Source organism: Bos javanicus, chromosome 11 (assembly GCF_032452875.1).
Source record: "Bos javanicus breed banteng chromosome 11, ARS-OSU_banteng_1.0, whole genome shotgun sequence".
In the NCBI taxonomy this organism is placed as follows: domain Eukaryota; kingdom Metazoa; phylum Chordata; class Mammalia; order Artiodactyla; family Bovidae; genus Bos; species Bos javanicus.
Window position 1 is genome coordinate 102405639 of NC_083878.1, and position 112909 is coordinate 102518547.

The 112909-nt window shown below is 48.5% G+C and overlaps 3 protein-coding genes across 3 annotated transcripts; 2 read left to right on the top strand and 1 right to left on the bottom strand.

The window, feature by feature from the left end:
* The first annotated feature begins 832 nt into the window (after positions 1-832).
* On the top strand, positions 833-8216 carry BARHL1 (BarH like homeobox 1). The gene is made up of 3 exons (XM_061433968.1): positions 833-2064; positions 6043-6265; positions 7856-8216. Exons 1-3 carry the CDS (start codon positions 1599-1601, stop codon positions 8148-8150), a joined length of 984 nt encoding a protein of 327 aa, XP_061289952.1. The 5' UTR covers positions 833-1598; the 3' UTR covers positions 8151-8216.
* A 4639-nt stretch (positions 8217-12855) lies between these two features.
* On the bottom strand, positions 12856-86348 carry DDX31 (DEAD-box helicase 31). The gene is made up of 20 exons (XM_061433959.1): positions 86192-86348; positions 81375-81631; positions 81192-81267; positions 80121-80164; positions 78797-78867; positions 77824-77888; positions 71608-71652; positions 70251-70292; positions 69405-69469; positions 67759-67878; positions 67525-67631; positions 65912-66147; positions 65005-65181; positions 62354-62413; positions 51071-51121; positions 49423-49562; positions 45331-45412; positions 38684-38795; positions 32681-32849; positions 12856-13539 (listed from the first exon to the last, which is right to left on the bottom strand). Exons 1-20 carry the CDS (start codon positions 86285-86287, stop codon positions 13350-13352), a joined length of 2205 nt encoding a protein of 734 aa, XP_061289943.1. The 5' UTR covers positions 86288-86348; the 3' UTR covers positions 12856-13349.
* An 81-nt stretch (positions 86349-86429) lies between these two features.
* On the top strand, positions 86430-112047 carry GTF3C4 (general transcription factor IIIC subunit 4). The gene is made up of 5 exons (XM_061433958.1): positions 86430-87360; positions 93458-95269; positions 98248-98378; positions 103210-103298; positions 104693-112047. The coding sequence occupies exons 1-5, from the start codon at positions 87016-87018 to the stop codon at positions 104755-104757; spliced, it is 2442 nt and encodes an 813-aa protein (XP_061289942.1). The 5' UTR covers positions 86430-87015; the 3' UTR covers positions 104758-112047.
* The last annotated feature ends 862 nt before the right edge of the window (positions 112048-112909 follow it).

The following is a 112909-nucleotide window of genomic DNA, read 5'->3' on the forward strand; positions in this document are numbered from 1 at the left end:
ACGCTCCGCCGCAGGAGAGACTGTCGACTGGGTTGGGGTCCTTTGCGCGGCCCCTCTCGGGCCACACGGATTTCTCGGGGTCCCTCTAACGTCCTAGACCCGACCTGCCCAGCTTTCCAGCCTCGCCCCACAGTGAAGCCATCGTTCTGTCTCCTTCCAGGCGCAGACACCAAGCTTTCCCCACCCCTGCCAGGCCCACCAGGTCCAAAGAGATCAGAGAAGGGGGGCTACAGATTTTCCTTCACGAAAAACATGTAGACCGCAAAGGAAATACCCGAAAACGACGCAACAAATTAAAATCTCTTCTCCACACATACAATTCTTTTTCTGCTGGGTGTAGTCCCTTTTTCTTGCTAGAGGAAAGAGAAAAACAACGACAACAACAACAACGGCCGGGCAGGGAGGTAGGGAGGGGGTAGAAAAGGTATCGTTGACAGCCCGATGGAAGAATAATTTGAATAACTGTGGGAAAGTGTAGGGGAAAAACTTAAAAACCTTACGTCCTAATTCAACGGCAGCGGCAGCCGGGCTTTGGACCCCTCCCCGCCCGCCTGTACCCCCCTCGGCTAATCACCCTCATTAGGAGCCTCATCACCGGCCTAATGAAAGCAAACCGTGTGGAAATCGCCGGTAAACAGTTGGGTCTGTGCTGTAATTAATTCAGTGTCTCTTTTAATCAAACTGAAAGGAATCGGGCAGTGGCTTGCGGAGCCGTGACATCACCCCCAAAATCGGCCAGAGCCAATCAGCGTCATCACTCCGGGGACACGTGGGCGAGTCCCCTTAAAAACACACACACACACACACACACACACACAACACAACGGAAAAAAAAAAAAGAAGAAGAAACGAAAAAAAAAAAAAAACCAGCCCCAAAGTAAAAGTGACACAAGTTCATTTTTTAAAGGAAGGGGGGGAGGCGAAGGCGCGCGCGGAGGACGGGCGGAGAGCGGCAACTGCGGAGTAGGGAGGCGCTGTCCACGGTGCTGACGGGGCCCCCGGAGCGGTGGGAGCGTGGAGAGAAGACCTCCCCGGCCAGGTGGAGCGTCATGCGCCGAAGGCCGCCGCCGCCGCTATCCGCGGTGCTGACGCCGCCAGGTGCGCCCCGATCCCTCGGCTGGTAGCTCGGCTCGGGCCCGCTGCTAACCGCGGTACTGACCCCGCTGCCCTCGGCCACCACTCGCCTGGAAGAAGCGTGCAGTTTGGATTTTTTTTTTTAAAGCCCTTCTTTATTTAGATTCCAGCGTCTTCTCATCTCTTCTGTGCCAAAGGGGAACTCAGGCCGTCCGTCTCCCCCTTGGCTCTCCCCAACTTGGCGCACCCTCCCTCCCGCTTCTCCCTGACACTCCCACCACCCCCCCTCGGCTCGGCGGCTCGGCGCGATGCTGCAGAAGACGCGCTGAGCCCTTTTGGATCTAATGCGCAGAGGAGGTTGGCCCAGAGCTCCTGGGCTCCCCCAAGGCTGAACTCCATCCAAGGTGCCCGCAGGCTCCCTGCCCGCCTTCCCCATGCCAGCCCGCAGCTAGGGGCAGGGGCAGCGGCGGCTGGGGTTGGGGGTGGGTGGGGAGCTTTTGGGGAGGACAGGTCGCAGCTTGGCTATGGAAGGCTCCAATGGCTTTGGGATCGACTCCATTCTCTCCCACCGAGCGGGCAGCCCCGCCCTTCCCAAGGGGGACCCCTTGCTCGGGGACTGCCGCTCTCCCCTGGAGCTGAGTCCTCGTTCAGAGAGCAGCAGCGACTGCTCTTCACCAGCCTCGCCAGGAAGGGACTGTCTGGAGACGGGAGCCCCGCGGCCTGGCGGGGCTTCGGGACCAGGTTTGGACTCCCACCTGCAGCCTGGGCAGCTCTCGGCCCCAGCCCAGTCTCGCACCGTGACCTCCTCCTTTCTGATCAGGGACATCCTTGCCGACTGCAAACCGCTTGCGGCCTGTGCACCCTACTCTAGCAGCGGGCAGCCAGCCGCTCCTGACCCTGGGGGCCGTCTTGCGGCCAAGCCTGGGGAGGACTTTAGAGACAAGCTGGACAAAAGTGGCAGCAACGCCTCATCGGACTCTGAGTATAAAGGTAAGAAAGTGGGAGGTGAAAACCTAGGGGAGGGGGGCTCCATTTCTGAACATGGCATTAAAACTGGGGTGCACACATGCGGGGACATGAACATGCTCACCCGGAGTGCCCCCGGCCCAGGCAGAGCCGCTGGTCTCATCTGAAGCTTTCAGTCAGTTAGCCCCGTGGTTATGCTTTTGAGCAACAAAGAGTCCAGCAGAGCGAGGAGAGGAATTCTGTGTGATGACCCAGGAGAGATTCCCGAAAACACACAAAGCAAACTTTCCAAACTTCGGCTGGGACTAACCAACCCTCCAGTGGGCAGAAGCAAGTGCCTCTCAGACCAGTGGCTCTCTGGGAAAAGACCTTGCAGAAGCAACAGAAGACCCAACGGGTTCTTGCTCGAACGCTTTTTTATAAGGGGGAAAACCTAGCAGGAAATTTCGGCTGAAGCACTGAGAACAGTCAATTTTCCACCCTTTAATTTGAATATCCAGATGGGGAGGGCAATTCAGCTTTCCTTCCCGTTGGCCCCGGGTGTGATCTGGGTCCAGGGAATCATGCAAAAGAAATGCTCACTTAAAAGTAGAAACAGCAGTCAGGCAGGCGGCTGACTGGCTGGGATCGGGTTCAGCGGTCTCTGTGCTCACCCAACTGTTCTCACTGGATTTCATTTGAAGTGCACTGAGCAATCAACTTCGGGCTGTGTGTGTGGGACCCAGAGATCCCCCAGCACCCAGCCTATACTGGGGTTGAAGGACCCTTTACTTGCTTTTTCACCCCGTGAATCTTTCCACTTTCCTTTCCATCCTGTCTTAACCAGGGAGCTGAGATCAGCACTAAGAGGAAAGAGGGAAGGAGGAAGGAAAGAAGAAAGAAAGGAAGAAAGGAGAGAAAGAATTCCTTAATTTTGTTTCTCGTCCTGGCCACTGCCTTGACTTTAGGTCTTTGGTGAAGCCAGAGGCACGAAGTTCTTTCTCAGGGAGAAGTCAGGAGGCAGGAAGGGAAGGAGTTTCAGAGCCCTGTGTCCCCATCCAGTAGAAAATGAAGGGCTGGCAGGGGCTGTTTAGAGCTCTTTCAGCCTTATAATTAATTCCCAGAATGCTTTCCATGAGATAAAACTTCCCTATAAAGCCAACTTCTATATTGTCTTGGGGGCCCTACATCTCCTGACCCATATTTGCACTGCTAAGTTGATTCAGTCGTGTCCGACTCTTCGAGACCCCATGGACTGCAGCCCAACAGGCTCCTCCATCCATGGGATTTTCCAGGCAAGAGGACTGGAGTGGGCTGCCATTGCCTTCTTTGTTTGCACTAAGTTATCACAAAAATTTAGGAAGGCTCGTTTAACACTCTCTTCCCAACCAAGAATTGGTTGTGGACATGCCCTGACCTCAAACCAAAACCCATATGAGGCCCCACTCCACATCTCATTCCCTCCTCCACTGCCCCAAGCAACCAGTGGAGACTCCAAGGTCTCCCTGGGTCAGCCGTGCTAGATGGGCAGGTTGGGCTGGAGCTGGAGGAAGGGGGTCCAGACGCCTGTGGCCCAGAGAGCCCTGCTCCTCCCCCCAGGTCTGTTTAGAGAGACAAGGAAAACTTGCCTGGGAGAAAGACAGGTGTATGATGGGGAAGTGAGGGGGAGCAAGGGAGGCAAGGTAAATATATATGTGTAACAGCATATTTTATTATTTATAATTCTCAACAACACCCAGATTTATAGTTAGAATAAGTCGCAAGCCCCCCCTGCACTGCGTGGTGCTGGTGAAAGAGTGTGGCTCGTGTCTCTATATTTGTTTATTTTTTTGCCCATAGGTGGGATTTTGAGTCAAGGTTTCGGTTAAGATAATTGGAATATCAATTTTCTTCTCTTGTCCCTGATGATATCTGATCGGGGTGGTGATGACGGCCGGCTGTCCACATATCACTTAAATAGGGTTGGAGCTGAAGACAGAGGAAGGTCTCCCCCAGCCCTAGGTACCCCACCTTTGCATCAACAAAGTCCCGGGTGAAGAAGGAGAAGAAATAACCGCCTCTGGAGCATTTCTCAAAGGCGGACCGGAAGCAGGAGACCTTACCGAGAGACAGACAGACACACGGGGTTGGCAGCTAAGCGACTCCCCTATCCACCTGCCATGTGAAGAGTCCCTCCTCCAAGGAGGGCACGCAGGGAAGGTCAGTCCCATCCGAGTCGGCATCAAAGGTTCCTCAGCATAACATTTAAAGAAGCGGAACCGGGCTTTGAAGTCAGGCGTTCTGCAGCGCACGGTCTGGCTTGCAAGAGCTGATATCCATGGAGAAACGAAACGGGCACTGTGCTCCCAGCTGGCAGGGTCGGGGGGCCTGGAACTCTCAGGCGTTGAGATTGACTGAGCCTGCTTCGGAGGTTGAGGCTGGGCACCTGCAAGTGTGTATCTGAAGGCTCCAGCCTGCGCCCGGGAGAGGAATTAGAGAAAAAGCCCCAGGAGCCAACCCGTTCTTCTGGACACCCCAAACTCAACCTCCACCCCACCCCCAACCTTGGAGCTCAGTCCTGAGAAATGGGGGGGATTTACAAATAGGGCCAGATGATGAGGTCAAAAAGTAAGGTTTCCACAATATCAGGTTAGAGGTTTGGATAATCATTTCCGCAAACTTGCTCAAACTTTACCTGCCTGGCATAGACAGAAAAGATCCTCCAGCATAGACAGAAAAGATCCTCCATCCTAACAGATCCCCATCTCCTGAGGCACCCTTGCCCCAATGTGGCCCGAGTCCAGGAGGGCAGGGAGAGGCCAGCGAGCTGGTCTGGAGGAGGCGGTGGGAAGGCGTGGACCCCTGCTCACCGGCTTCTTACCGGTTTCTCACCCGCTAGCGCTCTCCCGGCTCAACCACTGGGGTGTACCTGGTGACTGGCACCCTCCCAGTCTCGAACCGCTTTCTGGTTGAAAAGTCTTGCTCCCTCGTGGCTCAATTAACCGGATTATTGTTTCCTACAGACAGAAATTAACTCCAATTCAGCTGAACCCAGTCACTGCAAACACCATGCTCAATGAAACTCAGCATAAAGGAAAAATAGAGAAAAAGAGGGAGGGAAGCCCCATGTCCATTTTGGGGAGATGGTCTCTGGTGGTATCATCACTTTAGGGGAAGAAGGAGGGAGGTCTTTGAGCTTGCTCCAGCAAGTGTGCATTTTCAGTGCAGTCAACTCCAAAGGAAAGTGCTGGGGAAAAAAGAAACCACATTATCCAGTACCATCCTTGTGACTCAGGAGCGGGGACCCTGCTGGTGTGTCTCGACCATCGGGGGAAACACAGGGCAGCCACCGTAGGCAAATGACAAGGACACACGGACCTCAGAGATGTGTGCATCTGAGGGGTAAACGAGTCACTTATTTTTCCAAACGGCTTTGTGCTCCCTGATCGGGCACCTGGCAGTTCGCATTTTGCCTGTGCGCTGTTTGTAGTTTAAGAAACAGGGGAACCATCCCTATAGATTCGTGCCCAACCAGGGGTCAGGCGAGATGTGGGTGTCCTTCAGGACCACCGTCTACTCCAGGGTGAACAGGCTTTTGTCCCTCAATGCAGGTTCTTCTCCCCAGACTCTGGCCCTCAGCTTCCTCTCTTTCTGGCCCAGATGCAGCCAGAGAATCAGGGGCACAGTCCTAAACCCCGGAGCACGCACCGGAGCAGCCCACCAGGCTGGAACTCCTGCGTCCCCTCCCCACCGCTCTCCTCCCCTGGCAGATCCACCCAGTCGGTCCACTAATCCCTCCAGGGAGCGCCCGTGCAGTGTGGGAGCTGGGTCGAGTTCTCTGTAGGCTTTGGGTTATTTCTCCTCGGAGGTGTCGCTCCTCCTCGGTCTGGGGGCTGGGAGGTCTCAGCCCTGAGCGGCTTTGCTGCGGCCCCACGGGCTCGAGTGCAGCGGGGCCACCGCCACCGGGAGCCACATTCACAAGACCGTAAGGGCGGGCGGGCGGGCGGTGAGGCTGGGCCCTGATGCGCGGCTGTGTCTCTGCAGTGAAGGAGGAGGGCGACCGGGAGATCTCCAGCTCCAGGGACAGCCCCCCGGTGCGCCTGAAAAAGCCACGCAAGGCGCGCACGGCCTTCACCGACCACCAGCTGGCACAGCTGGAGCGCAGCTTCGAGCGACAGAAGTACCTGAGCGTGCAGGACCGCATGGAGCTCGCAGCCTCACTCAACCTCACTGACACGCAGGTCAAGACCTGGTACCAGAACCGCAGGTGAGGCCCCCTCTCCTCTCCTCCCCACCCCTCCACGGACCCACCGGGACACGGGTCTGACTGAGCTTTCCCCATTCTGGGGACCTCTGAGCTTTCCCCATTCTGTGAAACTGGGAAAGTGAGGCCTCGGACGGAGAGAGAAAGCCTTGCCTGAAGCCCACAGTGAGGGATAGAGACAGGACTCGATCAGGTGGGCAGATGGACACGTGGACCATGGGAGGTCCAAGCCTGTCCACCCAGGCCACATCCTACCACCTCCCTCCAGCCCTGGGCAGCTGCTAGGGGTAGAGGGGGTGGCACTGAGCTTTCCCGGGATTCTTCAGGCCTCCCCAGTCTTTCTAGTCCCTGAGACTCAAGGAGGGAAAGGGCCCAGACTTAGCTCCTTGGGGCCTGAGGGACCGGAAAATTGATGCTGGGCACTGGCCTCGAACCTGGTGTTTCCTACTCTTCCTTCCCAAGACATTCACAGGATGAAGAGAAACACAAATGCATACAAAACACACACACAGCCACACGCTCAATCCAGTCACACACTCACGTCGACACAATTCACTAATACAAACACACCCACAGTCACCCGCATACTCTTAGCGGAGGCTGGAATGTTGCTTTCCATAAACAAGCTCAGAACACGCTGCCCCATTAATAATAAATACCGATTACTGCTTCGGGCATTAATAATTAAGGCCCGTTACAGTAATTACACAATTATGATGATGATGAATAATTCAGGCAGGAAAATGGGGGTTGGTATGGCTGAGTCCGACTCAGTGGGGCTGCCTCACCGGCCAGGTGCACCCAGGAGTCCGGCCGCAGCCCTGGCAACCAGAGTGGCCTCGCTTCCCTGCCTTCCCCAAAACCTAGCCGGCACTGGGCTGGGGCCTCCCGGCCTCGGGACCGGGCACACTGTGGGGCTGGCCCCAAGCCTCGGACCTGCGCGCGGGGTGCGGCGGAGGCGGCCGTGCGCTCTTCCTCTGCGGTTGCCGCGGTCTCTGGCCCGCGGGCTTCCGCAGAAGCGGTCAACTGTGGTCCCGCGGCGAGGCTGGTCTCCTCCGGGCCGGTGGTGCGGCTGGCAGCATCAACCGCTCCCCATTCCACCACGAGCAGACAGACCCCGGCACCCCCTGCGGCCCTCTCCAGGGTGATCTTTCGTTCCAAGGCCTCCCCCGGGGGCCGATGCACGGGGGCGCGAGGCGCAGAGCTCCGACATCCCGCTTCAAGCGCCCAGGTTGGGTGGGATGCCCTGCACGAAGTGTGGCGATCTTAGACCCCTGGCTCTGGGGATAAGACAGCCTAGCTTAGAACCCGGGGTCTCCTCTTTTTCGGCCGCCCTGAGATCTGACCCACTCCTCAGTTTTCTTATCTGTAAGCGGGGATGACAGTCATGAAAAGTTCGTGGAAGATTAATAGCATCGATGCCTTTAATGCGCGAAAACCGTGCCCGGCAACCCGTGATTTAGTGATATGAACGAACTAGTGGGCTCCCTCCTGGCCTCTCTGCAGGCGCTCCGGGGCAGGCACTCTGAGGGGCAGGGGTCTCCGAGCGCCCCAGTCCTGATCCCTGCCTTGCGCGTTTATTTCGGTCCCTAGGACTAAGTGGAAGCGACAGACGGCCGTCGGGTTGGAGCTGCTGGCCGAGGCGGGCAATTACTCGGCGCTTCAGCGGATGTTCCCGTCGCCTTATTTCTACCCGCAGAGTCTGGTTTCCAACCTGGATCCCGGCGCCGCGCTCTATCTGTACCGCGGGCCCAGCGCACCGCCGCCCGCCCTGCAGAGACCTCTGGTCCCTCGCATCCTCATCCACGGACTCCAGGGCGCCAGCGAGCCGCCGCCGCCGCTGCCACCGCTGGCCGGCGTCCTCCCGCGCGCCGCGCAGCCTCGGTGAACGCCCGCCCGCCCGCCGGCCCGCCCGCCCAGGCGCACCCGGCCCCCCGTCCCGGGGCTCCGCACCGGCCCCCCTCCGCCAGCCTCGGGGAGGGCGCGGGGTTTCACGCCTCTTCCTGGGGCGGGGGGCGGCTCCCCGACCGGCCCTCCCTGGCGTCGGGCCCAGCGTCCCCAGAAGGGCCAAATGCCAAGTCTTCTAAGGCCCGGACCCCCGGACTGAGTCCCCCTAACCCTCCCCGTCATTCTCTCTCTCGGTCACTCCATCAGGGAGCCACTTCCATCGCCGGTGTACATACGTCCCATCCCCCCCAACCCCGCCACCGGCGCGCCCCCTCGCCCCTCCCGGGAGCCGGTGGGGCGACCCCCTTGCTGCGCTCTCCCGCTTCCCGCTCCAGCTGTACACCGAGCCCTCACCCCGCAGCCCTGACACACGGAGGGGAAGGGGTGTGCGAGCCCCCGCCCCGCGCCAGGGCCGGCAGCAGAGCTGTACATACGTGTGCAAAGTGTAAAGTTATTTATTCGTGATCCATCAGCCCGTGACTGTGTCCGTGAATCAGTGAGTCTGGGGCCTGTGCCCACCCACCGCCCGCCCTCCCAGGCGGGGCAGGCCGCGGCCAGGGGACTTGCCCACCCACACCCCAACCCCCGCGTCCAGCCTCCGTCTGGGGGAAAGCCAGACCCCTCGGGTTCTCTCGTTTTTTAAATGTCGAAAATAAACTTCTTACTAATGACCAGGCGCTTGTCCGCGCGCTCCATTGGTCGGTCAGCGCTCGGCCCTTCCCCATTCCTCCGGAAGATTCCTTTTCCGCTTCTGGGACTCAGGCTCTTTTCACCCTCAGTAAGGAAGCACTGTGACTCGTCTCCCTCTCTTTCTGAGAGCTGAGGCTGGGGGCAGGCGTCCCCCTTCCGGGCCTCAGTCTTCCCATCTCTATAGTGAGGCGAGCGCGCGGCTCCCCCACCTGCTCCAGCCTCTCCATCTGGTTCCGCGCTGTTCAGCCGGTCCCGGGGGCCGGGGTGGGGTCAGCGCCCGGGCAGGCTCGGCTGCAGGCCGGGACGCGGTGCCCTGGCTGAGCCGGCTCATCTGGCCGCAACAAGGGCGCCAGCAGCTGGTGACCGGCCGGCCCGGCGCGGGGGCCGACAGATGGGTTCCGAGGCTGCTTCCCCCCGTGGGCCCCTCCGCCCTGCGCCTCGGCTGCGGGCATCAGCGGCAGGCGAGGAAGCTCCCGGCCCCTGCCCTGGGTAGGACCTGACGAGCCCTCGCTGGGGAACGCGACTCCCCCATTTTCTCACTGCCCCTTCACCCCACGACCATGTTGGGGACACCACCCAGAGGGAAGCCGAACCCCGGGAAAGTCCGCCCTGGGGCCCCAGCCTCTGACTCCAGGTCTCAGGACAGGGATTTCAGTCTCCAGCCAGACTCCAGACTTCACTTTCCCGTTCAAAGGGCCAAGGTCACCTCCTGGGGCCCCACAGCTCACAGGGGAGGTGGAATCAGGTGGTCCCTTCCCACACACCACCTGCAACTCAGACTCCCCAGGAGGCGCCTGGAGCTGGGAAGTTTGGGGGCCCGGCAAGCCCAGCCCCGCTCCGGGTTTGTGGCGGACTGTTCCAGGAAAGGACTGCCTGGTGGAGGAGGGGTGGGGTTCGGATTCCACTCTTGACTCCCCTGCGCTGGCCTCTGCTACAGTTTCCTCCCGCCTCCCCGCCAGCACCCTCTCGCCACCCCTTTTCTCTCCTAGGGTGCTGAGGGTATTATTCTAATTTTGCCAAATGCACAGCAGCTAATTAAGGAGCCCCTCGGCTTTCGAGTTCTTTTGCATGTGAATGGGGGTTGGTAAATCCTCAGCTCTGGCTGGAGGAGGGGGCGAGGGGGGGACTGTCCCCAACTCAGGGTTAATGAAGTGGGAAAGAAGTCTCTCACAGCCTCCTGCAAACAAACCCCCCCTACCCCCATGCAACACACCCTGCCCAAATCCTACATGGATTGACTTAAACCCAGGGGATAAGTGCTTTAAATTAATCTCATTGAATAAGAATGAGACCAAACAAAACTCTTTAAAATCATATTAAAAATCTATCAAAGGACAACTTGCACTGGTGTGCTTTTCATTTTGTGCAAGAGAAGGAGATAGACTGGAGCAACCACCCTTACATTTACACAGCGGCCGTGTAAACCACAGACACAGTCCCAGCTATGTAATTGTCCTTGTACCTCCGAGCTGATTTCATATCTTACACTAATGAAGAACAAGGCTCCCCGACAAGTTTATAATTACAGTATTTTAAACTGTCCTGCACTTCCCATCTGTAATAATAACTTTACAACCTCTGCAGTGAGGTGGGCTTCGGTTTTCATCCATTTAGAAGGCTAAATCGGTTTCTCTGTTCCCAACCCTGGGGGCTGGGTGAACTCGCCCTTAAGATAGAAAAAAAAAGAATGAATGTGCGAGCCCCCCCAGCAGGCAAGACAATAGGAGAGGCACTGAGAAAGCAGCGTCTCAGTGCCTCTTCTGACCCACCCCCACCCTCCCTTGGAAACCTAGACTCCAGGGGGGCAGGGGCAACAGAGTTGAAAAGAAGTTGAGATTCCCCTAGCAGTCTTGTTGCGAGGCTTCTGAGCCTGTTTGAGAAGTCCAGCTGATTTTAAGGGGTGCTCGGCCGCCTCCACGCTGAAAGGCTTTGCTCTGAACCTCTCCTCTGGTGGAGCAGATTAAGAGATAAGGCATCGTGGTCATGCAGGCAATTTAACAAGACCAGTGGAGCGCCCTTTGCAAGGAGGGCAACTTCTCCAGTGGGGGTGGGGGAGCCTTAAATTTCTGTCTCCTGGAAGCGACGGTTGGATTCTGATGGCTTCCGCTGACTTTCCACTGAAGGGCTCAAATGTTAAATGCCAAGGGTGCTAGCAGCTTGGATACGCCTGCCTTATACGCCTGCCTTAAGGGGCTCTCTGACTCCTCGGCCTTCCCTAAATCTCGCCTCCCTTCACCACAGGGGGGAGAAAAAACAATCAAAGGAATCCACCGGGCTTTGTCAGAATGTCCTTTGCTGAGAGTCAGTTGGCTCTGCTTCTCTCAAAGTGGAAAATGTCGCTTGCGTTGCATCAGCTCGGCCTTCCTTCATCACTCACCGAGGGCTCTCTGCCCTTTAGTGCATGAGAATGGGGGGCCCTGTGAAGATGCTCAGCCCATAGGGTTCCAAACATGAAGATGTCTGGGATTAAAAAAGAGCATTTTACAAGCCCATGAGGGAAAAAAGCTTTAGGCTGCAACATTCCATGAAATGTCCAGATTCTCTGACTTCTAAATATGGGGATCAGGTTTATGAGACAGAGAAAGAGGTAAGTTTGGAAAATTAGAAAAAGAAGCAAGATTAGAAATACACACAAAATTAGGATATGTACAGTGGAATTAGGCTAAAGCTTTCCCTAATTGATGCCTGAAATGTATAATCTGTCAAGAGCCATAATAAGAGAGAAAGAGATTTATTTTAAGGTTATTTAAATTTAGATAATATTAACCTTAAAGCTGCTAAATCCATGTTTCTTTATTAACTGGGGGTAATGTATTGATTCTACTTAGAAACAGGCCCAGACAGCATCCATGGCAAGAAACCTTCACTTAAGTCTCAGCACATGAAGAGGAAGTCTAGATCTCAGAATTACAGTCACTTAAATGCTTTGCAGGGTCCTGGCACTTCTGCCCGCTCCCAGGGCAGATTCCTCCTTTCACGGAAAGAGTATTTTTCGTGGGGGGAGGTAGGGAAAGCAGGGTTTCTCTTTGATCATTCCAGATCACTGGCATTAACCCTCTGACAGCTGGGTTTTGTTGACAAAGTTTGATCCCCTCTTTTCTCATCCCAATCTTGTGGACTCTCACATATGGAAACCAAAAGTAGGTGGCAGACTTACCCAGAGTCAGTATGGCGTGTGCTGCAGGTGTATTTATTATCATTGTTACAGATTTCACCAAAGATCCCTATTAATTCCGATGTGACAGCCAAGTCTCTGAGGCCACATTTTCCCTGCACTGGTGGGCCAGGGCTTATGAGACTCACCCTCACCTTCAGGACACGTCCCTTCTGGTGGGATGTCCACCCATGTTCACCTTACACCTGAAGGATGGAGGCCAGGAGGCCTCCCGGCTCCCCATGGCCCCCGCAGACCGCTTGCCTGTGTAACGCTCACCATCCTCGCCGGGCCCTTGAGCTCACTTGGCTCTGGAGGGGTTAAGGGGGCCTCCACACTCGTGCTAGTAACTTCAGAGAATGGGGGCTGAGAATAAGAGGAGAGGTGGAGAGAGCATTGCCCGAGGACAGGAGGGCCAGGAGGCTCTGCTCCCCCTCTCCTGGGCCACTGGAGTTACCCTGCCCAAATCTTACATTTATTGGGAAATCAATACGCCCCGGGGGGTTCTCCTTCAGACCTCCCAGAAAACACAACGGGGGAGGGGCAGCTGTGGCCTGGGCCGCAGTACAGACCCCGAGCCTTTCTGGAGCACAAGACGGAAGAGAACGCTCAGGCAGCGGTGCCTTTTGACTTCAAAGGCAAACTAGAAAAAGGCAACAGTAAATCAATTAGTCCTAAGAAAGTACGTTTTCCCCATGACAAGAAGGACAGAGCATCGCAGGTGAGTGTGACGTGGGCGCTCAGAGCCGCTTGCATACTCGGGAACTGAGACCCGGAGGCATTTGTGACCCACACCAAAAGCTCATTTGGTCCTTTTTAATAAAGCATTTGTATACATCAAGAAAAGGATCTGATAGTCTTTTCTCTTTACCAATTCCAGTTTTTAAAATCCTGTTTTACAAAATTCAGGCTAACATACGTGTAGAGGGCAGCTTAAAGTGAATGGTGAAACTTCTTCAGAACGGCATCACCAGGCAGGATCCCCTCCGGGTGGGTGCCGCAGGACGTCAGGATTTATATTAAGTGATTAAGTGCTCATGTGATCTACGGGCAGTGATGGAATACATCTGAGAGGGGTCTTAAACAAGGCAGGGTAATCAGGTAATCCACCCTCTGTTGACCCCTGCCCCCGCAGGGACAGGGGTCTGCAGGGGGTGGCGGTGGCACCCTCAGCTCTCACGGGGTTCCTGATGAGAACAGGACGCCCACTCCAGGGTCCACCCGGAGGCCCCGTCCTGTGCAGGCAGAGGTTAACATACTTTCCGGGAGGCCTGGGGACGGGAGGGAGGGGGGTGTTTAATCTGTTCCCTCGGCAGAGGCTGGGCCCGGGGTGCGGGCGGCGCCGCGGGGCTGGCTGGCCGGCCCCGCGCGCGTGTTCTGCTTTCTGACCTTGGTGCCGCCAGTCTCCATCCCGCTGGCATATTCGGAACGCAAGATTTCAGCCAGGCGCTGCTTACTCTGGGTCTTCTTCCTCTGAAGGTCAGGCCTGAGGAGCAGTGATAGTGGGGTCGGGGGGGGGGGGGAGAAAGGAAACTTTATTATTATTTCTTTTTTCCTTCTTCATTTGGGAAGAGGCGGATGGCAGCTGGTTCCGAGAGTGCGGAACTGACATTTTTGTATTAACAGAAGTACAATCCCTTCAATAGCGCTTGTTTTGATATTCTATGCACCGCAAGATTAGATACGCTGCTGACAGATTTTCATAACGGTGGCAAAATATCATGGCATTTTTAAAAGTGAGGCTTTGTTCTGTGTTGTTTTCACGGAAAGAAAAGAATGAAACACACTCATACTCTGATGGCAAATGAGGTGTATGATACAGCAGTTTGCCAAGGGATGGGGGGAAACCCACCCTGAAACTCACAACACTCTGCACGCCAGTGCCTGGGAACCCCCTGCCCTTGGCTGCCTCCTGGGGACCCGGCTGGGAGGCTGGTGGGGGCTGCGGTGGCTGCCACCGACACCTCTTCCCTGACTGAAGAGCCTCTAGTAATAATAAATCATTTCTGACCCTAAAAGTCCCACACCCAGGTGTGCCTGGGCAGACGGCGGCGCGGCATCTGCACCAGGGATGGACCCAACCCGCATGGAAAATGCCAAAGCCTGAAAATCAATGTCAGATGGTGAATCCTAGTAACTGGTTTCAAAAGGCAGCCGCTTCATCGTTTATTTGATCAGAAGATCAGAGGGGGAAATTTGTAGAAGTTCAATCGTACACAGAAAAAACGATTATGAAAACTGAAGAGTAAAATAATGCTTCTTAAGACAAGATTTTATCCAAAACAACAGGGTCGTCACCAGAGGATCCGTCTTGCTGTGCCCACGGTGCCTTCAACCCTGAGGTGGCACCAGCTTGGGCTCTAAAAGAAGGCAGACGCTACCCTCTGCTACCTGCATCAACAGCATTCCCTTTGCTGTAAAAATCAGAGGATACGTCAGACTGAAAATAAATACAACAGAACTCCTTCAAAGCCCAGGAATTAACTACGAGACTAATACTGTGCCAGTAAAGTGATCAGGAAGTCTGTAACTAGGTTAAAGCTACCGTCTCCCTTTACACTCACACTGCAGAGGGTGGGGTGCACGCGATGGGGGGTGGGGGGTTTCAATCCATGCCAGTCACAAACGGGGAAAAATGCAAAGCCAACCTGTGAGGGGAAGAAGACTCAAAGCCGAGGCTGGGGCTGACAGTACCCTGTGGTTAAGGGTCAGGCGTCTGCAGTAACACGTGTGTGCAGTGCAGGACAGGGCGTGGTGAGGAGGTCAGAGCTGGCGCGGGGGAGGACTGTCACTCCACGAGGCAGGCTTGGTCACCATCTCAGATTACAGATGAGGAAACTGAGGCCGGAGGAGGGGAAGTACTGCCCCAAGACCATCCACCTCCCAAGAGCGTAAGCCAGACGCAAACATGGGCCATGGACACAAGCCTGAGCTCTTCCCACCAGCCGGTCCCGGATGGAACCACCGGGCGGAACAGGAGGGCCCAGCGGGATCAAGGACGACAAACCACCGCGATTTGACATGGAGGAGGCCTTCACGACTCACAGGGATGTTTCAGTGGGGCAATGCTGGCGGAGGCTGGAGGACAGGGGGAGCTGGGAGGGGAGAGCTGCAGCGTGAAGGGGGGACCGGGCCTGGAACCCTGCTCTGTCACTCACTAGCTGAATGACGTCGACGGGGGCCTCGAGCCTCCGCATCTGAAAAATGGGGAGTATCCTTGAAATGTAGTTCACAAGCTTTGTGAAGGTGAAAGAGAATAAGACATATGGAGTGCTGGCTGGTGGCTGGCACGTGGGCTGCAGACAACCACAGTTAACCCAGGGCAGCTCAAGTCCAGAGAGGCCAAAAGACTCCGGCTAGGCCGCAGGGGAGCTGGGACCAACGCTGGGGCCTTGATGTCAGCACTGGGCTCACCCTTTCAGATGGGCAGTGGCTCTAACCCCCGGGCCCCGGTGGAGGTCCGTCCACGCTTGGGGCTCACGTGCGGGTGGCACGCAGCGGGAGATGGGCCTACAGCTGAACGCGCCCAGCGTGTTCCAAACGGAATGCTGCCAGTTCCCGGGTGTGCGGTTTATTTTTAGTCGGGTGACATGACAGACAGACTGGAAAGGTTCTGACAGGAAGGAATGCTTTTTCTCCCCTCTTGTTTGAAGCCAGGTATTCATATCGTGTATAATTTTAAATGTAACAACCCAAGTTTCAAAATATGCAAAATTTCAGTCAAAATATCCTCCCAGCAGCCTAAGCGCTACCACTCCGACGCTGGCTCCTGCCACTGTTAAGGCAACATAAATAACCAGCATCTTACTGGGGACTGATACGCTAATTGCCGGCAGTGCGGGGCACAGAGCAAGGATGCGGCCTGCTTCCAGCCCGGGTGCTCAGCAGCCACCTGCGCTCCAGCCGCTGGGCTCCAGACCTGGCATCAGAGGCCATGCCGAGGTGCGTGATGCACCAGTGCGTGCATGCACGCACACACACAGTGATTCATAGCTGTACACACACGCACGCGTGCAATGTACCAGTGTATATACACATACACACACTGATGCATGACTGTACACACACACGTGTGTGCGATGTACCAGTGTATACACGCACACACACCGTGATGCATAACTGTACACACACACCATGACACATAACTGCACACACACGCACGCGTGCGATGTACCAGTGTATACACGCACAGAGTGTGATGCATAACTGTACACACACCATGACACATAACTGCACACACACGCACGCGTGCAATGTACCAGTGTATACACGCACACAGAGTGTGATGCATAACTGCACACACACGCCGCCCCCCCGGGCCCCCCTCAGTCTGCCTCTGAGTCATGGGAGACCGGTCCTTCCGGGCTGACAAGCTCAGCCAGGCCTGGGCTGGGAAGGTGACCTCTCGGGCGTGGCTCCTGCCCTTGATCCAGGCCTGGGGCTCTGGAGGGTGACCCCTGGTGGGCAGGTGGTGCCTTGATCAGGAACATTTCTCAGGGTCTCCGAGTCTACCCTGACTGAGGCAGAAGATGCTGGCAGAAAGCCGGATGTGCTTGTCTTGAGGTTATGATCTCAACATTTCCTAGCTATTTTAGGATTCCTTATGATTTTACTTTAATCACTATTCTTCCGACTTGAGACCCAAACTCCAGCTCTTGAGTGACAGTCCAGAGAGCAAACAGGGGGTCCTGCCTTCCAGGCTCGGACCTCTTCTGCAGGAGGAAGGGCCTCGGGGTCGGCCCTGTACGGGTTCCCCCTGCTGTCAGGAGACACCCTGACAGGAGCCGCCTGCTTTTCCTTTGTTCTGGGGCCCAGCACCCGAACGGGTGAAGTACAGATGGGAAGATGAAACGACGGGTGCGTGGGGCCTCGGCTCCTTCTCCTGCCAAGCTGCAGTTCTCCCAGAAACTTGCCAACTTTCTTGCCCTCCTTGCCCTTCAAATACCCAAGCCCCTCTCAAGTGGGCGTCCTGAGCATCCACCAGAGTAATCCCGTAGTTACCAAGCAACAGATCAGTTTATCTAACCACAGGGAACTCCCTTGTAGTGAAGGCTGGATAACCCCCCCTCCGTTACTAGGCTGGATTACCCAGCAGGACAGGCAGATGCCACTTCCACTGCCAATGAGGTGAAATCCAGCCTAATTAGGAAATCAATACGCCTGCAAGGATGACCACTGAAAAGGAGAGCTCTCAGCACCTTCTCCCAACGTCACCAATAAATTCAGAGACAACCATCCTAGGTAAAAAGTCAGTCTAACACGTGGCATGCTTTTGCAGGACAGAACTGTAAATTGTATCAGAGGATAACAGATGCATTTTTATATATTGTCTAGTCTCTCAATATTTTACATTTTACAGCTTTAGGATCATGCTTAGAAAAGTCTTCCTCATTCCAGCTTTTTAAAATATTCAAGTATACTGTGTTTCTTGAAAGGAAAGCAAACTAGTCAATCCCAAAGGAAATCAACCCTGAGTATTCATTGGAAGGACTGATGCTGAAGCTTCAATACTTTGGCCACTTGATGTGAAGACCTGACTCACTCACTGGAAAAGACCCTGATGCTGGCAAAGACTGAAGGCAAAAGGAGAAGGGGTGACAGAGGATGAGATGGTGGGATGGCATCATTGACTCAATGGACATGAGTTTGAACAAACTTCAGGAGTTGGTAATAGACAGGGAAGCCTGTTGTGCTGCAGTCCATGGGGTCTTAAAGAGTCAGACACAACTTAGCAACTGAACAACAACAATTTTCTTTGAGCCTGCTACTGCTTTAATTCTATCTAGATTTTATTTTGGTTTATGGTAGGATGGGAGAAGGCAATGGCACCCCACTCCAGTACTCTTGCCTGGAAAATCCCACGGGCGGAGGAGCCTGGTAGGCTGCAGTCCATGGGGTCACTAAGAGTCGGATATGACTGCATGACTTCACTTTCACTTTCATGCATTGGAGAAGGAAATGGCAACCCATTCCAGTGTTCTTGCCTGGAGAATCCCAGGGACGGGGGAGCCTGGTAGGCTGCCGTCTATGGGGTCACACAGTCGGACACGACTGAAGCAACTTAGCAGCACCAGCAGCATGGTAGGATGTGGCAAATTCAACCTTTTCTTCCCAAGAGTTATCCAGTTACCCCAGTCACTAAACAAGAACTCTTTCCCCCATGGTCTTGAAATCTCCCTCTAGAACATTCCTTCAGACTCTCAGAACACTCTCTGCTGACCATATTTAGTGAGTATGTGATAATGGTGATGCTGATGATGCCAAACTGGCCGGGTAGTAGGTCCACCAAACATACTAACACACAAGCAAATACGAACTATGGGGGTGTTCAGCAAATTTAAATACGAAAGTAAGTCAAATCATAGCCACTGAGAAGATGGCTTGAGGCCACCTCCAGGTTTGCACCCTCCTGCCTGGCCCCAACCCTTGCAGATGAAGAAAGGCCCTGAATCTGAGGGGGTTTAGGTGGCTCTCGGGTGACAGCGAGAGTGACTGATAACTCCAGGGAGAAGGCGACAGGCAGTCCTCCATGTGCAACACAGTCGTTCAGGTACAGAACCCGCTAGTGTGGACGAGAAGGTCAGCGCACTGAAGGGACACAGGCTGTCAGACCTCTGACAGCCATGGAAGGGAAGGAAGTGCATCAGGCTCTTTAACCCCAGTTTATGTTTCGGCAGAGACAGGCACTGGTGGGCAGCCTGTCTTAAGGATGCCTTCTCTGCAGCATCTTAGGATCAAACCAACTCGAGCATCTGTAAAACTCCAGGGCCCCAGAAGACACTGCATTCCAGGTGAGCCCTGTTAGGCTGGTGCGAGCTATCCCAGCAAAGTGCCTGAATGACTCGTGGACACAGAAATGGAGGAAAAGTGGGTCTTGGCCTCACCCCTGAGCGCCAGCCCCCCGTGAGGAGCCGGGCGCGGGCGGGTGTCAGGCCGTGCAGGTCCCAGGTGATCAGTAGGGAGATGCCGGCCCGCCCTGCCGCCTGGAGAGGAGCCGTGCTGGAAAGGGGACAGAAACAATGCCGAGATGGCCGGGGTCTGAGAGCGACACCCTGAGTGAGAACCCCAGAAGTGCGTGGAGCTTCAGGGTTACCTAAGTGCCAGAAACCTTCCACGGGCCCCAACAAGATGTAAGCCGAGGACTCTGATGGTCCAGCGTGCCCTCCCCTGACGGCCCTCCAGAGTCGGCAGCTTCCTCCAAGCTGAGACTCCTTCCACGTCAGGAAAGGCCTCTACGGGGTGGGGCAGGGGTTGTGTGAAGGGAAAATGAAGAACACTTTATAAAGCCTAATTCTCTGTGAAACTGTCAAGATGGAGAAACACAGGCTGGACATGGAAACGATGAAGTTTTTGGAACTGGTGTGACTGCATCCTGTGAATACTGACTGAGACGGATGAGCTCGGGGCAGGATTCCGGCACCAGTCCCTCTGGGCCTGTCCTGCGCGACACTATTATCGGTGACTTGCATGACACTACAAGGCGTGTTTATCACACCTGCAGACCAGAAGCCAGCAGGGACAGCTAACACAACGGACGGCAGGACACCCACAACACCTCAGCAGGCCGGAAGGATGGGCTCACTGAAAGGTGACCCTGGACTGGGGCCACTGGAGGGCTTGCTGGTGGGTCAGAGAAGGCGGGTGGTCTGGATCGTCATACCTGCACACGGGCAGGGGATAGGCTGCCAGGAGTTTCCACCTGAACCGCGGGGCGGACCTGATGCCAAGGATGGGAGAAGCTACAGTGTGATGACAGGAGGCCTGGGTGTGAGTCCCTACCCTGCCCCGCACTGGGGAGGGACAGCACCTGAGGACACGGAGGACCACAGGAGCAGACCCATGGCTCTACGGGAGTCCGGCTGGGGCTGAGTGCCACGTGGGTGGCAGCCGTGACCCCTGCTGTCACCAGTGGCTGCAGTGACAGATGTGGCCGCCCTCCTCTCTGGGCCAGCCGGTCTCTACTGCATGTTTAGGCAGCTGGATGAGCCAGTTTTGAAAAGAACCTGGGTGGAGAGAAAAGCCACCCAGATGCCGGGCTGGACGTGGGGCAGCTGGAGGTGCCGGGGCAGTGTGGCTTGGGCCCGGCTGCCAGAGCAGAGCCACTTTGGGTGGGGGAGGACCCAGCGCCGCCCTGCAACGCCCGTGCAACCTGCTCTCTGAGTTTCAAGGCACCTAGTTCTCCCAGTGCCAGTCTGCTCACTCTCAAAGGATGAAACGATCCAACGAATCAAAGCGAGTATCAGAGAACCTATCGCGAAGGCACTCGGAAAGCGTTGACTATTATTATTATCAGCAGCTAGGAGACAGCAGACGAGGGGCGTCATCAGACACCTCACGTGCTGTCACGTGACCCGGGGCGGCTTTGATCAACGAGAACAACACCCTGTATTGTTCTGTTTGTAAATCACGCACATTCGGCATTTCAATCTCAGAGACTAAAGGCTAGAAGATGAAAATGGTCACTTTGGGCTTATTTCAGGAGCCCCAACTAGTGAAGAGGGTCCACCCTGGAGGCTGTGAGCACCCTACCTCCACCAGGAGCTGGAAACACAGCCTTATGGAAGACCAAGGAGCACTGTGACCAACGGCACAGGGCGCAGGCGGCAGGAGCGTTCAGGACGCATCTGTGAAGCCTGTGCTGTTTGTTCACAGACTCGGAGAGAAGAGGGCAGGGAGAAGGGAACACGTGTACTGGACAACGACTCCAAGCCCTGCTGGGTGCTGCATGTCTGTCTTCTCTCCCCACGCTTCACACGACCTGATCATCCAAGCCCAGCCCCTTTCCCCTGCACCCTCTGCCTAGACTGGGAAGGAAATGAGAGAAAAAGTCGGACCCACATCTTGCCCATAGCTGTCTCTTCTCAAAGATATGTCTCAGGAGCAGAAAGCTTCTCCAGCCCACTCCAGGAAGGTTTGCTGCTCTGCTGGCTTCAAATCAAATCCTTCCACCTAGGCACCGAAACACCTCCCGCTCTAAGTCTGCTTCTCTTGTTACACAGAGAATTATCTGTTCATGTGGAAAAAAACACCCTTCACAGAATCCATCTACCGGTTACTCAGCCCAGTACTGACTCCAGAAGCCAGAAGCATCTTGAGCGTGCACGCAAGGCAGCAAAGCAAGGTGCGCAGGCTCTGGGGTCGCCCAGACTCGGGGCCACGTGACCTCTCCAAGACCACACACACGGACTCTACACAGCCCAGGGCACACGTGTACCCTTGGGAGAGATGCTGCCGCCACCAGCAAAGAACAGAAAACCCACAGGCAAAGAGCCACACACCACACCCCGGGATGTTGGTTCTCAAACCGCGTCCCCGTCCTGGGCTGTTCAGTGGGTAAGACATCCCTCCATACTTCAGACTGCTGCCAGAACCTTAGGACCACAGTGCAGACAGATCGCCTCTGAAGAAGACCTGGAGGCATTTCGTGTGGGCCCTAACCAGATGGAAGGTTCTGGGTCATAAAAGCAGAGAGGACGTGGAGGGCTGGTGACGGGAAGGAGCCCGAGGAACGTGGGGACAGGTGAGAGGAGGGGAGTGGTCGCCTTCAGGGGAATGGAAGCTGTGTGAGCAGCACGTGGAGAACCGGGGGACCGGCGTGCTCCCTCCTGACTTCTCCGTCAGTCTTTACTAGGGGAGCCTCAAGCCAGGACAAGGCGATGGAGGGCTGTGTCTTCTGCTGCACGAGGGCTCGTCTGGCATCTGCTGATGCATGCTGGGCCGGCCACATCTCCTGATTGCTGCACCAGGAAGGCTCCAACGGTGAATGTGGCCATCCCAGCAGCCTCCTGGGAGAGGCTGTCTGGGTTCCTGCTCTGTTGTCAGTCCAGACTGCTTGCCTGAAAGTGTGCCCATGGTTCCCGCTGTCTGCAGGTGACCCAGGTGTGGAGGAAGCGCAGGGTCACCGTGAAATCCCTCTAATCGCCTCATTAGCCGGGTGGGGATGAGGGGGCGTGTGCTCCATGAGGAGGCAGAGAGCTGGTAATTGCACGGTGTCAGGTAGGAAAAAAACAGGGGTAGAAGCAATGGCCAGATGCAAAGGGGCGCACGTGCAGAGCTGTCATCATGTGGAGCTCGGTTGCGGCAGAGGGCAGGGAGCGACCGACGGCTGCAGCAGGGTGCCGAGAGCAGGAGGGCCAGCTCTCCGCAGAGCCCTGCCTGCCAGGCTCAGCCTGCCAGGGCTGCCTGTGAACATGACTGGGGACCCAATAAACACATCATCCCTGAGCAACCACGGTGTACCAGGGTTCTCCGCCTGGGTCTCATAAGAGACCCAGTCACCGACCACGGCACTGGCCCTGCCCCATGTCCCGGTCTGGACACTTCTTCTTCGTACAATTGTCCCAGAGAGACAATCCAGTGTAGGCTTCAAGGCTGCCCTTGACAGAGAAGCTGGGAGAATATACTCTTGTCTACACCCTGTGCAGCTTACCCAGGTTCTAGGTGAAAATTCTCTTTTAATCCTTGTTGTTGAGTCACTAAGTCATGCCCGACTCTGAATCCCCATGGACTGCAGCACACCAGGCTTCCCTGTCCTTTACTATCTCCCAAAGTTTGCTCAAATTCAGGTTCACTGACTTGGTGATGCTATCCAATCACATCATCCTCTGCCACCCTCTCCTTCTCCTGCCCTCAATCTTTCCCAGCATCAGGGGCTTTTCCAGTGAGTCGCGTCTTAGCATCAGGTGGCCAAAACACTAAAACTTCAGCTTCAGCACCAATCCTTCAAATGAATATTCAGGGTTGATTTCCTTTAGGATTGACTAATTTGATCTCCTTGCTATCCAAGGGACTCTCAACTCTTCTCTAGCATCACAATTTGAAAGCATCAATTCTTTGGCGCTCAGCTTTCTTTATGGTCCAACTCTCATACCCATACGTGACCACTGGATTGGAAAAATCATAGCTTTGACTGTACAAACCTTTGTCAGCAAAATAATGTCTCTACTTTTTGATACGCTTGTCTATGTTTGTGATAGCTTTCCTTCCAAGAAACAAATGTCTTTTAATTCCATGGCTGCAGTCACCGTCCACAGTGATTCTGGAGCCCAAGAAAATAAAATCTTAATCCTAATTCATCTTTAAACCACAGGTTCATGTGGCGAGCTCCTCACTGCCCTCCTGTCTTGAGGATACCCCATCACCTGTTGAGGACACACTCTTCCGGTTCCCAGGGGCTGACGTGGTCTAGATGTTCCAGGTTTGACAGTCAAGTTCAGCGCCACTTCCATCTTACTCTTCAGGATTCCACACTTCCTTCAGGCTAAGGTCCAGCGAACTGACCCTCCACAGGGCATCTGCTCTGGTCTTGTCCAGGCCGGTGGAGGCCCCCACTGCAAACCCCCTCGTCTCCACGTTCTGCAGGTCAGCCCCCATGCCTCTTACACCGCAACACCGGGCAAATAGGGCCAGAGGCGTGGTCCTCCACGGGACTGCTTCACGCTACGAGGAAAGTGACCGTGTGCTTGTTCTCAGGACGGACTAGCCGAGGAGCGGTCGGGGCTCCAAAAAGCAGGATTTGCTGTTTGCTGGGCTCATGAAACAATTAAGAGGCATCGGACTGGTTCCCATGCCACAACAATTCCTCTCTTCTCTTTCCCTTTGTCTTCCTCTCAGGATGACGGCAGGCTTTGAGGTTCCAGCCATCTATTTGAAAACACTTCCTGAGCGCCTACTATGTGCCAGGTCAGTGCTGGGGCTGCGATAAGAAAAACCAGACAGAGTTTCCACCCTGAGCTACATGGAGGCAGAGGAGGAGCAGACTGCACCCACACACGCAGACACCACAGACAGTGGAGGGCTGTGGCGATGGCAGTGTGTGTTGAGGGATGGTGAGGTGTCTGCCCAGGCAGGCCAGAGAAGGCTTCCCTGCAGGAGGGACAAGGGCCCGAAGACAAAGAGGAGAGGGGAGAGGCCCAGGCCTGCAGCACGCTGGGCAAAGGCCCAACAGGAGCATGAGGGAGCAGGGGTGTGTTCTCATCACGAGAGTAAGGAGACCTCACCGAAACACTGGAGGGAGCAAGGGCCTGATGGGTGAGGGGAGCACCAGTCAGCAGGGAGCACAGTGGCTGCAGGAGACTCAGCAGCGGACTGTTCCAGAAGTGCAGTTTTGGGGATTCATGAGGTGAGGGCTGGGGAGCTAAGGGAAGAGACGGATCATCACCAGGAGGCCAGAGGGGCCAGGAGATGGGTCGGCAGAGCACAACACTGCCCTGAGATTGGGGGCGGAGAGACACCCCATGCGTCCTTTATAAACCATTGTGGAGAATCTCTGTTACACGTAATTAATGAAGAATTTAAGGAGGATAGTATACACATCAGTGGCTAGAAGTTATTAATATCAGTGTAGAAGTTAAGCTATGGGATGTTTGTTTAAACTGTCCTCATCATTTTTAGATGGTAGTTACCCAACCCCCTTGCTTTGGGCTTCGTAATCTTGGGGACCACACAGTATTGCTGCAACCGGATTTGAAAACCTCCAGGAACTTTCCACTTCTTTCCAAATCAAGCCTGCATTCCACTGCCTGACTTTCAAGACTCTCCATAATTTGGTTTTGCTTTGGTTCACATTTTCTACTGTTTGCTGTTGTCAACTCTTAGCTCTGGTCAGTCTGTTAAATGTCTCCAAACTTACTCTGGTCATTGGTTTTTGTTTATTCATTCATTCACTCATTTTTGTTTTGGGTATGCTGAGTCTTCGCTGCTGCTGGGGCTTTCCCTTCTCTAGTTGCAGTGAGCGGGGGCCACTCTCCAGCTGCGGTGTGGTGGCCCCTCTTGGGAGCGTGCGCCCTTGGCTGTGAGGTTCAGGAGCTCTAGCGGTTGGGCTCCATGGCTGGAGGCAGCTCTGCAGGGGTGGCACGTGGGCACAGCTGCTCCTCAGTACGGCTTGGGGGATCCTCCCAGATCAAGGATCCAACCTGTGTTTCCTTTGTTGTGGATTCTCCACCACTGGGCCACCAGGGATGCCCACTTTTAATTCTCTTTGTTCCTTTGTGTCTCAGCCTTCACAAAGATGCGTGTCCATGCACATGTGCACACATGTACACACGTATGCCTGCCTAAGGAAACGTATGCACACGCACTGTACTTGGCTCTCTTTCCCTTTCCGTAGTCTCTCCACACCCTGCCTCACTTGAAGACTGAGTTTAGGTCCTTCGTGTCTAAAGTGTTTCCCTGACCTATTTGACCGTCCTTTCTTCGGAAATGCTGCAGTATTGACCAGCTTTATTGACGTTTAATTAAACACTGACTTTCAGTGTTCAGGGGCTTGCTCCAGCCTCTGCACTCATGTCTGGCCGATCTGTCTTCTGGCAGGATGACGACTGGCTCCACGAAATGGAGAGAAATCTCACGGTGGGCAAAATTCCAGGACTGCCTTCAGCTAATTAAGTGATATTAGGGAGGTTGTAAATGCCACATAAAAACTGGCAGGCAAGCTGCCCCTAACGATGAGAATATCGCTTTGCAGGGAGATGCAGCTGCAGCGTCTTCATGTTTGTCTTGGAGGCACCAGCTCGTGTGTTCAAGGTGCTTCCTGATAAGCAAAGTTCAAGGTGCTAAAAGGCTGGCAGTGAATGGCACATTCATGCTTTCTGGTCCACGGACAATTAAGTGTCAGGAAGGCCGGTGGGAAGAACCAGCACTCCTATCCCAGTCGGCATATCCACAAGTGCTCCCAAAGTCCAGTCCCAGACATGGTGTCGAGGCTTTGTACTCATCACCTGGTTGATCCCCAGAAACGGTAAGTGATCCAACCAAGATGCCCGTGTGTGCAAAACCCAGACCCTTCATCACTGCACAACACGATCAGCGTTTAACGAATGAGGGCAGGGAGATGGCTGACGGGGGCAAGGCAGAGTCTTTATCACCTGAGCCCCAAGAACTTCTCATACCAGAGTATATCCAACATGGTAACTCTTGCAGGTTATTAACAGTTATTAAACAAGTGAGAATCATAGAGAAGAACATAGCAAAGGTGAAAAACGGGAGGAAACTCTCACTCAAAAAGATGCATGGACCCTAATGTTCACAGCAGCACTAGCCATAATAGCCAAGACATGGAAGCAGCCTGAGTGTCCACTGACAGAGGAATGGATAAAGAAGACGTGGTGCATTTACAACAGAGTATTACTCAGCCATAAAAAGAATGAAATAATGTCACTTGCAGCAACAAGGATGTATCTAGAGATGATCATACTAAATGAAGTAAGTCTGACAAAGACAAAACATCATATGATGCCACTTTTATGTGGAATCTAAAGAATGATACAAATAAACTTACTTACAAAACAGAAAAAGACTCCCAGAGGTAGAAAACAAAATTACGGTTACTGAAGGAGAAAGGTAGGGGAGGGATAAATTAGGAGTTTGGGATAAACAGATAACACTACTGTATATAAAACAGATACACAAAGCAGAGGGTGGGACAAACTGAGAAAGTAGCATTGAAATTTATACATTGCCATGTATAAAACAGAGGGGAAGTTTGGCCTTGGAGTACAGAATGAAGCAGAGCAAAGGCGAACAGAGTTTTGCCCTGAGAACCCACCGGTCATAGCAAACACCCTCTTCTAACAACACAAGAGCTGACTCTACACATGGACATCACTACATGGTCAATACTAATACTGAAATCAGACTGATTATATTCTTTACAACTGAAGATGGCAAAGCTCCATACAGTCAGCAAAAACAAGACCTGCAGCTGACTGTGGCTCATATCATGAGCTCTTTATTGCAAAATTCAGGCTTAAACTGAAAAGAGTAGGGAAAATCACTAGACCATTTAGATATGACCTAAATCAAATTCCTTATGATTATACACTGAAAGTGAAAGTCGCTCAGTTGTACCCAACTCTTTGTGACCCCATGCAGTCCATGGAATTCTGCAGGCCAGAATACTGGAGTGGGTAGCCTTTCCCTTCTCCAGGGGATCTTCCCAACCCAGGAATCAAACCCAGGTTTCCCGCATTGTGGGCAAATTCTTTACCAGCTGAACCACAAGCAAAGTGTATGACTATACAATGGAGGTGATAAATAGATTCAAGGGATTAGATCTGGTAATAGAGTGCCTGAAGAATTATGGATGGTGGTTTGCAACACTGTACAGGAGGCAGTGACCAAAACCATCCCAAAGAAAAAGAAATTCAAGAAGGCAAAGTGATTGTCTGAGAAGGCCTTACAAATAGCTGAGAAAAGAAGAGAAGCAAAAGGCAAATGAGAAAGGGAAGATACCCAACTGAATGCAGAGTTTCAGAGAATAGCAAGGAGAGACAAGAAAGCCTTCTTAAGTGAACAATGCAAAGAAATAGAGGAAAACAACAGAATGGGAAAGACTGGAGATCTCTTCAAGAAAACTGGAGATACCAAAGGAACATTTCATGCAAAGAAGTGCACAATAAAGGGCAGAAATGGTATGAACCTAACAGAAGCAGGTGAGATTAAGAAGAGGTGGCAATAATACACAGAAGAACTATACAAAAAAGATCTTAATGACCCAGATAACCACAATGGTGTGAGCACTAACCTACAGCCGGACATCCTGGAGTGTGAAGTCAAACGGGCCTTAGGAAGCATTACTATGAACAAAGCTAATGGAAATGATAGAATTCCAGCTGAGCTATTTCACCTCCTAAAAGATGAGGCTGTTAAAGTGCTGCACTGAATATGCCAACAAATTTGGAAAACTCAGCAGTGGCCACAGGACTGGAAAAGGTCAGTTTTCATTCCAATTTCAAAAAAAAGGCAATGCCAAAGAATGTTCAAACTACTGTACAAATGCACTCATTTCACATGCTAGCAAGGTAATGCTCAAAATCCTTCAAGCTAGGCTTCAATAGTATGGGAACCGAGAACTTCCAGATGTACAAATTGACTTTAGAAAAGGCAGAGGAACCAGAGATCAAATTGCCAACATCCACTGAATTATAGAAAAACCAAGAGAATTCCAGAAAAACATCGACTTCTGCTTCATTGACTACATTAAAGCCTTTGTGTTGATCACAACAAACTGTAGAAAATTCTTAGAGATGGGAATACCAGACCACCTTACCTATCTCCTGAGGAGCCTGTATGGCAGTTAAGCAGCAGCAGTTAGAACTGGACATGGAACAACGGGCTGGTTCAAAACTGGGAAACGAGTATGTCAAGGCTGTACAGTGTCACCCTACTTATTTAACTTCTATGCAGAGTACATCATGCAAAATGCTAGGCTGGATGAAGCACAAGCTGGAATTAAGATTGCTGGGAGAAATATCAACAACCTCAGATATGCAGATGATACCACCCTAAAGGCCAAAGTGAAGACAAACTAAAGAGCCTCTTGAAAGAGGAGAGTGAAAAAGTTGGCTTAAAACTCAACATTCAAAAAACTAAGATCATGGTATCTGGTTCCATCACTTCTAGGCAAATAGATGGCAAAAAGTGGAAACAATGACAGATTTTATTTTCTTGGGCTCCAGAGTCACTGTGGATGGTGACTGTAGCCACAAGATTATAAGACACTGAAGGAAAGGTTTGCACAATCTCTAATTTGAATTTTAGTGATAAAGCATTTCACAGATGAGAAAAGTCTGGCAGTATGATTCCGCCCCCAAGGACGTTTCCTCATTTAGCGAGCACACTAAATGTAGAACTTTGGAAGTAACAGAGGTGAAGGACACGCTCTGTGGTGCTGGGGACGGTGACCGGGAGGTGAGGGCAGGACAAAGGGGACCACCCCACGCCCCCTTCCACTGTGGGTCCCGGCCTGCCGGGCCTTGAGAGCACACCCGGATCCAGAGAGCCGTAAGTGTAGATTGTTCACCTGCTTGATCACATCAGTACCACCAGGCAACACTCAGCTCGGCTGGTGTGAGAAAATTTATTCAAAGATGTATCTATGCATTAACAGCAACATGGGAAAGACCCAGATGGTAGAAGCCAGGGGTGGGGCCAGTCTCAGGTAGCTACAAACTAGACTGGGAAAAAGTCTTGATAAATTTACAATTATAGCATATAATCCAAATTAGACAGGGTGGTTTAAGACCAGTAGAGGTGCCCTTCCACATTGCCATTGTAACAGCAAGCCCTTCCTTGAGGCTCAGAGTTTCCACGTCCCTGAACCACTGTTCAGAGTATCAAACAGATGAGGGAACTGTCTGCTCACTGGTGCTGGATAGGTTCTACTCACACGCATGACTGCCTAGAAAGGCAGACAAACACCCTGGTGAACAACACAACTCTGCCCTCCCAGGGTGGACAGTGCTGTCTTCTGGGAAGATGGAGATTTTGGAAGGTATGTTTCCTTTCAGGAATTGCTGAATATACATGGCTTTAAAATAAGAACCATGTTTCACGAGAAGAAAACACTGCCTGTGCTGGATGTTGCTAAGGGGCCACTCAGTATTTTGCCAGCAGCACTGACCCTGCGTGCATGGTGTGCAGGTGTCTGGGGTTGGGGCTGTCTGACAGGTCTGTGTGTCGGCGTCACGAGAGTTCTGTGCGCAGGGGGAAGGCGCTTACTGTCCCCTTTCAGAATGGAGGACTGAAGGGGGAGACAGAGACACGCCTGCTGAGGAAGGTCTCATTTGGGGAAGGTAGCTCGGTCTTTCCTTTTTCTGAAATAAAGGCATGTAGAGGAGACAGAAGTCCCCTTGTCACTGCACGGAAATGCCTGGTCATCACCTCGTGTGCCCTGCCCTGGCCTCACCAGCTAACACCTGGGTGAACTCTGGGTGGGGATGGCAGGTGAGTCAGGATTATGCTTACGGTCTCATAAATTTGGTTTGCAGATTATCAGAGGTTTACGCCTGACATAATTACTCGAGGAAGTAAACACCATAAAATGGACTGCAGAACAGTTTGGATAATTCAGCACTATTATTTCATCCACCCACACAAAACCCAGGGAAGCTGTTCTCTTTCCTGACAGATGGATTTCAGAGGAGACGCCTCAGCTTGGAACGATTATTGTGGCCATGGCATAACTCTCCACACTCGTGCGGGGTTTAATGGACTTTTCTTTCCCGTCCTCAAAGAGCAGCAACTGGCACTGGCTCGAGCGCTGCCTGAGGTGTGGAGAATTTGTCAGGTCTCTCTGCCGCCTCCCTGGCCACGATGACACGGTCCATGAGCAGATTAGCTGCCCGGCCATTCTTCCTCCAGGAGCAACAAGATTCCCCCCGCCCCAATAAGAAAAAGTACCTTACTGTATCCTTGAGGGCCCGTCTGCCTTGGCGAGGCAGGGGTGGGGCGGGAGGGTGCAAGGAGTGAGGGAAGAAATGCCTTCAAAAGACGGGCATAACAACGGGCAAGTGGCTGTAACAGGGCAGCGACATGGCAGGAAGAGAGCGCGGCATTGTCCCGGGCGGAGTAATCCTGTGACACACTGCTGTCACTCAGCGCCTGGCTCCCTGCTGCGCCAGCCAGACATCAAAGGCTGCCCCATACCATCTTACATGCTCTTTATCGGCTAATCAGCCCATTCTTCCCTAAATAAAGCCCTGTTAAATCCCCTGCTCACAGGGGGACACTCGTCCTGGTGCCCATCTGCCAGCGCGGGTCAGCGGGGGCGGGAGGCAGCGGCTGGCGCGCTCCCTGGTGGCTTCGCAAGGTGAGGACAATGCCAGCGCCGAGCCCCGGCCCCCCGCCCTGTGCTCCCGGAGCGAGGTCGGCACACCCCGGCAGAGGAGGCACCTCGGCCGCAACAGTGAACTGCTGGGGTCACACTGACCTGCAGGAAGTGGGATACATGATACAAGTCTCTTACCAGTCATCACCTGGCAGCCCGATTCTTACCTCTTCAAGTGTCAGCATTTTAGAGACGGTGACACGACGGTCAGGCTTCCAGACCACTAGGCAGTCACTCCAGATCTGACTGTGAGCCTCAGGGTTTTGTCACATTCTTAAAAGTCAGTTACCACGTACAGACGTCAGCTACCCCAAACCCAAGGGCAGGAGGCTAACTCTGGTTCAAGGCACCCCAAATCTGGAAGGAGCTGGGGCACCCTTTCCCTCTGGGAGGACCCAGCTCCAGCAGAGGGGTCTCTGGCCACAGCCCCGGCCAGGACAGGCCATGTGTGGCAGCAGGCAATGCTCTGCACCTCAAAACCGCCTGGAAGAAAGCAGAGCTGGACGTGTCTCCATCTCCTCCAGGCATCAGAGAAGGGGGTGCGGAGAAACACCTGCCTTGCAGAAGTACTGGGGTGTGGTCCTATATGACAGGGGTCGGTATAAGAGAAAAGACCAAGCATCTTAAAAATTTCAAAATGGGAACTAAAATCAGGTAACCTTTTATCCACCATGAAGAGCTTCATGAGGGCCAAGCCCCTGGACAGCTCCCGCTGGGTGCTCTGAAATCCTAGCTCACCTGGCCTCCAGCTCTCTGCCCTCCAGTGTTTCATCTCGATGGCCCTTCATGCTTCAAAAGGCACAGTGACACGCGTCACAGGCCTCTGATTCTTGTGAAGTGGCTAAAAGCACAGATTTCCTCTTCCCTCTTATGGTTGAGGAAAACAAGGCTCTGAGACATTAAGCAAAGATACGGTCTGAGGCTCACAGGCTCACATCAGAACTGGAGCTGGAGCTGAAGGCCAAGTCCTGCGACTCCAAGACCAATGGCCTCCTCCTTCTGCCATTTCACAGCAGAGAATCCAGGCCCCAGTGAGGCTGGCATATGATCAGCACTTCTTGGTGAATGTGCAAGACAGACACGGTGCGGGAACAGGTGACAGTGTGGTGCTGCCCATGGGTGCTTGGCGGCAGGGCAAGGAGGTACTGGCATTTGTAACTGACGTGCAAAAAGAAGGATACACACTGGAAGATAACCATCCAGAGCACTCGTGGGTTCTCTGAGCCCTTCCCACCCACACATCACACAAGTAGTAACCACGATGCACCCAAACTCCCCGTAAAAGCAGCTCTTGGCATCTAAGATACTCTAGCTTGCACAAAGCCTGGAGCTGGTACCGAGAGAACACCTATCTCTGAGGAGAGAAAGAAGAGCTCTCACAACTGCATTTTGTTGAGGGGAATCATCTCAGGGCTTTCTGAAATTGTGAAGATGGCCTCAGAGCCCAGCGTCCAACTGCTGGGCAACCCTCCTCACATAGGCTCTCCTCTCACCAGGGCCCCTGGGCAGGTCCTAAGGTGTTTTTTGGGGGGAGGGGGTGGGAGGGGAGGAAGGAGATGACACCAGTGCAGCCTCTCCATGGGAGGTTGCATGTCAGCACCACAGAGAGCAGCATGTGGTGCTGGGGGCCCCCGGAGGCCTCAACAGAGTTTCATGGACACCCCACAGTCTTCCAGGGTGGACTGCAGCCCACAGCATGTCCGGAGCTCTGACCCTGGCAAGCCCTGAGTTACTCTACCCATGGGCAGTGAAGATGGTCCAAAGAAATTTGTCTTGTAGGTCCAATAATCCCCACCACTCAGGACCCAACAGGTGACATCACCGACTTCCTGCAGATGCCTTAAAAGCATTCAGATTAGGCGTTTTCCCGGTTGATCCAAGCACTCAGCATGGTGAGAGAATCGCAGAAACCTGAGCTGGCAGAGTCTACCCTGAGCACACAGCAGCCCACCACACACCGCTGCCCATCTAAGCAGAGCCCCCGACACCCACCTGACCCTCAGCCTCTTGTCCACCTTACCTTTTCAGGTTTGCTTTCTTCTTCTTCATGGCCGAGGCGCAAAGATTTTTAGGGGCATCTCTTAGCCCAAAGCTCTTAGCCATGTGCCCGAGGTGGAGCAGTCGGATGTGGAAGATATGCTTCAGCTCCCGGGGGTAGGTGGCGTAGGCCCGGATGAAGGACTGCAGGGCTGGAAGACAGTAGCGGGGCGGGGTGGGGGGGGGGGGGGCGGGTCAGGACAGGTCTCTGCTGCCCAGCCTAAGGCCTGTCCTGTGCAGTTCACCCTGCCAGGCAACAACGGACACACAACCAGGACGGCGTGACAGACATGAGCAACCTAAATCTACACTCACATATTTGTTTAATTCCTAAAAATAAATAAATAAGCCTACCGGCCACAGGGGAAGTCTACGGGCTTCCCCTGTAGCTCAGTCAGTAAAGAATCTGCCTACAGTGCAGGAGACCTGGGTTCGATCCCTGGGTTGGGAAGAACCTCTGGAGAAGGAAATGGCAACCTACTCCAGTATCCTTGCCTGGAAAATCTCATGGACAGAGGAGCCTGGTGGGCTGCAGTCCATGGGGTCGCAAAGAGCCAGGTATGACTGAGCGACTAACACTTACTGGACACAGTGAATAAACCCAACATAACTTCACTTTAATAAACCTGATATTATCTCAGATTTTACTGTGTAGCTTATAATGAGCCTAGAAGGCGGGACCCTGTTTTCTTCTTCATTATAGACCTGGGGCTAGCACAGTACCTGGCAGACAGCATGTTTATTTTTCGGCTGCACCACGTGACATGTGGAATCTCAGTGCCCCCACCAAGAATCAAACCCATGCCCCTTGCACTGGAAGCATGGAGTCTTAACCACTGGACTTCTGGGGAAGTCCCACAGCAGGTTTTTGTTGTGCGAGTGAATGAGCAAGAGAATGCGTGAAGAAACTAAGACAGGATCGATGCATACCATTTTCTTATGAAAAATGAAGTCATTAGATCTTTACATTGGGAACACATTTTCTATTACATTTTAGTTTTCTGAATAGTTAACACAAACATGTTATAAAATCCAAAAGGTCCATAAGGCTTTATCCTGATTGTGGGTCATGTTCATTATTCCTACACGTTATTATTATTATTATAAACCCTGCCTCCACCAGGAGCCACACCTCCAGTTCCCCAGGCACAGGAATCACTGATACCAGTTCACCGTAGACTCATGAAATTTTAAAACCAAATTCACGCAAAAGCACCCAGGATTGACCAATGCAGTGTTTCTTACCCATTCAAAGAATGTGTATAAAAGGAGATGAAAAAAGAATTTTAAAGCGGAGAAAGAAAAGGATGTAGTTTCTAAAAGAGCTCTCAAAACAGTCATCGATTGCCATGGGTTTAGAGCTGTTCACCAGACAGTCTAACCAGGAACGTCTGGGTTGTTTTAAAGTTAGAGAGAGGCCCCTGTCCTGGACCCCTCACTGGCCAGAGAGAAGCCAGGGGCGGCTCCCAGGCAGGCGGCACTCTGGATCCACCTTCACTGATGCTCCTTGGAGGAACCATTCTTCCATCCCTGGTTTCCCCGGAATGTCTCTCAACAACAGTGAGAGTCAAGTATCTTGCCCTTTTCTCACGAGCGCCCTTTCTCATCCGCCGACTGAGCGTCCCTGCCTTCCTGGCCCAGTTGTAGCCCCACCCCTCTCCACCCAGTTGCTGGAAGCAGGCACCAGTCTCCCTCACCCTCACTGTTTGAGCCACTGGACCGGCAAGTTTGCCCACAGCTTAAACGTAATATCCAGGCAGCACCTGGAGATCGGCGTTTATGAACAGTAATAAAAAGTGTCATTTTAGCAGATCAGCTCCTGGAAGGATCCTGGGAACCCATCAAAGCTCTATTTACTGAGCAAAGTGAACTCCTTTTCCCAATCGATGAGAAATAATAACCAAGGCGACTCCTCTGCACCCCTCTTGTCATCTGTGCTCACTCCCCTTTTTAATAACTGGGGACGAGGTTTTTCAAGGAAGATCTTTAATGTTTCAAATGGTCTCTGCAGTTGGGAGGGTTCTGACACAAATTCAAGTCCTCAGAGGGGAAAGTGCTACAACCACCACGACCCAGGAGACACTGCCTCTTCCCAACCCCCAACATCTACTCTAGACAGAAAGAGCAGGCTGGGACCAGGACACGCCAAAGAGTCTGCACCTTTAAAACCTCATTTACCCCAATGCTGGCCCAGGCCTCCTCATTCACACTGCCCTTGTGCTGGAGCAGATTAGAATGACTGCTCCTCTCCACACCAATCCTGAGAGCTGAGGCTGCAGAGCCTAGTCCTGGGAGATATAGGTGCTCCACTAATAGCTAATCCATCCATGTATGGATGTGAGAGTTGGACTATAAAGAAAGCTGAGCACCGAAGAACTGATGCTTCTGAACTGTGGTGTTGGAGAAGACTCTTGAGAGTCCTTAGGACTGCAAGGAGATCCAACCAGTCCATCCTTAAGCAGATCAGTCCTGGGTGTTCATTGGAAGGACTGATATTGAAGCTGAAACTCCAATACTTTGGCTACCTGATGCGAAGTACTGATTCACTGGAAAAGACCCTGATGCTGGGAAAGATTGACGGCAGGAGGAGAAGGGGACAACAGAGGATGAGATGGTTGGATGGCATCACCGACTCAATGGATATGATTCTGAGTAAACTCTGGGAGTTGGTGATGGACAGGGAGGCCTGGTGTGCTGCAGTCCATGGGGTCACAAACAGGTGGACGTGACTGAGAGACTGAACTGACTGACCAAATAGCTACGGGGAAAGGGGTCTGCCAGGAAATGGCAGAAGAGTCCTCTCCCTCGACAGGCAGGTTGTACTTCCAGGGGGCAGGAAGTGGCTCATGCTGGCAGTGGAAGGAAGTGGGGCTGTGAGGTGGAGATGGGGCGGAAGAGGAGAGGTCATGGAAGGAGACCTTTCATGAAAGGAGACTTGTGGGATGCAAGTCGGATGACGCTCCAGCCACTCAGAGCTGGTGCTCTCACTGAACCCCATTTCAGAGCCGTAAGGATGACAGGATTTAGGGAAATCTATTTCAAAATACCTTCCAAGGACATAGGACATTTTGTCCTTTTGAGCAATAAAACCAAATCTATTCTTGGACATCTGATCAGGAAGAGCAACATCTTGTGGATGATGCTTAGGGTCAAGGAGGCAGAAAGGAGCAAAACTCCAGCCTGGAAGGTGCTGCCCATCCTTGCTCCTCCCAACCCCAGTCCTGCCCCAGAGGAGCACACGTCTAGCACATTAACAGTGACAACCACCCAAAGGTAGTGGGAGAGGCGGCTTGCACCAATTCTCTTAAAGGCAAAGTGTTTGACCAAGAAGCCAGCCTCCCTCTAATCACAGGGAGGGATGATCCCTTCCGAGCCAGGCATAACCCTAACACATAACCCCTGCTCTTCGGGGAGGACCCACAAGAGGAAGTGGAAGTGGTGCCGTGCAGCTGAAGGACTCTGCTTTCTGAAATTTTTGTTCAGGAGTCTGGAGTTCAAACTTACATTACCACAATTTTTACCACTTGAAGCTCTACTCACAAGATGCAAGATGTGAGGGGGAAAAGGGCTAACTGCTTCTGGAAACTGACCATGATGAAATCCTGGATATTAGCAATAGCTTGGTCAGAAAGTACAAAAAGAAACAAATGCATACTTGGCCCAGTTTTCAGCTAGTTTTCTGGCATGAAGGCAAAACCCAGCTGCTTTTGTTAGTTATTCATGAGGTGGGTTCTGAAATGGCTAAAGGGGAGGAGAGTCAGGGGTAGAGAATTTGCATATGGAGATAAGGAAATGCAAAAGACAGAATCAGCTCCTGGGGTATGGCAATTACAGGTCTCCTCTCCTCAAACCTCCAGAATTCAATCCTAAGAGGAGAGAAGAGCAGAGAACCTAACGCCTGCTGTGGGGTGACCAAGATGTTCTACAGGCAGTTCCCTTAAAAGGTAATGTGTTTATTTCCTTCTTAGGCCGTAAACATTGGGAGTGGCCCCACTCCAACATCCTTTGAAAAGAAGACAAGTAACCCTGCCAGCCTCTTGGTGTTAGTAAGTTCAACGGTAACGATGAAGAGACAACCCAAAACCATATTCTCTAAGGACTATTTACTGTCACTTTTACCCTGATGACCCAGACACGCTGAAACAGTTGTGGGCTCACTAGGATATCCAAAGCACCTCTGACGCCAGCAATATAGTGCTGGTGTGGCTTTGCTTTCTTCCTCTTCACTCCAACTCTGGTATCAACCCTGTGGCCAACATTTGGTCAGGTATCCCACAGCAAGTTGAGTTCGTCTAACTTTCAACATGTGCCCAAACTCTCCCCGAGACATTCTGTTCTCCATGAGAGAATGTTCTAGTACTTCTCCAAAGGCAGGTTCTCAGGAAGAGCCTTAGGAGTTGCTGAATTCACTGCAGGGAGACACGTGAACATATTATTAGAAACCAGACTTAACTGGTTTTCTGATTACCATAACTGCCTGGGAGCCCGTCTCCTGACCTTCACCTTTACCCCGGTCTGTTCTCACCCAGCCGCATGTGACCTTCTCAGCCGCCAGACCACCTCCCTGCCCCAAGGCCTCCGCTGGCTCCCCTTTCGCTCGGGGTAGCTGGGTGCCCTGGACGCCTCCACGCCCTGCCTCTGCTGCCCCTCGCCTCCTTCTGGGCACACTGCACATGGCGCCTGCCTGGATGCCCTCAGTCAGAGCCCCAGGACGGCCCCTCTTCAGGGTTTCACTCGCTTGGCAACCATCCCAACATGGCTCACTCTGCCCTTAGCCCTCCATCTCCCTCATCTGCTCTGTTCCCTCTATCACTCTCATCACCTTTCACTGGACTACTGAATTAAACTAGCTAATTATCTGGCTTTGCCAAGTCTTACTTGCGGCACACGGAATCTTAAGCTGTGGCATGAGAACTCTTAGCTGCAGCACGTGGGAATTAGTTCCTGACCAGAGATGGAACCCAGGTCCCCTGCACTGGGAGCTCGGAGTCTTAGCCACTGGACCACCAGGGGAGTCCCGAGACTCTCTATCTAATGTATGTGTAATTCATTTATTATGTTTATTACTTTCACTGTCTGCTTCCCCACTAGAATGTTACAAAGGTGACAATTTTTGTTTCTTTTGATCCCTGGTGTGTCCCAAGCACCGGGAATGGTGCCCAATTCAATAAATATTAAAGGAATTTTTTAAAAAGTTTCAGTTCATAGAAAGAAGAAAACAACAGGCTGTAGTGTTTATCTCTTGGTAAGCCAGCCCGGCATTCTTCTCCAAATCATGGGTCACTGTGGATCTCCCCGTAGCGGGGGTGAGTCTCATCAGCAAACATGGGACAGTCAGTAGCCAAGACACTCACATTCCAGCATGGAAGACATGGGGCTGTTCTGAGCTCCCCTCCCCTGCGCTCTGTTCGGGCTCAGAGTGAGCTACTGAGCCCACACCTAACGCCTGGGGCTGATTCACGCTACAAAGGCTATAAATACTGAGTTAATACCTGACCCTTCCATAAACTTCCCATGAGCTGGGCTCATGGTCTGCGGCCCTTCCTCAGCACTGCTTTCTAGTTTTTCTTTGTATTTTCAAGTAGGAACTGCTTTGGTCTAACATTTCCAGACCTTGCCTTCATCTCTGATTTCCATCTCTACAACTCCTACCGACGTGCCGTATCTCGTCTATCCAGTTTTCAAAGAAAGAGGAAAATGGGTTTCGGAGACCTAAGTTGCTGGGTCACAGCTCTATAGACCTGACATAAGCCAAGATAAAGCCTCATTTGTGCAAAACGCGAGGATGGATGAAATTAACATTTAATATCACTTTAAAGCCTTCAGTGCCTGCTTCCAATCCCTGCAGAATTAGGGAGACTGAAGGCTTTTGCTGGTGAGCAGAGCTGCCTGGTTGGCCTCCCAACCTGTCAGGGGGCATGTGGGTTGAGGTGGGACAATGCCCAGTCGGGTTATCCATCTACAACCACCCAAGAAATTGACCAACCTTTCTTGGCCCCGGAGACCGTCTCCTCACTGGAGTGCACGTAATCTTCAAACAGCGTCTGCAAGACCGTGGCTCGTTCCCGGATTTCCTGGGGGCCAGCGGCGCGGGATTTCTGGGAAGGTGACGGAAGGATTAGAGGACAGACAGTCAGAGTCAGGAATAATGAAGCGGTTTATAATAGATTTAATAACAGTAAAATCACACAGTAACCACCAAGGGGCCACCAAGGGTAATCCTTTCAATATTACTAGGGAAGAAAAGGGAGTGATAAAGATGTTAAAGTCAAGCAAAGATGAGGATGGCTTTGTGAGGGAGCAGGTCGGGTCTCTTATTTATTTACTTGTTTACTTTTCTTCCTGGCCTCTTATCACGCGTGTTCAAAGTGAAAGTCTATGGGAGACACTTTGGAATTTTCGAAGTCCAATTCAGGCCTTTAAAACATGATGGGACAGAAGCGGTTTTCAGAGGAACCTTGTATGTCCCACTTAGGCTTTCAATCTGCTCCCTGCCTGGTATTCATCGGTGGAGCCCTGGACATTCCTATCCAAGAGCAACCCACAGCCACCTGCCCACAACATGGTCTGTCCCTGAATCACAGAGCACATGTCCTCACTCCTGAGAGGTCCAGACTCTCAGGGTTCCAGAAACATTCTTGCAGCCCAGAGCCCTGTGCCCAGGAACCCACGGAGGACTGGGCTGCTCCAGCCAACCATGCGAGGCCACCGCCATGGATCTCTGCAGCCAACCGTCCCTCTGTAAGAAGTCGTATTTGTATGCACAAAAGACCCTACAGGTGGAAAATGTGAATAAAACCAAAACTTCATTTCTTTTCAGCCTTTAGCAACCCCAGAGAAAAGATTTCCTTTCTTTACATCCCCCCGAAAACACGTGGCTTATGTGTCATATCTTGACACGAACGCTGTCTCCTGAATATGAAACTGAGAATCAACAGAACCCAAACTTGGCTAATCCGCCTTCCCAGAGGTGTTGATCCTTTGGATGGTGCTAATGAAGCTCCAGCCCTCCTCACCCGCCACACCCGATGTGGGTCACCAGGAGAAAACCTGCATGAGGCCCAGTTCATGTTCCTTTTAACTCCCATAGAGGACAGGGGGCGTGCTCCGGGGTCTGGTGACCGCGCCTCTCGCAGGCACCCTGGCATCTTTCACGGTTAAAGCTGCTGGAGGAAGACTAAAGGGTGGGGCGGGGGGAGAAAAAGCCTCCTTCTTGGGGGCAGAGTTTGTCTCTGTATTAATAGAGACTTAACAACCTGAAAATGTTTTTAGTTTAGTCAAATCATTCCTGCTATCTGTTTGGTTGATGACAGTCTAGCTGATTTCACGGTACATGGTCCCCCTAAGGGTTTTATCCACTCAAATGTCAAGAGAAAAGTCACTCAGGAGCTGTGTTACGAAAGTGGACATTTGCTGTTGTCATTAACAAGGATTTTTTTACCCTCTTAACTGATGTGAAATGCAAACTTCTTTCTTGCTGTCCTCCTTTCGTTAAGCCACCTCAGCAACGAGACTGTCACCTTCCTTGCGCTTTTTTTTCAATATGAATGTGAAATTAGCAAGGATGCCCTTTCCCCTGGCGGACAGAATCCTCTGTTATTAAAAAGTAAAGCACTTTAATAATGAAAACTTTTTCCTCTTTTTCCTGTGTTTTAACTGTTTAAAATTAATGAGAAGGGCAGAATGGTTGTCAAAGCGATATTGAAAGCCGGGCAGCCAGGACCGAATAAGCACAAAAATCCCTCCAGAGTGTTAAATAAACAGAGCTCCAGCCCTCTCCAATCCCTCTGTTGGTTATTGTATACATTCTGTAACAGCTCTCAGAATAGATCTGAGAGCCAGGGAGGCAGAGAGGTTTCAGAATTCCAATAAAGGCCTCAAATTAAAGACAGCCTGGTGCGAATTCCAGGAGAAAATTAAAGAGACCTCAAGCTTAAGTGACAGGTGACTTGCTTCTGTGTCACAACTGTCAGGGGATTTAGTGATAATATGGCAATATATTACAAAGGGCTTTTCTTATTCCCCCCTTTAGGTTTCAAAATGAGGCATCTTTTCTTCCCAACCAAAAAAAAAAAAAATTACATATACACATATATATAATGTGTGTATACCAGTAAAATACGTAGAAAAAAGGCAATAAAACTAGGTTCGCACATTTGAAATGATGAGGTCAGTTTTAGTAGAATATAAGAAAAAGTTAATGGCAGGAAACATCATACACTGAAGAGAAAGCAGGTCTTAGTCCCCCCCGCCCCTTGCCACTTCCAGAAATACTTTATTGTAAAATTGCCCCTCTTGAGAATGAACGAGGTATTTTTCCGTTGTCTTCTGGGGAGGACAGTCTAAATTTAAACTGAAGACAGAAGGGGCAGAGTCAGGCAGCACCGGCTCAGCCCCAGACAGGGAAGAAGCTCCCATAATGAGGGGGTGAGACCCCAGAGGGCACATCTCCGAGGACCGGCCCCCCCAACCCTCAAAGACACAGACTTAGTCCTGCTTAATGAAGCAGCTCGCAACTAGCAGACGGTGGGTGGTTTAGGAAAAAAACATTTCCAAAGGTCTAGACACACTCAGTGCTCTGTGTCTGTAGAGACTTTCTGGTCTTGGGAAGAACAGACAATCCACAAAAACTAGATGATGGCTAGTGATCTTATTTTAATCTTTCATGATGCCAAGGAGCTTTCTGTTAGGATGAGCTTATAGGTGTATCTCATTGGACAAAAAAAACTTTTAGGAAGAATATGTTTGGGTGTGTGTTTATAATGTGGAGATGGAAATTCATGCCTATCAAGAGTCAACAGATGAGTACAAGACAGCTGGGCGGGGTTATTTTTGTTGTAAAAAGTTTTAGGTGGGAGCAGCTGGGGTGGGAGACTTTTTTTTATCTGAAGCATGTGTTTTGACATTGCCAACTTCTAAGGTATTTTTAAACTAAATGGAAGGATTTTGTTTTAATCACTGTACTGCCAAGCTGAATTTTACCTCCACAGTCCCTAGAACCTTCTGAGCACTTCCCAGTCAAGTTGAAAGATCAAATTTATTCTCTTTGTAGGTGGGTGAACATTCGCACGCCCAGACGCAGCTATATATATTTTATATACCTAAATATGAAATATACATTTTACAGATGCTTCACTCGCTTGCTTTCTGTTCACGGAAGCCCTAAAATGTATGTGCCAGAGGGACATTTACAATGGCCTTCAACCAAGCTGGGTGAGGATGGGCTTCATGATGAGGCACCTGGCTCAGCATGAAGGCCCAGCCACCGCACCCACCTTTGTGTGCCAGGCACTGGCTGGTACGCCAGCAAGAACTGCCCACATCAAAGATGCCAATTAGGGCACTGCATCTTTCAGGCAAAACAGAATCAAAAGTTGTGTCCAGCATTCACTTTATTCTCTTTACCATTCATAGGATTCACGCACATAATACACTCTTGAAGGCAGTAACCTACATAATAATCAGTAATGCAGTCAACTGAGTTTTTGTTTTGCTTTGTCCTGTGAATGAAAGGTAAATTTGGGCAAACAGGTGGTGCTGATGGATGTGACATCTAGAACCTGGCATGACTAGTTGAGTTTTCTAAGTTAACCAGTTAGTTATTTTGGCGTGGTAGAAGCCTGGCCTTACTTAGCACTTTTTCTCTTTCAAAGATCACCAGACCGTAAAAATATCGAAACATCATGTCCATCAAGGCAGCAGTTCAGGGCGGAGGTGAGCTCACATGACCCACAGTGCTCCGTGTGTTGTTTTATTTAAACCTCACAGCGGCCTGACAGGACAGGTACTAGAGACGTCCTCCTTCTCCAGGGGGGAAACCCAGGCTGGGGAGGATCTGCCCCAGGTTGCAGAATGACTGACTGTGAAGCCAGGACTCGGGTCCGAGCCTGTCGGACTCTGGGCCCCGCCTCCCACCCACCATCTCAGGAGGGCTCCTCAAGCCCCAGCTAGCCTTCCAGGCTGGTCTCGAGCCACAGAAAAGGCTTAGGGAGAGGAACTAGGGCCGCCAGCCACAGGGCGGATGTTTACAGAATGGCTTGTTTCCGAGAGAGCAGAGGAAGGTTCTCTTGCTCTGGGGAAGAGTCCTACAGGAGGCGCCCTGTGCCCGTCCACAGCCTCCCCAGAGATACTCGGAGACACAGGACCATCAGCACCCGGGACAGAACTGGGTTGTGCTTAGGGGATAAATACTGAAACCAGAGCCAGTCCTGGCAACAGTGTAAGTGAAGACAAGGTTATTGAAACCTTCACTATCTCCTTCACTAATTTTGCTGCTTGCTCTTCATTCCGGAGAACGGTCAAAGTGAAAGTCGCTCAGTCATGTCTGACTCTTTATGACCCCATGGACTGTAGCCTGCCAGGTTTCTCTGTTCATGGAATTCTCCAGGTAAGAATACTGGAATGGGTAGCCATTCCCTTCTCCAGGGGGTCGTCCCCAAACAGGGACAGAACCCAGGTCTCCCACATTGCAGGCAGATTCTTTATCGTCAGAGCCACCAGGGAAGCCAAGTGCTAATTTTCCACTTAGTGTGAAACTGCAAAAAAAAGGCACTGGGCTTCGTGTCAATGAGTCTGAGCTTCAATTCCATATATGCTTGTGCTGCTAACTGATGTGATATAATAATAATAATAAATACACTTCAGTCCCTGTGTTGGAACTCTTGGGTTATTTTTCGCTCAATTCTTCACTCTCCTTCTGAGAAGAAAACTAAAATTATCTCAGTTGTACACAGGAAGAAACTGACCCTAAGGTCTAGTCCTGGCCCGAAGCCACACAGCTGGTAAGATGAGGATTCAGGCCCAAAGGCCGTGCTCCTGACCACTGGGCTATCCCATCCTCAGACAGCTCCCCGGGTGCCCCTGCTCAGCCCACAGAGCTGTCCTGGGGCTGTAATTACACAGCTGTGGAAACATCTGGAAAAACAGAAAATAAACCCTGCCCCCTAACTAGAATTTGCAGTAGTTTCTGAAGAACAGAGAAGTGTGCCAAGACCCATGAGTCTCTATAGTTTCCAGCCAGTTCCCACGACAACAGTCTATTATTATGGGATGGCCTGAAGGCCTGGGGGGGCCAGACCCTCTGCAGTGAAATATCACTTAATGTAACAGGTTGATTAACCAAGTCCTTAATAGCTTTTCTTGTTCATGGGGATTGTTGCTGTGGTACCATTTACTGCCCAAATTTCACCTCTATGAACACAGCTGCTTAGTTGCTCAGTCATGTCCAACTCTTTGTGACCCCATGGACAGTAGCCTACCAGGCTCCTCTGTCTATGGAATTCTCCAGGCAAGAATACTGGAATGGGTTGCCACTGCCTTCTCAGGGGCGCTTCCCAACCCAGGGATTGAATCTGCAGTCTCCTGCATTCGCAGGTGGATTCTTTACCCAATGAACCACCAGGGAAGCCATGAAAACAGCTAACGTTACCCAATCTAGAAAGCATTTTAGTTTCATTTACTTGCCTAATTAATACTGAATGGAGGCTTGCTGGTATCCCGTGAAGGACAGGTGGCCTGCTTTCACACCAGAAGGACCCACAATTATCAGTGCACCCTCAAGGATATTCCTTCAGCTCTCTAAGCCTCAGTTTTCTCATCTATGAAGTGGGAGAGTAACACCCGCCTTGTGGGCTGCTAAGAGGCTAAGACGGGACCAAGTGTGGGAAGAGCTCATCAGCACAGAGCCAGGCCCAGAACACACGCTGGGCAACAGACATCTGCTCCTCTCCTCTCCTTAGTGCACTTCTGCAGGTTCTCTCTGGAACAGGACAACTTAAATCGGGGTCAGGCAAACGGACTCCTTGCCTCGGAGAGAATACTGATCCAAATAAATACATGTACTAACGCACAAAAGAGACTCTTAAACTTCACCTATTTGGCTCCGATTTTCCAGTCTATCCACAGGCATCGGGGTAGAGATGCAAAAATATCCAAATATTAAAATTTCATGGACAAAATTATACAGAGCAACACTACACACACACAGATACACACACACAAGTCTAGGTGGTAGACCTAGTAACGTGGTAGAGGGGAGTGGAAGTGCTTTCGAGCAGGGGGAGGCCTCAGAAAGAAGCAGGAAAGGCTGTCCGGGGAGGCCTGTGCTGCTCAGGATCTCCATATGGAAGTGCTCAGATGATAAAAATTCTTCTTGCTAATGACCTCAACTTTACTCTTCCTCTGCGTATAGCACACGTTAGAAAATGGATGAACTAAGTGTGTCTGAAAGGAGGTTCTGAGACATTTGCTTTTCCACGCGGTCCTGGGTGGATGGGGCAGGCCAGGTGTCCGTGTGGGTAAGCTGGAGGGGGACCACCAGGGCTGAGCATGGAGCGCTGCTGCCTCCAGAACCTTTCTGGCCAGGGACGAGCCCTCCTTTTGGGGAGACTGCTGCCGTCTGGCAGACACCCAGGGCGGACGGGGGCCCATTAACTGGATGGGCCAGCAAATGCATCCAGAAGCAAAGAGAGAGAAACGCCAGCAAGATGTGGCCTCGTCTAATGTTATGGTCCCGAAAACACACACTTTACTCGCCAGTGGTAGGGAGTGCCCAGTACTCAGAGTCGCTGCCTCCCCACACCAGGAGATGAGTCACGTCTGTGAGCAGCAAGCACAGTCAACAATGAAACTCACCTGGCCTCCCCCTCGTCTCCCTTTAAAACAATCATCCTTTGTCAGAACAGACAAAATGTCTTCCATCTTCACCTCAGAAACGCTGTAAAAAGAAGGACATATAGAGGTAAGCTTTTTATTCTTCCAGAAACATTATTCTATCAACTGTGATGCATAATATTGGCCTCTCTTCTGGCTAACCAGATATAAAGGAGAAGTGACACTTGGTCACAGGAAAGGGAATGTTTTCCTAACCTTTCAGGAATTCGGAAGGAAGGGGACTCTATGACATTAGAGGGACAGAAGGGTGACATTACCACCAATTCTCATCCTCCCGGATACATGTACATAGGCTACGTTTAGAATCTCTTTTATGGGGATCACATCATTATTTCTTAATAAATCTGGAAAACTACAGAGGCCTGCTTATTGACATATTACCTGGACTTGAGCAGAAGGCAACAAGCCAAAAAAACATTTCCGACAGTCCCTTTCGATAAAGGAGGTGGCTGAAGACCCTTAGTCGGGTAAACAAACGCCTGAAAGTGAACAGGTGGCCAATGTCTCCCGCTGACAGCGCCAGAACTCTGTCCTAATCTACCCCGAGGGACCTTCCTGACTGTCATCCCTGAATTACTCAAGGGTGAGAACCAAATGACCTCTGGCAAATGTATAGAGTTATGGGCTAACAGCTGAAACCAGAACTCAGGCTTCACTGTGAATGGGAGCCACGAGGAGCCAGGATGAGATGCTGCAAGCAGCCTCTTGGGGGAGTCTGGACAGCACACTGTCCCCCTTGGCTCTGGAAGGCCCCAGCCTCTGTCCTGAAGAAGGGCACAGAGCAGAGTCCTGAGGCAGAGACAAGGAGAACAGACTTCCCAGGGAAGAAGGGAGAGGGAAGGAAGAGTTCTAGGGCAGGAAAACAGATTCTAAAAAGATAAATGACTTTCGGGGCTTCCCTGGTGGTCCAGTGGTCAAGAATCCGCCTCCCTCCGATGCAGGGGGCGTGGGTTCGATCCCTGGTCAAGGAACTAAGATCCGACATGCCACGGGGCAATTCAGCCCTGGGGCCACAACTAAAGAAGACCCTGTGAGGCGCAGAGAAAAGCCTGCGTGCCACAATGACTCAGCGCAGCCAAAAAAGGAAAAATGCTTTTCTTGTATGTTTTGTTTTTTTTTTCAAAATTTAACAGCAAATTAGAATGTGAATGGCAACCTCTTCTGAGAGAGAAGACAACCCCCACTCCCTCCAAAAGGTGACTCTGACAAAGCTATGAATGAATACGTCACGTCTCTGACAGCGATGTACCTGCGCTGTGTCACCGCTTCCCCAAAACGCCCTCAGTCCCCAGCCCGCACCACTCCTTCTCGGCTGCCAGAATCAGGAAATCTTTTCACGGCAGTTAAGACTCAACCCGAGAAGGCGAGGTACATGCAGAGAGGGTAGGAGCTGGGGAAACTGTTCATAGTTTCCTGGAAAATCTATTTTTTCACGTGGGAGAAAAATGTTATGGCTATTGAATTTGCCTCTTATTCATGCCTGGAAAGCTGGAGCAAAGTAAAAACCGGAGCCCAGTCCTGTCTTTCCCTTTGTCCAGCTGCCTTGCCTCTATTAAAAAAAAAAAAAGAAGAGGAAGAAAACAAAAGGAAAAGCAATGTAAAAACTTGGGGTCAGATCCTGAAGTGAGGAGAAAGAAGGCAGGTACAGCGTTGTTCACCACCAGGGATACAGAGAACCACAATGCCAGAGGAAGGGGCAGTTTCCTCAGGCATACGGGAGTACTGTCGTGTAGCCGGGCGCCGCTCGTGGGCTGCGGTGGAGCACTGTTTACCCGAGGTGAGCAGGAGCCCGGGCTGGCCCGGAGAGGTTCACAGTGTGAAAGAGCCTCCTCTTTGTCTAAGACACCACTACTTCTGAGGAACAGAGCAAATCGATTCTGCTTATGTATGGTTCTATCAACAGCCCTGAGTCACCCCCACCTCGCTTTGGAGAGAGAGCGCGGGATAAATTCAAGGAACTGTCTTTCTTAAGCCTGATCTAAGAGACACGCATTTCGAGGAAGCTTTCCCGTTTTAATAAACCTACGGTGACTTTCATTAGAAAAACGTTCAAAGGAGAAGTGGGGAAAAGTGAAGAAGTTGGCAAATACCAAGAAGTCACAAGGGTGCAAAGACGAACTTCTGAGTATCCACTCAGAGGCGGCATGGCCCGGGTCTCTCGCTCCCTCTGCTGAAGTATGTTGTCAGGGCCAGTTCCGTGGCGCTGGGGGCGTGGAGGTGGGTGGCAATTTGCTGTGATGGCCCTTGCTGCCACCTGCCTTCCTGAATTTTCCCTGTAATTCACCAGCCACCCCAGCATCCCACCGCCTAGCTCTCAGGTCCTCAGGCACCAAATAGGCACATACTCCTTCCTCTTCCTTTTTTTTTTGATATTTAGATGTGTACCTTTTGGATTTCAAAAATCTTCAAGTCTGCCTTTTCCCACAGCACACTTTGGAATGACTTATTAGATTTAATTTTATTGTATGAAGTCAAAGAAACAGTCTGCATACACTTCCTCCGCAGACAGCCCTGCCTTGAACAGAAACCGGCACGTGTAACAACGCTCGGCAGTACCACAGCAGCAGACCCGATCACACTCAGGGTGACGAGAGCTCACCCACAAAATAGCCAGGGGTAGCAGAAGTAGTAGTCTTTTCTCACAAGGGAAAAGACGCGTGCCTTTCTGAAATAAACAAAAACCACTCTTTGACCTGACAGTAAGAGATGAGAGAACCGAGAGGAAAGCTCAAACTTTCATTCGGACTCTCCTGACGTGACCCCCTGGACCCATCGGGGCAGGCCCCGGCCTCCCCAGTCCTGAGGCGTGGGGAGCATGTTTTCTGAGGAAGCTGCACCCCATGAACCATCACACCGGCAACCTTGACAGTGCTGAGAGTGCTGCAGTTGGCTGAGACGCGGGGCGGGGAGTGGGGTGCTCCCCGTGGGGACAGCCACGCACAGTTCTCCCGTCCAAGAGGGCGGCCAGGGCACGTCAGTGCAGATGGCGAGGTGACGGCGTTCCCAGTCCTGCACTTCAAGAGGAAAAGCCTTGCTACGTAAAACACAGGCTGGGCGAGGAAGCCACCCAGGAACACGACCCTCCAGTGAGCTACGCTGTGCACCGAATCACCGCATGACGTCACAGCGGCCGGCCACTCTCGTGCCCAGCGTGCACTGGGCTGCCAACCTGTGCTCCAAACATGCTCTTGGCATCACTGTGCTTTGAGCAGAGGAAATGCATGAACCTAAGTAGATGAGTGTGAGTTTTTCACACATGCGTTTTGAAGCCCATTTTGAGGGCCTATTACTCCAGGTGCTGGAGATTTTACAGAAAACGTGACAAAACCACCTCGTCTCTAGGGCCCAGGTCAACACTTCCTGCTTTCATCAGGATCGCCTGGCCAGCTTGAGCTGCTGCCCTCCATCTTTGTCCTTGCTCAGGAAGATCGGGGTTGGATGGAAGCCCCCGGCCCAGGTTCCAAGCTGCCGAGCCCCATGGGGTCCCCAACCCAGGCGGAGGGAGGGGGACTGGGGCTTCACGCTGGGGGATGTGAGACACTGCCATCTGACTGGGCGCCCTTGCCCCCAAATGTGGGGTGTACAATAATTCACCCGCTCGGAACGGTTTCCTCTCTTGGCACACTTTCCAGGAGGAGGGAAAGTGATGAGTCCAAAGCATCATTTTTCTCACAGATAAATCACCTCTAAAGTCCAAAACGTTAATGAACTGCAGGAGACAAAACTCAGTGACTATAAGAGACCTCGGGGAGCTGGCTGGGAGGGTGGTGCACACTCACTTCACAGCAAGAGCGATGGAGTGCAGACCTCTCCCTGAAAGAGAGACGGAGTGCAACCGCTCATTCCCTGACTCGGAGCGGCAACGCGGGGAGAGCTGTCATGTGCTGGCGGCACGAAGGGTTTTAGTCTTTGCCACTGGCTATCCTGGGACTCATTGAGGGATCACAAGGGTTAATGGCTCTTCGTCAGCTTACAAGGCCCAGCCACTGTAAGAAGCGACAGAAAGTTAATTAGGAGAGATCAGCGGAAACCCCGTTCAGGTTTCTGACTCACTTGATTTTGTGAGAAGCCAACGAGTTGACATATTCTGCCTCCGAAGGAGCCAAGACGAGCAGGCTGCTCCCATGGCAGCCAATCCGGGCCGTTCTCCCAATCCGGTGGATGTATTCGGCAGGTGAAGACGGAGCGTTGTACTAAAAGAGGGGCACGAAAATGAAGGCATTCACAGATCAAGGGATTGCCATTAATTGGAAGTGCAATACCCCTCACCTGCCTCCAGGTATCCCAAGAATTAAATCCTGGTGCTATGGTTACCCCACCACCATCACAAGGAGAAGTCACTCAACCCTGAAACTCCCGGCTTCATTGGAAATAACAAGGCTCCAACACGCCAACAGGAACAGTGGCCAAGTTTCAGATAAACGAGACATCTTCCCGTCCCAATATCTCCTTTTTAATTTCACTTCTCCACAGGTCTCCTCGCTTTCCTATTTGCATCTTTTCACGGAGGTGACTGGGCAAGGTGAGAATGCAGGCAGGATGGCCGCACGACCTTGGCCTACTTCCTCGAGAGACAGAGCAGTGGGGCTGCGGGCACAGAAGATGGCGCACACGGTATAGAGGGATCAGGTCCCAGCGCCTCGCTGCAGGCCCCCCAGTCCCCGTGAAGTGGGGCTGCAGGCGGATTCAGAGGTAGGTTCCCTTCCAAAGGGACACACTCTGCTCCTGTGGACAGCGTTCCTGGCCCGGGAGACAGGCAAATGCTCGAATTCAGCAGAACGGGCATGCTCCCTGGCAGTAACTGGTCATCATTAACGCTAACTGATCCTGCACTCATTCTGCCCTTTTGTCCTTTGCTGCTACCCGGCTCAAACACCATGGGCTGAGATGACCACGGTGGCAGGCCAGGCATATTAAACTAATCCATACCCACAATTACAGGGGGGCACTCAATGATCAATTCTATGTGGCTCGTCTCCCACACATTAAAATCATCCTTCCTATTTCACATCTGCCTTGTGGCCGGCAGGAGAGAAGACACAATGCCTCTGGTCGCAAAGTCATTGTGTGCGGTGAGCAGAGCAGATCTCTAGCCAGTGACAATCCTGCAATTCCACTAAAATGTGAATCAACTATGACTCACGTAAACAGGGCATATGCCCCCTGGCCCTCTCACAGAAGGGCTTAAAAATACCACTCTGCAGACTAATGAAAAGAAAAAACAAAACTGAAACCACCAGGCTCTAGGGCTAACGCCCGTACCCTCTGGCAAGGCGGCGAAGGCCGGAGGTTTGCGTAAGATGCTGTCAGGGCCTTAATTGCCCCCGCAGGTCAGTGTGCACCGCAGCTCTCAGGACAGCTGAGCCAACTGTCTTCCCGACACAACGAGGCCTCCCAGGGGCCCAGTGGTTTCCGTTATTTTCAGAGTGCTGAAACTTGGGGTGTGACACGCGTTTGTCTGGGGGCTGGGGAGCCCGCCCCTCCTTCCCGCAGCTGTGCAGCCTGGAGGCTGAGCTGTGGTGGTCGGGGGGCTGGGGTAAGGAGAGACAGCAGGAGAATGGTGCAGATCAGGCTGGTGGCTGCCTGGGGACCAGGCAACACCCAAGAGGATCTTAATAATTACTCTACTTAGAGCCAAAGCATCTACTCATGATCGTACATTCCGGCCTCAAGCCTGCGCGATAACAACGAGAGAGGTTACCTGGACAATCCATGTGACTTGAGGGAGATCCAAGCCCCGAGCTGCAATATCCTTCAAAACAGAAAAGAACAAAACATGGCTTAGGATGGAGTTTCTCAACCTTTTTGGGGTCCTGGGCCCATTTGATGATCCAGTGCAAACACTGAGGGCTCATCCCTGGGAATGTGCACAGGCGTGCATACAACTTCAGGAACCCACTGGTGTCCACCTGTGGGTAAAATTCTGCTTTAGGGATGAGTTCTACTGAACCTGTGGTGAGGCAGCCACAACCCACTTCACTGCAAAGTATCACCTGCACGCAGACCAGAGAACTGGAACAAGTCACGGGCTGCTGTGTCGTGTTAAGGATTCAGAGAACTGCTGGCATGTTTTACATTTTATCTGAAACACCCCTTTATGGTGAACATGGTCATGGGTTATTGCCCATGCCTGGTCTTATCAGCAATGCTGAGCGATAATGTGCTTTGAGGCAGGATTCTGGAAGGTCACCCCGAGGTACGTCCTCATGGGGGTGAGCCCCAGAGTCACTGACCGAGGACGCTGCTCATGGGCCTTGGAGAGCAGGAAGGACCAAACGATGCTCCCTCTTCTGATAGGTGGTTACAATCAGAACACCGGCCAGAGATTTAAACAGACAGACACAAAGTATAAAAGCAATGGAGACTGCTTTTTTCCTTTGAGCTGGCCACTGTCTCAAGAGCAAAGACTCCGCTCTCTGGTATGTCTGGCCACTCTGGCAGGGAGACTGGAAAATGGGAATCTTTCCATCTTTGGCAGTAAACACACAGCCAGCATCCACCTCCAAGGGCAAGCCACACCAAGAGCAGCCCCAGGCAGCAGGCTCTGAGCACTCGCCGTACATGACAACACTGTACCTGCGTCATCTAGACTCATCGTCAAAATAACGCCTCAAAACAGAGGGGAACCAAGATTCAGAGAGGTTAAGTAACTTGTCCAGGGACACAAAGCTAACAAGCAGAGGGTAGCCCGCCCACCCAAGTCTGCTCTTTTCCAAGACCAAATTACACTGCACAGTTCCGCCATCAAAGAAGATGCTGTGTCCCGTATACACGGTGGGAATGCAAAATGGCGAGGAATCTGGGGATATCCAGAAAAATTACACACGCACTTGCCCTCTGACCCAGAGCAATCTCCCCTCTAGAAATCCATCCCAAAGGTACACTGGTGAAAATGTAAATGACCGATGCACAAGGCTATTCATTTCAGCACTGCTTATGACTGCTGGTCTGGTGAGCACCCCAGTGTCCAGCAGGAGACAGGCTGAATAAAACATGGCAATAACCACCACACAGAACAGAGCTACAAAAAGATGGAGGCGCCACCACACTGATATGGAGAACATCGGGGCTACATTTTGAGTGCAAACAGTATGCTTTTGCATAAGGAGTGGAGAAAATACAAATATACTGGGCTCATATTTCAAAAGGAAATACTGGAGGGAAAAACCCCAAAGCTTATCAAAATAGTGAGCTACAGGGAAAAGAAGAGAACGGGGGGGAGGGGACCAGGATGGGTCCTGTACGCCGTTAAGGCCCTTATAATTTTAACCCTGAGACCATGTTTCAATGCAATTAAAAAGGAAGACAAGCTGCTGTCATGCAACAGGAAGGACAGAGCGTCACCCACGACATATTCTTGCCAAAACACAAACAAAATCCTAAGACTGGAATCTAAACGAATGTCCACACCTACTGCGGGGAGGGAAGAACAAGGTAAACAGCACCTTAAGGACACAACTAGGCAAATGCGGGATGCGGGGTATTTATTCTAAAGAACAACAGTCTTTCTTCAGCTAAAAAATCCAGGGAACAAAAAGGAGGGTAATAAAAATAGAAGACTTCCCTGGTGGTCTGGTGGTTAAGAATCTGCCTTACAATGCAGGGGATGCGGGTTCAATCCCTGGTCCAGGAACTAAGATCCCACATCCCATGGGGCAACTAGCCTGCAGGCCACAACTAGAGAGTCCGTGTCCTGCAAAGATTCTATGCGCTGCAACTATGAGGGGGCTGAAGCACCCAGAGAAATACATAGAAGACGTTAGGCAGATGGATAAATGGACAGACGGACAGACACTCCAAGAACACCTGGAAGGAGGTTCACCAAACTGTCAGCTGTGGTTATCCCCGGGTCCAGAGGCTTGGGGGCATTATAGGCTACCACTCCAGTATACTTGGGCTTCCCTGTGGCTCAGCTGGTAAAGAATCCACCTGCAGTGCAGAAGACCTAGGTTTGATCCCTGAGTTGAGAAGACCCCCTGGAGAAGGGAACAGCTGCCCACCCCAGTGTTCTGGCCTGGAGAGTTCCATGGGCTGCATAGTGCATGGGGCTGCCAAGAGTCGGACACGACTGAGTGGCTTTCACTCCCACTCTTTGCAGTTTCCTGTGTTGTCTGCTTCGTTTTTCTTTTGACAATGAATGTATATATTATTAACCCCATTTTTATTATAGAAAAATTTAAACCTACAAAAAACCCACAAGAATAGTACCACGAACACTTGTCAACCCTTCCCCCCGATTCACCAACTGCTAAACTGTCACATCTGTTTTTTCCTCTCTGTACAGTCACATTTTTCAGAACCCCCCGAAAGGAAGTTGCAAACATGATGACATCTCGCCCCTCAAACCTCAGCACAGATCACCTCAGTAAGAGGACATTCTCCTACCAGTCGCAACACTGTGGGCACACCCAAGAAACTTAGAATAACTTTATTTTCCAATAATCAGCCCATCTTCAAGTTTCACAATCTGTACCTAAGATGATTTTTATAATAGGTCAGTGAAAAAGTAATTGTGATTTTAAGTCATTGTAACTAGGCTCAAACACATCTTTATTAATCAAAATAGGAACCACTGAAATCAACACGTTTTTGCCAATGAGAAATAAGTTTGTTTATTCCTGTAGTGTAAAAATTTGTGCTTTGGGATTCAACAAACTCTTGGAAAGCATTCTCTGCCTTCTGTTGGTTGTGGAAGTGTTTTCCCTGCAAAAACTTGCCGAAATGCTTGAAGAAGTGGTGGTTTGTTGGCAAGAGGTCAAGTGTACATGGCGGATGAGGCAAAACTCCGTAGCCCAATCTGTTCAACTTCTGAAGTGTTGGTTGTGTGATGTGTGGGCGGACATTATTGCAGAGAACTGGGTCCTTTTTGTTGACCAATGCTGACTGCAGATATGGCAGTTTTCTGGACATCTCATCAATTCGCTGAGCATACTTCTCAGATGGAATGGTTTCACTGGGATTCAGAAAGTTGTCAATCAGACCAGTAACAGACCATCAAACAGTGACCAGGACCTTTTTTCAGTGCAAGTTTGGCTGTGGGAAGTGCTTTGGAGCTTTTTCTCTGTCCAACCACTGAGCTGGTTATCACCAGTTGTCATATAAAATCTACTTTTCGTCATACGTCAGAATCTAATCGAGAAATGGTTCACTGCTGTTGCATACAGTAAGAGAAGATGACACTTTGGAATGATTAATTTTTTTTGATTTGGGGTTAGCTCATGAGGGACCCACTTATCAAGCATTTTCACCTTTCTAATTCGCTTCAAATGCCTAATGACCATAGAATGGTCGACAGTGAGTTATCCCACAATTTCTTGTGTAGTTTTAAGAGGATCAGCTTTGAAGATCCTCTCAATTGGTCGTTTTCAACTTCTGATGGCCGGCCACTGTGCTCCTCATCTTCAAGGCTCTCGTTTCCTTTGCAGAATCTTGAACCATCACCGCACTATACATGAGTCAGCAGTTACTTGGCCAAATGCATTGTTGACTGCAACTTGTCTCTGCTGCTTTACGACCTATTTTGAACTTGAATTAAGAAAACTGCTTGAATTTGCTTTTTGTCTAACAACATCGCCCTAGTCTAAAATAAATATAAAATACGCAAGTAGTGTCATTAGCAGAAAAAACATAAAGTGAGAAACGCACATTAAAATGATGTATAACGTTACATTTACTTAAGAATGCATCCCAACATCAAAGAGCAAAGTTCAACAATGCAAAACTGCAATTACTTTTGCACCAACCTTAATCGTTTTCCTTCCCTAACCCTGGACTAAAGCCTAGATCACTGTGTTCTATTTTTATTACAGCCATCTAGCCTTCCTTATTGTACTGTTCATGGGGTTCTCGCAGCAAGAATACTGGGGTGGTTTCCATTCCCTCCTCCAGTGGACCACATTTTGTAAGAACTCTCCACTATGACCTGTCCGTCTTGGGGCACCCTGCATGGCATGGTTCATAGCTTCACTGAGTTATGTAAGCCCCGTCGCCACAACAAGGCTGATCCGTGAGAAGAGGGCAGCAGAGGATGAGACAGTCAGATAGCACCACCGGCTCAATGGACCTGAACGTGAGCAAATTCCAAGAGATAGTGGAAGACAGGGAAGCCTGGCGTGCTGCAGTCCAGGGGGTCACAAAGAATTGTACACGACTTAGCGACTGAACGACAGCCTTCCTTAACCTAGAATGGTGTATCCCTGCCCTTAACATTTACTTTTTTTTTATAACAGTTTTTGAGGAGTCCAGCTGTCTGGAGGCACATCCCAGAATCTGGAGTTTGTCTGACTCCTTGAGGCAAGATTCAGGTAGAGCGTTCTCGCAGAAGGACACCACCAGGGTGGGGTGTGCCACCCAGCACTTGACCTCAGGAGACACAGTCTGTCCTATGTGGGGAAGCTGGGCTCAGTCGCCGCAGCAGGTGGCGGCCACCCTCCCCCTCCCTCGAGGAGGGCCCTTTCTCCTTGTGATGAGTGAGGGAAACCCTGAGACTGTTTCCCAGAACCTTCTGCCCAGTGGTTTTTGCATTGGTCGAGGCCGCTTGCCTCTATCAGTTGATACCCTGATGGCTACCAGACGAGGGCTTCCTAAGCCTACGACCGCTTCCATTTCATGACTGGCACCCTTCTGTAAAGGACAGCTCTTCTGCCTCTCCCCTCACTTTTCAGTATCACTAAGGATTTACTTGAATATAAAGCAGCTTTTATTTTTTTTTGGCCACACCATATGGCATGTGGGATCTTAGTTCCCCGACCAGGGGCTGAACCTGCACCTCCTGCACTGGATGGGCAGTCTTAACCACTGGATCACCAAGGATATCCCTATAAAGTTTCTTAAAAGCCAACTCAATGCAAAGTTCTGCAAGAACCACATTAAAACATCACTCCCTGATCTTCCAGGGTCAGAGCAGGACCAGAGGAAGACACTCCCCGTCACCTGAGCAACCAGAACGATACTGGTGGGCAGGTCAGGGCGGCCTGCCTTCTTGCTGATTGAATCCCACCTGGATTGCAGTCCCCTCTGAAGGGTGGAAGAGGCTGCATTTGTGGGTGTTACGTAGACGTTTCATGTAGTAGAAGTGCGTCAACCACCCAGGAAGTGTTTCCTGACAGCTCCCAGGTGCCCTGAAAGCTGAAGGCAGATGTTCCGGGGCCAATGCCTCTGAGAACACAACTCAGAGTGTTCTCGACACAAACCAGTCACTGTCTTTAGAGAAACTGTCAGGCTCTTAAATCTGCAAAGCTCTCGTGAAGAAATGATTTATTTCATTTAGGCACTCTGCAGTGGGAGAGGCATGGCGACAATGGCTGTTTGAGATTTAAAGACAGGCTTTGTAAAAAATTTAATACTCATCGGTTTAGTAAATCCAACTAAGAAACACAGATGGAACTCTCACATAGCATGTGACGTTCAGGAAAATCACTCCGAGCACAAACACACTGAATCAGTGAGTCGGGGGGCTCGGCAGCCACCGCCATCAGACCATTCACGGTTCTCCCACTCGGGCTGGGCGAGCCAGCCCAGGACACCAGGCTGAGAGGCTTCCGCTTCCCATGACTCTGGGTGTTGGGGAGGAGTCACCTCACAGCCAGCCACTGCTTGGACTCAACTCTGCTGTTTCCTTCAGCAATTCTTGGCAGTCTTGGCCAGGGCTACACTGAGGGTCGGAGGGACGAACGGGGAGAACTGGACTCCAGGACCACCGAGGCAGCCATCCAATCTGGGCAAGTCAACTCTGCTCTCCAAGCCTCAGTTTACCCACCTATAAAATGGCTGCAATTGATTTATCTCCCCAAGTTGCTGTGATGATCCAGTGAGACAGTGGACATGAAGTGTCTTGAGAATCATTGATCTGAGTGTTCTGGCTGGTGATGAAGTAGGAACGGGCATGCAGGCAAAGAGGTGGGGCTGTCAAAGCTTCTGGGTTCTCTTCCCAGCTCACAGCCTGTCACCCGATGTGGGTAGAGGACCGTGGAGGAGGGGGAGACGGCTCCATCCTCCCGGATGCTGTAGCAGGACCAGACCAGACCAGGAGACTCTGACCTGCACAAGACGTAGCCGAGACTCCAGTTCTGTGCCCTCCCTCAGAACTTAAGATCCAACCCGCCTATATTCCTTTAACCTAATTCAGACGAAAGAATCACTAAAGTCAGTTCTGAAAGACACTCGCGGGCGAGGCCTTGAAGGCCGTGGGCTGACAATTGGCTGCCTCCACGAGACCAAGGGGTACAGATGGAAGGCAGCTTGCTCAGGTGCCAGCCTGTCAGTTGGATTAAAATGACTCATTTATTTACCCAAGAACCTCACAAAGTGCTTTTACTAACAGAGAGAGGGGGCCTGTGGCTCTCTGAGCAAGGGACGCAGCAAATTCGCCTCTGCTGCCTTCCCGGCCTGCCAGAAGTCATTACTGCCGTGTGTGGAAAGCCATCAGCGGGTTCCGGGCCCCCGTCGTCCAGGTGACAGATTGGGCTGCGTAATCAGAGGGGGAAGGAGAGCGCGCAGAAGCTGTCAGAGGCGCGAGAGCTTGGCTGGAGCCGCCAGAAATCTGGCAACATGAGTTAGCGTAACTGAGTCAACAGCCGACCGTCTCCAAATGATCTCGCCATGAACAGGGATGAAATACGAGCGGAAAAGATAAACTTCACCTAAGAGGCATAGGCCAGAGAAAACCCAGAAAGTCTCCATTTCTTGGGGACAGCGAAGGGACATTCTTGGGACATGTAGAAGCATCCTTTGTCTCCTGGCCACCTGGCACTGTGGAAATTTCCCAGGAGGAAAGGAAATTAAGAAGTCCAGAGACCTAATGGTGTGATTCAAGAAAAAAGAGGGAGAGAGAGCAGATGAAGGAGAGAAGCACGGGTGCTTTAGGTCTCTTCTGAAAAATAAGGCACGTGTGGACAACCACACACATTCCAAGAGAGGCTCAGCAGCGACGCGGGTGGAGCCGAAAGGGCCTATCCTTGCCGGGCGAGGGGAGGGGGGTGCGTGGAGAAGGCCACATAACTGGGTACCACCAGGACAACCAGGGAGGGCCACCCATCAGCCCTAAAACCAGAAGTCACATACTGGGGTTTCTCTTTCCCAACTGCTCGATTTAACAGTGATGTTCAAAACCTCTGGCTTCGGGTAAATGCTTCACTATGAGCCAAAGGAATTAGCATGAAGGTAAGCCCATCTCCTCTGTCTGGTTCTTCTGATTTCTTAATTTCATTGAGGAAAGTGGACTCTGAACTTTAAAATGACTCCTTCCTGCTAGTACTTTGCTCCCTCCTTACCTTGGCTTCTTTAGATCCAGTTTTCTAGAAAAAGCTAGAAAATTACACAGAATTACATTCCAAGTATGTAAGAACTCTTCTTTTTCAGATTGGTCTCTCCTGCCCAAGTATCCTTTCACCTCTGCCCAGACTCCACGCCACTGTGGTCACATGTGTACCGAGAACTCATGTTATATAGTCATGTATCAGGTCCCAAAAGACTTCATGAAATTAAGACAGTCCTTGCTTTAAAGATGTTTATAATTAAACACATAGACACACACACCCTTAACTTCCTTCACCACAGAAAAAATACAATGGAGGGGAATGGAGAGTAGGAAGGTACTTTCTAGAAGAAAAGGAAACAGCAGAATTGTGAGCTTTCGTGTGGTTACACCAGAATTCCCAACCTTTCACACAAGACATTCAGCCTTTTGGCCTTGTTAAAAGAATCTTGGGAAAAATCAAAATGGCAAGAGAGACGGTACAAAGGCGGAAAGTCTCCACGCAACAGTTAACAACATGGGTCTCCTTTATGTGAAGACGTGAGTCTCCATCTGCCTTGTCCTGTGGCCCCACTGCTCATTAGCACCCAGGAGGCTCCCCGAGCGGTCAGAGCCTGGTGAGCAAGACCGCTGCCGAAGACGCAGTGACAACGCTTCCCCAACCCAGGCACCACCTATCACAGCCAGCGAGTCTCAGACGCCCCAAGTTTCAGGCCACAGCGACCACACGTGGCAGGAGGAGGAAGACTGAGCAGGAATGAAGAACTTCATATCATCGGGGACCCGGGCTGGCATCCTGGCTTAGAAATGGAGGGAAACGAGCCCCCACCCGGCTCTTTTCCAGTCATTTCTTCAAGCAGAATAAAGAAGAGACTGGTAGAGGCTCAGCATACTGAACACGACCTGGACCAGCAAATGAACACTGAGGGGCTTAGAGAAATCAGATGATGGCAAGAGGGTGCTTTTCACATGGCACTGGGGCCTGGTAGGGGGCAGAGGTGTGGGGTGCCGCGTGTTGCCAAGCCAACAGCGCCCATCATCTAGCTGACACCCCTGCCTGCAGGCAGCAGCCAGGCTGAATAAGCAAAGCCACCACGTGCTGTGACCCCACCGAGAGCTGCGCTTCAGAAAATGATCTCTGCTTCCACAGAGCTGCTGGAAAGAGACAAAAACCAAAAACTGGACTTAAATACCTGGAGTTTTCTTTGAGACTTGGAGCTCACCCACATCTGTGAAATACACGGTTGTATTTGCTTACCTTGGGAGACTTGACAATTTCCCACCAGGGACATTTCCAGCATCTTAAGGGTCAAAGAAACCACTTTGTTCCAGTCCTAACCCAAACTCCAACACATGGGGTCTTGCTGCCTTCTGTTTTAACATAGGTGATCTCCAACGTTTACTCTTCAGATAACACCATGGATATGAAAAAATAAACTTATTCCCAATGAACACTTAAAAAAAAAAGTCACAAACAATCCTTTATAGGAATGTTTACGAGAATCCCATGGGTAAAACTGAATTTTCATTATTTTTTTATTGAGGTACAGTTGACTTACAATGTTGTATTAGTTTCTGGTGTAGAGCAAAGTAATTCAGTTTACGTGTGTGTGTGTGTGTGTGTGTGTGTGTATACACACATATATTCTTTTTTATATTATTTTCCATTATGGTTTATTACAGGAAACTGAATATAGTTCCCTATGCTATATAGTAAGAACTTGTTGTTCATCTATTTTACATATACAGTTTGTATCTGCTAATCCCAAACTCCTGTTTTATCCCTCCCCCACTCCCTTTTGATAACCATAAGTCTGTTTTCTATTTCTGTGAGTCTGTTTTGTAAATGCGTTCATTTGTATTGTATTTTAGACCCCACATGTAAGTGATATCATATCTGTCTCTCTCGGTCTGCCTATCTCACTTAGAATGATCGTCTCTAGGTCCACCCACGTTGCTGCAAACGGATGATTTCATTCTGTTATGGCTGAGTAGTATTCCCTAATGAACACGTATATTAATGTCAGCCTCAGTCTTTAGAAAAAGATATATATCAGGGATTCTCAACACTGATCCCCAAGTATCCACCCATTTAACCCACAAATACCAGTACCTACTGCACACTGCTCTGTGCCAGACGCTGGGACAGGACTGCAAACAGCACACAGCCCCCGTCTTCACAAGCTTGTGGTTCGGTGGGAAGACACTGAGGCCAGTTGGGAGGAGCATCACTAAGAAACGCAGGGTGCCCTGGCAGTGCCTCATGGGGAAGCACGGGGGCTTCTGTTTCCAGAAAAAATGACAATGAAGCTGAGACCTAAGAAGGGGTGAGTCTAAGTCAGGGTGGGGTGTCTTAGGAGGAGGGAATTCATGTACTAGAGCCCTGAGGCCAGAAGGAGCCGAGAGAGGGGCCTGTTTGGCTGAAGGATGTGGAGTAAGAGGGAAGTGGGGACACAGGGGAAAGGAAGGGGTCAGGCTCCAGAAGTGTCAAGGGACATAGGATTCTTAACAAATTTCTGTGCCAAGTAGACTGTCTGGACCTATCTTCTCTTTACACCACATCAGGCATGTAAAGATGGTTTAGGATAAACACAAGCATCTGACTTGATGGGGGTCATAAATACAAGGGCTACTTGGCCAGACTCAGACCTCCTTTGGAGGCAAGTGTTCCAGCAGTCGCTGCTCTAAGATCTGAATCATCAGGGCCAGCGGAACCACTGCTGGGCACACACACATGCACGCACACACACACACGTGCGCACTTGAGAATCGTCAGCAGGTAACCAGGCAGGCCTGTCTTGTAGATCATATGTACATACACACAAGTAACAAAGTTGTACTCGCCCACAAACTCTCCATTTAGACAGAAAACCATCTCTATTACCTTCAAAACTAAACAGAAAACGAGGGTTCCTTTAAAAGTAATTGTAGTAAGTGAGGCCTAGAGAGGCCTTCAAACAGCCAACTGTCTTTGTTTCTACCTCCCACTTGTTCACGGGGTTACTAAATCCACGGTGAGATTTCATTACTGTATAGATACGAATTTCTCAAACAACCGCTGCGGATTAAGTTACATCTTTCGAGATGGCACACATGGGGAAGGCATTTTAATCTTGGGAGCGAGCAGCACCTTTGGTGAAGTGAGTCCCTGGAGAAGCGGGGACGTTGAAAGTGTGTTTCCAAGCTTGAAAGAGCACAAGAGATGTGCAGGAAAAAGGTCAGAGCGGTGCTGGAGAGGCCAGCTAACCACAATTGTGAAGACTGAGGCCGAGTGAAATGGCTCTGAAAACTGCAGGGCAAATGGCAGGTTTAAACAAGAGCACAGAGAATCTGTCCAAGCTCGTCTATTTTCCTTTAAGAAAAGGTGAGCAGAGGCAAGCAGAGTGATTTTGTTGTGAAAAGGCTTTCTCAGCTCTAATTACTCCCGATAGCTGTAATTTACAAGTTCTTGGTGGATAGAAATCACCAAGATTCACACATTTTCAGACCAACAGCTGCCACCATTAGTGAGCAAATCGCTGAGTCTTCTGGGCAGTGGCAGCCCGCTACCCATGGCAGTGGGGTGACAAACCAGGAGGGCAAGGAGACCAGCACGCCCAGTGGCCCCCAGGATCCCTGCTCCCGGTAGGGCCGCTGACTGCAAGGCAAACCGTCCAGAGACAAAAAACTGCAACCACCACCACCACCACCAATTTTCAACCTTCCCACGGAGCACAGAGCGATACATACCGTGCAAAAAAGAATGCCTGTTTTGGAATGCGTGAAATCTTGAAACACTGCTGTTCTTTCCTACAAAAACAAGAAAAAATAGGGTCTTTATAACTCAGCTCAACGCCAGCTAGGCAGTGGGCTTAGATTCTCACAAGTCTCCCGACTTCCTAATATTGTAACCACTTCGAGGCACAGAAAGGTTTTGCCAAGGAAAAGGAAGAAGTGGATTCTTCATATCATCCAACAAGACCCTGTTCCTACAGCACTAGGCTTCTTCCAGACAGAGGCAAATAATGGAGAGCAGCACGTTTCATTAAGATAATGCAGGGAGAGGGGCACACCCTCCAGAGATGGCCAACACTAAGAGTAGGGGTGCCAAAGACAAGTGCCTGCCCTTGGAGGTCCCAACTCAGAATTTATTCTAACACCTTTTCTACAGGTGGTCTGGAGAATGAACAGCAACCAACCTTTCCTATAGAGAGATTTTTTTTTTTAATTTATTTTTTAAAAGATTATAAAATTGTTAAGAACCATGTCTTAACTTGAGAAAAATATTTCAATTCAAAGGAAGAAAATGAAATCATCCCACCTCTCAAAACAAACCATACAACATCATGAGGCTCCCTCTGAGGGCTCCTACTGAGGGCTACCAGGTACCAGAGCTGGCCTGCGCTCTGTGTGTCTGAACGTACCCGATCTGCACAGGTACTGCCACCACCCCCCGTGTCAGTGGGAGAAACTGAGGCATAAGAGGTTAAGGAACTTGCCTCTTAATGTGCATCCGCTGTTAGTAAAGGGCTGAACTGGTTTCTGAACCCTGGGAGTTCATGGCTTCTCCGTGGAGTCAAAACCAAAAAAGTTCCTGAGAACCCATGAAACACCTTAAAGGCAGGACATGCTGTATGCAGACGTGGAGTAAGGAATACAACGACCAGACCCCTGAGGATTCGGCATGGCCATCAGGAGACAACTCCTTCAACAGCAGCCCCTCTCTGATGCTCGTAAAGTGTTGAGATGGCCACTCAGGGAGACCACACTGAGATCACGTGGAACAGTGGGCAGGGTAACTAGCCAGGAAGACGTGATGGGCCTGGTTTTAGCTTAGTTCTCAGGACAAGACACTTCACTCGTGTTTAGAAAACAAAATGCAGAGACCCTCCCTTCAACCTCCTACCCATCTCACAGGGAGGATGTGATGGCTAAACACCTAACAAACAGGACAACACAAATAAAATACTAGGAATTATTAAATGATGAAAAATTACTTTTTCTGAAAGAGAATAACAACAAGGATGGCCCCTGACATGTACTGAGCACTCGGTCTGCGCTAACTCAGTGAACCACCACAACTCCACAAGTCTGTTACCACTGTTCTCTCCACTTTAGAGGCCTGGGCACCGAGCACAGAGGGTTAGATGCTTCCCTGAGGTCACACAGCCAGTGGATGGCAGTCAGGCCCAGGACACGGGCAGCCTGCCCCAGCGCACACAGCTGTGAGATGCCCTGTCTGAAACACCCTCACTGCAGGGTCTTCTGCTGACCTCTGCAAGTCCCTAGACCCTCCTGAGCCCACATTCAGCTTCTTCTTTACCCTCACACCTCCTCTGCAGGATGGCTCTGGAGAAAAGAGACCTAGAGGACTAGTAAACTGAGTTAAAAAACAAACCATAAATGGCATTACATTATGAAATCAACAAACTCAACTGATTTGGGAAACCTGGAGGTAAAACTCAAAAGAGTTTACAAAACTCATTAAGGCTGGAATATTCAGGACATTTGGCATAGTCTTGTGTTAAGAAGCTGTGTCCTTGAGTGACCTTGAGTAACTTCATTTTTCTGAGCCTCCATTTCCTTAATTATTAAAACAAAAAAGCAATAACAAAAAGAAGGGCTAGACTTGACGGCCTTCTCTGGCTCTAAAAACGCTCTGACTTTTCTAAGGTGGTTCTAGTCAAACCGTCCTCTGCTTTCAGGCTCTCCATTTCCTCAGCTGCCTGGTAACCTCTCCTCTAGGACAAGCTGGCTCCCTCTTCAAGCCCTGCCTGTCCTCCCTGCCACAGTTCCAGCGAGCTCACCTCCTCCTACATCCTGCTCGACTCCCTGAATGGCTGGCTTGGTGACCAGCAGCGGAATGAGAGTGAACGCAGCTTAGTACCTAAGTACCCAAGATGAAGAGAATGTTTCACTCTCCTTCCTGCTCAAAAATACTCGCCACGCAGAGCCCCCGCAGCCCCTGGTGCCCCATGTCCTCTCCCAGCCCGAGTGCTCCGAGTGAAAGCTCTGCATCTTGTTGACAATGACAGCAGTCACGCTCAGCAGTACCATATGGGAGCCACGATTTAGCTCCATTAATGCTCTTAATTTGAAGACATCAAGCCCTAATTACACACTGGGTACTAAAAAGGCAAAAGCCTTCCCTGGTGCCAGCTACTTAGTGGTGCTCTGTTGCCTTAACAGCTGGCTGGGGCAGAGTCCAGCCAAGCCGGCCCGCGCGCTCTCTCAGGTGGAAGAGACCCGCTCCCGGACCAGAAGTGAATGGAAACGAGGGGCTCCTCACCCCGCCCAGGGACATGGCTGTGTCACGTTCCGTGGCTTCCAGTGGGTCGCACACTTTAGCCATGCTCTTCCCTGGCCCAGCAGGGTCCCGGTCCGGGGAGTCCAGGGCTCACCTCTTGCTCCAGGGCGCTGTGCAGCCGCAGGAATTTTAACGGCGTGGAGGTGGATGGCAAATGCTCTGGGGCCAGGGCCCCTGAGCCACTCAGCAGGGTCTGGAGGAAGAGGGTGTAGTGGAACTCCACCAGCTCGCAACTTGAGAAGAAGACGATCACCTTCTGGTCTCTCTCAAACTGCACGGACACAAAGGGGGCGAAACACCACCACGCGTTTTTAAGATCAGGTGACACTAAAATGAATCTCTCTGTAAAACACGTGGGCAGGCTGGCCCTGAACTGGAAACAGAGGTGACAGATGGCTTTGAATTATTTTTAAAAACAACACTGGTCTGCAAAGAATGCAGGACAGGAAAATGACATAGCTGCCACCTCAAACGGGCCTCCTGCATCTGAGAAAAACAAATATGCTTCAGAGCAAAGCTGCATGTGAGCTCGGCCTCCCTCACTCACTCGGGGCTTGCCACGCACAGCCCTCCCATGGGGACCCTGAGATCGCAGGCAGTCTAGAAGCTGCACCCTCAAGCCCTTCCACCTCCTATTTTCTCATGTACCAGAGAAAGTTATCATGTGAACCCAGTAAATACACAAATAGGATGAGTATCTAAACCCACGCACACAGACCCTCGTATCTGGCTCACATCCAGCATGCTTCAACCACGTGCCATCTCCAGTGTCAGTCTAGGACTGGCCTATGAGGCACATCTCAAGTTGAACACACTGACCCCTGAGTCCTTACTGCAATTCTAGAACCACTGACTGAGGAGATCTCTGCTAAGGCCTGCACTCGCCACCACAGTGACGCTGGGAAACTTCCATGTGCATCTCGGTTCGCTGCCCTCCATGCCTGACATAAACAGCACTGTGGTCCTTTCAGGATCAGGTCAGGCCCAGCCCTCAGACCTACCTTGCACTTCTGCAGGATAAAGGCCGCCAGGCAGACGAGTCTCAGCTTGCTGGGGACCACCACCACGTGCTGCTCGAGACCGGCTGGGATGGCGAAGCCGTCCAGCTCATCAGTCGCCTGTGGAGGAGAAGCTTCGAGAAAGGCTTCGCTCTCCGGGCTCGACACGTCATGGCTTTCATCCAGGACAGAGATGCTGACAGGGTCGTGTAAGCTAATGTCAGCTAGCCGTGCTACACCTTTGAGAGAAAGCGAGAAAGACAGAACAGCTGACAGGCATGTGCTGTACAACCGTCACATCTGCACACCCCCACCACCACACATCCAGGCTTACTAAGAAATCCCTGACGGGTACCCCCAAATGCTAACACTGATCTGCCCCACTGTCAGGCTCCCAGGGATCCACCAATTTCTTCCTAGGGCCTAAAAACCCATATACACCACCAATGTTTCTAAACTCTGACCTGTGGAAGACCACTGCAACAGATGTCTGCCCATCACTTCCCACAAAGGCTTCGGTGGTCAAACAAATTATGGAAATACTGATAGAAAGCTTTCCTGGGATTCTTTCGTAGGGCTTCCCATGTTTACAGGCCTTGTCAGAACCTTTACTTGTGTGACTATGCCAATGAATCTCCTAGAGGGGGTGGGAGTGTGTGGCATTTCCCCCACTCTGAGCACAGAATCCCTTTTTCATGGATTCTCTCTTACGGTCACTGTTAGTTAGAACACACCCTGAGAACTGCTGGTGGGGCAGGTGGATGGCGTCTGGTACACATGCACTTGCTGGTATACCAAGTGAAACAGGAACACAAGCGCTGCAGCACCCTGCAGCGCTCTGTGTGCAGGGAATCCTGGTGGAGCCTCAGTGCTCCCACCTACGACAGAGAGCTAAGAAGCCCCATCTCACGAGGATGGAAAGACAGAAACGAGTTCACGGAATGTATTTTTCAGGTTTAATTAAAAAAGAGCCTTAAAAGTCCCAGCTGGGCTTCCCTGGTGGCTCAGTGGTAATGAAACCGCCTGCCAACGCAGGAGATGTGGGTTCAGTCCCTGGGTTGGGAAGATCTCCTGGAGAAGGAAATGGCAACGCACTCCAGTATTCTTGCCTGGAAAGTCCCAAGGACAGAGGAGCCTGATGGTCGCAAGAGTCAGACACGACTGAGCAACTAAAGAGCAGCATGGTGTCTTCAGGAGAAAGGCAGATGATGATGCTTAGAAACGTGCTGGCAGAGAGGCCACCTCCTTCAGGACAGGAGCCCCGCCCTGAGCAGGCAGCACCCACCATCACAACCTCTAGAGACCACCAGCCTCCTCCTACCTCCACACCGACGTGAGTGCCGGTAGCTTCTCCCTCCCGCAAGGGTGCTGGACCTGGGACCTGCCCTTTCTCCTTCTTCTCAGACGCCAGGGACGAGAGAGTCAGGATGGTGGGGAGAGGAGGCCGGGCATGCAGGACATGCGGTTTGGAGAGCAGTCCTCTCAGGACGCCTTCCTCCTTGCCTCCCCGGCCCCCACCTTGAGGCCGAGAACCAAGGCAGGCAGACAGCTGAGGGGCAGCTCACGTCTAGCCCCTCCTCTTCACTGAGAACAGAGAGAGTTTCTTTTCAACTCACCTTCCGTGAGCGTCGCCGACAGCAAGACGTTCTGTCGTTCCTGGCACTCGGCATTCACAGCGTTGAGGATCACCGTGAGGTCCTTTTCAAAACCCAAATCCAAGATTCTGTGGTTTCAAGGAAGGAGTTTTAATCTCCATGAATACATGGAATGCTACAGGACTCCAGAAGTTTCAGTGAAGATCCAGAAACAGCCCTTTCCCTTCACCTCTCATGCTTCCCAGAAGGGCTCACCTGTCTGCTTCATCCAGAATCAGCCAACGGATCTGACGGAAATGGATGTTCTTGGTGGATTTTATATGATCCACAAGGCGCCCAGGAGTGGAGATAAGGATATTTATTCCTTTTCGGAGCCTGTTTAAAAGCATACATCACAACAGAAAGTAAATCTGACGGAGCCGCATCAATGGAAGACACAACGAAAGGGTTAAGGAAGACAGATTCATGGCCAGAGCCAAGGTGCCACAGTCTGAGTCATGATAAACATAACAACAGGTAGATACAAAGATATATTTAAGTTCTTGTTTTTCTTTGTAGTTTCTCTATCTTGCAGAAAATAACTGTAAGTGCTGAAATTCTATTTAAATCGTAAAACCTTTAGTCTCAAACAAATCTTTAATATATAACCCAATGCCCTTTATCTGATCCACAGATGCTTTCTAGAATATTCCAGATCATCACCTCGCTTATGCCAGGGACTCCCTTACGTGAATGAGTCATCCCATGTCAATGTGCTCTAATGGCGGGAAGGTTTCTTACATTGAATTCTTGTTGTAACCTCCAGGCAATGTGCCCCTCCTTGCCCCATAGACTAGGTAGAACAAATTTAACTTCTTACTCCCCAGACATCCTTTATCCCATTAGCCCACAGTAATAAAAGTGTATAGTTTTCAGCTGAGTACATTTTCCAGCTGCCCTTGTCATTAAGTGGACACATGCCTATGTTCTAGCAATAAGATACGTGGAAAAAAGAAACATGCAAATCCTATCAGTACCTTTAGAAGAAGGAGGTATGGCAGGAGGCTAGATATAATGGCTGGAGCTCCAACAACTATCTAACACTATGAGGAAAGCTTGAAAACAAAAGCCTCACTTAATGGCACAAAAAACCAGGATGAACCGGGGTCCTCACGCTGGTGCATGCACCATGCCAGCCAGCTTCTTAAATGTGAAAGAGAGATTCCTCTTATCATCTTAACCTCCATATCATCTGTGGCACTGTGGCTGTTGTTTACAGTGGGGTGGAATCTCATCCTAGCCAGTATTTGAAGGTTTCACGTTTAGTACCTGCTCCTTGGTTACACATTACACACAGGGTTGGACTTAACCACTAAGCATGAGGCTACAATAAAGTAAAAACATCTTCAATTGAATGTAGACAATTTGGGATGTACTTCTTGCAACTATTTTCTATTGACACGCATGACCTATTCTAACACAGAATTACAAATAAATGTATCTGGGTATAAAAAGCAAGATGTAAAGCATCATGTAGGTTTAGAATCTTGTTTCTGTAAAATCAAACAACAAATTCCCAAACTCCCAATGTCACAAATGGGAATCTAAGAGGATGTATCCTTACCAAGGGGGACCATGGATATTGGGTGATGGGAGGAGTTGAGGGTGTGAGTTAAGAAGGTAAGGAGCTGTCATTGATCACATCAAAAGGGAACCACTGGTATGCTCATCAATATTTAAAACAAATAGCACTGTTTAGAACAACCCCTCACGGGGACTCGAGCTGTCCGTACATCCTGGGACTAGGAACCACCGTCTGGGACAAGGCTCTCCCTCCCTAGGATGAGAAGGGCCAAAGTCTTACAGAAGAGGAAGACAGAGCAGATTGAAAAAGGAATTAACAACGAACAAAACTCTCCTACCTGGCCTTTTCTGATTTTCTCTTCTCTCCTCCCATTAACACTCCAGGCACAATCCAGGTAAATGGCTACAGAAAGACATCAGACCAAAATCAATGTGAAGCCCTGTTTACAGAAAACAGAGCCTAACTGCAAATTCCTGTTCCTTTAGGAAGTTGGGAGGGAGAGCTTCTCAGTGCGCAGACACAGTTCCAAGGCATTGCCAGGCCCGTGGTTATCAGCACTAACTTAAATTACAACTATTCAACTAGCTTCCAACGCTGCAAGAGAGGAATATGAGCTTTTTAAATGATTCAAGGAGCTTCTCTGCCTTTCCCTATAGAGCCTGAACTGAAAACACGTTTCAGTGAGTCTATTGCCTTTATTTTTTCCTTTTTGGTTAAGATCAAACCCAAATACAATGCTTCCTCATTGCCACCCATGATGAAAGAAAAGGAGAGATCAATTCTCATTATAATTTGGTGGGCTGGCAGGCTTTGACTCGGAAGCTTTCTCTCTCTCCATTCTGAAACAACCCCTGCTTGCAGCCCGTTAAGTTGCTTTCACTGGATCACCTTAAGGTTGTACCTGTGAAGCTCTGTAGGTAGCTTGCTAGTGACTATGATGAATAGATTATAGGAATGGAAGTACCAGGAAACACTAGTAAACTCACTAAGCCAGAAATCAGTGATTCATAGGTTTAGATCAATAAAAACCTACAAACTGTACCTGGGGAGAGCAGAGACAACCAGAAAATGGAGGGACACTGGAGTGATTCCTAGCTCTTTGAAAATAAAGCAAAGACTGTGGGATCTCTTTCCTCAAAAAGTTGGGAAAAAAAGACAAAGCTGAACTTGTGGCTTGCCTTACCTTAAGCAGTTTCTGGACAGTATCAAAGCTTTGCAGAGCCAGCTGTAAACATGAAAAAGTGAGAAAAGATGAGCAAGGTCCCGCCCTTCCTTTTCATTTATTTTTAAAAATTTAGACAGTGTGAAGTGATAAGGATGCAACCTAGGACCTCAAGCTAGGATTAAAAAAAGTCCTCTACATAGAATCTCCTTGGGAAACACATCTCGTTCTTAGGCTGATGCTGAAACCTGTCAGTTTGGAGAATCTATTTCTTGGACACACACAAACACAGTGTTCTGTGCTCCCTCTGCTGGCTCAAATTCCCAGAGTACCGTGCAGAGAGGTGCAGTCTATGGTGCACAAAGATGGAAGAAAATGAAGCAGAGTCGACCTGAATCTGGCTGCCTCTGGAAAGAGAGAATGTAGTATGTGTGAAGGGGTATGGTGACGCAGCAGGCTAGCCTTGGGGTTGCTGCTGTAGAGGTGACATGACTATTTCCTAAGGCTATGTCGGGGCAGAGCAGCAGCTAAGGACAGAGATGATCATTTCCCAAGTTTATTAAGGGGGGCAGAAACAACACAGAAACCAACAAGCCCAGTGGAAACAGAGAAAGAGAAAATAAATGTAGGTTATAGCCTTTAACAACCATCAACAAAGCCTCTACGTAATCCCTTTATCCAAGGAAGATACACAGTTTCCATGTGTTTAGTATTCATGAAGCATCCCAGGGAAGCGGCGAGGTTGCTGCTGTAAAAATTTAAATAGCTCTATGCCTGCTCCTTCACTGGATGGAGCTGAGACAGGGCACTGCAGGATGTTCAAAAGGCTGGGCTGAAACCTCCATCGCCGAGATCTGTTCTCTGCAAGGAAGCGATTGGCATTTGATACAGAAAACACACATCCTGATCTGCAATTTTCTCCACAGGCAAATAAAATAAATCAGATAGAAGAGATTTCTACCAAGAAAGAAGAAAAATATCAAAAAGCTTAACTTTCAGAAACAAGCACAAAATTTAAAAAAAAAAAAAAAAAGGTTCATTTTTAGGGTCAACTGCTTTTAATTTTTAATTAAGTTGTAAAAGAAAAAAAATGTACAAAAATGCAATTATTTTAATTCCTTTTAAAAGAAATCTATAATGTCATTAGTTTTTAGATAACAGAGAAACACTTCTCCAAAACCAAAAACTTCTGGTTTCTAAGACTACTCGAATTTTTCTTCTTGTCAGAAATCAGAGGATGGTTCCTTGGCAAAGGAAAAGAGTGTGGTGATTGGTGCAGTAGGGAGAAAAATAGTCAAAACACCTGAATTTTATTCAACGATATTGCTGAAAGAACCTGCTTATTATTAGTACACACCCCGAAAGTGGGACTGCTTACCTCTCTTGTTGGCACCAGTATCAGAGCGTAGGGGCCATCACCACGCTATTGAACAGAAGAAAAGAAATGCCATGAGTTGAATGAACACAGGTCACAGGAATCTGGACAGATATTAAGGGTAGCCACTTGTAAACATGAGAGGCAGTCTTATTAAAGAAAGGGGTAAGATGGCCCACTGTGCTTGTGTGCTCACTCAGTGGTGTCCGACTCTTTGCGACCCCATGGACTATAGCCCGCCAGGCTCCTCTGTCCATGGAATTCTCCAGGCGAGAATACTGGAGTGGGTTGCCATTTCCTTCTCCAGGGGATCATCCCAACCCAGGGGTCGAACCCAGGTCTCCCTGGGATTCTATATCGTCTGAGCCGCCAGGGAAGCCCATTATCATGGAACAATGATCTAGAAGTTCTGACCCATGCAATCAGACAAAGAAATATGCATGAAAATGGAAAGTAAGAGGTAAAGTGGTCATTATTAGCAGATGATATTTTATCATAAAGAAAAAAAAGCTTAAGAAATCACTTGAAAATCTATTACAGAAAGACAATTCAGTCAACTAGCTGAATGTAAAATTAATATATAAAAATCAATAACCTTCCAATTCAGAAAGTTAGATGGAACCATGTTTAGGAATAGCAAAAAAAAAAAAAAAAAACCCAACATAAAAAACTACACTGCACAAAAACACAATAAAAATTTTTAAATACCTCTGAGGAACATAAAATAAAATTTAAATAAATGATTCTTGGATAAGAAGACCCAATATTATTAATAAGCTAATCTCCCTAAATCAATCCATAAATGTAATTCTAATAAAAATGTCATGAACATGCATATTTATGCATATATAAAATGTCACAAATATACATATACATGCATATAAAAATAATATACATAACCAGATAAGCCGATTTCAAAGTTCACATGGAAAAACAAATGTGCAGGAATAATCAAGATATTTCTGAACATCGTGTGTGTTAAAACAACTTAAATCCGTAGTAGCTTTTTCAAAACTGATGCTAGCACTTAAGAGATTATAATAGCAAATACAGTCCAGAATTAAATCAAATACATATAAAAAGTCAGGAAATATACAGTAAGGGGCAATTTATATCAGCAATGAAAAGACGGACAATTTAAATGCCCTTTTAAAACTAAGCTAGAAAAATACAGTTGGAGTTAAGTTGGCCTTTTTACAGATGACATAAAACTCAGAAACTATAAAACATGTAGAATTTTATTACACAAAAAATTTAAAATTTCACGATGAAAAAGTAATACCTAAACAAAATTGAATCAAATAACATGGGGAAAAATATGCCATACATAAGAGAAAAGACCATTTCTTAGTTTATAAAGGTTTGTAATTCAATTAAAAATAAAAATAAAAAAACCATCAACTCAAACAGAAAAATGGAGAAGGGCATAACAGTTAATTTATGGAAATAATAATTCAATATATGACTTTTAAACATGTGAAAAGATGCTCAACTTTACTCCCAAGAGAAATTCAAATTAAAACTAGGACACAATATTTTTCCCGTCAGATGAGCAAAAATAAAACAGCCGACAGTGTTGATACAGGCACAGGGACACAGAAACTCCTGTACACCGTTGGTGGGAATGAAAATCGGTGAAACTCCTTTTAAGATCAATTTTGGCATTATCTACCAAATAAAAATACAAATTCCATTTATAAGAACTTCTCAAAAAGATTCATAAGTGTGTGTAAAGAAGTTGTTTAATTGCTTTGTAGAAAAATGTTGAATACAACATAAATTCCATCAATGAGGGAATGACTCAATAATTTATGGTACAAACATCCAGTGGAATACTAGGGGGCCATAAAAAAAAACCAAGCAGGTCAACACAGCAATGATAAGAAAGCATCCCAACATATTAAGTGAAGACGAGCAAGGCACAGTGCATAGCAAGCAACCATTTCTGTATCAAACAAAAACTTCAGCCAAAGTGGGGGGAACTATGCATACTCAGACTTACTTTACACCCAAAGAATATCCCTGGGAGGATAAACAAGATGCTGGTGATAAGGACCACACTATCCTAAGAGCCGTGCTATTTGGGCCAAGGGGCAGTAGAATGACTCACTGATCACTGTATGTTCTTTGGTACTCTTCAAGAAATTTTTTTAACATATACATTATATCCATAAATAACTGTAACAATGATAGAAGAAAACAAAGTAATCTGAAAAGGGTCCAGTGGTGCCCTGCATCTCCAAAGTGCTGGGACACATAGGGGAGGAACCAAAACTCTGTTAGGGAACTTCCCTGGTGGGCCAGTGGCTAGGACCTCACCTTCCAATGCAGAGGGTGTGGGTTCCATCCCTGGTCAGGGAACTAAGACCCCACATGCCTCGCAGCCGAAGAATCAAAAGAGAAAACAGAAGCAATATTGTAACAAATTCAATAAAAGCTTTAAAAAAATGGTCCACATCAAAAAAAAAAAAAAATCTTGGGGAAAAAAAAAAGCCACATTAGTGTAGAAGCTAAGCACAGATTTAGTGGCAAATTAAATTACAAGGATGGTTTTCATGTTTTGCATAGGAAATATTTACCCACAAGGAGAAAAAGATTTGGAATTCAAACTAGAGGTGTCTGTACTCAACATCTTTGCGAGACGGTGCTGAAGCCCGGGCGGGGGATGGCAAACATGTTAGTACAAGGGTATCAACACCGCAGCGTTAGAGATTCTGACATTTCAAAAGGTGTTACTACACAGAGAAGAAGAAAGAACAATCAGTTCCTCGCAAGGCACAAGTGAGTGAGGAAGGATGGATGAGATGTTTAAAAAAAAAAAAAAAGAGAGCCCAAGGAGCTGAAAGTGTGGAAACACAGAAAATTGGTCCGTTCTTATCCCATCACTACAGTAATTGAAGCCTCTGCCGGGTGCCTTGAATTCGCTGCTCCCTCCAGACGGGTTTTTAACAGGCCAGATCCGTTTACTTTGAACCACAAGGGCCTATACTGAATGTTACTTGAAATAAATTTGGGCTTGGAAAACCGTTTCTACAGAATACTTCCATCTTTAATAAAACGAGCTGTTATTGATATTAAAAAAATACTTGAGTAAATAAAAGCAATGACATACACGGCTGGTTAATGCTCTGAATATAAGCAATTCAGAACACTGCCCTTCATACAAGTCCACGTTGCTGACGATGAGGACACTGAGCGGGCAGGTACTGTTGCCAGGATCGGGGAAGCAGGGCTCTACTATCCAGGTGCAACGCCTTCCTTAATCCTGGCAACCCCAGGACACAGGCTCCCCATGATTCCCCCCTGGAGCATACAGGGATGGAATGATGCGCTCAACGTCTCACTCAGAGCCAGGTTTTGAGCAGAGCCCCACCATGCTGTCCACTCTAGGAACACAACTGCATCTCTGCTGTCCTTAGTTCACGGGTCCAGGAAATGAGTCAGCTGCACTGGAACTGTGGGATCCACGCCAACTCAGATATACGCCCAAACCCTGCAACTTTCCAAGAAGGAAAAAACCCTCCACTGTCTACAGACGTTCTCCTGGAGTATCTAAAGAGCTGAGACTTTACCACACTGACCTAATAATTCATACTTCTCCTCTAATCTGTACCGGGTACAATGTGAAAGCCCCTTGTATGAACCCCAGCACTCCAAAGTACCCAGTGGAAGAAAACACCAGTCATCCACAGGAAACAGAATCCCACTCATCCACCTCAGAGAAAACCAGTATTAGTTTGAAAAGTGTCTTTCTCATCTCTGAGTGTGCATGCACATATATATATGCGTATACACGACCATCAGCCATGAAACTGGACTATCATTATACACACTGCTTTGTAACCTCCCTTTGTTAACACGGCAAGAGTGTCTATTGAGTTCACAAAGAGGAACTGAAGAAAATATCGCTTTCAATAACTACATAAGGTTCTGTCACTTGAATGATAGCGTAGGATTTGTTTTATTGACTTAAAATCATCTAAATAAAGTTTAAATTTGAACATGTTCATTCTGAAATAATTTCGGGCTTACACAAAACTACACAAATAGTTCACAGAACTCCCTTACCCCCTCCTCCCAGCTTCCTTATATGACATTGATTCTCAAAATCATTATGTTAAGATCTTATGGAAAAATCTGAACAAACCTTTGGGCCAACCTGATACACTGGAAATTAACACTGATTCAATATTATCAGTTAATCTATAGACCTTATTCAAATTTTGTTAACTGATTTTCTAACACGCCTTTTTCCAGACTCAGATCCAATTCAGGGCCACACACAGCACTCAGCTGTCGTGTCTTTCGTCTCCTTCACTCTGGGGTAGAGCTTTAGTATATCTTTGTCTTCTGTGACCTTAATAGTTTGAGTACTTGCCAGTTGCTGTGTAGAATGTCTTTTGACTTGGCTTTATTTGATGTTTGTGATCAAATTAGAATTGTGCATTTGTGGCAAGAAAACCAGAGAAGGACATCCTTTGTGGCTCAGAGGTAAAGAATCCGCCTGCCAATGCAGGAGACACAGGCTCAATCCCTGACCCTGGAAGATCCTACATGCCACGGAGCAACTAAGCCCATGCACCACGACCACTGAGCCCGTGCCCTAGAGCCTGGGAGCTGCACCTACAGAAGCCCTCACACCACACCTAGAGAGCAGCCCCACCTGCTGCAACCAGAGAAAAGCCTGTGTAACAGTGAAGACCCAGCACAACCAAAAACAAACAAACAACAAAAACATATGAAAATTAAAAGAAAAAAAAATATATATGAAAGAAAACCAGGGAAGTACAATTTTATCCTTCATCCCCCTAGCAGGAGACCTGTGAGGTCAACACAACCCCGCACTGGTGAGGTCCCCCGTAAGCCCGTGGATGCGGTGGTGACAGCCAGGCCCCCCACCATAAAGGTACCATCTTTTCCTCTAGTTCCTGGAAAGATAACTTGAGTGTGTAAATATCCCATTTTCCTCACACTTCAATCCGCTCACTTTCATATCTCTGATGATTCCTGCCTGAAGCAGTATCACTGTGGCATTTGCTACATGATGATGTTCTATACGAATTCACTGGACTTCTACTGTAAGGAAGGGCTTCCCCTTGTCCCATCTGTTTAGCCAATAACTCATTTGCGTCAGTCTGGACTAAAGGTGTTTGTTTTAGACTGTGGACCAGAACCCAGCACTATCGTTATTCATTCTGTCACTGCAGTAACAGGAAGGCTCGGCACACATCCAAGTCTGCGTGCCCAAACCAAGGGAAAAGTGACCAACCGGCTCTTCTCATCTGCCGGCGAACTACTCTGCTTCCTATTTCTATTCTCACCGTTTCCTCTCAACTCAGAATAACCAGGGTGTATTCGTGAGATTCAAGTTGGATTCTGAGATGATACTGATGCCCACGGAACACGGCACTCATGCGGCCTCCTCGGGATCCGTGCCAAGGAACCTAGTTCTGGCCCCTCTGGCCCAGGTGCCGAGTGTGTTTCACAACTAAAGAGAGGTCCGAGAAAACACAAAACACAAGGCGGCCCAACTGCCACACTCACTGATGGGGTGCTTATTTTCACTTCTACTATTTGTGCCAAATCCCTGTTTTTAATATAACGCTAACCGTTTCTGCTAAGAGGAGCTTGGCCTTTGGAGCCAAAGAGAATGGAGGCGGAGACCCAACTTCAGGCTCACTCCCCGCATGGCCTTAGGATGGTATTTAACTTCAAGTCTCCTTGTTTTTTTTCAAATTGACGTAACAGTAATTCCTTCCAATTCAGTGCGATTAGGGCAGTTAGCAAGCCAAGAAGATAACATGAACAAAGCATAGAGCAGCATGTCTGACACATAGGTAGCATCTTACAAATGTTCCCAGGAGACCTGCTAGAATGACTGTTACAGTTGTCTATTATTTGCTCTATTTTTTATTTTATCCCCCACTCTGGGCACAATCTTTAGATGCAACATGCTTACATAGTAAATGAATTAAACAGAGATAAGAAAACAAAGCTAAGTGAAAAGATTTAACTGCTTTGGTTCAGTTTGATGGTTTCATATGCACCATGAACAATAACAGAAAAAATGCACTTTCTTTTGTTTTTTGGCCTTGTCGAGTAGCTTGCAGGATATTTGTTCTCCAACTAGGGACTGAACCCAGGCCCCTGGCAGGGAAACTCAAAGTCCTAACAATTGGACCACCAGGGAACTCCCAGAAAGACAGCCTTCCCACTCACCTGTATTTTGGATTGCATTGCTTGAAGAGACTGGACCACAGGGATGCAATAGGCAAGAGTTTTACCTTTTAAAAGAGGACAAGAGGAATTAAAACCAGAGTCTGAGGACATCAGAAAACCAAAAATAGTAAAGGAAACTGGCACCGCCCTGAAGTCTGGAGATAGAAAAGTGCACTCACATTCAGGGGAAAACGGAAGTCACCTGTCTGTCACAGCTCCTAGTTCTGCTCTGTGAATGCAGTGCTTCTAATAAACCTGCAGCTTCGCTCCTTTAACATCTAGCAAAGGAGACAATGATACTCTCCCCAAGTCTCACAGAAGCTCAGCTCAGTGAATGTCCCTAGGAACTAGAGAAGCTCCCCTCCCCGGGGTCACCTTCAACCTCTCAAAGGTGCTTCTGAAGGCAGAAGTGTCGTCTGTGGTGCTTTCACGGTCAGGAGCCAGTTGGAAGCCCAGAGCTGGCCTCCAGAATCCAAGGAGAAACCATGGATGGCAAAACCCTTGGGCTTCCGCCCATCTGGACAGTGGCTGAGCGGGGGAGGAAAGGATAGCTGACTTGCTCTTACAGGCACAAGAGGTCAGAAAAGCCCTTCCAGGCTGTTCTGGAACAAAACCAGTGTTCCGTGATTGAGCACAACAACTGGCATCTGATCAGTGCGTGCTCATGGCAAGAGTGTTTCAACACCAGAAAAAAATATTCATTGCCACTGGAGTGAAGATGGACGGCTCTAGCCATAGATGGTGGGACCAGGTAGAGAGAGCCCTGGGAGGGGCGCTGAGAAATGACTGTGGAACCTGACTCCTTTCTGATCATTCCTGATTGTGGTCCCATTGATCATCCCCTTCCTTTCAGGGCTCTGATCAGAAGCAAGCACAGCCTCCCCTCCCCCCACCAAACAAAGCAGCCACCACCATCAACAGACAGCTCACCACATGACCGTGGAGGAAGGGCAGAAATCAAGTGATGACTGACCTGAGCCCGTCTGGGATCGCACGAGGGCATCTCTGCCTTCCAGCAACACGGGGATGCTCTGCTTCTGAACGCTTGGGCCGCCCGAAAGAAAGAGCACATGCTTACCTATGATGTACTACCTGCCCAGGTTTACAGGCAGAGACACAAGATCCACAGAATGCAACTGACCCAGGCTCTACGTCACCTTGGAGGTCCCCTGAACAGTCATGGGAAGGGCTGAGAAGCCTTTGATGGTTAGAAGGGCAAAACCCTAGTTGAATTTTTGAAACTTATGGGGCTGAAAAAGTTGAGGCAACCCAGAGATTGGCTGGTATGCTACACTAATTAAAAAGAAAAATGCGACCAGCATGATGACAAGCTGGAGCCACCACAAAGCACATCACGTACTCTATCTTGTGAACCAGGGAATACGAAGCAATAAGACGTTATGGAAAGATTTCCAAGCAGAAGAGGGAAAGGGGGGCTCGTGGGCCCCGCAGACAGCCAGAAATTGCTGCCGACTCTAGAAAACCAAATATGACTGCCACGGACATGGTAAGATGTGTATCCAGGTGTGTATTCCCAAACAAACAACTAAAATGACAAGGTCTTACTGCATAGTATAGGGAGCTATATTCAACGTCCTGTGATAAACTACAACGGAAAAGAATATGAACAAGAATCTACATTTATATAACTGAATCACTCTGCTATAACAGCAGAAATTAAAAATTATAAGCGAACTATATTTCAATAAAATTTAAAAGAAACTGAAAGGATATGGAAATCACATTTGATTGCTAAAACTGAACAAAACAGTAACATAGGGGCTCATTTTCTCTTTGATGCTTTTACTAACAGCTCCTTCTAAGTGAAAGGTGACATTAAAACGTACATGAGCACACATACTCAAGGCGGGGGGGGGGGGGGCGCGGGGGTGTTGTCACTAACATTTAAAATCTTTTTTCAGCATCCCATTACATCTAATCAAGTATTTACTCCTATCTTGTAGCTGACTCTACCTCTTGCTACTAAAAAATGACAAGATAAATTCTGTATTTTAGACAAATTATTTTCGGGCAGCATAGACCACAGTGGCATCCCACGCAGACCACTTCTGGACAAGAGACCTCTTAAGAGTTTAGAGCTGAGGGTGGCAGGGATGGAGACCCAGTCCCATGTACTACGTGGGGAAGCCGAGTGGTTACCAAGCCCTCAGGAGTTAATAACCTGGCATTGCTCTCTAAGCCAAGACATGAGTTTTCTGTCCTCTTGGGACAATTCAGGTTTCATTTGCTTATACCCACTTAAATCCTGAGAAAATCAAGTGACCCAGAACTCTTACCTGGTCATACTAGACATCTTTAAGACTGTATTTATTGTGGAAATCTAAGAGAAAAGACAAAAAAAAATAATTTATATATATTTTTTGGTATAAATACATTTAATGCAAATAAGGATGCAAAGAAGGGGAAAATACTGGGGTAAAAACTGATGAATCACAATCCAATCAAGTTCCTCCAAACCAATGGTTCTCAACTGGAGGTGGTTCTGTGCACTGCCCCCCTGCCAGCCTGTCCCAAACCAGTGGTTCTCAACTAGGGGTGGTTCTGCACACTGCCTCCCTGCCAGCTTGCCCAGGACGTGTGGCAACATCTGGAGAAACTGTTGGTTGTTACAACTGGGGGCAGGAATGCGCCTGGCACTGGGTGAGCACAGGGCCTGCCAAACATCCTACAACACGCGGAGCAGCCCCTGAGACACAGAGGCCCCGTCTCCCAGTGTGCACAGTACCCTGGCGTGGAAAGCTGCTGCTCTCTGAGCTGAGAACACAAGCACAGGTAACCTGCCCGAAAGAAGAAGCAGGTAAAGCCATGACCATTTGAGCCAAAAAAATCTGGACTTCCTAAAAGTGAAAGTGTTTCTCTCGCCTTACTCATAAACACAACTGGAACACTCATTCACGGTTGTTTGGCTTCTGTTAAGTGTCCATGTTCAAAAAGACCCTTCTTCCTTCAGTTCTTTATAACTCCCTTAATAGCAAGATGACAGTTCATCTCCCTCTCCGTGACACTGGCACCCAAAACAGTCTTGATGCCATATTTATCCAGTAATTATGAGGTGGTCTTCAAGTCAGATATGTGGAGTCCCAGTCCTAAAGTGAGTTAGGTGAGCAAAAAACAAAAAAGGGGGGTGGGCTGGGGTCGGGGTGAGGACAGTGAACAGATTCCTAAGCTCACGTGAACTGTCCTAGAAAAGTGTCTTATCAATCTGAGTTTAGCTGGGTAACCTGCAGCAGATATAACCTTTCTTTGATTTTTTTTTATCTTCCTAGAACTGTCACTTCACAGACATTCTGAATGAACAAACAGACCCCCAAAATCGAGACACCCAGAAAACAAGGAGGGATACTTACGAGATGGGGGTGGAGGTCCAGGGCTTGAAAAGCATCTGAAGTGAACACCTTTTCTTGCACCTGCTTTACTACAGGTCTGCAAATAATGAACAAGATGCAGGCCATCAGTTCCAAGAGACAAAGAAAAGGGCAGAAGACACTTAATCCCTTTCATTCTTGCAGGGCGTCTGCCCCTGGACATACCTGGGGAGTTCTGGGATCTCAGGGTTGTTTTTGAACAGCGATGAAGTCTTGGCGCCCGGCTTCCGCTCCTGGTCTCCATCCCTCGCGCCGGCTGAGGGCTTCTTGGGAGAAAATGTCCTTTGTGCCTTCCCCTTCAGGGTCCTGCGAGTTTCTTTAGCGGCAGTTTTCTTGGCCGGGAGAAAAGAGGCTTTGCTCCTCCGTTTCGCTGGGGGAGCCTCGCTGGACGCCTGGCATTTTCTTTTGGTGGCCGCTGCTTGCTGCGTTGTTCCCAAAAGGAAAGAGTGACAAGAGATGCGTCAGTCCATGAAGACAGACCTCAGAGTGAAGCCTGACTGCCCACAGAATTGCATCTCTCCCTGCAGAGATTATTACTCCCCATATGTCAAGCAAGTTTAGGGTCTGCAATCAGATTCTTTAACTCGGCCCTTTTCTCCCCAAAAAGGAAAAAAAAAAAACCCCCACAAATCTCAGCTGATACATCTACCAGACCTTACCAATTGTCTTAACCTCCACTTCCACCAAGATCATCAAGGGAGAGACATTTTTAAGACTGAATGTTAACAACTGGAGTCTGTTTGCAGGGAAGGGAGGACCCACCTAGTGAAATGTGCAGCTAAGGTGATCCAAATCCCTAGGAATCCATTTACACGGCAAGCATGGGGAAGAGGAGCGATGAATCTTGCCTCTCTCCACCAACAAAGCCCGACAGTTACTGCACGTGCCCAGGAAGCGGAACCTTCATTACCGCCTAGCCCGAGTGCTTGGACGGCTGTCATTCTCTGCCCTCATGCTGCTCCCCCAGATTCAGGGGGTTTGGAGACGATTCCTCCTCCCAGCTTCCATTCCAAATGAGAATTATGCTCCATCCATCACCTCCATTGCAATTATTCCCAACGCATCTCGCCTTTCCATTCCCCATCTGATCACCGATTACGGGCTACAACATGAGATATCTTCTTGCCTGTTGCTTCTTATTTCCGTAACATGAATGTTGTTAAATGCATGATGTCCAAACTTCCCCTAGGAGAAGAATATCCAATTCCTCTATTTTCCTTGACTTTCTCTTCCAATTCACATTACACATGAATATACAAACATCCCCTGAGTAGCTGGGGCTTATTATTCTGGAGTTCTGGTTTCTCTTGGAATACGCTATCTTCCTCTTGGCTTGAGATCATGACTTCTGTGTGCAGACATCAGTTTGCTTTAGCTGTGACTGTCAGCTTCTGACTAACCTGGCATTAACAACAGTTCTCTGTTCCTGGCAACCCTAAGGGCACCTGTAGCCAGGTAATTCAATATATATAACTTCAAATATTTGGTATTAATATTTAGCATTGGTATTAACATTTAGTATTGATAATCTGCTTCATTTTACAAATGTCACAAATTTATTTTTACAAAATCCCAAATTTTCAGACTAAAAGAGATGAAGTCAAGAATCAGGTCTCATTTGCAAGATGGGATGAAATGTGCAGATCTTGCTTGGTTTATAGAATCACAGGCTCTTGAAGCACAAAAAGGCCTAAAGGCCTCTCCCGCTGCGCATGCGTGGACCTCCCATCACAGGAGCCCTGCCAGGCGTCCCTGCAGCTCCTGCCTGCACCTCCTCCTACTGCTCTCCACCCCACGAGGCAGCCCATTCTGTTCCCAGCCAAATTCCAGGGGTCAGGAAGTTCTTTCTGACATTCAGGCAAAATCTGTTTCCTGGAAAATCCAAGTCCTGGTCTGCAGTTTGTTCTCGGCACCAACTCTTGTGCACAACACTCCTTTGTTCACCACAGAATTCCATTTTTTTTCTCCTTCTTTGGACTAAATACCCCAAAGAGGACACAAACTTTAGACCCCTTAACATCCTAGTCATTCTTTATTCCCATGTCAACATCTCTTTAAGTGTTTCGAGTTAAACACAGTATCAGGTGGGCTTTCCATTGCGCTCAAGCTAAAATCCAGAATGTGTGACCTGAGCTATTAAGAATCTGCCTTTGCCCATCTCACCAGCCTCAGCTTTACTCTCTGCCATCCTGGTCTTCCTTAACTTCTGAGGATATCCCAGGCTCCTTCTCTCTTCAGGGCCTTTGCACATGCTACTCCCAAACCCAAGTCCCCACCCACCCTCTTGTACTCATTCCTCAAATCCAGGCTCACCTGCTGCATCCTCAGAGGAGCCTTTCCAGACTTCCTGCCTCCACCTATCAAAGCAGGGTCCCTGTCCTTGGCTCTCCTGGCACCCTTCTCCTTTGTAGCACTCAGTGGATCAGTAAATACAGGGTGTCATTTGCTGTGTGATGTCTGTCTTTCCCGTTAGATTGTTATAAACAGACAAGCCTGTGCTGGATAGCACTGCATCCCCTGCACAGGACCGTGTCTGGCACAAAGTAAGTGCTCAATAAATACTTGCAGGATGAATGAACAACACGTCATGGAATGATCCTTTTCTGTACTCTGGACACTGTTCTACTTGTCAGTCCCCAGGCCGCCAGCATCCACAACATATTCATTAAAAAAAACTGACCACTTAGTACCTGTCAGGTAGCTTGGTTCTAAAGGTACAAAGATCTGACAAGCTCATGAAGAAGTCAGAGACAAGTGGATGAGACAAAAGTGTAAGACTGCAAACCAAACCTGTATTTGTACTACAGAACAGGTGTGGACAAAGCGTTCTAAGGGCACAAAACAAGAAGACTACCACGGCCCACGGGGAGGGGAGGGAGGCAAAGATACAGGAATGCTTCATGGGGTGGCAGCTGAGCACAGAGGAGAAAAGATATACCTGGATCTCTTTAAAAATATGCAAGTCTTTGCGTCCACTCCCCCACCTGCCTAAAAAGGGGATATGGCAGACAACCTCCAGGGCCCATCCAGCCCTAACAGTCTTTGATATTAACAAGCACATTAAGTAGTTACTTGCACCAGCCAGTATGCTAAGTACTTACATGAGTGATGTCACTGGGCCATACAGTACTGGTATTACCCCATCTTAAGCTAACAACACTGAGGTGGCGATGGGGGGTGACCCGTCCCCGCATCACTGAGGGATCAAGGCTTTGCCCAAGCATTAATTCCACAGCCTAGTTTCTAACAGTAATGCTGCAACACCATTTAGAAACTGTATCCTGTTTGGTTAGAAAACATCATGTACAGTTTGATCCCTATTATGCTCTGCTTCTTTTCTAGAAGGATAAACATCACAATGTTACCCAGAGTTATCTCTGAATATGGCAATTGTGGTTTTTTTTTTTAATCTACTTTGCAAATTTCCTACAATAAATCTGTGTGTGTGTGTATATATATATGTATATACATATATATATATATATATTTTTTTTTTTTTTTCCCAGGAAAAACATTCTGTGTAGTGTTAGAGCATAATTTAAGCTGTCAAGGTCTTTCCAAGTCCAGTATATCAGCAACTCATGCCAACTTCAGGCTATTAGCAAATTTGGTTAGCATACACAGAATTCTCATTCAAGACATAACAAATACGCAGACAAGGCCAACACAGACAGCTGTTTAACAATATCCTTTTGATACAGTGGTTCAAGCAATCATAAAACCAGATATCTTACATTTATTTATTCAACCCACTCAATGAACTTTCAGTCAGTGTTTTCTATGTCTTGCATGTACTTGGTATAAGCACCTTACTGACCTGATGGAGCAATTCTATCACCCAAAATGGAGTCAATATGACTTATAACCTTACACGAAGTCGAAATTACTGTTCTCATATTATAGGTAGGAAAAGTGAGGATCAGGGAGGTGAAGTAATTTCTTCAAGGTCACAGAGCCAGCATGTTGCAAAGCTGGCATCTAATCCCAGGTCTGTCCTATTTCAAAGCCCCTGTGCCCAACTGCCTCTTTCGTACTTCCCTCCCCCTTCAGTATAGATGAAGCCACAAAATCGCCCAGCCGAAAAGTTTTTACTTACAAGAATCTAAATCCTAAACTTGATTACCACGAAAAAACTCTAGACAATAATCCAAACAGTTGCTATGAACTGATATAAACTCAAGAAACTTCAGCGGCACTACACTAGTTGAAAGGAACTGAACCGAACTTTGACAAATAATTTTTCAATGGCATTAAATGATGCTTTTTTGAGAAAACACACACATACGCACACTTTCTTTGGCAGCAAACTGTATCCTTCCTGGTCATTTAAGGCAACAAGATTTTTCAACAGATTTTCTGTCCCATAGTCCTCCTCTTAGCTAGGAGCTAAGTCAGCCATCCTAAAAACCAATTTTCTGCTCTGGTTTGGGCTAAATTTCAGGCATCTTTGTCTCTCAAACGAAGATATTACATTGACGAGTTGTATTTTTCTTCCCCGCCCCCCACCCCTTCATGGCGCGTCGATGTATGTCTCGGTTTCGAACACTCTTAAAAGAAATTTCTAGCCTCCAGTCCTCATTCCCGAAACAAACTGACCCATAAGAGTGTCTGAGAGAAGATTAGAAGATGGGGCAGCTAAGGGCCTCAACGCCCCGACAGTCCGTTTCTAACTTCGGGTGACAAGTCTCTCATCCCCGCCTTCAACTAACAAGAGGCCCCCTGCCAGCTCCGCCCGCCTCCGCCCGCTCCGCTCCCCCTCCGAGCGCGTCTCTGCAGGCCGTGGTCGGCTCTTAAGACACGCGCGGCTCAGCGACTCCTCCGGGAGCTACCCGATGAGTGACTTTTCCCCACCTCAACTCCGCGGAATTAATTCGAATCCCGACGGAGAAGGCCTTGACCGCAGCTTCCCTGCGCGTCGAGGCCCCACCTCCCCCCCAACCCCCCGGGAGCGAATGCATCCAGAAAACCGGATCAGAACTCACCCGCCTCGCGTGGGCCGGGCGGGGTTTGGAGAAGGTCCTGAAGACCGCGGCCCGGGGCTCGGGGACCTGAGGAAGCACTCCGCTGACGGCTGCCATGTCGACAGAGAGGCGCCTCCGGATCTCGCGAAACCCGGAGCGAGGCGCCGCGAGACCCCACGTGGGACGCGCGCGAGGACCCCGCTGTAGCTGTCCCGCCGAGTCCTGCGTGCCCGCGCGCGCTTTCTGGGGTCCCCCGCCCCCCTCACGAAGGGGCCCGCGCCACTAGCTGCCGGATCAGCGGCGCCCCCGGCCACAGGGCAGTCCCTCGTGGCGCGGCCTGTGCCGGGGGTGGGGGGGATGCCAAGTCACACCGAACCCCAGAGTTATTGCCCTTGACGTTCTTTTGAAATTCCTCTCAGGAAAGAGAGGCGTGTCCCATCGAACCAACGCCTCCTCCTTTGACTCTCCTCAGCACTTTAGTTGTTAGGCGCCGGGGGTGGGGGAGGGGGGACTCCCTGCCCCTCGCCCACCCGCGATCCGGTCCCACCACAAGGTGAGATTATTTTTAAATTTAAAAAAATTTTTTTTTTTGCAGGCAGTGCCTTGGCCACCCGGCAGGGGCTGGGTTGCCTAGCAACGGCGGGGTCCTTCGTGGTTCGGCGGCGCTCCGGGCCTGAGGGGGGGAAACCACCGCTGAGGAAAGCTGGGGGCCCGGCGGCCTCGGTGCGGGAGGCGGCAACTGGACAGCGACGCGGGGCGGGGCGGGGCGGAGCGGGGCGGGGAGGGGGAGGAGGAGGGGGAGGTTGGCGCGCGCCCCGGGGCCCGGCCTCTGCCTCCGAGGAGAGATGAATACGGCCCTGACCCGGGTGGGGCCCGCGGCCGAGCGGCCCGCGCCGCCCGAGGAGGTGGAGGGCTCTGAGACCGGCGGGAAGGAGCCGGCGGCGGACGCGGCCCCGGGGCCCAGCACGGCGTTCCGCCTGCTGGTGACTCGGCGGGAGCCGGCGGTGAGGCTGCAGTACGCGGTGAGCGGCCTGGAGCCGCTGGCGTGGTCCGAGGACCACCGCGTGTCGGTGTCCACGGCCCGCAGCATCGCCGTGCTGGAACTCATCTGCGACGTGCACAACCCGGGCCAGGACCTGGTTATCCACCGCACGTCGGTGCCCGCGCCTCTCCACAGCTGCTTCCTCAAAGTAAGTCATGCCCGCCGCCCCGGGCTCTGGGGGTCTCCTGCCCGCCTCCCTTCCCTCCCGCGGCCGCGTCCCCGCGGGTCCCCGGGGGAATCCCCGGGCCCACGCCTCGGCCGGGGATTCCCGCCTCCTCGCACCCTGAGTCTTTAGGGTCGCCGCCGTAGCTTAAGGGGTCGGGGGGACGCCGTGTATGCCCAGTTTCCCGGATCGCCCACCCACTCCCGAGACACAGGTACATTTCGGAAGGTCCCTCTCCGGAGCCAGGTTCTCCCTGCGGCCCGGCGTCTGGCTGGCTGCTGGCGCAGATTTCTTCCCTTGGTGCTTTCTTAGGCTCCACCCCCGTGTTGACCCAACCCCAGACCTGCCTCTGCCACCCGCTCCTATTGTCTGGGGCCTGCTCCCCGAGGCTCCTGGCTGGCTTTGTTTACTGTGATGTGCCCTCCTCTTCCGCCTCCTTGGCTTTGGAAGACAGAAATTTTTTTTTTTTTTTGCTTTGTCTTTAACTGTTTCAGTGACTTTGTTATATGAGTGGTCCTTCTCATCTTGGGCAGATGGATAGGTACTGGATGTCAGGGGTTAGTACTCCAGTTTTTCTTCAATAACGAAAAGGCTTTGGGATGTAGAATGAAAAATAAAGCTTCTGGAAATAAATGCAACTCTTAAGATCTTCGTATAGATTGAATGCTTCGTGTAGATTTAGTGCTTTTGGCTTCAGATTAACTAAGTTTGCCTTCAGAACTTTAAAACTGCTAAAGTTTTATTGTTGGAGCATCACCATTTTCAAAATGTTTTAAAGTAGGAAGTCGTGTTGTTCATTTAATGGTTTAAAAATATTAAAACTTTATTACTATTTGCTTTATAGGTCTGTATGCATATGTGTGATTATCAAAATGTACATTCATTCTTTCAACACACCTTTGAATACCACTATGGATATCTCATGGACTGAGGAGCCTGGGGCGCTACACAGTCCATGGGGTTGCCAAAGGGTGGGCTAGGACTTGGTAGAACTTAGTGACTGAAACAACAGCAACAATGTATCAGCTAGAGATCAATCTAGGCTCCAGAAGTAAAACATTGTACAAAAACAAAATCCCTGTCCTCTTGGAGCTTACATTCATTCTTTTGACAGGTCAAAAACAACAATGTAATAATAGGTAGTGATAAGTTGTAATATGTATCTATATACAGAGAAAGTGTTTCTGTGAATATGAAGTTTAAAAAAAAAAAAAACTACTCTGCCAAGCCATTTAAAATATAGATCAGTGACTGAATGGGGTGCAGAGAACCCACACCACTTTTAGCATACTTAATCCAAGTTTGAAAGTGACAGCTCGATGTTGAATTAGATCATTGATAAGTTTGTATGACTAAATTTTCAAAGATCTTGGACAGGGTGTGACAAATTGATTCAAGTATAAACCAGTCACCTGGAATTTGGTGATGGACAGGGAAGCCTGGCGTGCAACTGTCCATGGGGTCGCAAAGAGTCAGACATGCCTGAGCAACTCAACTGATAAACCAGTCATGTGAATAGATGTTGGTGATCCTATGAAACTGAGAAACACTCAAGGAGGGAGGCAGAACAGAGGGGTTTTAAAAGGTGAGACACCTTTCACCTCTGCTGAAAAGGAACTTACTGATGCTAACTATATGCACATCAGCTAGAGAAAATTTTAAGTGTGTGTCTCAGTGTGGTAGACTTAATGCTTCAGCAGAGAGAATTTAAAGAAGTAAAGGAATGCTGAACCGAGATGCTTTTATTAGGAAAGGTTATTTGGTGGTGAATCTGCAGCAGACCTTAAAAAAAAAAAAGTAGGGTTTGGGTTGTAAAAAGAAGGGAGAAAGGGGTCATCCAAGTGCCAGGAATAAGGTGCCCATCTTGTGCACAGACACTTAAGTGATGAACACAGCTTCTGGTTGCTTGCGTAAATGATTTTGGGTTCACAGCTGAGGTCAAGTAGCTTTCCTAGAGAGTCGGAGACAGTAAAGTGAGGTCAGTTTGGGAACTTGGAAGGTCAGTCTGAGATGGTTGACTTCAGTTTAGCAAGCCCTGAGGTGCTGTTACAGCGTCATAGATGAAGACTGACCTGGTGTGGTGCAGGAATGTGACTCCCACTGGACTAGAGGCAAGTAGGTGATGGTTGGAGTCAGCATAAAACAGGGGTTAAGAGAGTACACTTTGGGGACTTCCCTGGTGGTCCAGTGGCTAAGATTCCAAGCTCTGAATGCAGGGGCCCGGAGGTTTAATTCCTGGTCAGGGAACTAGATCCCACATGCCGTGACTAAGACCCAATGCACCCAAATAAATAAATAAACAAAAATATTTTAAAAAAAGAGAGACTACACTTTGGCACAAGATAGCAAGCCAGGTCTATCTGTAAAAGGATAATAAAGCCTACCTCGTTTAGCATCTTTAGAAGATTAAGTTAAAATATATTATTATATGTGTATATTTATATATATGCTTATATGTCCATATGTCCATATGTGATTACTTAGCACAGTTCCTGGCACACTGTAAATGCTCAGGTTAAAAAATAGTCATGCAAGTATGAAGGAAGGTCTCTGGGTTAATGCTTTGGCTATGGATACAAAGTTATCTCTTATCACTGTATTCTAATAAAAATTTGATTCTTGTCATTGGTCCTACAACTGGAAAATGAGTAATAGGAAATCCTTATATATCCCTCTAGTAATCGATTGCTTTCCTGAAATTATTCAGTGGTGTCTTCCCCTTCTGCTTTGGTGTGCACCTCACAGAAAGCACCGGTCAGTTGGCAGTCTCATTCGCAGGCCCTGCCTGGGGAATGAAGGCCGAGATGTCCCTGCAGTTCTGAGAGAGGCCTCTGTGGGGTAAAGCTGGAGTAATGGTGGGAGTGTAAGGAAGTCTTTGTCTGTGCTTTGGTGGCACTGCCCACTCACAGGCCCTGTGGACTGAAATCTCTTTGGTGCTGGCCAGTTTGCTCCAACAAGGAAGATGGACTCCTGCAACCTAGATCGCAGTTTCAGTGTGTAGAACTGCTAGACGGCTAGATGCTAAACCTCTTTGAAGCTTTTGCTCTGAACGTTATTTAGATTATGAGTTTTTTCAGGAAAATACACAGTTATAATAATAGTTCACATATTATCTGCTCTTTGCAAGTTACTGCCCTGGGCACTGATATAAAAGTGAATGGTATAAATCTGAGAACCAGTGAAGTAGTGACTTAAGAACAAGTTTACAATTTCTCTTCCCATTGGACTGCTGATTTAGTGAATCATCTAGTTGCAAACAGTTCCAAAATCTAATAATACGTGCATGACTACTTTTGTTTGTTTCAGCTGTTAGGAGCTTTAGTAATATCAACGCCATCTACTCCATTAAGTTAAATAACTGTTTCCTGTCTTTGGAATTATATTCCTGCCCTCAAGAAGCTTACTGTCTTCGAGCTTCAAGTGAGTTTTTGTTAGGTGCTTACAAAGTATGTGCTGATTAGTTGTCATAGTGGCCAACTAGAAACAGGATAGCATATAGTGAAAAGATTGACTGGGGCTCAGCCTCTGAGAGCTGGACTCTTAACTAACATGCTCCTGGGGCATCTGAGTACTTGTTTTGATTCGTTAACTAGTTTTGTGATGTGAAGAGTTGAGGGGAGGTGCACTAGGTTAATTCAGATTACCTAACATGGAAATTATTGCACAAAACCCTAAGGATTTTCCTTACTGGCTGACATCCAAGCTGCTCTCCATCCTGTCAAGGATTCTTGCTGCTGTGGGTTAGGACCAAGCTTGAGCTTCCTTTATTTCATTCTGTACTGCTGTTTGGAGTTATGCATTCTCTAAGTTTATTTTCAGTTCTATAGTAGTTTCTATTGTAGTAAATTATCCTAGTCTGAGAATTATTGCTTAGTTTGTAGTATTATGGGATTTGGTGAATAATTTTATATCCACCCTCCATTTGGCAGACAACTTAATACCTACCTAACCTGCATTTTACTTTTATTAGGTCTCGTTAACATTTACTGAATTCTCAGAGACTACTACTACTTGTCATCGTAGATAACATTTATTGAGTATTTATTAATATATGCTTTACATGCATTGACTTAATTAACCTTCCTAACTCTATGAGAATGTGTCATTGCACTCTTTATAGATGAGGAAATTAAAGCCAGAAGGTTTAAACAATTGCTCAGGGTCACAGAGCTAGTATGTGACAGAGCCAGGATTTGAATCCCCGCAATCTGCAGATTTTCAATCAAATTTTATCTACCCCATACAAAGCTGTGGGCTTTGATTAGCATCGTTTTATTAACAGACTAGCCAGTGACACCTCTATTTAATTGGAATTTCTGGTCTGTATTTCTCCAGTATATCCATAGGTGTATCCAAGAGACTACCCTGCAATTAAGATACACTGCCTAAGAGCCCATTTCCAGAGTGTTACTTAGGATGAAGAAAGATGACTGCCCCTGCACTGCCCCACCCTCCCACCAACACCATAAGGTTCTGTTGTTAAAAAAAAGTTTAGATAACTCTGTAGCTCTATGGTAGCTACAGAGCTACTCTATAGTAGCTCCCGGTGATAACTCTTGAAGGGGGAATAATGTGTAATAAACAGCACTTTCAAAACAGTTTTAGTTACAAAACTCTTTTTCAAGGGGCAATTTAGTAGAGTGATGTTCTGTTTAACACAGTTTAGAAAAAGTTAGTCTTCTAATTCATTTGTTGGGATTTGTATCTATGTCTCTGTGGACAGTCACATCCAACTCTTTGTGACCCCATGGACTAGCCTGCCAGGCTCCTGTGTCAGTGGGATTTTCCCAGCAAGAATACTGGAGTGGGTTGCCATTTCCTTCTCTAGAGGATCTTTATCTACCTTTCACTTTATAAGCTTATTTGTTAATGTGATCTAGCAGTTAACTATTCATTGCAGTATGGTTTTCTGACACATTTCCAGTTGTCCGAGCTGTATTGAGGAATGTTATAGTTCTGAATTCATCTTCTATGTTCTGGAGTGTTATTCTTCTGGGCTTGGGGGCTTAAACTCATTTAAAGTGAGTTTTTTTGTGTGTGTTTTTGTTATATCCATGTATATTTTGGCTAGAATTCTTTATTGATCATGTTTAATGTACCCTTTCCAGTTTGAAGATAAGCATCTATGGAAAAGAAGAAAAGACAGTGGATCAAGTCCTTCTTCCTACTTCTGACATAACAGAAATCATTTCTAATTGACCTCTGCTCTCTTTGGCTTTAGTCTTCTGGCTATCTTCTTACAATTCTGGATCACCTTCTTTTGGTCATTTCTGTCTCCTCTATTTTTAATGTTCCTTTAAAGTGTTTCTAAAGAGCTTACCATTGTACACCTAGACATTAAATAAATAGAACTGCTCGTGTATGTTGCAGACTTGGAGGAGAGAGCGATAAGTGAAAGCTAGAATGTTCTCAGAAAGTCTCATAGAGCTTGACCTGGTAGGATAGATGGGTTCAGATAGGAGGAAAGATTATTCTACACAAGGGGGAGCCAGGGAAGGCAGGGTGGACATTATTCTGTAGAAACTGGAAAGAGCTATTGGAGCTGGTTCTCAGAGTAATCTGTCAGTGAAATTTCAGATGGAAGACTTATATTGCAAAGATATTGTTAAAAATCCAAACATCTAATTGTATCAAAGATATATATATATATTTATATATAGATATAGATACATAACTTTTCATGACTTTTAAACTCCTTTATTGTTTGTGACTAGTTTAGCAGAATGCTTAGTTGACTCTTTAGAATCAACTACACTTCTGTCATTGCTACTGCGTTTGTTAATTCTGAGAAGAAGGTGGGAACCAGGCTGTGAGTAACCACAGCACTTTCTCTGACCCTTAAAAATACTGCCATTTCCTATAAACAAACTAAAATTTTTAAAATTGCCATTTCGTGAGTAAATGCTTGTTTAGTTATAGGCATGAAATTGATCTTTTAAATCTATGTCGCGTCAAAATTAATAGAATTGATGTCAAATTACTGTACGTATTTATGTGGATCAATTAATCCACCCTATGCAATGTAAATCTGTTCCTCTTAGAGTGAAATATTTATCTGATAGTTTTTATATCTTATTTTCAGGTTGGCTCAAAAAGGGAAGTTGCCGAGTGTAAACAGAGATTTGCCACCTCTGAAGACCCCACAGTCAGTCAGACTTTCATGTTGGACAGGGTGTTCAACCCTGAGGGGAAGGCTCTGCCACCACTGAGAGGGTTCAAGTACACTAGCTGGTCCCCTGTGGGCTGTGACGCTAATGGCAGGTGCCTGCTGGCCGCACTGACCATGGACAATCGCCTGACCATCCAGGCTAACCTCAACAGACTGCAGTGGGTCCAGCTGGTGGACCTGACGGAGATTTACGGAGAGCGTCTCTATGAGACCAGCTACAGGTTCTCCAGAAACGAGGCCCCGGAGGGCAGTCTCAGGGATTTCGCCGAGTTTCAGAGGCGACACAGCATGCAGGCGCCGGTGCGCATGGAGTGGTCGGGCATCTGCACCACCCAGCAGGTCAAGCACAACAACGAGTGCCGCGACGTGGGCAGCGTGCTCCTGGCGGTCCTCTTCGAGAACGGGAACATCGCCGTGTGGCAGTTCCAGCTCCCCTTTGCAGGGAAGGAGTCCATCTCTTCATGCAACACCATTGAGTCAGGAATCAGCTCTCCTAGCGTTTTGTTCTGGTGGGAATATGAGCACAACAATCGGAAAATGAGCGGCCTTATAGTGGGGAGTGCTTTTGGGCCTGTGAAAATCCTGCCTGTCAACCTTAAAGCAGTCAAAGGCTATTTCACCTTGAGGCAGCCTGTCGTCTTGTGGAAAGAAATGGACCAGCTGCCAGTCCACAGCATCAAGTGCGTGCCGCTGTATCACCCTTACCAGAAGTGCAGCTGCAGCTTAGTGGTGGCCGCACGAGGGTCCTATGTGTTTTGGTGTCTTCTCCTGATCTCCAAAGCAGGTCTGAATGTTCACAACTCTCACGTCACAGGCCTGCACTCCCTGCCCATCGTCTCCATGACTGCCGACAAGCAGAATGGGACGGTGTATACTTGCTCCAGTGACGGCAAGGTGAGGCAGCTGATCCCCATTTTCACAGATGTGGCGTTGAAGTTTGAGCACCAGTTGATTAAACTCTCTGATGTGTTTGGCTCCGTGAGGACACACGGGATAGCCGTGAGCCCCTGCGGCGCATACCTGGCTGTCATCACCACTGAGGGCATGGTCAACGGCCTCCATCCCGTTAACAAAAACTACCAGGTTCAGTTCGTTACTCTCAAAACCTTTGAAGAGGCAGCTGCTCAGCTTCTGGAGTCTTCTGTCCAGAATCTCTTTAAGCAGGTAGATTTAATAGACCTAGTACGCTGGAAGATTTTAAAGGATAAGCATATCCCTCAATTTTTACATGAAGCTTTGGAAAAAAAGATCGAAAGCAGTGGGGCCACCTATTACTGGCGTTTCAAACTCTTCCTCCTGAGAATTTTATATCAGTCGATGCAGAAAACCCCTTCAGAAGCCTTGTGCAAACCCACCCACGAGGACTCAAAAATCTTGCTAGTTGACTCACCTGGGATGGGCAATGCTGAGGATGAACAGCAGGAGGAAGGCACCTCTTCCAAACAGATTAGTAAGCAAAGCAAAGACGGCGATCCAGAGGACCCCACAGAGGACTCACTCCCTCAATCTGCGGATACTGGAGGCCGAGAGCCAATGGAAGAGAAACTCCTTGAAATCCAGGGAAAAATTGAAGCAGTGGAAATGCACTTGACGAGGGAGCACATGAAGCGAGTCCTGGGCGAAGTGTATCTACACACCTGGATCACAGAAAACACTAGCATCCCCACCAGGGGACTCTGTAACTTCCTGATGTCTGATGAGGAGTATGATGACAGAACCGCACGGGTAGGTGTTTGTCAGCAAAAACACTGAAAACCGAAAAATCTGCTTGCTTCACGAGAAAGAAATGACTTAAACTGAATTGGTAAAACTCAACCTCTGCTTTGACATTTTTAGGTAATTGATGAGCATGAGGTGCAGGAAAATAAATAGGAAGCAGATTAATGCAGAGGACATATTCATGTCCCACTAAGAATTATGTCAGTTCTTACTCTTACTGGTGCCTCGATTGATGTCCATGGTTTGGGCGATTTCGGGCTGTGGATGAGCTCCAGGAGCAGACTTGGGCAGACACTGCAGGGCTGTGATTGGGCAGACACTACAGGGGAAGGATGGCAGGCCCGCCCTCCCCTTCCTGTCTGCAGAAAGATGGGAGGGGGAGGCCTGTGGCAGGGATTCTTTGCATTTGATAGGACTTCAGGAGGTTTTCTCATTTAGCCTACAAGGGCATAGGAAGTAAAACGATTATCCATTGGGTGTTTGTTCCCCTCCCCCACCTGCAAAAACTGAGTATAATCTTTATTTTGGTGGTAGAACAACCTTACAGTGTTATCTAAAATGTATTTCACAGAATTAAAGTTCTCTGACAGAACAATAGGGTTCCAAGCTTGGGGAAATACGCCATACTCCTCTTAGAGGTTTCCAGTGTACATCATCCTTCTAAGGGTTCTGAGAATTCCTATAGGAAAGAGGCCTTTAATTTTGTGCAGTTTAGTGTCATGTAGACTTTTTAACCAGGAATCCTGAGCTAACAGCTTCTAAAATCCTGAAAAACTGTTTTAAGGAACATACTGTACACTAAAATATTCAAGAAGACAAGACTATCGTCCTTTTTACTCTGAAGTTTGATGTTTATTCTCACTGCCTGAAGTCTTATCTAAAATCTAAAATGTTAATTGAAGGTAATAAATTCAGGTATCTTCATGCGTAATGTTAAACCATTCACAAGTCACTTGTTGCCTTTTCTTGTTGGAAAGTTGTGTGTGTGTATCCATATACTCCTAAAATTATTTCTTAAGGATGTTTGCGACAATCTGATGTTGACTGGGAAAAAAAGCATAACCTAAAAGTTACGTTTTATTCAGCAGGCAAAACTGAGGACTTAAGCCTGGGACGCAGCGTCTAAGATAACTCAGAGAGACTGCACCAGAAGGGCAAGGGTGTGGAGCTAGGATATATAAGCGTTTTTACAACGAAGACCGTAGTCGGTCTTTGTTGCAAATAAGGAAACCAAGACATATCAGGTTAAGGAATTTAGGGCTTCTCTCTGTATGGGAAGATAACAGGGTCTGGGCTCACTGCAGTCATTACTTTGATGTGTACCTCAGCTGTCTGGGGCCACATATCCTGTGATTCTCAGCCTGGGTCTCCTTAGGATGCCCCACTGGGGGCACTGCAGCAGCTGACAGCTAGATGGGGGCCATCCTGCCTCCATCCTGAGCTCCCTCAGGGCTCACCCTCGGGCAGTAGTAATGTGTGGCTCCTGGCTGCAGCACCTTTTCTTTACTGATGTACAGCAGCAGCGTGTTCATTCACACTCAGGAGCAGTTAAGATGCACTCTTCATGTATCTGACTTTTCATCTTCAAAAGTCAACTTTTGAAGATCGTTTCATTGTGATCTCAATGGTGTGAAGGAGTTTTCTGGTTACCGCTGGTTCATAGGACCAAGTAAGGATACTATACGCGTAAAATATTAACAAAAACTTATTAGTAAATCTATAATGACAGTTGGTTTACAGTGGTTTAGAATAATTATTGCACATGCTGTGTGAGCATGGAAAGCTACATTTAGCACAGTTAACTTGGTTCCAACACTGCCAGTTTAAAGAAAGGAAGATTATACCTCGGCCCAGCTACAGCAACTGAGTTTCGATTGAAAACAATACATGTCTTGTTTGAAAATCCTTCTGTGTACCTAAAATGAATCTTTTCAAACCTGGTACAGTAGTTGTCCTTGCTATAAGGGACCATAAATTAGAATTCTCAAGACCTTTAAAAAAGGCCAAAAGTTAATGGACTTTAAATTTGCAAGTTATATGCACAGTAGGTAAGATACCCTTCTGAAAAAAAAAAAAAAGACACCCTTCTGAGCTATTAAGATACCCTTCAGAACATCAGTGAGCTAATTTTAGTGAATGGCAAACTAGTAAGTTCTTCTTACACAAGAGCTCAAGTGTAAATGGATTATAACTTTGAAGGACATATCTGCTAATAAGACAAGGTGGTTCTTGAGGATTGACATATTCCATGCCTCCCAAAAACGTAGCTTGTGAAGGTTTTTTCCAACAAGATAATGAAGTAGATTTAGTCTTTTTCAGACTTTCATTGACCTGGTGCAATCCTAATAAAGCAGAGAAAGAAGCAAAACTGAAGTAGGGCCAAGGCCTCAAGCTGCCCTGTCTGCCTCCTACAGCGGGCCCCCCATACCTTTGCTGTGGGGTGGTGGGTCTCCTATCGCGGGCTCACTAGATTGGTTGTGGGTCTTTGGGCCATCAGAAGGAGAAGGTATTATTTTTTAATCTTGATCATCTTTTTACTTTGTAAGCTTTTCTGAAAGAATAGACATTTGTTTCGTTCTAGAGTTAGTATTTCACATGATACTTTGCCTGTACAGATTATGCTTTTCTTTCTTAAAAGTCAAACATTTTAAGTATAGCTGAATATTTTGTCTTCTGACAGAACTCTGAAGTCCTTTCAGAAGCAAGTAAAGGCAAATAATAAGATTTGTGTTTCAGAACATTTCTCCTTTAGTGAGTAAAGTTCACCGTTGTCACGGGGTGCCTGATTGAATTTATTTTATTTTACTCAACCAGTTGACACAAGTTGAAGGTCCAGCTTCTTTCCTTTCTACCCAGTGTGGCAGGCCCACATGGGGACGCAGCACTCCTCTCTGGTGGAAGACGCCGTGGAGTTGTCCTCTTCTCCTTGGTGTTCAGAAGCCCTGCGCTCACGTGAAATGCCACTGACCCCTTTGTTTTACTAGGTGCTGATTGGACACATCTCAAAGAAGATGAACAAGCAGACCTTCCCTGAGCACTGCAGTTTGTGTAAGGAGATCTTGCCGTTTACAGATCGCAAGCAGGCCGTCTGCTCCAATGGCCACATCTGGCTCCGGTAAGCTGCTTTTGCGTGTTTCCAGCCTGTGCCCCACAGACCACTGTCAAGTGTTCATCCAAAGGGTATGGTGCCCATGCCATCAAGCTGGAGAAAAGCTGCTGCCGTAACACCTGCTGTGGTTTTTTTTCCATCTGTTTGACTGAAACCCTTTAGGAGTAGTTTTCTTTGTAACTGCTTGTTTGTAACTGTAATAGGAGTTTCTCTGTTTATTTTGGTAATACTGTATTTGACTTCCCTAGTAGCTCAGATGGTAAAGCAGCCACCTGCAATGCAGGAGACCCAGGTTCAGTCCCTGGGTCGGGAAGATGCCCTGGAAAAGGAAATGGCAACCCACTCCAGTATCCTTGCCTGGAAAATTCCACAGACAGAGGAGCCTGGCAGGCTATAGTCCATGGGGTCACAAAGAGTCGAACATGACTGAGTGACTAACACACAATACTATTTTACTTTGAAGTTAGTACTGAATTTTAAAAAATCATTATGATGAAAGCAAAGGCCATTAAAGTTAATAGAATATAAAGTACTCCTGTACTGTGTTTGGTTTAACAAAGGGTAGAAGTCTTCCCCTTCTCTCTCCTCAGTGTCACTCTGAGAGGACCACTCTGTGGCCCTGTGGGCTGTTTGACACTGTTGATCCCTCCCTTTTCCTCCTCCATAGAGCACCGTTTTATCACCTGGCTTCCTGGACACAGTATCTCCTTGATGTCCATCTTTGGACATGTTTTTCTTCTATCAGCACTCTCCCCACGGTATGTGTGTGCTAAGTCATTTCCGACTCTTTGCGATTCCATGGGCTATGGCCCACCAGACCCCTCTGTCCATGGGATTCTCCAAGCAAGAACACTGGAGTGGGTTGCCATTCCCTTCTCCAGGGGTTCTTCCCAACCCAGGGATGGAACCAAGTCTCCTGCAGCTCCTGCATTGGCAAGTGGATTCTTACCACTGAGCCACCTGGGAAGCCCACAGCATTCTCCCTGGGCTGCCACATGTATCTGTACACTGGTGACTTAACATCACTTTAGTCTCAATCTCTTCCCGCAGTCCAGGCTTCATATCTAAGCACCTGCTCAGTTGCTCTGTTTGGAAGTTTTACAGGCATTTCAAATTTGAATCCAGCTTTTCCCACTACCTTTACCTCTACATCCCTGATCCAAGAAACATCATCTCTTGCCCAGGTTATTACAGTTATCTCCCAACCCATCTTCTATGTCTTTCCTCATGCACGCGACATCCCTCCCAGCCCGGACATCTGCGCTGGCCATCCTCTCTGCTCGGACCACTCTTCCAGCAGGGCTTCTTCCCAACCAGGCTGCCTAACATCATGACACCCGAGGACATCCCTCTCCCCTCCTGGTAGCCTTCATCCCTCTTCCTGGCTCTGTTTTCCTCCTTAGCGGTTATCACTACTTAATATATTTTTTACTTTGGATTTTTCTCCTCCCTCTAGAGTACAAAGCTTCATGAAGACAGGGAATTTTGTTGTTTTGTTCCTGGCTATTTCGGGAACAATGTCTGATATATGGTAGGCACTCACTAAATTGTTTAAATTTATTTTCAATAGAAACAGGATTTTGCTACATATACTTAATAACTTCCCTATTCTCTTACCAAAATGTTGTGGTTATTTTCTATATCAGTGCATAGATCCCATTCTTTTTTTTTAAGTTTTGAATTTTAATTTATATAAATATTATTTCAGATTAAGTTTTACAGACATATCACCAAATCTGGAAGTATTTAGTTTTATTAATGGTTTTTAATTTAAAATTTCTCAGATATAAATATTTTGAAATGAATGCTGAAAGTTGTTCAGCTATACAATTTGACCACATGCTTACTCATTTAAAAGCATTTTTTCCCATTATTACTTGACTATCCTTTTCTTTTCTCCCATCAAAATCAGTATGTGACAAGTTTAACTTAAATCCATCTCTATTCCTCCTATCCATAACATTCATTAACACAAATACCAGTACTACTAATAATACCACCTGCTCATTAGTGGATTACAGTCAATATGAGTATTCACCTGGTGCTTATAAATTGTACTGGTTGGTTTAATTATTACAATAATTATGTTATAAACCTCCTAGCATTCTTGAGAATAGTCAGTATACTTCTCACAGTCAGAGAATGTTCAGTGAATTTGGAAGATTTCCTGTTTCATTTACCAAGGATCCTTCTTGAGGTTTTTTATAGGCTCCTAACTTCTTAGAATTTGAGAAAATACCCACAAGGGTCCCAGAATAGGGAATGGGGTTTAGGGCAATATACAAAGCCTCTTCTCATGTATCAGTTCAGTTCAGTTCAGTCGCTCAGTCGTGTCTGACTCTTTGTGACCCCATGAATCGCAGCACGCCATCCGACTCTTTGTGACCCCATAAATCGCAGCACGCCAGACCTCCCTGTCCATCACCAACTCCCGGAGTTCACTCAGACTCACGTCCATCGAGTCAGTGATGCCATCCAGCCATCTCATCCTCTGTCGTCCCCTTCTCCTCCTGCCCCCAATCCCTCCCAGCATCAGAGTCTTTTCCAATGAGTCAACTCTTCGCGTGAGGTGGCCAAAGTACTGGAGTTTCAGCTTTAGCATCATTCCTTCTAAAGAAATCCCAGGGCTTATCTCCTTCAGAATGGACTGGTGGATCTCCTTGCAGTCCAAGGGACTCTCAAGAGTCTTCTCCAACACCACAGTTCAAAAGCATCAATTCTTCGGCGCTCAGCTTTCTTCACAGTCCAACTCTCACATCCATACATGACCACTGGAAAAACTGTGGCCTTAACTAGACGGACCTTTGTTGGCAAAGTAATGCCTCTGCTTTTCAATATGCTATGTAGGTTGGTCATAACTTTCCTTCCAAGGAGTAAGTGTCTTTTAATTTAATGGCTGCAGTTACCATCTGCAGTGATTTTGGAGCCCCCCAAAATAAAGTCTGACACTGTTTCCACTGTTTCCCCATCTATTTCCCATGAAGTGATGGGACCAGATGCCATGATCTTCGTTTTCTGAATGCTGAGTTTTAAGCCAACTTTTTCACTCTCTTCTTTCACCTTCATCAAGAGGCTTTTTAGTTCCTCTTCACTTTCTGCAATAAGGGTGGTGTCATCTATGGTCAACTAATTTACGACAAAGGAGGCAAGACTATGCGATGGGGGAAAGACAGTCTCCTCAATAAATGGTGTGAAAACTGGACAGCTTAACCGGAGGTCTTCTGGAATCTGAGACTGGGCCGCGTGAGCTTTCTGCTGAGTTCGTTTTTCGCTGTCCCAGTTTCCAGCACGATGGGCCTTCCCCTGAGTTGGGTTTCTTCGCCTTCCGTTTCTAGCGCGGGAGCCTCGCTGAGTTGGGCTCCTGCTGTGTTTGGCCTCTTCTGTGCAGAGGTTGTTTCAGCCAGGTTAAACCCGTGTCACAGCACCACAGATGTCACACGAGTGTACGTTCCCCTGTTCTTTGTCTCGTCACAACAAAGATTTGGAGCAACGGACATTAAAGCCCTCGGTGCGTCACAGCTCTCGGGTCTTGGACAAACCGTGCTATAGCTCTTAGGCAAATCGGTGTTACAGCTCTATTTTATTTAGAAGATAGCAGGAGAGGGAGAGAGAGAGAGAGAGAGAGGGAGAGAGAGAAAAGAGCGCATGCACGAAGGAGAGAGAGTCTCCATAGATCCCATTCTTAACAGCCATAGAGTTTCCCGTTGTATGGATATTCCATTATTTCCTCTCTTGTTGACTGATATTGGGATTTTTTTCCAGTCTTTATTGTGTACCTATACTTTTTTCTAATTTAACTGTTCAGACTTATGTTTCAGGGGAGACTAGGAATAGTAGTGGTCTTGTAACAACAGCAACCAGCACCTCTTGGTGCTGCCAGTGTACCAGGCACAACTCTCAGCAGCACGCACATCTCAAGCCACGTGTCGGACACAGATGAGGAAACTGGCGCCTGAGGATGTTCAGTACTTTGTCCACAGTCATGCAGGTGGTTAGTGGCAGAGCTGAGAACCTGGCCTTCTGGCTCCAGAGTTTTCACGTGTAACCTCTGTCCATTGTTGTCTCTTGAATGGCTTCTTCCACAAAGAATGGGTGAGAATGGGTGCTTGCTCTCATTCAGGTATAGTCTTTCTTCCTGTGCACCCAGGTCTTTACTCAAGGTAAACCGACTAGGAACTCCTTCCCCCACCTCCCTTCTTTGTGTGCTTTACTCCTTATTGCTCTTCCTAAATCCTGTTAGCTTTCAGAAAACCTTCCCTGCAGAGCCCAGCAGCTCTCTCTCACCTCCCATCGCTCCCACCTGCCCTTACTTGCCAGGTCCTGGCCGATGCTCAGTGAAAGGTCATTGGGTGGAATTGAATCTCTGAGCATTTGTTTATGTCCCTTATTTTTTTGTACCACTAATTGTGTCTTCTATATCTTTCAAGGTTTCACCACTGTGCCATTAGTCTTAAACATTGTGCTTATACGTAATCTTGAAAATCACTAACAATAATTTCTGATATATAGTTGCTTTGTTTAACGTATGAAAAATTCACAGTATAGTTGGGTATAAACAGACTGCATTCTTTCCCAGGGCTGCAGTGACTGTCTGGATTAGAAGCCTTGTATCTCTTGGCTTAGCCTGACATGGGCACTTCCCCTTTACTAAGTGTGTGGTGGGTCTGGCCAGCTGTCCTGTGCAGGGGGATACATGGTTGCCATGAATTTGTCAACCATTTTTGCCCTTCACTTAGTTAACTCATTTTAGAATACTTGTCCGTGGTGAGTTAACCTTCCAACACTGTACTGCTTTCCACTGTTGGTAGCACTGATGATACAATCTGTCTGCTTTCAGGTGCTTTTTAACCTACCAGTCCTGCCAGAGTTTGATATACAGAAGGTGTTTGCTCCATGACAGCATCGCTCGCCATCCAATTCCAGAAGGTGGGTGCTCCCCTGGCTGCGGCAGGGTGAGGTTGAGCACACTGCACGTGCTGGTGCCTCAGGGGCACCCCTCTCCCCTCCTGGGTCTCTGGCCGTCGGGGACAGGGAGCAAGCTCGTTCTGCTCTGTACAGTGCTGTTATGAACCCACACCTGATGAACACGGTCACTGGAATCACCAACATGCGAAGAGCATCACACTGTGTGAGTAAGGAGGGCTGCAGTTTGCTGTGCTGTCACTGCAAATCATTCATTCAAACAACGCCAAAGACTTTGTTTTAGATGGCATATGTAGATTCTATTTGAATGAAAACTCTGCAGCTGGTAACAGATAAAGACAGCTTTGCCGAAACAGGACGTGCACCTGGAGGCGCCCTTCTAGTGGCCACGGTGGGGCTGTTTTTCTGGTTCATCGATACTCTCTTTCCTGATAGCCCTAGTGACAGAGTGCACATTCCTGAATCAATTGTTGGAATAAGATCATAGACACGAACCAGGGATTGATGATTTAAATAGTCACATGAATGTCAGTTTATAACCTGAGTTTCATTAATATCACACTAACCGAATGAGCTTACTAGACAGCACGCATATGGCGGTGTACACTTTGGGGGTAACGTGTGGTCTCAAATGTTTTATACAGAATGTTCTGTGTAAAACCACACAGCCTTCTTGATTTTTGCTCTAAACTGGCTGAAGCTCTCTAATTCTGAGAAGTGGACGTGTTGGCATGTTCTGTTCTGTTTTGACTATTGTGGAAAATGCAATCCTAAAAGTAGAGAAAAAGAGGATGAGAAACTCTTATATACCTGTCATTCAACTTCAAAAATCGCCAGCTCATAATCTTTCATTTCGTCTGTGGTCCTCCTCCTCTCCTCTGGCTGCATTATTTTGAAACAAATTTGGGGGACTTTTAAACACTTGTTGCAATTGAGAATTGGTTTATAGTTTAGACAGGAAATCAGGGAAGATGGGTACAAACTCAAAAACAAGCACACCTGCCAGTTGACTTTGCACTGAGCCACATGCAGCTCCTGGGGAGAACGGGAATCTCTGAGCTCTGGACAGTACTCACCAGTAGGCAGAGCATTTGACAGGCCAGGGAGTTCTGTAAAAGGAGGAGAGCGCGTCGACACACAGTGTTTTCAGAGTAGGTTTTAACATTAACCATGTGTGAGAAACACTCATTCGTTATCCTTATTTTCCTCTTTCATCACACATTTAACTTTGGGAACCACAGATCTAGCCCAGCCTCGTCTAGAATGTTACAGTGAGGACCTCTGTGCAGTGGGGCCAGAATACCCACACCTGCACACCGTGGTTGGCCCAGGGCATGTCCCATCTGACTGCTTTCCCTGAAGTGTGCACTCAACTATCGCTTGTCTCCCTTTGGCAGACCCTGACTGGATCAAGAGGTTACTGCAGAGCCCCTGCCCTTTCTGCGACTCTCCTGTTTTCTGAGTGTCCACGGTGGGAAGACAGAGTGTCGTCTAGCCCGAAGAGCTGGGACGCGCTGGTGCAGGCCTGGCCTCCACAAGAGGAAAGGTGCCCTTGTGACGGTCGGTAAGCCTGGGAACTCCCTGCTGAAGTGTGTGCTCCGTCTCCAGGGACTACAGGATATCTGTAAAGGGACTGTGTGCAGAGATCTTAAGTCATTTTGAGATGAACATTAGCCCCCACTCCTTATCACTTATTTTTCAAGTGTTGAAGTATCTTGACTGAAACAGTTTGAACACAATGAATGCCCTGTTGTTTCTCAACAGAGTGACCTCTTCTAGGGAGTGTGGGTAAGGGCCTCGCTGGGCCGAATTAGGCTTTAACCCTGGCCCAGATCTGGAACTGTCTCGTGGCTCCAGGACGCTTAGTTACCAGGTACATGGCACATGGTGTCTAGCAGATACTCAAATGTCTAAAACAATATGTGGGCCTCATATTTTGTTCTCAACAAATAGCTTCAGATCTACGTCCCGCCAGCTTTTTTCGTGTGTATTGAAACCATTTTCTTAAAACTATATATTTTTAAGAGGTTAAAGCCAAGACTAAAGTTAGTTTTAATGTGTTGGAAGATCAGGTGACTCTCGTAATTGTGACTTGTTTTTAACGATCTCTCCCATGTCGTCAGTTCTGCCCCAACCCCTCCATGTATATGAGGGTGTCATAGTATTCCTGTTTACCTGTGTCACACCTCTCTTCAGACTGAACTGTGATGACCAGGTGAGATGTTTGTACATAGAGGAAAAAGAATATTTTCTCCTTTATTTTCTCCTAGTACTAAAACCCTTACTATTTTTCATGTTGACATGTCCAAATGTCTCATTTCTATCCCAAGTCTGTCTAGAGACTTCTAGAGAGAGCTGGACAGCTCAGAATGTGGACCCTTGAGCCTTGGTGCTATGGTGTATGTGGCTGGGTCAACCAGAGCCTGGGAATGCCTTCTCTCTGCAAAGATCCTTGATATTTATAACACAGGTATTTTTCTGTGGGCTGTTAAGAGATGTTAGACGTTAATTGGTCTTAAAACCTAAAATCAAAAATAGACATTCTAGAACTACAGTGTTCTTGGATTTTTAAATAAGTATCTGAGGGATTGGTGCTAATTATTAACAGGACTGTAATGCCCGCACCTTGAAAAGGTGCATATTTCTGAGAAGTTGAATAGGAAATAGAATATGTGAAATTTAACTCATACTATTTTTCATTTTTGTATCCTTAGTGGAAGACTTTTGCCCTCGCCGAGTAGTTGTTTTTGTTCAGTCTCTCAGTCATGTCTGACTCTTTGCGACCCCGCACACTGCAGCCTGCCAGGCTTCTCTGTCCTCCACTGTCTCCCAGAGGTGACTCGCTGAGAAATACTTGTTCTTTGGAGAGTGTGTAACGCAAGCACTGCTCCCTCCTATAGTGTCTCCCTCCTAGTATCTTCCCCCTCTGTCCATACATATTGGAGACGAGCCTTTATGAGGCACTTCCAAACAGTCTGCTTGGAAATGTCTTTCGTTTCCCATTCAAATTTTTGTCTCCTGTGTTTAATTCTGTATTTCTGTTGCTTTTTCATTCTGCTGGTGTCTTCTGCTTGTCTTTCTCATTTTGGTGGCAATTTCAAGTGGAGTATTTGTCCAGACTTCAGGGTCCACCATGTTCAATAGATTATCAAGAGAAAGAGAGCTAGGCAGCATTAAGATCATGAAGAAAGAAAGTGAAAGTGAAGTCGCTCAGTCGTGTCGGACTCTCTGCGAATCCATGGACTGTAGCTACCAGGCTCCTCTGTCCATGGGATTTTCCAGGCAAGAGTACTGGAGTGGGTTGCCATTGCCTTCTCCAGGGGATCTTCCCAACCCAGGGGTCAAACCTGGGTCTCCTGCATTGCAAGCAGACGCTTTACCATCTGAGCCACCAGGGAAGTCTCATGAAGATCATGAAGAGCACAGCCCAGAAAGTTGTAGCCTTTATAGCAAACATGACAGTAAAAACTGAGATCCTATCGAGGCACTGCTGTGGTTTGTACAGTCGGAGTGTGCTTGTGTGCATGTGTGCTCAGTCACTTCAGTCGTGTCCAACTCTGTGTGACCCCAGGGAAGCCCCATAGCAGGCTTGCTGCTACTGCTTCTAAGTCGCTTCAGTCATGTCCGACTCTGTGGGACCCCGTGGACTGCAGCCTACCAACCTTCTCCATCCATGGGGTTCTTCAGGCAAGAGTACTGCAGTGGGGTACCATTGCCTTCTCCGCCATAGCATGCTTGCTGCTACTGCTGCTAAGTCGCTTCAATTGTGTCCGACTCTGTGCGACCCCATAGATGGCAGCCCACTAGGCCCCTCTGTCCCTGGGATTCTCCAGGCAAGAATACTGGAGTGGGTTGCCATTTCCTTCTCCAATGCATGAAAGGGAAAAGTGAAAGGGAAGTCGCTCAGTCATGTCTGACTCTTCGCGACCCCATGGACTGCAGCCCACCAGGCTCCTCCATCCATGGGATTTTCCAGGCAAGAGGACTGGAGTGGGGTGCCATTGCCTTCTCCATAGCGTGCTTAGTTTCACTTATTTTTTTGGTCCTTGGACTGCAAGATCAAACCAGTCAATCTTAAAGGAAATCAATTCTGAATATTCATTAGAAGGACTGATGCTGAAGCTCCAATACTTTGGCCACTTGATGTGAAGAGCTGATTCATTGGAAAAGACCTTGATGCTGGGAAAGACTGAAGGCAGGAGGAGACGGGGACAAGAGGACAAGGTGGCTGGCATCCCCGACTCAGTGGACATGAGTGTGAGCAGCTCCGGGAGACGGTGAAGGACAGGGAGGCCTGGCATGCCGCAGTCCACGGGGTCCCAAAGGGTCGGACATGACTGAGGGACTGAGCAACAGCAACAAATCAGAGTTAGTACTTGCTTTGTTATTATTGCAGAACTTTGTGGTGCTGCCATTTAAAACATACGTTAAGTTTTTATTGAAATCTATTGTGCATGTGGGGGGAAATTTTGACTCTTAGGAGTGAACTTAAAAAGGGTTGCCTGAGTTATTCTGTATATCTGTAGGGGTAAACTTGGCAACAATTTTACTGGAAAGGGGCTTCTCTGTACAGGGGCTCTGCCCAATGGCATTCTTAAGACTTTGAAGTCCAGCTAACACCTGCCTCAGCCTAAACTTCTGCACACTGAGTCAGGAGTCCTCCCCTGTTCCCTCACCCCTCCCCTCTTCCATGGAGGTTAATCCATTGACCTATGAGGATGAGAGGCGACTGTGAGTTAATGGCAGCGTCACAGACACAGTACCCTTCTGAATGTCCTAAACGTCAGCTCACATGGCGACAGTGCTGAGCAGTGAAGCCCTGGAAGAGTGGGCAGGACACCGGGAGTCTTCAGACTGGCCGCCTCTCCTGGTTTACATGTGCCGTACGCTCTCTTCCATCCTGAAATGTCCCTGGCCTGGGTGGTGTATTTCAAGTTAGTTTCAGCTGTCACTGCTCTGTAGGCTCTATAGCTCTATAGGCATGGATGCAGGGGCAGTGATGCCGCTGCTCTGTGTGACGGTGCGGGAGCAAAGGTCCTCCATGACTGGACCTTTGAAGGCAAGGCAGCACTGCATCTTGGGAACCTGATCCACACCTGTGTCACATCTTCCCTGCTTAAGGTTAATTTGTTCCCATTATCCTAGATAAGAAATTGGTAGCTTGTTAGGCTTGATATTCATTCTGAAATCCTCCTGTGTCCACGACCCAGACTTCAAGCCATCTCTGCCTGTTATCATATCTGCCAAAACTACCAATTATTTTTTAATGTCAGAAGTTATTAGAAGCACTGGTGAAGCTCGTGGTGGAGTGTGACATTTTTCTGCTTCTTCGTCTAGGAAGTTTTTGAGAATGTTAATGTTGGGCGTCGGGACTAGAGCTGTTAGCAGCCATCACCAGTTAATTAGGTTAAAAGAATGTCAAGGGGTAATAATTAAATATTAAAATATGTTCTGTTGTAATTGTGATGGTGTGAGCTAAGAAACAGAAGAAATCAAGGCTCATGGGTCTTGTCAGGAAGAATACGGAGCTGCATTTATGGAGTCCCCGCTCCCTGGGCAGCGCTGAACCGTGTTACGCGAGTTGCCATAGCTCCCAGAGTGAAACGAGGAGTTGCTGTCAGTGTCCGACTTCCACAGGCCCGCCCGTCCGTCTATCCCCGCTGCTCCTGACCCCTCTCTGCCTCGCTCCTCCTCCTAGGAGAGGCCCTCTCTATTTCCCTCCCTTTCCTTCTCTCAGCCTTAGGACACCCTCTGAGCTATCAGTCTGATAGAAAATTAGGTTTGTGATAAAATTTCTAAAAACTACATTCCTAGAAGGCTTCCCTTCCTATAAGGAACTATTAAACAGTAGTTTTTCTTGCTGAAGGTAATATAATAGTGTTAGCTGTTAAGAGCTCAATAAACTGTATCTGATTTTTTCCTCAAAGTCTCCCTGTTGGAGTGCCCAGCACCTCCAAACTGGATTTCAGGCAGAATAGACTGCATTTCTGCTCCCTGCCACACCCGCTCTGCTTCCCACACCAGTAAGTCCTGACAAGCAAAAATTCAGGTTATATTCCAGGTCAGCAGGCCTCAAATTTTTAAATGAAAGTAGGTTTTGCCCCCCCCCCCCCTTTTTTTTTCATTTTAGAGATTGGACAGCACAGACAGCAAATAGCCAGATAGATAATGCATTTCTTTATGCTAGCTTGCCATGGGCTGTGGAGCGTGAACACCTCCGTGCACTCTCCCACTGCTCCCGTGTGGGTGGAGCTCGGCAGGGCTGGTCACCACACAGTGGCTTGAGCATCTAGCCTCCCCCTCGACACTGTTGGACTGTTAGAATGCCTCTAACGGAGCTCAAGTGAGGCACTTGCACTTTGGCTCTTAGTAGAAGCATCACCTGGCAGTTGAAAGCAGAGTTTTGGGCCATGTCTCAAGTCTTATAGGTATTGAGCTTTGCACTGCTCTTTCTTGACCCTAAAAGCAGTTTTTGGAGCTAAGATCTTCATGTCTGTTGTTCAAACTGATGTTAGAGTGTGTGCAATTTGACTGTCGTATTGAATTAGGGCTTCCCTGGTGGTTCAGTCAGTAAAGAATCTGCCTGCAATGCAGGAGACTTGGGTTCGATCCCCGGGTTGGGAAGATCCCCGGTTGGGAGGAGGGCATGGCAACCCACTCCAGTATTCTTGCCTGGAGAATCCGCATGGACAGAGGAGCCTGGCAGGCTGCAGTCCATGGGGTCGCAGAGTTGGACATGACTGAGCAACTAAGCACGGCGCATATTGAATTAAGTCACATTTGCAGAGTTGCTTCTAATGACCACTCACCACAGCATCACAGTCCTGGTATAGAGCTGGGTTTTTCAGAAGATGAAGACTAGTTTCCGAGGCACGACACACATCAGTGTCAGGACTGGCTGGCTGGCCTGAGTCTGGTAAGCAGGGTGCAGCCTCCCATTGGCATGTGTGGTGTTTTATGATGGCTGTTTCTGAAAACCTGCTGTGGAATCAGTAAGTTTTAACAGGGAAGTGACTGTTTATAAATATACATGTCCTATAAAGAAGTTTAGTCCTTTTGGTATATGCATATTTAACATCCACCCCGCCACCCCCCACAGCCTCTTTGATTAGGTGATTCAACTTTTCTTGTCTTGCTTTTTTTAGGTTGTAACTATACTCTGGGGAGAGACTTAGTATAGGGTCTGATCCTAGGCAGTGAGCTTGCTTAGCACAGTGTTAGTGGCTTCCCTGCATGGTGTTCATCCCTTCATTCCAGGCTTGGGAGGGGCTGCAAAGCAGGGAGTGATGGCACTTTCATCCTGATACGAGAAAGTGAAGATGCGGGCTCTCTAGTGGAAATACTGTTAATGAGTTGGCTGGAATTGAATTTCAAAACTCTAAATCTTGTAAATTTTTCTAAGGTAAAAACTTGACTACGTCACTATCATGAGATCCTGTTAGTTTCATAAAAGGGTCCCATGAAGTGGTTTCATTGGATGGTGTAAGAGGTGGTGGCTTTGAAGCATTTTGTATTTTATCAGTTTGACATTTGGCTAATGGATTGGTGAGGTCAAGGGTGTTTTGTTTTTGGTACTAATGCAAAAGTAAATGCAAAAATGAATTATGACTTTTTAAAGACTTTAACACAGATTTGTTTGAAAGGAAAGTGAGTATCAAACTTGGGAATACAGAAATAAGACTATAGGAAAATAAGCCCGTGTTGTGTATAGTGGCATATATTCTATGTTTATCCTATGCCTGTGCTATCTTTGTGCTTGGCTTCAAACTACGTGTTTGTTTACATGCAATATTTTTTGAAATAAAAAGAACAGGCATCCAAAAACTTGGGTTATAGAAAGGGGACTTTTTAAAATTCTTACCATCTGATTAGGTGGTATGTTTTAGACTTTTAGTATGTAAGTAAAACAGCCTTGAGACTAAATAGCACATTTTGCTTGGAATACCCCATCCAGAGGAATCCACTGCTTCTCTGCACTGTACATATGTACATAGTGTCCACGATTAGATTGTAAGCTCCTCGAGGGCAGGAACTGTCGTCTTGTCTTGGGAGTTCCTGCAGTGCCGAGTGTGAAGTGCCTTGCACAGCGTAGGTGCTGGTGACACAGAGAAGGAGTGAGTAGCTTCCTGCCACCTTTATGACGAAGCTTGGTTTACTTTCTCCGCTGTGTTGAGAACTGCAAAGTACTAATGATGGGAAGAGGGCAAAATTCTTTCTTGGATTTCAGCTGGGTCTCCTGAGCTGAAGCAGACCATGCTGTCTCCTTGGCACTAGTTATCTTCTTGCCCTGAAGACATACTAGTGTCCTGAGCTTTTATATGATAAAAGGGCGGCAGTCTCTGGGCAAAGTTTGAAGTGGGAAAGATTATAGAGAAAATGAAGTGGAAATTTTGGAGGGTGTTCATCAAATGCAGTCCTGTGGGGCAATCTTACTTTAGTTATTACTAAAGGAAAGGATAGCAATTCTCTTTCTTTACCAGTTAGCTGGTTGGCCAATTTTCCAGTTAACAAAAGATTGTTGGGTTTTTTTTTAAACTTTTTCCCATTTTGCATTCCCCCCTCAATTGCTCTTTATGATTCTAGTACTTAGAGTCTATTAAAGTTGCTGTGAATATCCAGTGCTGTACATAATGGCAGTTTTGTAAATGTGAAATAACCTCAATTATGTTGTGTTTTGTATGCAGAGCCACTAGTATTGTTATCTTGGCCACTTTTTTTATTCAAAATAAATAAAATAATCAAGTTATTTGTATATTGTGTGCATATTTTGTCGGGGTCACCAGTTTGTAGCAAGGGTTAGAAACCTTCTGCCCCACCCAGCACCAGCAAAGGCACTTCGAGAAGAGAAGGGGGAGAGCTGTGCCGCAGAGAAATGGCCGTCAGCAAGGGCCCCAGAATCAATGCAGGATGCCTTCAATGGTTTATTCTAGAGAAAGTTGAGGAATGTAAGGGGAAATCAGACAGCTTCAGTAGGCTGTTAGACCACAAATACTTAATGTCAGTTGACGAGTATCTGGTGAGTGTTTAAGTGAAGTGCTCATTACCAGGATTTCATCAACAATAAGCATGTGATTCAGACAAATCCTCCTGGTGAGAACAACCAGAAACACCAAACAGGAGAAAGAAAATGAATACATGCCTCAATGTGTGGTAATAAAACTTCTGAAAGATCAAAGAGAAAAAAAAAACTTTAAGCAAAAAAAAAACACACAAATATTTTCTCAAAACAAGTTAACCTTAAAAAGAAAAAATTAGTAAGATTTAAAGATGACTTCTCATGGAAATGGTAAAGATGAGAAGGCAGTGAACAGGGGCCTTTGGGGGCTGAGAGAGTAACTTGCAACCTCGTATTCAGAGCATGGCAGAAAAGTCAGACATGTTCAGACAAACAAGAATGGAAAATGAAAGCACCAGAGGAAATTCTAGAGTGGCGTCAGGTGGAAGGCAGTTAAAGAGCACTAGGAAGGGGAGGCAGGAGAGCAAGGCTATGAACGTGGGAAGCAAACAGAACGTCCTGAGGTTCTGAAACAAAACATGCCTGCAAGTCAGGAGTGTTTGGTTCTGTAGTCTGAGGCCTGTCTAGGAGCAGGCATAACTAATCCATGTGAGACTGG

Coding starts and splice junctions, on each gene's coding strand:
- DDX31 (XM_061433959.1), bottom strand. CDS start 86,287: ATGGCAGCCGTCAGCGGAGTGCTTCCTCAGGTCCCCGAGCCCCGGGCC. Junction 78,868..80,120: donor AAGATGTCTAGTATGACCAG/GTAAGAGTTCTG, acceptor GGGCGGCCCAAG/CGTTCAGAAGCAGAGCATCC. Junction 13,540..32,680: donor AAGAAAGCAAACCTGAAAAG/GTAAGGTGGACA, acceptor ACTGCTCCTCAG/GCCTGACCTTCAGAGGAAGA.
- BARHL1 (XM_061433968.1), top strand. CDS start 1,599: ATGGAAGGCTCCAATGGCTTTGGGATCGACTCCATTCTCTCCCACCGA. Junction 2,065..6,042: donor ATCGGACTCTGAGTATAAAG/GTAAGAAAGTGG, acceptor GTGTCTCTGCAG/TGAAGGAGGAGGGCGACCGG. Junction 6,266..7,855: donor ACCTGGTACCAGAACCGCAG/GTGAGGCCCCCT, acceptor TTCGGTCCCTAG/GACTAAGTGGAAGCGACAGA.
- GTF3C4 (XM_061433958.1), top strand. CDS start 87,016: ATGAATACGGCCCTGACCCGGGTGGGGCCCGCGGCCGAGCGGCCCGCG. Junction 87,361..93,457: donor TCCACAGCTGCTTCCTCAAA/GTAAGTCATGCC, acceptor TCTTATTTTCAG/GTTGGCTCAAAAAGGGAAGT. Junction 98,379..103,209: donor AATGGCCACATCTGGCTCCG/GTAAGCTGCTTT, acceptor GTCTGCTTTCAG/GTGCTTTTTAACCTACCAGT.